Here is a 119018-nt window from a genome sequence, read left to right on the forward strand (position 1 = left end):
ATTTAAGGGTTCGCGCGCTCTCTTCTTCTAGGGGTTAAAATATTCTCCGATTCAACTTGATGAAAAATAAAGGTATCAAATGAATAAAAATAAAAACATCGAATAAAAATAAAGGTTTCGATTTAAAAAATAATCTCCGTCCGTTTAGAGATTTCTTGGGGGTGAGCCGACAGGGTCTCGTTTAGACATTTCAGGTATCGACTGACTATGGGACAGGAGGGACTTCGTATATATAACTTCTAGTTTCTCGCAAGGATTTCTGGGATAATGACGTTTGTTGATTGACTTTGGTTTGGCGAATAGTGGACCATATTTATGACGTAGCCGGGCGTATTCATGTTAACAGCGAATGGGCAAAACTTTTTGTTTTGGGACCAAATACGGATTGGTCAGTTAAAGGGTTAAAAAAAAAATGTTCTAGAAGTTTCTCGGGCCAGGTACCAGGATAGTGACTCAAGGTCTTGTTGCTTGGGGGTCTAAATCTATATCTATATAAATCAAAGTCCTGACTGACTGACTGACTGACTGACTGACTGACAGACTGACTGATAATCAACGCCCAGCCCAAACCGCTTGCCCTAGAAGGCTGAAAATTTGCAGGAACGTTACTCATAAGTAGTAGGCGCGTACTAAGAAAGATTTTTTCAATCCGCCGCCATCTTAAAAAATGGCGCCCAGAAATGTAAAAAATATTCTCTATGCAATTAAGTACGCGCGTTTCAACCGATTTCACAAATATTTAGTACACTGGTTTGCTTTAACCTTAAGACGGGCTGAATGGTCTTTCGGGTTTGATTTTTCGCCATCTTTTAAAATGGCGCCCAGAAATGTAAGAAAATATTCTCTATGCAATAAAGTCCGCGCGTTTCAACCGATTTCACAAATATTTAGTACAATGGTTTCCTTTAACCTTAAGACGGGCTGAATGGTCTTTCGGGTTTGATTTTTCGCCATCTTTTAAAATGGCGCCCAGAAATGTAAGAAAATATTCTCTATGCAATAAAGTCCGCGCGTTTCAACCGATTTCACAAATATTTAGTACAATGGTTTCCTTTAACCTATAGACGGGCTGAATGGTATTTTGGGTTCGATTTATTGCCATCTTTTTAAATGGCGGCCAAAAACTTAAAAACCCTTCTTTCTGGAATAATGTACGCGTGAAAAGTAATAAAAAATATCCCGCCGGGCTGACGGACTGTGCTGAGTGCCTTCGCTCCTAGGGTGCTACAAAAATATTAGTCATCAGTAAAATCTACACATTCTTTATATCATTTTAGATGGAAGTTCTTATTACACGCGAGCGACGCCGCGGGTAACGGCTAGTAAGCTAGTATTTCTCTGGTTTCTTGGAAAAAGTTTTCGTTGCTAGGTGTTTCATTTTGCACTGTGGATACTGTGGTATAGGATAGTTCTAGAAAGTTCGCTGTCAATTTTGATGGGCTATTTCCTCTTTCATTGTAGTTATTTTTAGAAACCGTGAATTTCTTTTCAGTTTGTTTTAAAGGGATAGGTTTAAGTTTAAAGGGCTAATATTATCTTTATAGGGGTAATTTAAGGCACTTCGTTATTAATTTAAAGGTTTAATTGGAAATTTAATTTGATTTTCGTGTCAAGATGGTTATATAATATACATTCTACTGTACTTCTGTCCAACCGCACCCTTTTGGAATTCAATGTATAATTATTACTTGTAGAAAAGCTAGTACGTGAGCTTGCATATGAATTTGAATAATTCGTTAAGCTTAAAGTAATCAATTGTCTTGCCTATAGGCTGCGAGATCAGCGAACATTACAGGCGGAGGAACTGAAATACTTTTTGTGCATCGAGAGTAAGTATGGCACAAATAGAACGTTAATTTCTGTAACTCATCAGCTGAGAAATCACTATCATCAAAAAGCCCGTTATAGTGCCCTGAAATCGATCACAAGCATAAGAAAACTTCCAGTCCAACATGGCTATTGAAGGTAACAATGAATTATTCGTTCACAGCGACTTACCTGGTCGACTAGTTCCTTGAAGAGCAACGTGACTACACAAATAAAAGTTGAAATGTCCGCCATGAGTTACGTGGGTATCAACGAGGGTTCCTGCTGGAACATTCATTCCAAAGCCAGTCCCATCTCTCTGTGGCATAAATCGCGTGTGATGTCTTTTTTGAACGACAATAAACGTGATTTGGGGCTTATAATCCGCCCTGAGGGAAGCGCAGGCATTTCCAATTTGAATCAGTTCAATATCTCGAACGTGTTCAAATACATAGACAGGATTTGGACGAAATGTTTATATTGAAAATCCCTGACTCTTCCAGCTTATCCCTGACAAAATTTTGCCAATATCCCTGACGATTCTAAGGACGTGTTTCCCAGAACCCACTTCACAATACCCGGCCCATATTTAGCATTGCTCAAAGTATGGTTTGATATACCAAATGAAATCCCTTACATATTCCTGTCTTTTTAGGGAGAAACTTTGGACATATTTCAGAATAGCTCCTGGTATAGTCGTTCACTTTTCTTTCTATGTTTATTATATGTAAAATTGGATGAAAAAAATTATGGTGCAAATGATTATTTAAAAAGTTACAAGCGTTTAAGTCTTTGGCTTACGCAAAGGCTTAGAGGTCCATGTTGTTGGCTACAAAAGCAATTATAAGTAGAAAAAGGACCATACACGTATAGGAGTCACAAATTAAGATCTATGCAGACGAAAATAACCAATTAATTAGGTGGCACCTTTTCCAAAATATTCTCCCATTAATTAGCTGGCACCTTTTCCAAAATATCCTCCTATTAATTAGTCTAAGCAAAAGTTAATTAGAGTTTTTATATAATAAACATAGAAAGAAAAGTGAACGACTACCAGGAGCTATTCTGAAATATGTCCAAAGTTTCTCCCTAAAAAGACAGGAATATGTAAGGGATTTCATTTGGTATATCAAACCATACTTTGAGCAATGCCATAAGGAAATTATACTCTCTCTCTCTAAGGGCCCAAGATTCTATGTTACGGATGAAATGTATGTATGTCCGATTTGGTTACCCACCCGTCTCATCTCAAGTGGTATAATAATTGTATAGCCTAAACAGAGGCCGAGCGCATTCGCTGCAGAGTAACCCGGCATTGAACATTTTTCCCTCCTTCAAAGATTTCTCACGACAGCTCTTCGTGCTTTTTACTAAACGCGAATTTACCTCTTGTGTCTGAGAGAACTGGGGGGTTCTGGAAATTCTCTTACTTATTTTTTCCCCTCAGTCCTTCCTCTCTCGCGTCTCGCCACTCGCCTCCCCGCCTGTTTTAGTTTGATTCCCAACCGCTTGGGAGCGTTATCTCAGAGCTCGCCTCTAGACCACGACCGTCTTAGGATATCGGTCGTGGCTGATTTTGAAAAAACAATTTTCTCTCCCGCGAATTTCACGAAAAATTCGGAAGGTGCCCCTATACAAAGTCTACGTCACATCTAGCAGAACTAGATGTTTTTGCTAATAGATGCGCTTGGGCCCTTAGAGAGATGATGTCCTTATGCTATCGGTTAATGTAGTTCCTTCTCTGTTTTTACTCGAATCTAGCAATTTACTTTCATTATCATAAGCGGTTTCTAAACATTTCCTATCTATATTACGAAGTTATAGCAGACGCCATAGTAACAAATATGTATTTTTTAAGTGAAATAGATAAAGTTATCCATCCGTCCCATAATTTCAAAAACGATGGTCGCGCGAGCGCGAAAACCCGATATCCAAATAGAACTCTAGAAGGATATATGTTCTGAACTCAATGGCCATTATCCCTAACCGGAGGAGACGAACATTTTGCTCAGTTACTCGGTCCTTGTTTGTCCTAGCCCTAAGTTTTTAGTGCGGTTGGATGGGGGGCAAATAGGACTATAACATACTCCTAGTATGAACCAGAGTTACGAGCCTCGAAAATGTATTGCTAAAAATCTAAAGTAAACGATGTGGCTTAATTATGGGCTAGACCATCTTGTTTCTACTCAAAGGAGGTATTTTTTAGAGTTTCATAGCTCAATCGGGGATAGATGCAATTTTAGAAGTGGCGCATGCGTATTTCAGTGAAAAACAATTCAAAGATGATATAATTTTACCGGACTGACGGTGTTATCACCAAACCGGTGGATCCACACACGGTTAGGTTCCGCTTCAGGCTGTCCAATGTCCAGCCCAAAGAAAACGAAACCGGTAAGATCCACGCATCGTTCGTGTTTGATTCTAGGTGACCAGTGTCCGGCCTGTTGATTACCATACCTGGCCACCAAGAATCTTGTCCAAACGATGTGTCCATGCCCAGAGTCCGGAGTCTAAAGTAAATAAATAAATAAATAAATAAATAAGTTAATAAATAAATAAAATAAATAAATAAATAAATAAATAAATAAATAAATAAAAAATAAAATAAATAAGTTAATTAATAAAATAAATAAAATCATTAATGGGGAAAACAATCCTATTTAATAATAATAATAATATTGTCACGGGACTTAATTTTAAACTAAGTGAATTTTCACAAAAAAATAATAAAATAAAATAAAATATGTCAGGCAAGGCAAATATTTTCGCTCTTAATTCACTCTTAGTAATTTAAGTAATCAAATAAATTAAAACTTTTTAATTAATAGTTACTTACCAGAAAAGAAGTTTTAGCCCAATCAGGGAAAATTAACTGACCATAGTCATCGACGCACGACATGTTTGATGCTTGCAAACTTTAAATCTAAACTAAAGACACAAACACGAGCCAAATATATAAGGCAAAGAAAATCCACCAATTCCATAAACTATAATTTACATTACTGGTTTTCAGGAAGTCTGTTTTTAATCAGTTCTAAGGAAAAGGAAAAAGGTGGAGGCCCAAGAATACAAGATAAAATAGTACGCCCCTCTTTTTTCTTACTTTTCTTTCAGAGAAAACCAAGGCTTGAATTTATACCTTATCTTTTCAGTTTCCTCAACACGCCAACTTTATCATAGGTTAATAATTTCCTGTATAAGTTTCTAAGAAGGACCTCCTGTAGCCTAAACTTAATATCTCGGCCCCTGTTTGTCGTAGCCCTAAGGTTTTTAGTATGGTTGGAAAGGGGACAAATTGGACTATAACATACTCGAAGGACATCCCCCTCTCTCTAGTAGAAACAGAGTTACGAGCCTCCAAAGTTTATTTTCAAAAATCAAGTAACCTAATAACAATAAGTGAGACAAAAAATAAGTTGACGACGATATTGAGGTAGCCTCAAGTTTAAAGTATCCTTGTATGGGGAGCAAAGAGGACTATAACATATCCAAAGGAGATCCCAGTAGCTCTAGTAGAACAAGAGTTATGAGCCTCCAAAGTTTAGTGCAAAAATCATAAGTAACATAATAACAATAAGTGAGACGATAACATTCGTTGACGAACATTTTGCTTAATATCTCGGCCCCTGTTTGTCGTAGCCCTAAGTTCTTAGTACGGTTGGATGGGTTACAAATTGGACTATAACATATTCAAAGGACATCCCCCCTATGTCTAGTAGAACCAAAGTTACGAGCCTGCAAAGTATAGTCTAAAGCTATTCCTATGGAGGGTTTTTTTTTTGTTTACGTTTTGCTTAAGTACTCGGCCCCTGTTTGTCGTAGCCCTACGTTTTTAGTATGGTTGGATGGGGGACAAATTGGACTATAACATACTCTTAATAGGTGGCATTAGAAACTGTTTACAAATTTCAATGGAAGAAAATGCTGCTTACATGGCCTTAATGGAGAGTTTCATACTTATAGGGAGCTATATATTATTTTCTTATGGTATAATTTATATTACTGGTATATATTTCCCCCGGTTTTCAGGAAGTCTGTTTTTAATCAGTTCTAAGGAAGGAAACCAAGCTCCATAACGAAGGCTTGAATTTATACCTTATCTTTTTAGTTTCCTCAACACGCCAATATAAAACTTTTACTCCCACTTTATCATAGGTTAATAATTTCCTGTATAAGTTTCTAAGAAAGACCTACTGTCGCCTAAGCTTAATATCTCGGCCCCTGTTTGTCGTAGCCCTATGGTTTAAGTATGGTTGGATGGGGGACAGATTGGACTATAACATACTCAAAGGACATCCCCCTATGTCTAGTAGAACCAGAGTTACGAGACTCTAAAGTTGGGTGTGACATTATTTCTATGGCATGTTTTTGAATATTTCGCTTAATTTCTCGGCCCCTGTTTGACGCAACCCCAAACCTTTTGTTATAATAGGATGGGAAACAAATTGGACTATAACATACTCAAAGGACATCCCCGTATCTATAGTAGACACAGAGTTATGGGCCTGCAAAGTATAGTCTAACTCATTTCCTATGGAGGGGGTTTGTTTCTTTACGTTTTGCTTAAGTACTCGGCCCCTGTTTGTTGTAGCCCAAAGTTTTTAGTATGGTTAGATGGGGGACAATTTGGACTATAACATATCCTAAGGACATCCCCCTATCTCTAGTTGAACCAGAGTTACGAGCATCTTAAGTTGGGTGGTCCAAGAAATGATATTTATTGTAAAAACTGCATTTTGAATGCGCGAGCTAAAGTAAAGTTTTTCCAAGGGCGCTAAATTAAATTTAAGTACATTTCTACAGGAGTCGGGAAAACTTCAATAATCATGTCATCCGTTGGAAACCATTTTAGTCGTCACATTTCTCCCACAATTGGCCCCTCTTTCTTCGCGTGTAAAATGTGAAAATTACGCGCAATTATAATCGCGGCATTCGTTAATGTTTGATTCATTATATTGAGTAGAATATTTAGGGTTACTTTCAAAAAAATGACACGTTAGGGGGCCGAGGTAATCAGGTTTTTCTCCCCCTTTGTAGGGCTGATATTGGAGAATTGTTTTCCTAGTTTCATGGGTCTGAAGAAATTGTTCCTTCGCGAGTCCGGAAGAATTTTCGCTTAAGCTTTTTTTTATTCTCCTCATTCTGTTGGGATTCTGTTCTGCTAAATCGAGGGCGGTGGTTTCCCTCACCCTATAGGCTGTCTTGTCCCGACAGAAAATATTTATTTTGTATTCCGCAACCATAAGGGTAACAAATTGAAAAGGGGAAATTTATAAGAAATAATTCATTGCGTAGAGGTGGGTCCTATTCTTGTAAATTCCCGAAGACCGTTATCACGGAAAGTGATGAAAAATTAGTATCCGAAAAATTAAAAAGAGGACTAGAAACGGAAAGTTTTAACGGATTTTAAAAAACATTTTGAGTGATTGTCACAAAATTTGTTTTGAAATAAATAGATTAAAGTTTTTCGCGTAATTCTAAAAGTTTTTTCGGGCAATTCTAAAAGGTTTTCGTGCTAAGGGGTCAGTTGAAATCAGGAGGCGCTATAGCGTATATTGTGTGGGAAAGAGATTCTGTTTGGACTGTGTAGGGAGTTCCTTGTCACACATTTGCTACTGTTAGTCGGTTGTACTGGGTAGTCGAATGTTCGTTATGTTTATCGCGTCTGTTGCTTTAGGTTAAGCTTAGTCTTTTCTTTATATTTATTTAAGGTCCCACGTTGAAAGAAATAGCGAGCAAATGATGCGAGAGAGAGAGAGAGAGAGAGAGAGAGAGGGGGGGAGGGAGAGAGAGAGAGAGAGCGAGAGAGAGAGAGAGAGAGAGAGCTTGTCTAATTGGTTAACATTTAATAGTGTAATGCCCTTATATCACACGGGGCCTTGCGGATGCTAAGGCGCCGCCAAGCCATCCGCCTGACGAACTGGCAGCTAGAGGAATTTCGCCGACGTTGGCCATCCGCCCCCGCCGACCTTCTCATCGCCCAGGCTCCCGAGATCAGGGTTTCACGCGTGGGTGCGGGCACGTCCGTTGCCCTTTCACCCCTAATTTTCCAAGACGAACGGCCACTGTTGATAGTAGACCTGAGTGGTCTACGCCAGCTCAGGGCAATGATTTGCCCCTGCTTGCGATGCGAGGGACTCTTGTTCGCGCCGTGCGTGACGCGCGCGCTGACCGCCCCTCCTCGAGGCTTTATCGTCGCAGCGGCCGACACTGCCACCGCGGAAGTCCAAACCGACCCCGTCCCTCATCACCACCAGGAAGTTCAGGCGGACCTCATCGATCCGAGAGCAGCCCTTGAACAATACGAGGCGGCCCGAAACTGGCTGCCTCCAGCACATCTTGCGGCGACCTTCATGGCCGCCGCCGCACCCGCTCAGGCGGCCACCGCTGTGCCTCCACCAGTTGCCGCCGCCTCTGCCGGTAACGAACCGCGCGTCCGCCCCGCCGATTTTGGTCGGGTGTCGCCCGTGGCCGACATATTGTCCGCAAATCCACTTGGTCGGGGACGAGGACGAGGAAACCGTCCCGACGTCATGCCGCCACTAGAACGAGGTCGGGGTCGAGGGCTCGGTTCCCTCTTTTCCCGCCCAGTGATAGTCCCGGATGTGCGCCCGGCCTCCACCACGGATAGCGGCCACGGAGCCTCCGCCGCGACACCACCACCCGCGGTTTCCACCAGCCGCCCAACCAGCGCCGCGCCGCCCGATATGGTACCAGACGAGCGGTACACCTTGTGTCGCCGGTGCCAAATAGGGCGCCACCATGAGAAGCATTGCTTCAAGCCCCGACCAAAGCGAACCGAGGCCTATAAGGCTCGCCACCGAAAACGCACCAAGAGAGGAGGTGAGGCCTCAACCACACGAAGGTCCCAGGACCCAAATGACTCCCCCGCGTCCGACGCTCCCTAGCGCCGCCGCCTTTTTTGAGGGGGAGGATGTAACGGGACGGCCACCCCTCCAATGTCGTCTGCTCAACTTCCATAATTTTTTATATCTCTGTTTACCTTTTCTCTCACCGGTGGCGCCTTAAGCGCCACCAGCATTGGAAAAATTCACATATGTTTTTTGTAAGGGGAATAAACCCCCCCCCCCCTTCGCCTTCAGAGAGAGCAGTCAGCAGTCAGTTTTACCGCCGTCAATCTAGCAGAATGGTATGCCAGCAGAATGAAAAAACCGAGTCAAAAATTCTCCCAGACTCGCGACGGAAAAATTGCTTCAGACCTATGAAAAACTGTTTCTGGCAGAATACCAATTCGCCCTAACCCCCCCCCCCCCCCGAGACCTAACTAATGTAAATTCTACTCTTTTGCTCTTCGTACTCTTAATTGATACTGTAAAATGTTTCATTCGCACTCTAATTAATTAAATAATTAACTTTAAGTAAAAAGGGGGAGTAACTCGGCCCCCTAACGGTGAATTTCCTTGAAACTTTCACCAATTAATCTACTCAAGCTTACAAATCGAATGAGCTATGCTTCATTACTGTAAAATGTTTCATTCGTGCGCTAATTAATTAATTAATTTTAAGTAAAAAGGGGGAATAACTCGGCCCCCCAACGGTGAATTTCCTTGAAACTTTCACCAATTATTCTACTCAAGCTTACAAATCGAATGAGCCATGCCTCATTACTGTAAAATGTTTCATTCGTACACTAATTAATTAATTAATTTTAAACGAAAAGGGGGAATAACTCGGCCCCCCAACGGTGAATTTCCTTGAAACTTTCACCAATTAGTCTACTCAAGCGTACAAATCGAATGAGCAATGCCTCATTACTGTAAAATGTTTCATTCGTACACTAATTAATTAATTAATTTTAAACGAAAAGGGGGAATAACTCGGCCCCCCAACGGTGAATTTCCTTGAAACTTTCACCAATTAATCTACTCAAGCTTACAAATCGAATGAGCCATGCCTCATTACTGTAAAATGTTTCATTCGTACACTAATTAATTAATTAATTTTAAACGAAAAGGGGGAATAACTCGGCCCCCCAACGGTGAATTTCCTTGAAACTTTCACCAATTAATCTACTCAAACTTACAAATCGAATGAGCCATGCCTCATTACTGTAAAATGTTTCATTCGTACACTAATTAATTAATTAATTGTAAACGAAAAGGGGGAATAACTCGGCCCCCCAACGGTGAATTTCCTTGAAACTTTCACCAATTAATCTACTCAAGCTTACAAATCGAATGAGCCATGCCTCATTACTGTAAAATGTTTCATTCGAACACTAATTAATTAATTAATTTTAAGTAAAAAGGGGGAATAACTCGGCCCCCCAACGGTGAATTTCCTTGAAACTTTCACCAATTAATCTACTCAAGCTTACAAATCGAATGAGCCATGCCTCATTACTGTAAAATGTTTCATTCGAACACTAATTAATTAATTAATTTTAAGTAAAAAGGGGGAATAACTCGGCCCCCCAACGGTGAATTTCCTTGAAACTTTCACCAATTAATCTACTCAAGCTTACAAATCGAATGAGCCATGCCTCATTACTGTAAAATGTTTCATTCGGACTCTAATTAATTAATTAATGAATGTTAATCAAAGGGGACAAAAGGCTGAACATCTCGAATATATTTATTTTAAATTATCGGCATATTTTTAGTTTATGCGGCAATGCTGTGTATTCCTTTTCATACAAACTATGAGTTGATTTTTACTCATTACAGAAATTTGTTTTATAAGCAGTTAGTTTAAGAATAGTTCATTTTAACATCTCCCATTTTTTGGCGCTGCCCATCACTTCGTAACTGGAACTTTCTTCTTTGTAAGATTTCCCTACTCGCCTCGTAGAAGAAACTTTGGCTGTAACTAATAAGTCGCTGAACCTTAAGGAAAGAAATTTAGTATAAATTTAGTTTCTTTATCTGAACTGTTTAAACATAATTACTTTTTGAAAATAATATGTTGAATTCTCACATTTATATTTCCGGCGTTCGACTAAGTAACTGTTGCAATGGAAACTTCAAACTAGTTTGTTTACGAATGAAAACAGTGGTACACCTCAAAGACCACATAGAAATTATTACCCGGTCTCTTTTAAATTCAAGTACAAAGTACAAAAATGATAATTACTTGATTTTAAAGAAATAATAAAACTATTTATGACGAAATTATATACTATTGTCGCGTATTTTATCGGAAAAATTAATTGATGTCGAACTTAATTCAGGAGCAAACGGGCGGAACTCATCCCAGGCTTCTAAACAAGCGGGGATGCCAGATTGAAAACCTTCAACCCGCCAAAATCAAATTGGGAACAAGCCCAAACCAAAAAACACCGCCAATCGGTGTTTCGAAAAGAAGCCCAAAAACTGACTAAGATCTAAACAATCCAGCCCAAAAACGAGACAAAAATTTATCGTGAAAATTTGGGATTGGTTTTTCTTTTAGAAATTTCAATCCATATTACATACTGACACCTTTTTTAAAACCCAAAACAAAATGAAACCACTTTATTTAACCATAAATTGACGAATTATAAGCTACACAAATGGTTTGACAGTACCATTTGTCAGTTTTTTGGGCATTCTAATGATCTTCGCCTATTGGCGGTATTTTAAGTACAGAAAGCCAAAGAAAAACCCCGACAAGCCCAATTTCCAGCCAACAGCCAACCCGTTTATTTCCAGCCAATATTTTTTAGAAGAAGCCCAATTGGCGGCTTTCAAGCCCAATATGGCATCCCTGTAAACAAGACAGGCTGAAGCAGGAAGCCTAGCCGCCAACAGGACCGGCAATAAGCGCGGAACAATAAAATTTTAAAATGCATTATAATTTTTACCAATAATTTTTCCGTATTTTTTATAGATTACGACGTCACGACGACAGTAACGACACAAAGAAGGATATTCCGGCCATGAATATGCCCATTCTCGCTCAAACTAAATAGCTACTCCGTCTGTACTTGTAGCTGGCTGGCCGGGTTTTTTGAATTTGAGATTTCTGTCATTTTTATATTCAATTTTTATTTTGCATTTTCAACCATAATTAAATTTAATTTTTCGCTTAAATTAAATTGTATAAACTAAACAGAGGCCGAAAAATCCGAAAACGTTGGTTTTGAGTTCGTAGAACTGACAGGTTTTGGACTGTAGACCTTCGAACTTGTAACCTTAAAAGTGAAATTACGCAAATTCTATAAAGAATTTTGAAAATTTCTCTTTGTCATTTTGTACATAAAATTATCTACAAAATGACGAAGAGAAATGATGGGGAATCCATCACGAGAAACCCGTAGAGATCGCGTTCGTAGTTTGAGCCCTATCTCGCAAATTAAATTATCGCCATTTTCCAAAATGGCGGCAAAAACACGGGGAGATTGTAAATGGATAAATCAGTCGAAATTAGTATATAATCCAAATCAGTTTCATCGAAATCAGTGGAATTTAAATCAGGAACATTAATAATCAGTTTTAAACCTCCTTCCTAAAGATATAAATCTGATTTTTCAATATGACACCCTTAACGGGTCACGTGACAATATCCAATAAAAATATTCCTTTAAAAATGAAGATAATTAAGGTTTTAACTCTAATTAATGTAGTGATCGTACGGGGAACCCGAACCCGACCCGGGAAGTCGGGGATCCCCGGTATTTTCCAACCCGACCCGACCCGACCCGGCCAGTCAATTTTGAAGTCGGGTTTTAAAAAATTCGGGGTGGGCCCGTAGTAGAGGGTAAGTTATTATTGATGGTCGCGCTTTGTGATAGAGTAGATAGGAACTCAAATCAGATTAGGGCGAGCTTGAATATTTAATTTTTTTCTGTCTCGAGGCTTCGAAAGCCAGTAGAAAACTGATATATGTCGGCAATTTCATGGTCGTCCGTCAAACGCCAATGTATTAATTGTGTGTTAAGTTGCGAGCAATTGATTTCGAAATTGAAAAAGTGGTAGAAGAGTTTCACGAGTACCTGAAACCCCATTCAGCCACTACCCAAGACAAAGGACAAGGACAATTTGAAATCTTTACAGATGGAAGTTGCGCCTGTTCAGGGACAATTAGTTACCCCAATCCCTTCCACGACGTTCTATCAGATAGCAATGATATGGCAGATTCGCCTACTATTGGATTCAGTAAAGCAGTGATAACTTGGAACTAAATTACTGAAAATAAATTTCTTGCATTACATAGTACATAGATATTATGTATAATTTTTTAGAATATGTTAATTAAGTTTATTTTATTAAAAAGGAAAACCCCGACCCGACCCGACCCGACTTTCCGGGTTTTTTTCGCAACCCGACCCGGAGCCCGACCCGACAAAAATCGCACCCCGTACGATCACTAAATTAATGATCGTCACCAAGAATGTACAGGGAGTCTCCACAGTTTGGAACGGACATGGTCTTAATTAGCGGAATAACTAATGAACCGCTAGTCGGGCGATATTGGGACAACTTTAATTCGATTCCTTAGAACTTTCTACGTCAGAATCGGTTAATTAAACTTAAATTAATTTTAAATAAGAAAGGCAAAAAGACGTTGGAAAGAAGGAAAACTAAAAACACGGGCTGCGTTTCGACACGTTTAATTGCGTAGTTAATTAACGGTTAGTCGTAGAGAACCGCGATTGGCACCATCGGAATCAGGAGGTTTTAATCATTCGGATTAAGTGTATTTATTTTAATTAATTAAGATAATTTCGATGGGAAAATTAAAAACAACAGAAAATTGAAATTGCGAAAAATCGAGTTCCATCTCGGACTTCAACAGAGTCTCTCTTCATTAGATTAATCATGCGTCTGCCAACCTTCGGTTTTGGAGTTTATAAAATTGATTTTTTCGGCTTCTGATTAATTTTAATGCGAGGAATCGGAAAAAAGTGGTTTCAGAAGAGTACAGCCATTGCGCTATAACATACTCAAAGGACATCCCCGTATCACTACTAGAACCAGAGTTACGAGCCTCCAAAGTTGGGTCTAATGCATTTCCTATGGAGGGGTTTGTTTCTTTACGTTCTGCTTAATTACTCGGCCCCTGTTTGTCGTAGCCCAAAGTTTTTAGTATGGTTGGATGGGGGACAAATTGGACTATAACATATCCAAAGGAGATCCCCGTAACTCTAATAGACACAGAGTTACGAGCTTGCAAAGTTGGGTGTGACGCTATTCCTATGGAGGGGTTGTTTGTTTACGAACATTTTGCTTAATTACTCGGCCCCTGTTTGACGCGGATATTTCCCTGAATTTTCCCTGAGGTTTTTGTCAACTATTTATTTCCCTGAATTTATTCCCTGAGGTTTGTTTGAACCCTGAACAAGGTCTGGTTTACGAGATATTTTTTACCTCTGAGTTCTTCAATGTGGAACAGAAGCTCGGGCAGCTGCCGATCGACTAAATCTTCGACCTGACTGCGTCCTTTGGCTTGGCGGGGCGGCAAATTTTCCGAATGTCTCAGTAGCCAATGGATCTCGTCTCTGGCTAGAGCGAGTCCCATGAAAACCAACAAAGCTTTGGGCCCCAAAAGTCCCGGTTGATCAGTCAAGATTAAGCCCAAAGCCCAATTCTTTCAAGGCAGTCCTGAGGAATTTTCGCCTCTCTCGATGGACCAGTGTCCTAACAACCATAAAAAAAGAAAGAAAGAAGGAAGGAAAGGAAGGAGAGAAGGAAAGAAAGAAAGAGAGAAAGAAATAAAGAAGGATGGAGAGAAAGAAGGAGAGAAGGAAAGAAAGAAAGAAGGATGGAGAGAAAGAAGGAGAGAAGGAAAGAAAGAAAGAGAGAAAGAAAGAAAGAAGGAAAGAAAGAAGGAAGGAAATAAAGAAGGAAATAAAGAAAGAAAGAAATAAATTAATTTTAACGACTCTTAAAAATAATCTAAATTAAAATAAAAACTATTTTAAGGCGTCTTACGCAGTTTGTAAAACGTAATTGTAGGATTCTTTGATTTCGGCAGACTTTTTGTTGTAACTAAAAGAAGCGGATGAAATTTTTCTTTCAAGTTTTATTTCAATTAAAAATAATATTTTAAAACTAACCCTTTAATTCCTTCGAAGAATTGTTGGATATGGGAATGTATTAAAATGACTTCGTCTCGAAATAAAGTGACCACCCATCCTCCGCTTAACGCCTTGGAAAAGAGATCGGCCGCTTGGGGAGTCGATAAAGATTGGTGAATCAACATCAAACCGACTAAATGGGATTAACATTAACGTCAATCAACAGTTTAAACTTAAATTTCGCTTTAATTAATCAGGGAGCCCAGGAAATATAGGAATTTATTTCCGGAATTATTGTAGGATTTTATAGGAGAAAAAACGCCTGTGTTTTTATAGGAAAATATAGGACTAAAAATGCTCGTACATAATACAATTTTAGGGCTTAAACTATGTAGAAAAATCTCAAAAAATAAAAAGTAACAAATTGGACTATAACATATTCGAAGGACATCCCCGTATCTCTAATAGAACCAGAGTTATGAGCCTCCAAATATACTGCAATGTTAATCCTATGGAGGGCGTTGTTTGTACACGTTTTGCTTAATATCTCGGCCCATGTTTGTCGTAGCCCTAAGTTTTTAGTATGGTTGGATGGGGGACGAATAGGACTATAACATACTCAAAGGACATCCCCTTATCTCTAACAGAACCAGAGTTAATAGGTGTTTTGTAAAATAAGTCCGTCTTAATTCAATGGAGCGAATGTTTATGAACATTTTCCTTAATTACTCGGCCTCTGTTTGTCGTAGCCCTAAGTTCTTAGTATGGTTGGATGGGGAGCAAATTGGACTATAACATAGTCGAAGGACATCCCCGTATCTCTTGTAGAATTGGATTTTACTTGGAAAATTCAGAGGAACTATACGAAAACTTTGACTACCAAGGCAAAAATATAGGATATTATAGGACCTTTAGGTGAAATTATAGGATAATATAGGACTGGTTCAAAAATATAGGATACTATAGGTATTATAGGACCGATGCTGGGCTCCCTGTAACTTACATATGATCCACCTTTCCATGGCCTCCAATGACAAATACTCGCAAGATATCTAAAACATTTCAATAAGTCGCCGCTCTCAAATGTTGTGTTTAACTCTTTTTGATTACCGTGTCAGTCTGAGCGGGATTGAGCATTTGAGCCGGATTGGCGACTAAACTTAACATTTGCCCTTTCCTCCAATCATCAGCCGTGACGTTTCTACGCGGGAAAACTTGTTGCAGAGACATGATGGCTTGGAATAATAACTTGGCGTGAGGTATGAATTCTTCCGATAACTTTTTCATCGGAGGGTCGTAGTCTACTATTAGCTGACCAAGGCGGGGAAAGCTACTATCGCTGCGGCGACAATAATCGCAAATTAGACAGTTTCAACTTACAGGGTCGCCACGGAATTTTCAGAACCAAATTCCCTGACTTTTCCAGGTTTTCCCTGACCTTTTTCTCAGATTTTCCCTGACCTTTTTAGGCCGAAAATTTAAATGTTTACAGCACGTTTTAAGTGGTGCTTATAATTCAATAAACTCGATCTACATTAAGTTTATATCCAATGTATTTGTTGCACCAAAATGATTAAGAAACATTTTAACTATAAATAACCGATAACAGCCGGTTAGATCATAGCACATTCAAAATACAGTTTTTCCAATAAATATCATATCTTGGTTAATTATATGATAATTAATTACATTTAAGTCGCAGAACCTATTTTAATCGATATTTTCATGACCATAAAAACCACCCGACCAGTTCCTTCTTCCTAGCCACCAAATACCATAAAATATCTAAAAATATAACCTAACTTAACTTAACTGAACTGAACATAACCCAACCCGACCTCACCTAACCCGACCCGACCTCACCTAACCCGACCCGACCCAACCCGACCTCACATAACCCAACCCGAGCTAACCAATAATATGAAGGGTAATATATAGACATAAAACATGGAAAATATATATTTTAATTAATTTCCGCACCTTAAATGTAGTTAATTATCCTATAATTAACCTTGAATAAATTATATTTATTGAAAAAAACTGTGTATTTTGAATGTGCGAGCTAAACCGTAAAGTTTGGCCCTCACCCTGTGTTAAGAAGAGAGGATGAGGAAGAGAAACTTTCATTACTCTTTCAATAAAGACTTATCCCCACAAATTTTACCCACTAAAATCAAACTCCCTGACTTTTCCGGCCCATTTTTAAATTCCCTGACTTTCCTTAACCTTTTTTTAAATTCCCTGACTTTCCTTAACCTTTCTTTAAAATTCCCTGACTTTCCCTGACCTTTTTTCAAATTCCCTGACTTTCCCAGGTTTTCCCTGACGCGTGGCAACCCTGTAATTTAGTTTTTTAAAATAAAGTCGGGGACTAACCTTTGACCGTGCGTCATTTCGTGGGCAGTGTTAAAGAGGCCTAAAACGGCTTTTCTATCTTCTACTTGAGATAAAAGTATCATCAATGAAACGTAGGTGACAGTCAGGTCCAGGTAGCCTTTCAGACTAAATTCAAAGAATAACCCCTTCGTTAACCCTTCCCTTACAACTCGGTTAATTAAAAATATTTGTCTCCTCACTATATCTAACTGCACTTGACAAGCATCCATAGTCGTTAAAAGTTCACAAACGTGATCCTTAAAATCTAACAGATCAACGAACGTGTAATAATAGAGAGAAAGAGACTTCATAATATCCTGCCGAATACTATAAACAGCGCTAAGCTGACTCTGTAAGTCGAAAATCGGGCACGGGTAACTTTAATACGGACAAATACACGAGTAGACGCAATGGGGGTACGGAAAAACGGAAAAACTTACGCTCGTTCCTCTAGAATCGACATTAGGAAACCTCCTGATGACGTGCTTTATGGCCGATTCCAAACTTTTATCCGATAAGAAAGACGGCTTGGACTTGCTATCACCGCAGGCTTTTTTGATGTTATAAATCCGCGTTAACTTGCCCCACAATATTTCTTCCATCCGCGGTAATTACGGATATCGTATCTGCATTTAAGGTAATTTTAATTAGTATTAATCATTTAAATTTTAAATTTAATAAGCTTACGATTTAAATAGCTTTCCAAAGTCGCCGCCATCTTAAGCCTTGGTAAAAATACCTTTCCCCCCCCCCCCTCAAGTTTTAATCGTAATTTATAATTTGATACTGAATAAAATTATAACACTTGGTAAAATACGGTAACTTTAACACCTCAATTATGTTCTTCAACTTAATTACGATTAAAAAAAGCAGTTTTTCATTAAATTTTGGTGGAATCGTAAATTGGTAACCCTAAACTCACACGGCGACAGACGAAAGGAAGTTGCGTCAGGGTTGCCAGATTTCACGCGCCGAGTTATCGTACGAGGATTTGATTTGGATCGTATTTTAAAAATTGAGATCGTACGCAGGAAAAACAAGAGGAATAAGACCACTTTACAGGTTTTCCTATGCACCCATATTAACAGGTTGCTCGAAATGATTTCCAGTTCCACCCCCGTTTCCTAATTTCCCGGGCTATGGAAAAATTTGTTTCTTCGAAAGTCCAATTTTTATTTAAGTTTTGAAGTAAATATGTTATAATATAATCACGTCTACATTTATTTTTGGCCACTAAACCGAAATTTTTAATAGGATCGTACATCGGATCGTATTTAACTGTAGGATCGTATTTTTGACGTACGATCCCTCCTACGGATCGTATATCGTACGAAGAGCCTAATTATCGTACAAATACGATCCGGATCGTACATCTGGCAACCCTGAGTTGCGTAAACTATATGTGCGTGCGCAGGAGCGCAAGTCGGTTGTAGAAACAGCCGTCTTGATTGGTTGGGAGACTCGGGTCAGGTGACTTCATCTTTGAAAAAGCCCGGAGTCACGATTTCTGCGTTTTAGGACGTCGTTAGTGTTTTCTTGGGCCAATTTTAATTAAACGTAATTGGAATTAATTCTAGTTCGAGTTTCAAAGATGTATCAAAGAAAAATCCCTAAAAGGGATGTTTCGAATCCAAGGTATATATTGTTTATTTTTTATATAAATAAGGATAGTGGTGTATTATAAAGGGCAGGCCCAAGGCTTAGCGAATTTGAACCAACATTAGGCTTAACACTAGGGTCTAATATGTCGTTTTAGTAACAACAAGAAGAGGCGCTGGTCAATTCAACCGGATTCTCAGGAACTTTTAGGGGATTTTTCTCAGCAATCTACCGAAAGCACTCAGTCTCAAACTGAAAACTCTCAGGATATGCTATCGCCACGCTATAACTCTTATAATTCTCAATTGCCACGTGATCAAGATGGCTTTGTCGTACCGGCTCCTCGTCATCAACAATCAATTGGTTTGTTCCCCCAATGTGGCTCCGTTTTTCGCCAACAACCAGAGATAAAAAACGTGGATAAGACGAAACCGTCGAAGAATTCATCAGAGTCTACCAAGGTACGTTGACCATTATACTGGACAGGGACAGGCGGGGATTAAATAAGCTACTGTTTAATTTGACAGAGCGCTTCGTCAATCTTTGGACGAATTAAAAACACTTTTTGCGGTAATAATAACTACGACACGCGTCCGCAAAACGCGTTGATGGTAACCAGCAATGGACCTTCTCATAGCACAGCCGTAAACTCTAACGTTGGATTTAATAACAACGCGGATTACGACCGCGTTAAGGCTTTGCGCGAATATTTGCGCCCCGAAAGGTATTATTCCCGGCTTATACTAAAGCTAGAGCTAGGTCCACACGGGTTTCTTAATTATTTTGTTGGTTGGCGTCTTAAAGAGAATCCAAACTGGAAGAAGTCGCTTGTAAACTCGAAAATTTGACGGAAGAGGTGCGGGAAAGAAACGGCGAAATCGTCAGCGTTTTAAAAATGATTCTGGAAAGCAACAATTCCGCTCGAAATTACGCCGAAGTCTTTGAGCGCGGAATGTTCGAGTTCGTAGGGAAAATGTTCCAATTTTTCAAATCCTTCTTTAAACCGGAGTTGTTGAAACCAATCGAAAATGATTTACCTCAAATGAGCTCCGATATCGTCACTTTGAACGAGTAAGATCTTGACCCAGGACCCAAGATGGAAGGAGCAATTGTAATCGAATGTATGTATTTAAAGGGACGTCACTGGAAACTTGGAAACCTTCCACCGTAACTCGGAAGATAACAACAAGGCGATCCGCGACATTCTGCGTAAGATGACCTTTGACGAGAAACGCCAATGCATTGAGAATTCGGCGGCGACTCAAATGAAGGGCGTCTGGCCCGCCCCGTCCGTCCTTCCTCAAAGGGCGCTGGGATTTCGAGGACCCAGGCTTCGTTTGTGTCCCCCCAAAGATCTGAACGCTCCTCGAGGAGGAGGAAAAGCCAAAAGAGGGATAACAACAAGTGGCAAGAGGAGAAGCCCCCCTGGAGGTGGCGAACCACCCGCCAAGAAAACCTGCTTGATTCAAGCGAGGAACCGATATGCTTCTTCCGATCCCTGTGGCTCAACTTATATATTTAACTATACCTTGGTTCCCCGAGGTAAACAATGCCCCCCCTTTCCCTCAAAATGGCGGACAACTTCTCGGCGGCGGAGCTCCAATTTGCGTCCTGTTTTCCGCCATTTTGAGGGTAAGTGGGGTCGAGCCATTCTTAAGTCCCGTCCCGCTTCCCTAGTCTACCTTTAATCCTGTATCATATATATATTTTAAATTTTGGCAGAAGATAAATCTGAAGAAAGTGATGAAGAGGCCACCAAGGATGTAAGCACGCTTTTCTTTAATAATTAATTATTTATTTATAATTAATAATGATAATAATAATAATACATGGGTATAATAATTTGACAGGATTCCGCGGGATATTTTGGTCCTTAGAAGCCCAGTTCCATTAAGGTGGTACCACTTCTCTTGTCCAGGACTAGTTTTGTCAAGATTTATTTACCAATATAGATATTGGCGGCTTCATTTTTTCGTTCTCTCGAAGCTAAAATACGTCCGTTGATGTATATATGTTGTATCATATTATAGTTTAGTTGCAATAAAAGTTCAATTCAGTTGCTGTACCCTGGCGTGGCTGTAGAGTAGAACGCCCGAGAAAGTCGTGATTATTCCCAGAAATTGCAGCCAATGAATGGATTCCTCGAATAAGAGATATCCTCCCAGGAGAGTCAGGCAGAATTTTAATTGCCCCACCACGTTATGCCTAAATTACCGCCCCCGCCCGTTAAGGTCAAAGATGCTCGGGCCGAGGCTTAGCTCAGTTTTTTAAACAAAGGCTTACAGGAAACTAAGGCTTTGGAAATTGGTTGGGTTTAGGTCAAAGGTCGTTTTTTAGTTAACAGAGGTTTAGGGCACACTTTCTTTTTAAGTTAACAGAGGTTTAGGGCACACTTTCCTTTTTAGTTAACAAAGGCTTAGTTTCTCAGCTATTTAGGGTTACGAATACTAGCTCTAGCTAAACGAGAGCGAGAGGGTGGGTTAGCTAAACGAGAGCGAGAGGGTGGGTTAGCTAAACGAGTGCGACAGGGTGGGTTAGCTAAACGAGAGCGAGAGGGTGGGTTAGCTAAACGAGAGCGACAGGGTGGGTTAGCTAAACGAGAGCGACAGGGTGGGTTAGCTAAACGAGTGCGACAGGGTGGGTTAGCTAAACGAGAGCGACAGGGTGGGTTAGCTAAACATACCCAATGTTTTACTTTCTTCCAGAACTTTAATCTGATTCTGATAAAACATATCAGCTTCGGTTCTTGAAGCGGAGTTTCCTTGCCCAAAGAGCACGCTACTTTCCAGTCTGTCAATTTCTTTTTTCAGTTCTTGGGAATACCATTTCTCTTCCTTCAAAGACTTATTCAAATCATCGAGTTCTTGTCGCAGAGTAGAATTGGACTAAAGTTCATTTTCTTCTCCGTCCAATTTATCGTGAGACTTGGGAGGCATATGGTGCCTTAACATGGGGCTCGGGTGAAGTTGGCAGGCCTTCTACCACCGGTAATCTAAGTTGGCCATGCCCCGGATGAACTTCTTTGGGTGCTGGCCTGAGGGAGGGGTAAACTCATTATGAGAAATACTACTTAAAATTATTGATTATGCCAATTACTTTGCTGGAATCGGTGATTTTGTTCAAAAGCCTGTTAAACATCGCGCTAGCTTCACTCGTTTTTCGTTTAATTAATATTCAAAATCAAATCATTATCAATGGTAACCTCAAACTTCCTACAACTTAGCGGAGGCCAAGAATAGAGCTATCTCGATTGTGACGTCAGTGCCTAGGTAAAACGTCACGGGCTTAGGTTTGGCAGTGGGCGGCCATGTTTGGTACCCTTTGGCTCTATGGGCAAATAGCATGGGTGACGTCACACTAAGGCTTCTGAGATCGCTCTATTAGAAAATTCCGTCGCTTGACTCGCTTCTCCTTACTTATTTACACTGCAAACTATTTTCCAGATTGCCTAAAACAAGCGTAACTGGATAAATTACGTTTCCAAATCAACTAAAATTAACTAGAATTAATTTTATATTAAATAAAAAATATATTTACATTAAACTGGCAACCGGGTGGATTCTCGAGTCAACTGCACCTGAACTGAACTGAACTGAGCTGAGCTATATATTGTCTGCTTAAAATTATCTTTAGGCTTAGCGAATTGTCAAATTTTGAATGAACGAATTAAAATGATTTTTTTTAACGTAATCACGTTACGTTAATCGTTCGAGATTAATTAAATAAACCGCGTAATTTAAGAGGCAAATAACAAACCCCCGAATATATCTATGTCAAAAACTCGTTCTTAGCATGCGCCCCCCTTGGTCCTAAGGACCAGTGATACACACAAGAAGTTTTCGTCGTTGTGTGCTTGATTGAGTTGGCTATGATTAGACATCCGAGTCCAGTAGTCCCGGACTGCCATTTTTCAAGATGACGCCGATTGGTCAATCTGTATCCAATGGTAGAAAGCAGATTACGTTTCCGTTAATTCAAAAAAGTGATAAATAGTGGTGATGTTAACTTGAGGAGTGATTTGTCGGTGTTGATTCTGTACAGTTGAAACCCTCAACCTTAAGTCGGTAAAGAAAGGCTCATAGTAGTGCTTCGGTTCATTAAATTCCAGCAAGTTTCGTTTAATATCGCGCAGAGACTGAAAGCGTGGAGTTTTTTAAATCACCAATATTTTAAACCAAAATGGAAAAATGGTATGATCTTTGAAAAATCTATTTTTGCCTTAAGGTATCTGCTGTTAATCTAGTTGTTCATTGTAGTCATTTTAGTTTCACATGTTAGTTATTTTTTAGTTGTTCATTCACCCATCACCATGCAGTTGCACTTTTGTAAGTGTTGAAGGGGGTGGCATCTATACCTAGAGCAGTGATGCCAGGTGGGAAAAATGGAATTTCCCTTTCTAGCCCTTAAAATTTCCCTTTTGGGACCAAAATTTCCCTAGTTCAGGGTTGCCAGATTCTGCGCATAGAAAATGATAGAATTATAGCTTGACAACTGTTTTTGGCGATGTATTTTCGTAACGATTACAATGGGTCAGTTATTTAGCAGACGACTTTATTCAATGTTTGGAAATTACTAAAAACAGTAGCAGGGTTGCCATCTAATAAGAATCCAACGTAATTAATAGGTCAATTTGATGAAGTTGTTTAATTTTCTATGTTGAGATTGTAGGTTTTGAATAAAATATTTCTTCCCATGGAATTTCCCTAGATTTGGCAAATTTTTGGTGGAATTTCCCTTTTCCCTTTTTACCGTTTTTAGGAGTCAAAATTTCCCCAGATATGGGAAATTTCCCTCAATCTGGCATCACTGACCTAGAGGTATATTAGGCACCCCAAACTGCATCAAGTCCAGTCATCTCGATGAAACATGCACTTAATGTTACTTATTTGGTATAATATCGGTTCGTAGGTTAGGGATGACGATGTCTTATTGATGTTGGGCTTGTTTAGAGATGTGAGTCGGTAATTTACCGTCTGTAAATTACCGGTAATTTACCAAATACCGCGTAAATTACCGGTAATTTACCAAATACCGCGTAAATTTCCGGTAATTTACCAAATACCGCGTAAATTTCCGGTAATTTACCAAATACCGCGTAAATTTCCGGTAATTTACCAAATACCGCGTAAATTTCCGGTAATTTACCAAATACCGCGTAAATTACCGTTTATATTTTACCGTAATTTTACAATGGTAATTTACCAAATACCGCGTAAATTACCGTTTATATTTTACCGTAATTTTACAATGGTAATTTACCAAATACCGCGTAAATTACCGTTTATATTTTACCGTAATTTTACAATGGTAATTTACCAAATACCGCGTAAATTACCGTTTATATTTTACCGTAATTTTACAATGGTAATTTACCAAATACCGCGTAAATTACCGTTTATATTTTACCGTAATTTTACAATGGTAATTTACCGTCCGTAAATTACCGGTAATTTACCAAATACCGCGTAAATTACCGTTTATATTTTACCGTAATTTTACAATGGTAATTTACCGGTAAGTTACTGCGGTAAATTACCGTGGTAAATTACCAACCATTTTTATTACGCATTAAATGTTCATTTTACACTTAAATGATCAATTATTTCTGTGTTTACTTCCAAAATGACTCACCAGGCGCTATTCGCTAGTCAGTACTTACAAAGTTGCGCTAGAAATTAGCCTTTTAATAAATCTTTAATTAGAAATCAGATTACAAAGGCCACAGTTGCCGTGTCAGATAGTGCTCACAATTAAACGTTGTTTATAGTAATGGATTGTAAGCACAGGAAAATATAAATTACCAAAAATTACCGACTGAACGGTGATTTTTGTTTTCCCAAAATTTCAATCGGTAATTTACCCGGTAAATTACGTTTTTAAAAATTACGGTAATTTCACATCTCTAGGCTTGTTAGAAATTCTGAGAGAGCGGTAGCTCTCTTAGATAAGACTTCATACTGCTCTTAATGTATAAGGAAGGTTTTTTGTTTGGATGTAGTTTTTTTTGTATTGCATTAATTGTTCTGAATAAATTCCACAGAACTACAATTCGGGCCCTCAATATGTGGTTAAAATTTCAAAGAGATCCATTAATTAGTTGAATTTATAAAAAATAAAGTTGCTAAGGGTGGTTTTCATTTCCATAAAATTAATCACACCTTTTGATGAAAAACAGGAATTTTTCCCATAGAAATAACATGGGAAATTTTTGGAAAAAAACAAATCGGTTCCTCGTGATTTAGAAAAACTATACGTTGGTTAGTTTTGGGAACGATCTTAAATGAAACTTTACACTATAATCTAGGACCATTTTTCTTGTTATTAAGAAAAATTAGTTTTAAGTATGTTTAATTTAAATTTTAACAAGTTGGGAAAACCAAAATATTACCTCTCCGAGGAGGACTACTTACAAACTTACTTACCCAGATATGGAAATGTTTATTTTTTTAAGAACAAATACTGAAGTTAAAATTTATGAAATATTAAAGCAGTATACAAAGCATAGCAAATATACTGTAAATCAGACGACATTTTACATCCAATAAGGATATACTTGTACACATTAAAATCATCCGATGGCGAAAAAACGGGAAATGAAGAGCTAAAACTTTGGAGGGATATTACCTTTACGTTTTTGTAAAGGCCCAATTTTCTACTCCTCAACTGTATACCCTCTACCTCTATGTTCAAAGCCATATTCACAACAGGGTTGCCATGTAAACACTATCCTCTCGTTTCACCTCAACGATTTTCTTAGTTTGTCAACATGACTGTTAACGTTACATAACATCAAAGCTTATTTGTGACTACACACACTGAAAGTAAATGCGCACCATAAAAAGCATGAAAACACCAAGCTATAATCCGATTACGATCAGACCTTTCACTGGTCTGGGCTGCGTCCAGCAGAGCTCCCCAAGATGACAGCGGATTTTGGAAAACGTTTACCGGTGAGATCTGTCGTCATAGCTTTTCTCCGGTCATCGGTGTTTTAAAAATGACGCTAGCGCAATAAAGCGTGCAAGATACCAAGGCTTAACAAAAATTGTATGATAACATATTTAAAGAGATAGATAACAACAACTTTTATAATTAAAATTAGAAAGTAACATGTATCTTAAAATTCTCGCGTGATCAACTGGTTTCACGCCAATTAAATAGCTATAATCCGATCAGAATCAGCAAGAGCTATTTGTATTAATTCCTCCATGTTCTTTCGCCAAGCTGAGAACTACGCGTTTTACGTCACGTTTTCCAAAAACCTGACGATTTTCTTTGAAGACCGCGCTGGCTCAGCGCTAAGCACCGTCCGTGACGTCAAATTCAAAAACAAAATCCCGTCCTGTAGGACACTGCTAACAGCGCTGAGCTCTGCTGAACGCGGCCCAGATTTCCACCATGATTATAAAATCTAAGCCTAATTATTTAACAGTGTATTAACTTTCGGCTCACTCTGAACCGTTAATGTCTCTGCATTACAGAAACGAAAACCAAGCGTTTACTTTTTGGTTCACTAGGCCTATTGACAAATAAAAGTTCAATAGACCTATATAGTTGCGTTCTTCTTGAAATCACTATAGAAAGGATTATGCTATAAACAGATGTAGTATAGCTTAAGTAATATATAAACATCCATTTCAAATAACAATATTAGAAATCACCCTTGGAATATCAAAATGAAACAGAGCTTTAAAGCTACAAAAGTACTAAATGCATCGTAATTACGAAAAAGATTTCCACATATTCACTTTATATTATGGAAAAAGTGAATATTAAGGTTCTGTAGGATTTCTTAACACATCAAAACAAAGCGAACTGCTAACTCGGCGCACTAGTGTGACAACGGACAGACACACAGACAAAAAAATAGACTGCTTTTTAACTCTTTCCGTTTTAATTTTGAGTTGAGAAACAAGATTATCTTAAATATTAAAATAAATATAACTAATATTAAATATTTTCTTCGTTAGTTGTTCGCCTTATTGAGCGTTACATCGTCTTGATAAAGAACAATTAAACATTCTTGAGAGACTTGACTAACATTGGCGTTTAAATTGAAGCATACGCCGGTTGCCTCACCATACTCAAATAGGTAGTATATAAGGGTGTCGAACTACAGCTAAAAGCAAGAACAACCGCAATTGCGAAAACCTTCGGTGGACGATCCCACCTTAGGGAGGCTAGACGTTTCTCGTAACCCTAGCTGATCGCCGCGAATGTCTTAAACCCAACGATGACGATGGAGTAGAAGCCAGGTGTGCAGACTGGTGTCCATGTGGGATGGACAAAAACAAAGACCAGAAGATGGTGGTGTAGAAGCCAGGTGTACAGACTGGTGTCCATGTGGGATGGACAAAAGCAAAGACCAGAAGATGGTGGTGTAGAAGCCAGGTGTACAGACTGGTGTCCATGTGGGATGGACAAAAACAAAGACCAGAAGATGGTGGTGTAGAAGCCAGGTGTACAGACTGGTGTCCATGTGGGATGGACAAAAACAAAGACCAGAAGATGGTGGTGTAGAAGCCAGGTGTACAGACTGGTGTCCATGTGGGATGGACAAAAGCAAAGACCAGAAGATGGTGGTGTTAGAAGCCAATGTATACAGATTGGTGTTCATGTGGAATGGATAATTGACTAGTCAGATGAAGTAATAGTGGCCAGGCGAATTGTGGATAGCCTCAAGTTTTGAATTTTCCGGGAACTGTGTATGCGGTCCGGAAATGGCGAACACATTTGCTTCGATTCGGAAACTGCGAACGCGGTCCCCTGGGGTGAAAGTGCCTGACACACACACACACACACACACACACACAGACATGCCTGTCGATTTTAGAACCTCTCCGTGACATACGTCACTCGGAGAGGTAAAAATTGCCCCAATCTGCGATATTTTAGCATTTATACACTGTTTTATTGGGAAGTATCAGCGTGACCAATAGTGGCCTTTTTTAACGTATAGTTGCTTCATAATAATCCGATTGTTTCTTCTTATTGCCTTTTGGTTGGAATGGCCTATCGATAGTGTGATAAGACGGTTTTAATATTGTCACGGGTAGGAATGACTAGACTGGATGTATGTTTTTCCGACGAGGTTTATTCTCAATTTTACAAATTACAAGTTAAGTACAAAATAACAAAATAGGAGTATGCGAAACTTATAGCGCGGGAGGTAGGATGGCTAGAGCGAAGGGCTCGGTCTTTTCGACCTTAGTCTCTCTTCGCTTTTCACCGAGAAGGACGGACTAGCTTTTGCAGCCGGCTACCGAACCTTCTACAACTTTGGGCGCTTGGCTTATTCAGTCAGTGTCAACCCTCAGTCTATCCCACAGGCGAGTCCCCGATTTTCTCTCCGGCGCGCGCTTTTATAGTCTCCGGACCGACGCTAGCGTTCCTAGCGGGCGCGCGTGTATAGGGAACGGTTAGCCCGTCCGTCTTATGTGTATGCGCTTGTTGGTCCGTCCGTACGTCTGCGACAGCATACCATTTAAAAAAGCGACGTCCCGACGCATAAATATATACAAATAAACTAAACTAAGGGTTTTTATATGGGGTGGCAAAACAAAAGAATCGAATATACACGCATGAACTAAAACAAAGGGGTGGTTGGTTTTAAAAAGGGCATAACGAAAGGTAGCTAAAAATGTTAATTTATAAACGGCGGAGCTGGTTCTGGTCCAGTTCCGTGGAGACGTGGCGTTGAATGGCGACGAGGCTTAAACCAGATAGCTCCCGTAGTGGCGGGTTCGAGGCCAGGGAGGCGGATAAATAGCACACAAAGAGACTACCGTCGTGGTGGCCATTGGTAGGAAGGGGCGGCGTGAAAACGGGAGTAAAGTCATTGATATCGAAATCTACGATACCCCGAATTTGAGCTTCCTTCGTCAGGTACGGAGTAATACGGGAAATTACCTCGTCTTGCGGTGGCCCGAAGAAATTAAAATGGCCGAATTGGCGGCACTCGAGGTCGACAAAAAAGAGACTCCATCGGGCGTCGTTACATAGCGGGAGTATCAGCAAGTCGAATCCAAATAAGTCCGATGTTGAACGGGTAAATCGGAGAGCATCAGCCAAAGTTGGGGTGTCCAACTGTCTGTAGAACTCGTGGGAATAGGTGAATGTAGATCGTGAACCGCACCTGGATACCAGCTTTAGATATTGAGCGATGAATTCTGGTGAAACGGCGATTAGAGTGTCTGATTCCCCGACGATAGGCGGTGGAGTTTGCGGTGCAGTTACGGGAAGGTGCAGGGCCGGGTCCACGGTATTCGGATTAGCGCGACGTTCACGGCGGCGAGCCCTCTTCTCGAGGTAGCTGATGAGCCGGGGGTGTAGAGGATCAGTTTCCCGAAAGTGTTGCAGTTGCGAGGCATAGTTGTTATTCCTTTGTTTGCGGGACGGCCGCATGGTGTAAAAAAATGGCGCCGACACGTGGTGGAGAGAGCGATATATATCTCTTAACCGAACGCGGCCGCGAGAGAAGCGGGAATGAGGGTCACTGATAGGAAAGGCGATCCGGGGCTCGTCGAAGACGAGGCGATCGGCGTAGATCGAGGTCGCGGGAAGGCTCGTCATTGGCTGGAAGGGGCCGAGCGTCCGAGGCGGTATCCGGGGGGTATTTCCTGAGATAGACCCTTGGCTCATCCGAGAATCGGACGGCGCGGGAGGGGGAAGCGGAGTCGGGGGGAGCAGCAATTGGTTCAGTTTCTGGGGGCCCAGGGGGATGAGAAGACTCGGTGAACGCTGAAGGGGGATCCGATGGGAAATATCGCCGTTCCATCGGTACATGGGCAAAGCGAACCTTCCGGGGCAGCACAGGGTAGTCGTCTAGGAAGGGTTCTCGTTGATGGAAAGGTTTTAATCTTTCGATGGATACCAGATCTTTCTTTTTTCCGTCTGAGGTTGCTATCTCGAAGTCGTTAGGCGCGGTTTGGCGGAGAATGCGATAGGGACCAGAGTATGGCTGTAGTAATTTTTCGCACAAGCCAGGGGTACGTCGTGGAGTTTTCAGGAAGACTAGGTCACCTTCATGGTAGGTCGGGTCACTTCGTTTAGTGTCGAAACGGAGCTTGTCTTTCTCCTGGGCGATACTGTGGCGGTCCGCGGCGATGGTGCGAGCCTTTAAAGCGTACGCGACATTTTCCAACCCTGTTTGGCTTTGGACGGCGGAAGCTGGTAAATTCAGGGCCACGTCCAGTGCGAGGTCAGCTTCGTAGCCGTGAAGAAGGTAAAATGGCGAGTAGCCTGTGACATCGTGGACGGAGGTGTTGTACGCAAAGACCAAATGGGGAAGGAACCGGTCCCAATCTCTGTGGTTGGGTGAAACATAGTGAGCTATCATGTTGGCCAGCGTTTTATTGAAGCGCTCGACCATTCCATTGGTACGGGGATGGTACGCCGTTGTTTTCTTGTGGTCTACGCTATATAACCGGGTTATTTCTTTTATCATGGAGTTCAGGAACTCCGTGCCACGGTCCGAAATCAGTTCCTTCGGGGCGCCAAAGCGAAGAATAATTTGTTGTAGGAAGAATTTGGAGACTTCTTCCGCTGTGCCGCGAGGGATGGCAGTGGCGACGACAGTTCGGGTACAGTAATCCGTACAGACGAGGATATGTTTATTGCCATCGAGTGATTCCGGAAACGGACCAAGTTTATCTATGCCGACCCTCTGAAAGGGCGTCAATGTTGGGGGAATTGGTTGTAGTAACCCCGCGGGTTTGATAGGATAGATTTTTTGGCGTTGGCATTTCTCACAGGAAGTAACGTAGTTGGTGATGTGACTAAGCATTTTTGGCCAGAAAAAACGCTGACGGATTCGTTCCCAGGTGCGTCGGAGACCCAGGTGGCCGGCTGTGACGTCATCATGTAAGGAGAGTAGGATCGGGGGCCGCATAGGCTTGGGAGCGACGATGACCAGTTTGAAGCCAGTGTCAGTTTTGATTCGTCTATAGAGAATTCCGTTGTGAAGTTCGAAGCAACTTGCGGTGCGACGAAGTTTGCGTGACGCCTGGGTCGGTGGGTTTTCAAAAAACTGGATCAGGGGGGCCATGAAGTCGTCCTCAAGTTGAAGAGCGCGAACGTCAAATGTAGCCAGGTCAACAGGAACTGTCGATGGTTCAGTGAGAAGAGTGTCTTCGATGGAGGTGGCTGGTTCGTGTGGTGATCGAGAGAGCGCGTCTGCGTCAAGGTGCTTGCGGCCACTCTTATAGCGAATGATGGGGTTAAATTCCTGAAGGGTAAGGGACCAGCGCGCGAGCCTTCCGTTGGGATTCTTAACGGAAGTAAGCCAGCAGAGGCCATGATGATCCGTGACGATAGAGACTTCCCGTCCGTAAACGTACGGGCGAAACTTTTGAACTCCGAATACGATGGCAAGACATTCCCTTTCGGTGGGGCTATAATTCTGTTCGGCTTTGTTCAATAATTTGCTGGCGTACGCAATGACCCGCTCTTGGTTGTTGATTTTCTGCTTTAGTATGGCTCCGACTCCGTAGGCCGAAGCGTCCGTATGGATTTCGAACGGCTGGTCCCAATGCGGGTGCTGAATGACCGGGCTGGAAATGAGGCATTTGCGAAGGGTCTGGAAAGCGGCGTCCGTTTCTGGTGACCACACGAATTTGCAGTCTTTCTTAGTTAGATTCGTTAGGGGTTTTGCGATCGTGGAGAATCCCTTGATGAACCGTCTATAATAGCCAGCGAGGCCAAGGAACTGTTGCACCTGGCGCTGAGTTTTTGGTGTTTGGAATTTTTCGACCGCCTCAAGATTCCGTGGGTCGGGAGCAATCCCATCACCGTCAATGACATGGCCCAGGTATGTGATGCGAGATTTAGCGAACGAGCATTTACTTGGTTTAATCTTGAGATTAGCTTGTTCAAGGCAAATAAGGGCTTCTTCCAGATGTTGGAGATGGTCATCAAAGGAGGTGGAAAAGATGATTATGTCATCTAGGTATGCCATTGCCACTTTCCACATGAGTCCCCCAAGAGCTTTATACATGAGTCTCTGGAACGTACTGGGTGCGTTACAGAGGCCCATCCCAAGTACGTTGAACTCGTACTGGCCGTCTGGGGTGACGAAGGCAGTTTTCTCTTTAGCTTCTTCGGCAAGAGGGACTTGGAAGTAGCCCGAGGCCAGGTCCAGCGTGGTAAACAGAGTTGAACCGGCCAAGCGATCGAGGGTGTCATCAATTCTGGGAATGGGATGAACATCTTTCTTTGTGACCGTGTTGAGTCGACGCCAGTCCACGCAAAAGCGCCAAGTGCCATCACGTTTACGAACCAGAATGACAGGGGCGGCCCATGGGCTGCAGGACTCACGAATGACGTTATTGGCCAATAGTTTGGAAACTTCCCCTTTTAGTAGGTCTCGTTCCTTGAGAGATTTCCGGTACGGGTGCGACCGTACAGGTGCGGAGTCTCCGGTGTGAATTTGGTGGTGGATAAGGGAGGTACAACCAAGGTCGTAGTCGTGGCGTGAGAAGATTGGGGCATGACGTCGAAGAAGCTGGAGTAAGCGATCATTTTGCTCGGGAGTCAGGTGGTCCCCAATATCTAGGTTGTCTGGGATGGAAACATCGGTATTGGTGGTGGACGTTAACAGGACCAATTCAATGATATCGTGAGCGGTGGCAATGGTCGAGTGTCGGGGCAGAATGATCGGCCGAGAGTACGGGTTGGCGACCCTAATACACGTGTAGCCTTTGTCAAATTTGGCCAAAGTACGGCAGACCAGTAGTCCGTAGCGGTCATGCGTGCTAGGCAAACCCTCAACCAAGAAAGTATCGGATTGGCCTGGGATGCCGACTCCAAGGAGGGCTTCGGAACGAGGTGGGATGGTAGTGTCATCCAAGGTACGGATTTTGAATTCGTGGCCCAACCGATCGTTTGAGAGGGGGAATTCGGAAGTACCCAGGGTAACCGAGCGAGTTCGGAAGTTAATCTCGGCTTTGCTGGTTTCGCAGAATTCTAACCCGAGTAGTAGGTCGTATTTGAAGTTTTTCACGATGAGTGCTTCCAGAGCATAGGTGGTCTCCCCTATTTTCAGCGGCAAAACCGTGCGCCCAGTGGGTGTAATAGTTTTCCCGTCTGCCCCTTGAAGGTGGATTGTGCCAGGAGGGGTAGTTAGGAGATTAAGTTGCTGTACGAGTTCGGGCTTTATTATATTTTTTCTGCTTCCGGAGTCAATGATGACATCGAGCGTGGTATCATGGATGGTGGCAGGAATGTGTATTAATTTGTGTGGTGCGCTGAGGAGGAAGGGTATGGGCTCTGAAGAAGACGGAAAGGTACCTCCGTTTACCTCCGTCCGTTGAAGTTTCCCGAGGGATTTGGGCGAGGAGACTGATTACGGTATCGTTGTTGGTTGGTCTGGTTGCGATATGGAGAAGGACTACGGTTGCGAGGTTGGTTATTGTGTGATGAATTGCCCCACGGTGACGAAGAGCGCTGACCGCCCTGGCTTGGGGATGGACTACGATGGTGGTCGAACGACGAATTTCCGCGGGCTTGGCGGCAATACGATGCCAGATGGTCTGTACGACCACACGTATAGCAAGCAGGGTAAGACGAAGAGTTCCTGGGTTGCCTAACTTCGCGTCGGAGTGACGCAACTTCCTCACGGAGGGAACGGAGTTCGTTCCGAAGTTCGTGGTATGGATTATCCTTGTCAGCGCTTGAGTCATGGAGTAGTACCGGCATCGAGGGGGCGGGAGTTTTCGTCGAATTGAGAACTGTTGTGAAGAGTTCTACTAGGCGTGAGTCGGAGGTAATGGTATCCGCTGCCGGAACGGTTGAGATTAATCTCAATTTTTCCAAGAAATCCGAGGAGGAGGTGGGGCATGTTAAAATGAGCCTGTCTCGGAGATTGGGAAGAAGACCTCGTAGAAGGTGGTTGACCTTTTCGGTCTCCTCCATTGCGGGGTTGGCCAGGGAACAAAGGGAAATCGCAGAACGGTAATAGGCGATGGGATCCTGACCAGGGGTCTGCTTGTGGGCCATGAGTTCGTTGAATATCGCCATGCTAGAGCGAGCGAATTCTGCCGTGAGGTCTGCTTTCCACTGAGGCCATGTTCGGGCAGCTCCGTTAAGACTGCGAAGTCTGGCCGAATACCATGCGAGGGCTTTCCCTAGCAGCGTTGTAGGGAGGAGATTGATGCGATCATCGCTGGTTTTGTTCTTGGTGCTCTGTTCAAATAGCGGCAGGAAATCGGTAATGTCCTGTGACTCAGGATCAAATTTCGGCACTTCTAGTTTCTGGAAGTTTAAAGCCTGTAGGGCCGTCGCGATGGCGGCAGCGATTTCGGCGGGAGTTGCCATGTCTGGCACCGAAGTGCTTCTCGGTTGACGGCGATTGGGGATGAGGCCGGAAAACTCCGGAGTTTGACCCCGACGGGAGCGGCGGTTTTCGTCGGCCGTAGGAGCGACACAAGTCGGCACGACAGGTAACGGGCTAATCGCGGTAACGGCGATTACCGGCGTAAAATCTGACAGATCGGCGAGGGATCGTGCAGAGTCAGGAGACGTATACGATTCGGTCTCGGAATCGTAAGAATAGCTCATGGGCGGCTGGGTACAATCGTTGCCCCGCGCCTCCACCAGTTGTCACGGGTAGGAATGACTAGACTGGATGTATGTTTTTCCGACGAGGTTTATTCTCAATTTTACAAATTACAAGTTAAGTACAAAATAACAAAATAGGAGTATGCGAAACTTATAGCGCGGGAGGTAGGATGGCTAGAGCGAAGGGCTCGGTCTTTTCGACCTTAGTCTCTCTTCGCTTTTCACCGAGAAGGACGGACTAGCTTTTGCAGCCGGCTACCGAACCTTCTACAACTTTGGGCGCTTGGCTTATTCAGTCAGTGTCAACCCTCAGTCTATCCCACAGGCGAGTCCCCGATTTTCTCTCCGGCGCGCGCTTTTATAGTCTCCGGACCGACGCTAGCGTTCCTAGCGGGCGCGCGTGTATAGGGAACGGTTAGCCCGTCCGTCTTATGTGTATGCGCTTGTTGGTCCGTCCGTACGTCTGCGACAATATTGCCGTCGTGACGTTGATGCGGCCGCTGCGACGACTGGTAATTAAGGTAGATTACCGACGTCTGGTAATTAAGATAGATTACCGACGACTGGTAGTTAAGGTAGATTACCGACGACTGGTAATTAAGGTAGATTACCGACGACTGGTAATTAAGGTAGATTACCGACGACTGCTAATTAAGGTAGATTACCGACGACTGGTAATTAAGGTAGATTACCGACGACTGGTAATTAAGGTAGATTACGACGACTGGTAATTAAGGTAGATTACCGACGGCTGTCAATTAAGCTGGATTACAGACGGCTGGTAATTAAGCCAGATTACCGACGACTGGTCATTAGCCAGATTACCGACGACTGGTCATTAGCCAGATTACCGACTTGTGGGTGTTTGTAGGTACTTGTGGGTGTTTGTAGGTACTTGTGGGTGTTTGTAGGTACTTGTGGGTGCTTGTAGGAACTTGTGGGTGTTTGTAGGTACTTGTGGGTGTTTGTAGGTACTTGTGGGTGTTTGTAGGTACTTGTGCGTGCTTGTAGGAACTTGTGGGTGCTTGTAGGTACTTGTGGGTGCTTGTAGGTACTTGTGGGTGCTTGTAGGTACTTGTGGGTGCTTGTAGGTACTTGTGGGTGCTAGTAGGTACTTGTGGGTGCTTGTAGGTACTTGTGGGTGCTTGTAGGTACTTGTGGGTGCTTGTAGGTACTTGTGGGTGCTTGTAGGTACTTGTGGGTGCTTGTAGGTACTTGTGGGTGCTTGTAGGTACTTGTGGGTGCTTGTAGGTACTTGTGGGTGCTTGTAGGTACTTGTGGGTGCTTGTAGGTACTTGTGGGTGCTTGTAGGTACTTGTGGGTGCTTGTAGGTACTTGTGGGTGCTTGTAGGTACTTGTGGGTGCTTGTAGGTACTTGTGGGTGCTTGTAGGTACTTGTGCGTGAATGTAGGTACTTGTGCGTGAATGTAGGTACTTGTGCGTGAATGTAGGTACTTGTGCGTGTATGTAGGTACTTGTGCGTGTATGTAGGTACTTGTGCGTGTTTGTAGGTACTTGTGGGTGTTTGTAGGTACTTGTGGGTGTTTGTAGGTACTTGTGGGTGATTGTAGGTACTTGTGGGTGTTTGTAGGTACTTGTGGGTGTTTGTAGGTACTTGTGGGTGTTTGTAGGTACTTGTGGGTGTTTGTAGGTACTTGTGGGTGTTTGTAGGTACTTGTGGGTGTTTGTAGGTACTTGTGGGTGTTTGTAGGTACTTGTGGGTGTTTGTAGGTACTTGTGGGTGTTTGTAGGTACTTGTGGGTGATTGTAGGTACTTGTGGGTGTTTGTAGGTACTTGTGGGTGTTTGTAGGTACTTGTGGGTACTTGAGGGTACTTGTGGGTACTTGAGGGTACTTGTGGGTACTTGAGGGTACTTGTGGGTACTTGAGGGTACTTGTGGGTGTTTGTAGGTACTTGTGGGTGTTTGTAGGTACTTGTGGGTGCTTGTAGGTACTTGTGGGTGCTTGTAGGTACTTGTGGGTGCTTGTAGGTACTTGTGGGTGCTTGTAGGTACTTGTGGGTGCTTGTAGGTACTTGTGGGTGCTTGAAGGTACTTGTGGGTGCTTGTAGGTACTTGTGGGTGCTTGAAGGTACTTGTGGGTGCTTGTAGGTACTTGTGGGTGCTTGTAGGTACTTGTGCGTGTTTGTAGGTACTTGTGCGTGTTTGTAGGTACTTGTGCGTGTTTGTAGGTACTTGTGCGTGTTTGTAGGTACTTGTGCGTGTTTGTAGGTACTTGTGGGTGCTTGTAGGTACTTGTGGGTGCTTGTAGGTACTTGTGCGTGTTTGTAGGTACTTGTGCGTGTTTGTAGGTACTTGTGCCTGAATGTAGGTACTTGTGCCTGAATGTAGGTACTTGTGCGTGTTTGTAGGTACTTGTGGGTGCTTGTAGGTACTTGTGGGTGATTGTAGGTACTTGTGGGTGCTTGTAGGTACTTGTGGGTGCTTGTAGGTACTTGTGGGTGCTTGTAGGTACTTGTGGGTGCTTGTAGGTACTTGTGGGTGCTTGTAGGTACTTGTGGGTGCTTGTAGGTACTTGTGGGTGCTTGTAGGTACTTGTGGGTGTTTGTAGGTACTTGTGCGTGTTTGTAGGTACTTGTGCGTGTTTGTAGGTACTTGTGCGTGTTTGTAGGTACTTGTGCGTGTTTGTAGGTACTTGTGGGTGTTTGTAGGTACTTGTGGGTGTTTGTAGGTACTTGTGGGTGTTTGTAGGTACTTGTGGGTGTTTGTAGGTACTTGTGGGTGTTTGTAGGTACTTGTGGGTGTTTGTAGGTACTTGTGGGTGTTTGTAGGTACTTGTGGGTGTTTGTAGGTACTTGTGGGTGTTTGTAGGTACTTGTGGATGTTTGTAGGTACTTGTGGGTGTTTGTAGGTACTTGTGGATGTTTGTAGGTACTTGTGGGTGTTTGTAGGTACTTGTGGGTGTTTGTAGGTACTTGTGGATGTTTGTAGGTACTTGTGGATGTTTGTAGGTACTTGTGGATGTTTGTAGGTACTTGTGGATGTTTGTAGGTACTTGTGGATGTTTGTAGGTACTTGTGGATGTTTGTAGGTACTTGTGGATGTTTGTAGGTACTTGTGGATGTTTGTAGGTACTTGTGGATGTTTGTAGGTGTTTGTAGGTACTTGTGGGTGCATGTAGGTACTTGTGGGTGCATGTAGGTACTTGTGGATGTTTGTAGGTACTTGTGGGTGTTTGTAGGTACTTGTGGGTGTTTGTAGGTACTTGTGGGTTCTTGTAGGTACTTGTGGGTTCTTGTAGGTACTTGTGGGTGTTTGTAGGTACTTGTGGGTGTTTGTAGGTACTTGTGGGTGTTTGTAGGTACTTGTGGGTGTTTGTAGGTACTTGTGGGTGTTTGTAGGTACTTGTGGGTGTTTGTAGGTACTTGTGGGTGTTTGTAGGTACTTGTGGGTGCTTGTAGGTACTTGTGGGTGCTTGTAGGTACTTGTGGGTGCTTGTAGGTACTTGTGGGTGCTTGTAGGTACTTGTGGGTGCTTGTAGGTACTTGTGGGTGCTTGTAGGTACTTGTGGGTGCTTGTAGGTACTTGTGGGTGCTTGTAGGTACTTGTGCGTGAATGTAGGTACTTGTGCGTGAATGTAGGTACTTGTGCGTGAATGTAGGTACTTGTGCGTGTATGTAGGTACTTGTGCGTGTATGTAGGTACTTGTGCGTGTTTGTAGGTACTTGTGGGTGTTTGTAGGTACTTGTGGGTGTTTGTAGGTACTTGTGGGTGATTGTAGGTACTTGTGGGTGTTTGTAGGTACTTGTGGGTGTTTGTAGGTACTTGTGGGTGTTTGTAGGTACTTGTGGGTGTTTGTAGGTACTTGTGGGTGTTTGTAGGTACTTGTGGGTGTTTGTAGGTACTTGTGGGTGTTTGTAGGTACTTGTGGGTGTTTGTAGGTACTTGTGGGTGTTTGTAGGTACTTGTGGGTGTTTGTAGGTACTTGTGGGTGTTTGTAGGTACTTGTGGGTGATTGTAGGTACTTGTGGGTGTTTGTAGGTACTTGTGGGTGTTTGTAGGTACTTGTGGGTACTTGAGGGTACTTGTGGGTACTTGAGGGTACTTGTGGGTACTTGAGGGTACTTGTGGGTACTTGAGGGTACTTGTGGGTACTTGAGGGTACTTGTGGGTGTTTGTAGGTACTTGTGGGTGTTTGTAGGTACTTGTGGGTGCTTGTAGGTACTTGTGGGTGCTTGTAGGTACTTGTGGGTGCTTGTAGGTACTTGTGGGTGCTTGTAGGTACTTGTGGGTGCTTGTAGGTACTTGTGGGTGCTTGTAGGTACTTGTGGGTGCTTGAAGGTACTTGTGGGTGCTTGTAGGTACTTGTGGGTGCTTGTAGGTACTTGTGCGTGTTTGTAGGTACTTGTGCGTGTTTGTAGGTACTTGTGCGTGTTTGTAGGTACTTGTGCGTGTTTGTAGGTACTTGTGCGTGTTTGTAGGTACTTGTGGGTGCTTGTAGGTACTTGTGGGTGCTTGTAGGTACTTGTGCGTGTTTGTAGGTACTAGTGCGTGTTTGTAGGTACTTGTGCCTGAATGTAGGTACTTGTGCCTGAATGTAGGTACTTGTGCGTGTTTGTAGGTACTTGTGCGTGTTTGTAGGTACTTGTGGGTGCTTGTAGGTACTTGTGGGTGATTGTAGGTACTTGTGGGTGCTTGTAGGTACTTGTGGGTGCTTGTAGGTACTTGTGGCTGTGGGTGCTTGTAGGTACTTGTGGGTGCTTGTAGGTACTTGTGGGTGCTTGTAGGTACTTGTGGGTGCTTGTAGGTACTTGTGGGTGTTTGTAGGTACTTGTGCGTGTTTGTAGGTACTTGTGCGTGTTTGTAGGTACTTGTGCGTGTTTGTAGGTACTTGTGCGTGTTTGTAGGTACTTGTGCGTGTTTGTAGGTACTTGTGGGTGTTTGTAGGTACTTGTGGGTGTTTGTAGGTACTTGTGGGTGTTTGTAGGTACTTGTGGGTGTTTGTAGGTACTTGTGGGTGTTTGTAGGTACTTGTGGGTGTTTGTAGGTACTTGTGGGTGTTTGTAGGTACTTGTGGATGTTTGTAGGTACTTGTGGGTGTTTGTAGGTACTTGTGGATGTTTGTAGGTACTTGTGGATGTTTGTAGGTACTTGTGGATGTTTGTAGGTACTTGTGGATGTTTGTAGGTACTTGTGGATGTTTGTAGGTACTTGTGGATGTTTGTAGGTACTTGTGGATGTTTGTAGGTACTTGTGGATGTTTGTAGGTGTTTGTAGGTACTTGTGGGTGCATGTAGGTACTTGTGGGTGCATGTAGGTACTTGTGGATGTTTGTAGGTACTTGTGGGTGTTTGTAGGTACTTGTGGGTGTTTGTAGGTACTTGTGGGTTCTTGTAGGTACTTGTGGGTTCTTGTAGGTACTTGTGGGTGTTTGTAGGTACTTGTGGGTGTTTGTAGGTACTTGTGGGTGTTTGTAGGTACTTGTGGGTGTTTGTAGGTACTTGTGGGTGTTTGTAGGTACTTGTGGGTGTTTGTAGGTACTTGTGGGTGCTTGTAGGTACTTGTGGGTGCTTGTAGGTACTTGTGGGTGTTTGTAGGTACTTGTGGGTGTTTGTAGGTACTTGTGGGTGTTTGTAGGTACTTGTGGGTGTTTGTAGGTACTTGTGGGTGTTTGTAGGTACTTGTGGGTGCTTGTAGGAACTTGTGGGTGCTTGTAGGTACTTGTGGGTGCTTGTAGGTACTTGTGGGTGCTTGTAGGTACTTGTGGGTGCTTGTAGGTACTTGTGGGTGCTTGTAGGTACTTGTGGGTGCTTGTAGGTACTTGTGGGTGCTTGTAGGTACTTGTGGGTGCTTGTAGGTACTTGTGGGTGCTAGTAGGTACTTGTGGGTGCTAGTAGGTACTTGTGGGTGCTAGTAGGTACTTGTGGGTGCTAGTAGGTACTTGTGGGTGCTTGTAGGTACTTGTGGGTGTTTATAGGTACTTGTGGGTGTTTATAGGTACTTGTGGGTGTTTATAGGTACTTGTGGGTGCTAGTAGGTACTTGTGGGTGCTAGTAGGTACTTGTGGGTGCTAGTAGGTACTTGTGCGTGTTTGTAGGTACTTGTGCGTGTTTGTAGGTACTTGTGGGTGATTGTAGGTACTTGTGGGTGCTTGTAGGTACTTGTGGGTGCTTGTAGGTACTTGTGGGTGCTTGTAGGTACTTGTGCGTGTTTGTAGGTACTTGTGCGTGTTTGTAGGTACTTGTGCGTGTTTGTAGGTACTTGTGCGTGTTTGTAGGTACTTGTGCGTGTTTGTAGGTACAGTCGCGGAAATAAGTTTCGGATCATTTTCAATCGACGATAATTTCATGATGGATCGTCGTATCGCAAAATTTTTGACATTATTAGTTAAGTGTGAATGCCAAGAATAGGTCAACACCTTATTTTTGAAAATCAGAAAATTATTGCGCTCGTGACTACTAAAAAACCAAAAAATCACTTTTCGACCAATTAAAATCTTCGCGTCACGTGACATTTTTTAGATGCATCACATAGCTCGCGTCATTTGGAAACGAACCCTTTTTGAAATTTTAAAATCGGTTCAGCCGTTCAGAAGTTATGGCGTAAAATGTGACTGGATTTTGGTCACAAATTAAGCCTAACGTCCAAAAGATTGTTTAAGAAAAGCCAATGAAGCCAAAGGCGGGTAATGTTATTTCAATAGAAAAAGGAAAACACCAAAAAATTGCTTTTCAAAAATATTATAAAATTGAGTAATTTAAATAAAAATTGAATAATTAAAATAAAAATTGAATAATTAAAATAAAAATTGAATAATTAAAATAAAAACTCATTGAATCAAATTAAAATTGATTAAATCAAATTAAAATTGATTAAATCAAATTAAAATTGACTAAATCCAATTAAAATTGACTAAATCAAATTAAAATTGACTAAATCAAATTAAAATTGACTAAATCAAATTAAAATTGACTAAATCCAATTAAAATTGACTAAATCCAATTAAAATTGACTAAATCCAATTAAAATTGAGTAAATCCAATTAAAATTGAGTAAATCAAATTAAAATTGACTAAATCAAATTAAAATTGATTAAATCAAATTAAAATTGACTAAATCCAATTAAATCGATTGTAACGTGATTAAATTCATCATTTGAAATAAATATTTTTTTAAAAGTCTATTAAGAAGTCACGTTTCGTAAAATTTTCAAATTAACCGCCTTTAATTTAACCATAAGTCTATTATGTAAGGTCCCCATAAGTATTAGTCCCCAATTAGGTCCTATACTACCGGCATTGTACTCGTATTAACATTTTGAAAATTTGGCGGGTACGATAAAAGCGCCATCTATAATTCCTAGGCTGTTTGGCTATACCGGAAGTTAGGATAGGACTTTCAACTTTTTCACGGCGGGCGGCGGGTACCGTTTGCATTGCTGTTATTTGGTAAAATCATGTCACATACTTTAAATATAATGGCGGAGACAAATAAAAGCGGTCATTGTCATCTTTAAGTGGAGGATTAAGTTAAGTTACAAGATGAAAAAAAGCTACACTTTCAGTTAACTGACTGAAGTAATGGATCAGGGGCCGTATTCTGCAGAAAAAGTATGCTCCTCCCCCGAACTTAAGCTCGCTGATTGGTCGGTCAGGATCGAACTTAGGGCTTTTCATTGGCGGTGGCGGTTTTGGGGCAAATCTCACTTAAGACTTGTGATAGGTTGAAATTTTCGAGCAGACGACATTGACACGTGTCAAAATATACACCAAATTCAAAGTAGTAATTTTAGAACTCGGCAAACCGTTCAGCACCATGAATCGGTTAATTGACCGGTTTTTTTGCTTTCTTTTTTCACCGGAACTTAGCAGACTACACTTCGTCGTTGCTAATGGCAGGTAATGGATTATATTGTTCTTGGTGTTGTTGACTTTAGAAAGAAAGACAACTAAATTATTGTTTTAAATACTGTTAGTTTACAAAAAATAAGGGTTTGCGTTGTTATAATTTAAAAAATATGCCTTTGTTTTGTGGGAAAATAAAGTCGAACTCTGCCCGAAGTCGAAAAGGATTGACACCGAGGCTTATGACGAAGAAACTCCTCTGTAGACTGTAGTAAGTAGTAAAGAAAGATTTTATTGTTTCTGTTATTGACTTATTGTTTGGTTCTGTAAGATAAGTTTCAAGCAACAGAGGCACGCTAGTAAATGATTGGAACATGAAATGAGGCACCATCCCATAGCGAAGGTATTTCGTCATTCATTGGCCATGACCAAGATAATTGTGTTTTGATACAAATATGATTGCCTAATCCTTATGGGTCATGAAAGCCTGATTCGTTATACTTATAATATATATTCCATGACTGTCACAGCCATCTTCCCTGGCACTTGGCACCATGAACTGTACCTATTTTATAATCAAAGCACCAACAGCGAAAGAAATACTTCTACCTTTTATTAAGCAACTATTGCATTAATGTTCAACTGGTAAATAATGTTGCACACATGTCTAACAAATAGAAATATTCATATGCTTTTCTTTTATTATAGATTTGTGGTTATGACGTGTTTGACATGAACTCGAATGGGAACCATTTTTGACCTCTATAGTAGGAATTTCTCTTCATTTTCTTCTGTTACCAACAGGTTTATTTTAGCAAATTAAAGATAGCAATATAGGGACAATGTACTTTAATAACTTCATTCACTGTCAAAACACCACACAGCAGAGGAAGGATAACTGGATAAAACATCAGGGAACACAGATAGGTTAATGATGTCAATGAGGAAGATTGTTGGTTGGAAGAGATCAAGAAGATAGTGACCATCTTGAAAGGCGATATATGAAAGAAGACTGCTTCGACAATGGAGAGCGGTAAAATTGGAGGCCGAACCAGTTACGTCCATGAACTCGTAAAATGTACCTTTATTCCCAGTTTTGAACTTGACATTTGTCAGTATGCCGTAAATTGTTAGCTATCTTATACTCGAATTCGGATATTCTCCAGCAATGTATGTAAATATGTAGTTGGTAAATGTCCAACTTTTATGGAACTGTTGGAGAAATAGTAATGAAACACAAGAATATGTTGACTCCCTATTTCCTACCCATTCAAATGTTGCAGTTTTATTGTCTTAATTCATTTTTGCGTGGCGACTGCCAATACTTTCAATTGGACGATATACTGACGGAGAATCCCAGACACTCCGTACTAACGTATTCCTTACACTACGCCAGATGCCTCGCGTTATTTTTCTTTCGGTCTGTACGGTTATGGAATAATCTTCCCGTATGTCTTAGGGAAATAGCAAACGACGTTTCTCTACCCGTATTTAAGACTAATATCTCGAAATTTTTCTTGGACACTTGGCTCTCTAAAAATTGTTAAACTTCCTTTATTTTTTTATATTTTTGTATACTTGATATTTATTGTTTTCTATATTTGTATTGTACGTCCGGGTAACCTTAAATAGGCTCTTCTGCCTCTGTGGTTGCCAGTAACTTTGGGTGCAAAATAAATAATAATAATTTAATAAATACATAGGGGTGCTCAAACATTAAAGACGGATCACTTAGATAAAAAAAATAGCCAATGTGAGATAGAATCACCAATAGGCTTACTAGTTCCTATATTGGCACATTTTTTAATTGTGATTTAACAATAAAGGGGTAGTAGCGAATAAATCAATAACTAAAGTTTAAATTGAAACACGTACGTTTTTAGAATAGAATGTGCAAAATGAAGGTCATTTTAAATATTTTGTTTCAGTAATGCTTCGTGACTTGTTGAAATGTGCAATTGAAAACTACAAATATGGGGAATCTTCTTTTAAAACTGCAACAAAGATGATCAATAAAAGCCTTTTTTCCATATATAGGATTTTAGGTTCGATACATGATTTCCATTGGTCCTATATTAATACAATCTTACAATGATAATACATAAACAACAATGCTCAAGAACATATGCACATGAATGCCAGTTCCTTCATCCAAATACCATTCCAACAGACTCATACATTTGCCTACATCAGATAATAATACCATAGATGTGCATTTAGTGGCCGTCTAATAAAATGGTCTTATAGACATTGAAAATAAGAAACTAATTTACATCGAGAATCCTATGTGATAAAGTCAAAAATTTTCATTTACTGGTGGTCAATAGGCCATATGGCTTTCAGACCTATACCAACTAAATAAATAAATAAGTCAAAATAAACTCAAGTTTTATTTAAATAATGTTGCTAAACTGTTTTGAGTAACAGCTCATCATTCAGTCTCGACATTGTTTCCTCTCCATTACTTATTTTCCTATAATTGATTCTTTATTACCATAATAATAATTAGTTAAGTTTGATTTGTTTATCTAATCCAAACCTTTAAAGAGCTCACCTCTTATTTGTATAGGCGCAAATCACATACTCGTTGGTAGTTTATACTTGCAACAACTATGCCAGCCTTCTCTTTAAAGGGATACCTTAGAGTAAAGCATGCTCAACTAATAAAAGTGTTAATACCTTAATATGCAAGTTGATTACAACACTTCAATGTTGGCAGATATCCTTAGAGGAAGTGCCCACCCTAGATAGTTCTCCATTGCCATTGCCAGTGTCAATGATAGAAATGTCATTACCACAAATCTATAATAAAAGAAAAGCATATGAATATTTCTATTTGTTAGACATGTGTGCAACATTATTTACCAGTTGAACATTAATGCAATAGTTGCTTAATAAAAGGTAGAAGTATTTCTTTCGCTGTTGGTGCTTTGATTATAAAATAGGTACAGTTCATGGTGCCAAGTGCCAGGGAAGATGGCTGTGACAGTCATGGAATATATATTATAAGTATAACGAATCAGGCTTTCATGACCCATAAGGATTAGGCAATCATATTTGTATCAAAACACAATTATCTTGGTCATGGCCAATGAATGACGAAATACCTTCGCTATGGGATGGTGCCTCATTTCATGTTCCAATCATTTACTAGCGTGCCTCTGTTGCTTGAAACTTATCTTACAGAACCAAACAATAAGTCAATAACAGAAACAATAAAATCTTTCTTTACTACTTACTACAGTCTACAGAGGAGTTTCTTCGTCATAAGCCTCGGTGTCAATCCTTTTCGACTTCGGGCAGAGTTCGACTTTATTTTCCCACAAAACAAAGGCATATTTTTTAAATTATAACAACGCAAACCCTTATTTTTTGTAAACTAACAGTATTTAAAACAATAATTTAGTTGTCTTTCTTTCTAAAGTCAACAACACCAAGAACAATATAATCCATTACCTGCCATTACCGCCATTAGCAACGACGAAGTGTAGTCTGCTAAGTTCCGGTGAAAAAAGAAAGCAAAAAAACCGGTCAATTAACCGATTCATGGTGCTGAACGGTTTGCCGAGTTCTAAAATTACTACTTTGAATTTGGTGTATATTTTGACACGTGTCAATGTCGTCTGCTCGAAAATTTCAACCTATCACAAGTCTTAAGTGAGATTTGCCCCAAAACCGCCACCGCCAATGAAAAGCCCTAAGTTCGATCCTGACCGACCAATCAGCGAGCTTAAGTTCGGGGGAGGAGCATACTTTTTCTGCAGAATACGGCCCCAGCTTAACTTCAGATTGAACATCTTTAACGGTGTTAAGAAGATAATCTAATAGTAACACTAAATACTTTTCGTGTAAATTGTTTTCTACTAACCTTGAATACATTCTACCTCTTTATGTGTTAATTAAATGCACTTCTTCATTTAAATACTACTTGAGTTTAGGCTAATACCTCCCAGCTCCATTCCTGGCCGCCGCCATTTTTAAACCTGCCTACGATTCAATCTTTAAGACTAAGACATGCGCAATACGAAATTCGATTACGTCGGCTCCGCTTTGTGGTACCTCCAGAGTCCGACAGGGGGCGATGAAATTTCCTTACCTGCTTCCTTCATTAGGGGCATTTGCTCGTGACTTAAACATACTTTGTTTCTGACTTATGGGGACCTTACATAATAGGCAGCACTAAACCCGACTGAACTGAACTTTGACCTCTTGTGAAATCGGAATTCGGAAATATCCAGTCGCTAAGCCTAATCCTAATCACAGTGACGAGAGGTTTTGACTTTTGAGTGACCAAAATTATATACATTCCAACCTGAGAGTTTACAATTAAACGAAATTTAATTATTATTAAAAGTAATAAGATCCATAATATAAACTTGTTTAAATGTGAAGTTAATTTTATTCTGATCATTTAGGCTAAATCATGGTTTGTATACCGTGCATTGTTGCACCTTTGTTGCTTTGGATATGGTACAAATTTATTCAGCCTTTAGCCTTAAAAATTTGGAACCCTTGGGAAACAAAGAAACCAATTACAGACGCGGATAATAGCGAAGTACCTGAAAAGAAAGAAGCTGCAAAGTGTCCAATATCTAGTTTTAATAAAGCTGAAGTAAGTATATTATATGATCAACCATGATGATCATGGAATTTACCTATTTATTGTCTTGTATAGAACAAACCAACAAATAAAACTGTGGAACAAACTAGTGGTGAAGAAGTTAAAAAAGATTTGTAAAACTAATGTGTATGCTTGTATTTTAATTGCAAAGAAAAATAATTGTATATAAGATTTATTTATAATAAAAATTCATCAAAAATGTTTGGGAATTATTTATTTTACATATCAGAATAATCAGAGTTATTATTGATATTAGGAGCTGGAGGAGGGTTTAATCCTCTTTGTAAATTATAAAACACTACAGTAGAGTCTTCATCAACCATGGCAATTGTTAAGGAATCACAATTAAAGATTTTGAAATAATTTTGAAGCTTTTGGCATTCCGTTTTTTCATGTGGTAACATTGGAATAATAAGGCTTTCAAAGTCTTCTTTAGTTGGTCTACCTTTCAAATAGGCAATGTTATCTTTGTCATTGCAATGCTCTTTCAGTTCATACCAATTTTTGTTTAGAGTTAAGTACTGGTATATTTGGGAAGATAAAGAGTGATGGGCTTTATCATTGCACATTATTAAGACAAAAACTGTAACCCAGAGGGAAACGACACTAGAATATCTAGAAATTTTGATTATAACCGTCTTATTTCAAATCTTGACAGTGAAAGCATGGAGGAAGGCGAGATGGTGACTGATGACCTCGGTTTTAATTGTCTTGAGTCAGTCGTAACTTGCTCTTCTGTAATTACTAGTTTTGAGCATTTTTCAAGAGTGTAAGTATCAAAACTGAGCAAGGCCCCACTGCAGTTTCTATGCTTAAGATGGACTGGAAATAAATGCTAATTCTATATGAAGAATTTTGAGAAAATAATTATTTTACACTAGTTTTTATACTATTTTTGCAAATTGAGACAACTAGATATTCTTTAACAAAACATTATTCAGCCATTTTATTTATATATAAAAAACCAGAAATAAATAAAATATTTAGTTCAATTTCTCAAAATTCTTATGGACAGCCCTGGCCTGAATAGCAGTGACGCCACACCAGAGAGGGGGGGGGGAGGTTCCAGTCTATGGCTCTAGGCCGTCTAGCAGACGATTCAGAACATTCGCGTTACCGCGTAAAAGTCCATCCGTAGTTGTTGTTGCGTCTTCAACGCTTGCAAATGCAAAGATATCATCATAATGGTAAGTTTAATTAAAAAACTAAGGATAAAGAAAAACTTCTAAGAATATGGTGTGTTTTTTGGAGTTCGAAAGTAGCAAAAAAAAATGTTACGATAATGTTTACTAAAGTCTCAAGCCGAGGCTTAAAAAAATTTAAAAAATTATTCGTTGTCGCTTAGTAATTGTTTTAAATACTATTAGAAAATTAGTTTCAAACGTAGAATTATTAGCCTTAAATCGTTAAATAAATCGGAATGGCAATCCAAAATTTGTTAACGGAAGGAGAACCCCCAAGCTACGCTGCTACCCTCCCTCATTTTCAGTTTTAGTTTAGTTCCAGTTTGGTTATCAATCTCCCTCCTTTACGTCGTCCATCCCATAGCGTCTAGCCTAGCTTAGAGCATGGTTAGAGTTAGAGTTAGAGTTTGAGTTTAGGCGTAGGAAGAGGAGATTGGTGAGACTCATTGGATTAGCTATGCATAATATCATTTTAAGGAGCTATTAAGTTTTCAATGAATGACCTCATTTAAGACTTGTTTGAAAAAAAATTTAATTAGATAAAAAGGGCGGTTGCAAGGTGAAGAAAAGTCACATATAGAAACAAGTTTTCTAATTTAATTTTTTTCTAGGATTTTGACTACAAATATTACCCCTTTAATATTTATCATGATTTTAAGGGTTTTTTTTGTAACCATTTAATGAAAACATACTAGGCTCTTAGATAATTATATAAATTATAATTGGAACTATTGTTTTTTTTTTTTTCAGTGACATTGTAACTGCAGAAAAATTTTAGAAATCTGTTGCAGTTTTTATTGGATCGGTAAGTTCAAAAATTTAATGAAGAGGGTATTGGTGAAGGGAGGTTTAGGGTGGGGTCTCCTTTTTTACAAAAGCCTTAAGGGTATTTTAACGTCCCCCCCCCCTCGTGTTGCTAGACCCTTAGGATGTCAATAGAGAAGCGCTAGCAATAGCAGCTCTGCTAGCAGCTTGGTTTGAATCTGAATTTGGTTGTCCTAACAACGCTGCACAGAAATAAAAACCGAGAAGGGGCGGGGGGGATTGCGGGGGGGATTACGGGGGGGGGGGATTACGGCCAGCTACATACTTAATTTCGACTCCCTGCTCTAATGGAGAAAACCTTAATGAATCCAGTAATATGAATTTAGCGACTCTACTCACACATAGAACCAGTTTTATTTGTTGGGGGGATGTAACGGTTCTTACTACTCTGTTAAAATCCAACACTAATGCACTCGACATATTATTTATTTTTGGTGAAACGAAACGCTTGTTTTCAACTATTGACTCTGTTAAAATACAACACTAATGCACATAAATATATTACCTGTTTATTTTTGGTGAAACGAAACGCTTGTTTTGAACTATTGATTTCTTCTTGTAAGCCCTGTCCACACATATTTTGCCACTATTATATTTTATTTAAAAAAAAAATGTTTCTTTCTCCTTCATATCCATTATATCTAACTATAAACATTCAACTCCGTACTTGCCCTTGGTTCCCAATTATCTTCAACCAGCTTATTGTTAGACCCCCACCATAATAGGGAAATGTCGTAGGACCCCTACAGGTAGGGTGAGTTTGAAAAGAAACTTTCCCTTGCCAATTGTGTGGTCTTTAGCTTAGATTCTTCCATAGATAGTGATGGTATTCTAAAGGGCCGGTAGATAAGATAAGGCCCTTCTTGATAATAACCCATACCCTCCCGTAATGTTAAAAAATCACAGTTATTCGCTAAATAGATTATTTAGTGGTATATGGGAGAATATAACCCCTGTCCCTATCTACAGCGGACTGAAAAGCTTGTAATTACGTTGAGTTCGATTCAGATCAACACTCAGTTCCAAACCTTGGATTCTCTCAAAAATTACTGTCAACTCCGAAGCGCAGTTAAGAAAAAGGGGGGGGGGATTTTTCTAGCCCCTTGTGGGCACCTGTTCTCGGAGTTTGCTATAGCATCTAGACATGGATAAAGAATGCGCGTGAGGAAATTTGTTTTCACGCTATAGGATCGACAACTCCCTATCTCGGGCGACAGCTTATTCTGTATATACTCTGTTACAATATCGGTTGTCAGCACGCGCAAAGCTGTTTCTCTATGGAACGTAGCTTTGTACGTGCCGTCAAGAGACAAAAAACTTCAGGATTTAAAATATCCGCGAGTTTTTTAGCTCGAGTGCGCGGACCTCTAGGCCTTAGTTTCAAATACGTGTGAAATTACCTACAGCCTACTACACGTATTTGAAACTAAGGCCTAGAGGTCCGTGCACTCGAGCTAAAAAACTCGCGGATATTTTAAATCCTGAAGATCCTGAAGTTTTTCGTCTCTTGACAGCACGTACAAAGCTACGTTCCATAGAGAAATATATTTGCGCGTGCTGACAACCGATGTTGTAACAGAGTATATACAGAATAAGCTGTCGCCCGAGATAGGGAGTTGCCTATCCTGTAGAGTAAAAACAAATTTCCTCACGCGCATTCTTTATCCATGATCTAGCCTTCATCGTGCTAATTTCGTTCCCCCAAAACCTGTTTTAACGTTTTCCATTCCTCCCATAACAGAAAATAAAATGGTTTATTACAAATCTTAGAAGCTTTAGGCCTGCATAAACTTCTATAAATAGCAAAAACTAGAAACGTTTGATTTTCTTTTAACAAAAGCGTAAGGGCGGTGAAGACCCTCCCCCTCAGGAAAGCCATAAAATCGAATTGACAAGTGCACGTGCAGGACAATAACTCCCGATTCCATCCTAAGACCCGAGTGGGCCAGTCCACCGACCTTCTAGTGACCCACGATCCTGTTTAGGGCCGTTTAGAGGCATGCAGGCGTGGAAAAATCGTGTAATTCTTGGAAGTGGGGGGGGGGGACTTGTAATTTCATTGTCCGTTAACCTTGGGAGTTTGGAGTTGGACCCCCTGCAAAATTCTTTCTTGTAAACAATTTGACAATGGTCCGATTTTAAGTCGCCCGAGACTACTAGCAGTAGCAAGCGCTGAGAGATCCTTCTTTATTTGTCATACCTGTCCCAAGCAGTGTTGAAAATGTTTGAGTATCTATCGAATCCCTTATCTTCTGACTTTGATCGCTTCATAGAGGGTATAAAGAAAAGGGATAGAAGGTAACTGGTTGGCAAGGCGGGGGACGATTTTACTTTAGAAGTAGCTAGCTCTGTTGTCAGTCTGTTCCTAGCTGTAGTTGCTTACAGTTTTTTTTTTTTTTTTTTCCTAATCGTAAAACATGGATGAATTTTTACTTTTCAACAATTTGAATCGGCATCTAATTTGTTCCCACGTAAAATTAAATCCTCTAGCTTCCATTTCTAACTGCAGCAGTCTTTTAAAAACATCCTTATTCCTATGTTTTTTTCCCATCCAGTGCTTCGAGTATATTTAACTCTCCAATTAGGGAAATCAGGGTTAAAGATTCTTTATCGTTCCAACTTGTTCTTTTAATGATTTCTGACTCATTATTTTATTCCCTTCATAATTTTCGACAACATCCCAAAATTGAAAACCCCCCAAAAAACTGAAAAAACCACAAAAAACAGAAAAACCACAAAATAATGAACAAAGTTTGCCTAAAGTACGAAAATGGAAAAATCCCAGAGGGACAACTTGTTTCTTTAGGGAAAGCGCGTTTGTTGTTACATGAATACGGAAAGGCGATTTAACCATAGAGACTATAAACCCCAAGGAGTGGCAGGTCCCCCGCTCTACAAGCGCAAATAATGATGTTGCTCCTAAATTGGTACATGAGAGCTTCCGGCCCGTTTAATTTTGCTTAGCGGAAGTCGCCTTGTACCAGGAAAAACCGGAATAAGGGGCAACAAGTTGAGGCATTCCTTCCACTCCTTGGGGTTATAGTCTCTATGATTTAACCCTCAGTAAAGGCGCTTTTAGAGCTAAAACCACTTGTCCGAGGTAGTTTTAGTTAACGCGCTTTATCTCGGGGAAGTTTTTATTAAAGCGCCCTTGCGGGTGGTACATGAGGGCGGGTTGAAACCGGCTTTCAAATTCCCATGTAACCGCGCTTATTATATGGGTTTAAGATTTACGAAAGGCATTTCCTCTTTGGCATTTCTGTGTAGCTGCGATAAGTCGCGGAAAAGAGGAAGCAACAGAAGTCGGAAAAGAGCCACTGGAAGTTGATAGTTAAACGTCCCAAGTTAGAACTCTCTAGACCAACGTTTTGCTTCTCTTTTTATACCCTTCTTGATATGGCGAATCTTTCGTTTATTATTTGTCAACAAATTTATAGATTTCTATCTTATCTTATCTTAAAAATACGTTCCGAAGTACAAGTACTATTTCGCAAAAATGTTTATTCGAGAAATCATTCTATTGACATCTATATTTTAAGTATTTCGAAATAACATACCAAACTGTTTGGGCTATACTAGGGTAGGAAAATTACCAAGCCAATATAAATTTTCCTGATATTTCACGCCTAATTTCAAAATCCCTGACCTTTAAGAGATTTCCGTGTACTGTATACTGTGTTTCAAGTTAAGTTGACGGCTAGTTGTTAGGGGGTAATGGTTACTATCCTATTACGCTCTGGAAATTTTCAAGCCGAAACTTTGCATCTTTTAAAGAAAGGATAAAAACTTTCAAACGACCTTTGCCCTTCAAAGAAACTCTTATCTTGATGGACAATCATACAAAATCCGAAATTCCACCGTTAAAATTGGACGCTAAATCCCAAATGGGAACGAACGTGTCGTTCAAGCTGGGTCTAAATTTTTTTGTCTCTCTAAACTAAGAAATGTCCTTCACCTCTGGAATATTTTTCTTTGTCCAGAATAATGACACGTGCGTGTATGTTATTGTTGGGGAATAAACTGTATAGGCTTGTGTTCCTAGAAGAGAACCCTAGCGTTTGCTGCTGACTCAGCATTCTAGCAAACACTTGAGGCAGGTTGGGCTGAACTGATTTCTGACAGGCTGCTCTCAGTTTCGCGGAACAGGGTGCAATATCATAAATTTAGATTAGATTAGATTAGATTAGATACTGTTTTTCTAAGCACATCAATGTTAATATAAATTTATGCACCGTTCAGAAACGGTGTGCACATTATTGTTCTTTTGAACTAGTTGGTAAGTTATGACCCTTTTTTTAAGATCTTGTGAACGTTTAAAAATTTGAAACACTGGTATCCCGATAAACGCATTCCTCTGAAGTATTTTTACAATCAAAATAGATAGTGGTTATATAGTTTTCACATAGGGGGGTAAGAGAAAATCTCTCCCCGCTCTCTCAGTTTTAACTCTCGTATTAAATGAATGTCGAAATAAGTACCACGTGCTCTAGACGATTAGATCGAACTTTGGCCTTGAAATAAATATTAACAAAGTGGGTTTTATATTGGATTGGTTTGATGGGTAAAAATTGTTTTACGATGATTGGAAAGTCGGCTGGCTCTCGTGTGTCCTCGCGGAGTTTGAACTCGTAACGCAATCCATATCGTGGAAGTGTATAGAAGAGTGTAGAGTATTTTAATAAATAAATATCGGATAATTTATCAGCGTTAAATATCTTTTTTTGTTTGCGTTCAAAGTTGATTTCAGTTCTAGTTACTTCGATAATGAAATTGACTAAAATTAAATAAATATTGTATTCGCTTCACAGCCTGGTTGAAAACTCAAATTCAGCTTGGTTTTTTTGAAATATGGAAACAAGAATATGGCCATACGTCGGAAATATGAATTATCGATATTTTAGCAAAAAGGAAGAGAACTACGGCATTCGACGGCAAATATTTTACGGGGAAAATGAAAACCAAATGCCAGATTATTATAGAGGAAGAGACCATAGTAATCTTATAAGTATAACGCCGACTACTTTTCAAGAATCTCATCAAAACTACAATAATTTCGCGCCATTGCGGGTGGAAGTCGAAAACCCAATTGAAAGAAGTCACTACCGTCGTACACCCCCTTCGCCTTTTAGAAACAGAGAAGAGAAAACCTCGAACAATTCGCCCATCCATAAGGCGATTCCTGAAAAGAAGAAAAATGCACAATTACAAAGGAAGACAAGCGTCAACTCGTTAAATGACGAGGAAGCCTCGAACAATTCGCCCATCCATCATGATGACTTGTCTCTACCAGAGACGCTCATTAACACTACCGTCAAGACAATAAAGCCAAATCGTAGACCACCGGCTAGTTCAATTAGCCGTCAGTTTTCGTTAGAAGATGGAAATATTAAAAGACCATCACGCCGAGGCTCTAACCCAGAACAGAGACGAGAACTTCAAAACGCACCTGCCACTACAAAGTTGGTTATCAACCTTAACGCGGGCACTTCGAAAACCGTCACACCGAGCAGTCCATCTGACTCGTCCGAGGTCGGAACCCGCTTGTTTGACCCTACGGAAATTTTAAAACCGGAAGAGCTCGCCTCTAGTCGATCTTTGAACGCTGAAGAGTTGCGTAAATCGCGGCATGAAAGCTTTAAAAAATCTTCCAACAAAACCGTTCCTTCTAAGCAGAAAGCGGTGAAAAGAACTAAGAGTACTTCTTCCGAAGAAAAGAAAGATAACGAGGATGGCCTGAAGTGCAAGAAGGTGTCGCGAAAAGATTCAAAATTGCCGCTTATTGACGGAATTGTCCAAGAGAAACAAAGGTCTAACAAGCGAGTAAATGACGCGAAAAACGATACGAAGAAGTCAGATTGCGCTAAAAAAAGGCGAAAGAGTCAAGAAACGACTGTGGAAAACGTTGTGACCCCAAGCGCTTCCAAGGCTGTGATTTCGGAAAAATATTCTTGTAGAAACGAAAAGAGAAATAGTACGGACGCTTCGTTAGAAATACCAAAATCGCGTAAGATTTCGAAACAATCGAACAAAGACTTAACTCCTTCCGACAGCAGGATAGAAGGTCTTAATCCTGAGAAATGTCAGTTTTACATAAGCCGCAAAACTACTTCACCTGATCGGCATTCCTACTTTCTAAATCCTCCCATTAACGTTCGAAGTAAAATGCCAGAATCATTGCCATGGAAATTAGTCAAAATAGACCCAGTGCCACGAACGTGGTACGCGAATTTGAGGTTAAAGTCAACTTCATCGATCAATAAGCAACTGAAAGTTTGCCATTCACCAACTTCCGTTGCTCCTCGAGATATAAATCAGACCCAAGAAATCTCCCAAACTTCAGTTTACGAAAATATTATCCCACCCTGCAGTTCCGAAGAAGCTCGAGAATTGTCAAATACGCCAATGAACAAACCATATCACGACATTGAAAAAATACATATTTCACCTCCTAGTACAAAACTTAGTGTACCGTTGCCGATTGATCGTGAAACTCTACTTACAAGCAACACGATGAAAAGTGAATCGGAAAATAGTTGCGAAAATGTATCTTCAACAAAACCACTTGCCTCTCTACCTTATTCTATTCCATCACTATCACCCATCGAATTACATTCATCAAATGATTCCACAAATGAAGTCGAAGTTTCTTCGGGTTTGGTAACCAGCAATGATTTTTCACAATCAGATATGCCCGAATTCAATCCTATAATAGTCTGCGTAACTTCCGGCTTTAAAGCTGATTCGACAACTGAATTCGAGAGCGCCGAAGCCCCGAACGGATTAGAATTCGAAAGCGCCGAGTCAATGAACGAAATAGAATTCGAGAGCGCCGAAGCATCGAACGAAACGGAATTCGAAAGCGCCGTAGCATCGAACGAAACTGAATTCGAAAGCGCCGTAGCACCAAACGAAACGGAATTCGAAAGCGCCGTAGCATCGCACGAAACGGAATTCGAAAGCGCCAAAGCACCAAACGAAACGGAATTCGAAAGCGCCAAAGCACCAAACGAAACGGAATTCGAAAGCGCCAAAGCACCAAACGAAACGGAATTCGAAAGCGCCAAAGCACCAAACGAAACGGAATTCGAAAGCGCCAAAACACCAAACGAAACGGAATTCGAAAGCGCCAAAGCACCAAACGAAACAGAATTCGAAATCTCCAAAGCACCGAACGAAACGGAACTCGAAAAGATTCGGAAAACTCTGGCCGAATACAGAGAAAATTTGAGAAAATTAGAAGAAGCGTTCAAACATTTGCTGTCTCAATCTCCCACGGATTATGGTGTGATAAACGCCAGGACGAAGCGATTACAAGCAATGCGTGACCTAGTCTCGGTCACGGAACAAGAAATGGAAAAACTAACCGCCAACGAAGCCATTGAGCAAGGAATTGAAAATTTAGCTTTCAGTGCAGCCATTCAACAAGAAATTGAAAGTCAAACCGAAGCCGCTAAAGCAGTGAGTCGAGAAGAAATGGCGAATAGAGCCGCTGTTGCTCAAGAAGAAGCGCTCAATCGAGAAGTTGCTCAAAACGAAAAGCTCAATCGAGCTGTTATTGCTCAAAATGAAATGGAAAGTAAAACTTCTGTATTAAAAGAACTATTGGAAAGTCGAGCTGATGTTGCTGCGAAATTAATGCCAATACATCAAGAAGCGGAAAATCAAGCCGTTTTTATCCAACAGGAAATCGCCAAGTTTGTCGAGTTCTCGATAAAAAGTACCGCCTTTTTTGAAGGAATTGAACCTTCAAAGATTTCTTCCATGGACCCTGAAATTTTGCTAGAGTTACGAAGGGAGTTAGAACGAGTGAAAGAGAAGTCAGAGGAGATAAGCAAAAGCTTCGCAAATTTAGACTTCCCTGAGAAAAAGGAAAATTTGAATACGTTACGGTTAATATTCCACATCGCGTCTGTGCGAATACCGCTCATCGACGACGTTCTTAAAAAACCGCTCATCGACGACGTTCTTAAAAAACCGGAATTGATCAAAAATGACCCCGAGGACGAGGACGACGATTGCCAATTTCTTTGTGACATTAAAAAGGAGGTTGCCGAAAAAAAACCTCCTCGTCGAAAACCCTCTGAGAAAGAAGTGTTAAAAAATCTAGAAACAGCTATAGCAGCTCTAGCAGACCTTATAAGACCTGACGAAAGTCATCATGATATATTTTTTAAAATGGCAAGCGTAGCTTTAAATATGCGCAGAGGTATTGGTACTGCCAAGAACACAGTTCCTACAACTGATCCAGAGATCCCGCCGCCAGTTATTGAAAATAGAAATAATCCATTACCAAGTATCGCGTCTTCTTCAATCACCAATGAACATCGAAATATAGCGCGTTCTGTTTCCGAGCCGCGGGCCGTTATAAATCCAGGACAACCTTATAACAATGCTATGGCGAATAATCGCTATCTTCCGTCATCAGTCGCTACAAATGTTATAATGGAATCGACTCCATCAGCTACGAAACTTCCCGACCAAAGTGTGCCTTACGTTATGGCGCGTGAAAAAGGTTGTGCAATATCTCATCCCCAAATACTCGTAAATAAATCAACGACGAATCATTCTAATTTATGTAACTTTAACGATGCTAGCTTGAGCGCTAATAATAATAGTCAATGCCCCATATCGCCTTTGGAAGAATCGAACTATCAACGACATAACTCTCAATTCGTGAATCCGTCGTCACACGCTAATTCTATGATGCACCAATCGGAAGTTGACTCTAACATTCGCTCACAATCGGTAGCATCCGTCGCTTTCGACGCGTATTATACTGGACAATCGAACTGTAACGACGCGACGCAACAGCCTAATGGTCCTATAATGCAAATGCAACATATGATCAATCGTTCGACTCGAGAAAACCCCGCGCTTCACCACTCGAATGGCAGACAACTCACCAACCATGACACTCGTGCCACCGAGGTCCGAATGTCAAGAAGCTGTTCACAGACAAATACTGATCCAAATAGGCAACCAACTCTTCAGTACCCCTCTTGCCAACAGTCGGAAACATGCGTAACTTCACATATGTGTTTGCAAACGAATCACAATGCAATTCAACAACATTACAATCAAGTTCACTCTACTCAAAGCCTTTCGCAAAGTGCAACGCATTCACACCCTGTCAATCACGGTCAACCTACTCTATCAAATATGCAAACACCAATGCCCCAACACCACCCTGTTAGTCAAGGACAGCTTACGCAGCCACATTCAATAACTCCAATGCCTTCACACACAGTCAATCGAGGTCATCCTACTCAAATAAATCCCGCATCTTCGATGTTTCGTCACCTTGTCAGCCAAGGTCAATCTGACCAACGGCATTCACACATTGTCTGTCAAAGTCAACCTACTCCACGACATTCACAAACCCCAATGCCAATGCACTTTGCGAATCAAAATGTGCCTAACTTACAGTCAAGGAGCAGGCAAACCATTTTACAAGAAGTGGTTACTTCAATGCCACCACCGCCACCCCCATACACTCGCGTGCGCACTTCCGCAACCGTAATACCTCCAAGCCATGCCAGTAATACTTACCAGAGAACCATGCCACCAAACCCAGCAGCATATGCTTATGTCTCGTCTAATCCACGAGCTACCCCACAAATGCCAGATTACCGAGCTACCCCACAAATGCCAGATTACCGAGCTACCCCACAAATGCCAGATTACCGAGCTACCCCACAAATGCCAGATTACCGAGCTACCCCACAAATGCCAGATTACCGAGCTACCCCACAAATGCCAGATCACCGAACTACCCCACCACAAGTGCCTGATCACCGAGCTACCCTGCAAGTGCCTGATCACCGAGCTACCCTGCAAGTGCCTGATCACCGAGCTACCCTGCAAGTGCCTGATCATCGAGCTACCCTGCAAGTGCCTGATCATCGAGCTACCCTGCAAGTGCCTGATCATCGAGCTACCCTGCAAGTGCCTGATCATCGAGCTACCCTGCAAGTGCCTGATCATCGAGCTACGCCACAAGTGCCTGATCACCGAGCTACCCTGCAAGTGCCTGATTACCGAGCTACGCCACAAGTGTCCAATCATGTGGCCAATCAAAACGTCGCTCATGGCGCTGCTAATAATTACCAGGAGAACGCACCAGGATTACCTGGTAGTCCTTTCCCCACTGGATTATTGACTTGGCATCATGTAAGGAAATTCACTGTAGAGACAAATTATTGATGTCACATTACAAGCGTTTCGAACGTATTTTTTGACTTACTTTAAAATATCTTTAAATGTGGCATCATTTATTTATTTATTTATTTATTTATTTATTTATGAGTTGAATCCTAACTCGTAGTGCATTTCGCAGTTATTTATATTGTTTAATTTTATTTTATTTTATTTTAGCCTCAGCCAAAAAGTCATTCGTCACAAAAGTAACTTCGAAGATTTCATTATTCATTAAACTTTTTTCTTTCGAACTTTTGAAGTGTATATACAAGTTGAGTATACAAATTTCTTTGACGAAAGTCAATTGCCATTTTTTTCTTAATTAAAGTATTAGTTTGTAACAGTTTAGCTTTTTAATATTTGCCAAATTTTTTTTTTAAACACTTGTCAAATGTAAAATATTAATTTTATAAGTGACCATTATTTGTGTTTTGTGCGCGAGTACAAACATTATAGAACCGGGTGGGTAACGTGTATTTCTATGGCCTCTCAACCACTTCCCCTCTTTTCTGCTTACGTGAACATAGTACTTTTCAACGAGGTTGGACATTAGAATGAATATGATACCGACACTTTTTATAATATTAACCAATTTTTAGTTAATGAATTTAAACATACATTATTTCGTCACAAAATCATGATTATTTCGAGTATTTTTTCCCGCTGCTTACTTACGTATTTCAATTAAATATTGACACCATTTCGTCGCAATGTCCTTCCTCTCGATCTTCAGCTACAGGTTTACCTGTACGACTACAAAGGTAGGTACGAAACAACCTTGCTATTCTATTGGTCGCTGATGGTTTCTTTTGTATACATTCGGCCTGGTTCGCCTGGAGGGAATAAAAAACACGCGGAAAACTTTGGGGTTTTATTAATTTTCGATGATCTTACTTTTGCCGTATGAAATTTGAGAAAGTGTATATTGATATCGCGGTTTATTAATATGATAAATCGAAGATTATCTCTTAATTTAGTATAATTTATTAAAAGAGGATTATTAACGCCTTGTCCGAAACTTTGTTGGGAACTTATTTCATAGGAAACTATGACCGATAAACGTGGCTCGTATATTCAGTTGTCTCCCGCAGAAAATGGTGTTTACAATGAAACCGCCACGCCGATTGAAGAAACTATTTCAAGCCGCGAGTCCGGGAATAAAAATATTTTTAAAGCAAACCAATCGTAAGTGTCAACATGTTTGATTATGTTATCAGTTGGGAGTTTGGAACTATGTAGAAATAGAGAATTTCCAAAGAATATCAAACAATTGAAAGAAGTCGAAGTTCAATGGTGCAGATAACCTTTAGAGCTTCGTGTAAAATATAAGTCCCATTTTTGTTATTAATGTACGTAGCTATTAGTTATATGAAGTGAATACAGAGTTGTACCATGTGGCTCTGAATTAGGAGGGTTTTATTAAAGGGGACAGTTAATTGTCTCTCTACACATTAATTTTGACGTAAGCTGTCATTGGCTTTTTTGCATATTTTATTAGAACTCCAATTTCCAATTGAATATTCATGCGAAATTAACAATTTAAGATTGTCTATTGTGTATAACCCATGTTAGCATGTCCCTCTATGCATATCACACCGTGATTTATTACTATGGAGGGGTGACAGGTCGTCTCCCTCGTTTTGACAACAACTGAACATATAGTGTTTGAGCGGTTTGGTAAATTGGTTCACCATGCCGCGCAATTATACTGAACTTAGTGGAAATGAATTAAGAAAATATATTTTTGCTTGTACCATAAATTATATACCCGAAACAATTGATTTTATATAACCAATGTCGTTGGAGAGATAATGGATTTCTAATCGTTGTTCCTGATTATAAACCAATATATCCATTAACAACTTCGTTAAATGTGAAAAATATAATCCAATGTACTTGTTGAGGTCTTTCTATAGCCATATACACCATGATTGCACGTCAAAATATCTCCTTTCATGAAAGATTAAATAAATATCGAATATCTATGTAAGATAAGGTCTTTCAATAGAAACCCAGTCCAAAATATAGATCAGTTTAACCGATACGTTTGAAGAGGGCATAACTCGGGGATTTTATTTTATCAATTGTTCAAATAAGTACTTTCTTAAAACAATAAGTATGAGCGCGAAGGAGGAGAAAAAACCCATTGCTAGTTCTTCGAGTAGCGGTTCGTATGGTACAATTCCTAAAAAGGAACATTACCATACTGTTTATAAACCACAGAAGTATAAAGTTCAAAGATACATTTGTTAAGTTTTTGATCGTTGTACTCAACAAGACGCGTGTTTTACTTTTGTTTCGTTTTAAAGGATAGTTATAACCAAGAGGGACTGTGTTTTAATGGGCATTGTCGCTGCCATTGTGGTCATTGGAGTGTCCGTAACGCTCGCTTTGGGTTTACCAAAGTTACGCGAAAAGAAATTGCGTTACGAAGATACGACCGTACCAATTTCAAATAGCAAATTATTAAGTTTTAATAAAGCTGTCGTGGTATCTGACGGAGCACCATGTGCCAAGATAGGAAGGTAATATACATGGATATTTTAGTTATAATACGGTTAGACCGATTGAATAAGCAAGAGCGTCCACCGTAAAGACGAAAGTTGCCGATTACTTATGCAATCAGTTTAATTTCGATTTGAAATGAAGGCATGGCTACGAATGTATGTTTTTTATTATTATTATTTCTAAAGAGATATATTAGAAAAAGGTGGTTCAGCGGTGGACGCGGCCATAGCAGCGTTATTTTGTGGCGGAGTTGTAAATCCACAAAGCATGGGATTAGGGGGCGGTTTTATCATGACTATCTATCAACGGTGAGTCGGCTAAATAAGTTATATAATGTTAAAGGGGATAAGAAGGGGTTAAAACACGTGGTTTCAATACATAAAGTTATTTTTCAAAGACAAAATAAAACAATAGACGTGATAGATGGAAGGGAAATGGCCCCCCTAAGTGCTACCGTTGATATGTTTCATGGAAACTCTACGTTATCACAATCCGGTATGTGATATTAGTGCTTTTGTTTACTTATCAGTTTAGTTACATAATTTTTGTTCATTTATAGGTGGATTGGCCGTGGCTGTACCGGGAGAGTTGAAAGGTTACCAATTAGCTCATCAAAAATATGGAAAATTAAATTGGACGGATTTAGTTACACCAGGGATAGATAGACTTTTTTTAAGACGGAATAAACAATGTTTGGCCTTTACTTCAGTCCGACTCATAGACGAGTATATAGTCCCTTCCTTCAACACATAACCAAAAAATTAAATTATCTTATTGGCTCACAAAAACTACGTATTGGTGACGTTGCTGACGGGGAGGGCCAAAAATACGTAATTCCTGTTTAACTCTGTTGCTATGACTACGACCCCTCTTGCGTTGTACCATAGCCCACTCGATCACGCGCGTCACGACGCAAGCTGCTCGCGCTATAGCTATAGAGCGCGGATCGAGTGGGCTATGGTTGTACAGATAAGCGTCTTCACAGGGGTTCAAAATGGAGCCGTCTAAATGCGAGGGTCCAGGTAATTATTCGGGAATTGTTTTTAATAGCAATTAAGAAGGTTGTTAGTGAATTTGGTGCCGGTGTTTTGGATTTGGAGTACATCTGTAAGGGTGAAAAGTGTTCGCTAATTCTTTCTTAAGCCAATCATCTCTACTATCCCCATGATTTTGTAAACGAATTTGATGAAGTTAACCAAGGCTTAGTGAATGGTCAGGAGTTTTGTGAGCTTAGTGTTTGGTTAAAACCTGTTCGTGCTGTAATATCTATGAAGACTTTTACTCAATTCTAACTCACTTTTAATTTTCTTGGGTCCCCGTTTTTTTCAGTTGCAAGCCCTATGTCTTGTGTAACTACCATTTTTAAACAATGTTATTTCAAAAATTACAATCCGAGCCCATTCCAACTTGGCAGACGAATAGGCAGACGACGGGCAGACGACGTTTACTTGACCCGGATATACATACAACGCCATAACGAAAATAAGACCCGCCTCTTCTTTCATACCCCTCCGTCACGGGTAAGGGGGTCGTGGACTAGGACGCGCACCCGAATAACCCTGTTACCCATTCCGTCTTCAAAAAAGTCTATCTATCCCTGGTTACACCTTCAGTAAAATTATGCAGGGAGGGATATATAGTGTCAAAATATATGGGACAGAAATTGGCTTATTTCAAGAATGATATCATTGGAGAAGAATCCATGAAGTAAGTCGTTGCAGTTTTACTTTCGCTCATGTTAGCCATGGAGGCCCCTATGGTGGATTGGGTCTAAATTCAAAATGAACAAAACCACGTGGCTCAGGCCGCGTGGCGCACCATGTTGGCTGTTTCGTTTGTAATTGGGTGTTTCACTTATTGTAGGAGTATATTTTATAATAATGCAACAGGAGATGTTTACAAAGAGGGAGACACAATTTTCTGCCCCGTTTTGGCAAATACTTTAGAAGTAATTGCTCGGGAAGGAGCCGATGCCCTATACAATGGATCCTTGACACAGAAGTTTGTTGAAGATATCCAAAACTTTGGAGGAATTATCCAAGTTGCTGATATGCAACAATACGAAGCCAAATCGCAAAATCCTATTTCTGTCACACTAAAAGACGGAAAATCTCTTCACACATCCCCTCCACCTGGAAGTGGTCCCGTTTTAGCAATGATTATGAGCGTTTTAGACGGTTATAACTTTACACCAGCCAACTTGGCGACTTTGGACGATACAGTGCTAACATTCCATAGAATGATCGAAACGTTCAAGTATTCTTTCGCAATGAGAACCGAACTAGGAGATCTTGATTTTGTTAATGCCACTGAAGTAAGCGGACCAGTAGGTTATCGCTTTGCCATATAACCAAGGTCTTCTTTGTTTCAACCAGACTCTGACTAGAGCTGAATCCAAAGACTACGCTGAACAAATTCGTAGTCTAATATTAGATGATCAAACTTTTAGTAGCGAACATTATGGCGCTACTTCAGCCATGCCAGATGATCATGGCACTGCTCACGTCTCTGTGTTAGCTGAAAATGGAGATGCCGTTTCAGTAACAAGTACTGTCAATACGCAGTAAGCAAAAAGCGGAAAAGACCATGGAAACTGTGGTTTCTTTTCCTGAAACCATTTGATATTTTAGATTTGGAGCTATGATTCGATCATCGTCCACGGGAATCATTCTTAATAGTGAAATGGATGATTTTTCATCCCCGAACATAACCAATTATTTTGGGATCCCACCTTCCCCTAATAATTACATTGAACCGAAAAAGCGTCCAATGTCTTCCATGTGTCCCGCAATCATTGTTAATAAGGATGGAGATGTTGAAATGGTTCTAGGAGGAGCCGGAGGAACTAGAATTATCACGGCAACTTCTTTTGTAGGTTCAACCTTTGAATTGACTTATAGCAATAGTCTTTGTCCATTACAATGTAATTGTTTCAACATGTAAGGTCGCCTCTCTATCACTATGGATGGGTAAAGATATAAAGCAGGCCATTGATACGCCTAGAATTCATCATCAATTGTATCCAAATTTCGTACAACACGAGGCTACATTTCCCAAGGTAATTGTTAAATTTTAGAAAGGCTTATCGGCATAATGGTACGCGTATAAAACCTAAAACTTATTGACCCACAGATATATTTGGATCACCTTAGTGCCTTGGGTCACGAAACTGGTTTAGATGATCAAGGATCGGTAGTCTTGGCCATTGCTAGAAATGGCACGTCAGTTTTATCGAATTTAGATTATAGAAAAGGTGGTTCTATCGAAGGATATTAGAAAAACAAGTCATAATAAAAGTGGTGATATACATAACGGTAAAAACCTAAACCTACAACAGAAAATCTAGGATAAATTTGTTCCTATACGTATTTTTTACAATATTTAAAGTTAATATAATATAATTTTAGTTCACCTATAATTTATCTGTACTAAACTAAAAATGGTTGAAAACTTGAAACCTCATGATAAAACAGCAGTAGTTTTATTAAGACTGAATTCAACATCAATCTTTTACCGTATAACATGACAATGTTAATGTTAATGTACTTTTTATTATTAAAAAATCGCATCGCGAATTAAAAGATCAGTACACTTTATTGGCACAAAATCGAAATGACAATTTCAAACTGAACATGATAAACAAATTTAATAATTAAATGAATAGTGACAATGAAAAATGGGGAAACATTTGAGTTAGGCAGTGCTTTTATCTTGTTTTACAGTCCAATGAGTTATTTAATATCACAGGTATTTTTTAAAACTGTTTAAAATCATGCCTAGTGACGATCAATTTAATTTTATAGTAATTTCGCTTGATCTAATTGATCTTTGAACTCTGTAAAGACTCTTTGAAGTCTTAAATTTGACCCAATGATTGGTAAGATTTCCTTTAACAGATCGTGACGATGCATACCCTTAAATGTATATAAGTAGTAGTTATTCTCACGTTAGGCTGAAATGTAAGTAATAATATTAATTAAATTAACTAACAAGTATATAAGGCTGCCAAGATTCCGATTCGGACACTCCTTCTGGACATCCTATTAACATTTCGCAAATATCCCTTATTCTATTCTCCAAAACTATAAGAGAAACATAATATATAATAGGTTAAAGGTTACAAAAGGGGGTAGACAAAATAGGGTATAGAGAGTGACCTTCTTGAACCAAATATCTAACCAACGCCAACAACCAAAACTTGTACTCTTTGGCCGAATGTAGGGCGAGAGCAGCGGACATTTGGTTATCTAAATGACTGATAGTTCCAGCTTGTTGCAGAGACGGATTGGCACTAAAAATAGAGCTGGCTATTCTCGTGGCTCTATGAGTTTGTCCTTGTAAAGAAGCTAAGGGCCATTGAGCTATGTTTTCAGGGTCAGGGCGTGATAAGGAGGCCGAAAAACTACTACATTGATGAAGTACATCTTCAACGCTACTTATTAGCAACCTGTTTCGATACAAATTGAAATTAAGGTCCGTGGTAAAACAATACATAAAGAGTTGAATATAATACCATGAATTCAATTCAACATTGAAGATATAAGATTTTCCTGTAGATAAACTAACCAATGGATGACCACCATCAGTTAAAGCCGCGCTTTTTATGCTTAAATCTTGACCACCAGCTAACATAAATTTAATTGTTTAGAACTTTTCTCACTAAATTGGCCTTATTCCTGATCAACGCCACCGAGGCGTAGCGGCGACTTTTGGAACTATAATAATACGGTAGCCAATTACAGGTGGCGCTGGAGTCGATGGACTCTGATGGAGATCTGTTATTTTCTCTATTTTGAATCATGTGAATAGCCAAGGCTTAACAAGCGATATGGTTTCAAAAGTATTAAAAGTTGATTTTACCTTTCTTATTCTGTCTAATATTATGAAATAAGACTTTCGGAGTAAGTTTTCATTCGATTTTGGTCTATTTGGAGATTATTCGGTTAATAATAATTAGTTAAAACATGTTTTTTGAAGTTGAAGCGGTAATAATCAAAACAGAGAAAATAACAGATCTCCATCAGAGTCCATCGACTCCAGCGCCACCTCTGATTGGCTACCGTATTATTATAATTCCAAAGGTCGCCGCTACGCCTCGGTGGCGTTGATCAGGAATAAGGCCAATTACTTTACTAATTACAATTAATACCTTGCATAACTGGTAAAAGCGATTCGTTTTTAATCGCGCACACCTTCTTTTGCATATCCCTATCAATTTGGACGAAGTTATCTTTGATCAATCAAAGTCCGAAAATACGATTGAAGAATACTTACCAAACAGAAACGTTCCCTCTTGACGTAATAACCATAATGTGTCTATTATTACAAGTTAATCTAGTTGGCGGTGAAGAAAGCACGATTGGAGGATACATCCTCTGACCCATTGAAGAAAATACTGACAAGGTTGAATCCTCACACACGACGCATGCTAAATGTCGGCTACCAGCAACAGCAGCTCCTCTACTTGAGAGTAGAATTTCCCATCCCATTTCGGCGGCCCCGACTCTCTTCAGTTTATGAATAAGTAAACCTGGTCCAGCCGCGATATTATTTTCTATTTCCAGCGTGACGCTCCCTTCTCCTCCAATTCCTTCTATTTGAACTGAGGCAGTTTTCTCTATTCTTAAAACTGGCAAATGTAAAGATGGACCCGCAGTGATATGACTAGGTCTTTCAGTTTTCTCCTTCTCAGGAAGTGGTTGCTGAGGAAATTTGATTAGTAATTAAGTTCAAAGCCGTAATACCAAATAATAATAATAAACTTTACAGGAGCAACAGTCTGTGAAAGCGCGGGTCGACCTGGTTTCTTCTTTTCAGGGATTTTTGGTGGTGCACTAACCACTTCCGGTTGCTTTCTCTTAACAGGAATATATATTGGAATGGCTTCTGTACCAACTGTTGTCACAGGTTTTTGAACTTTGGTATCTTTCGCAGGCGCGTCATTTCTAGAACTAAATTCATTAAGTTTGAAACGTAATTAACTAATTAATAATTACTTGTTTGTTGTAATTAGGTTTAGTTTTACATTTCTATTTGGTTAACGACAGTTTTCTCAAACTCCAACACTTTGGCCTCTATAACTTTTGTCGCGTCTTGGGGTTTTGGTGTGGATTGTATTCCTCCATCAGTCGCGATGGAAGGTTTTGACTGATTAGAAATAGCCGCGTTGGAAGCACCCATAGATTCATCGCGTTTTTCAATTACTATTCTACTCTTTCCTTCGGAAGAGGAACTAAAAACGGGGTTACCCCGTATGCTAAATGGTTGAACAACATCGCTAAAGTGGAATTAAGATAGTATAATTACAATTTTTTTTACTGAAATATCAGGGGTGTGCGAGTACTCGTTAAGTTCGAGTACTCGGTTCGAGTATCGAGCCGAGTACTCGACTCGATACTCGATAACAACACATTGAGATACTCGAGACAGATTCGAGTAGCTTTTTAACATCTTAAATACTAGACAAATACTCGAGTCCGAGGCTTACAACTATAGCAGACGATGAGTTCATGATCATTTATTTTGAAAATCACTTGTTCAATGTTTAATTGAATTGATCACTAACAATCTTTTTGAACTAGTTAGATGTTAGATAATTGAACATCTTCGTTATTGTCAAGAAATTTACAAAATTGCTACTCGACAAGTCAATATTTGAGACTCGATAATTACTCGAAAGAACAAACAAAATTTGACCTATCTAAATACTCGATACTCGAAAGTATTTTTGAGACTCGGCTCGATACTCCATAAGAAATTAGTTTCGGTACTCGGACTCGGCTCGAAACCGAAAAAACGGGACTCGCACACCACTGTGAAATATTCGTTTTACTGAAGTAAAACCAAAGCCAACCTTCCATCTGTTATAAGTGGAATGAATAATGGAGTAATTCTTCTTCTGCCATCAGGCATTCTCGTCTCAATCTGTTTATCAGTTGGTCCTTTAATTTGTACAATAGGTTTAACATGTTGAGGAGTAGTAGCTGGTTTTAAATCATTTCTATTTTCTTCTTGACGCATGTGTTCTTGTAACTTTAAAAGTTCCGGGTTTTCAATAATGTTATTTAAATTGGATGCTAAATGATTGCCAAGGCTTTTTCCGTATAATCTTTGATGTAGCTGATTCTATATACAAAGTATTTAACTATTTATCACTCGATATCTACCAGAATAGAACTGATAAAGTCTAATCTATTAAGGCGTTTTTTTTATTTACCTTCTCTTCTAAAGAGATAGTTTTACCAACTTCTTCAACAGTAAACTCAAAAAATGCCACAGTTCCATCCCAGGAACAAATTAATACTTGGTAACCCGATTGGGACCAAGATACGTCCAAAATTGAGTTTGTGAATAAGTCATGCATTATTACTAGTGGCCTCTTTAAACATGTTAACTATACAAGTTACAAAACACATTTTAAAACTTTGAAAAAAAAAAAAAACCATATATTTAAATTACAGGCTTCATACAACTTTTGGAAAACCGATTTCCCTGAGTTTTCCAGGGTTCTTCCCCCCATATATTTCCCTGAGTTTTCCAGGATTTTTCCCCCATATATATCCCTGTGTTTTCCAGGTTTTTTCCCCATATATTTCCCTGAGTTTTCCAGGTTTTTTCCCCCATATATATCCCTGAGTTTTCCAGGTTTTTTCCCCCATATATATCCCTGAGTTTTCCAGGTTTTTTCCCCCATATATATCCCTGAGTTTTCCAGGTTTTTTCCCCCATATATATCCCTGAGTTTTCCAGGTTTTTCCCCCATATATATCCCTGAGTTTTCCAGGTTTTTCCCCCATATATATCCCTGAGTTTTCCAGGTTTTTCCCCCATATATATCCCTGAGTTTTCCAGGTTTTTCCCCCATATATATCCCTGAGTTTTCCAGGTTTTTCCCCCATATATATCCCTGAGTTTTCCAGGTTTTTTCCCCCATATATATCCCTGAGTTTTCCAGGTTTTTCCCCCATATATATCCCTGAGTTTTCCAGGTTTTTCCCCCATATATATCCCTGAGTTTTCCAGGTTTTTTCCCCCATATATATCCCTGAGTTTTCCAGGTTTTTTCCCCCATATATATCCCTGAGTTTTCCAGGTTTTTTCCCCCATATATATCCCTGAGTTTTCCAGGTTTTTCCCCCATATATATCCCTGAGTTTTCCAGGTTTTTTCCCCCATATATATCCCTGAGTTTTCCAGGTTTTTCCCCCATATATATCCCTGAGTTTTCCAGGTTTTTTCCCCCATATATATCCCTGAGTTTTCCAGGTTTTTTCCCCCATATATATCCCTGAGTTTTCCAGGTTTTTTCCCCCATATATATCCCTGAGTTTTCCAGGTTTTTCCCCCATATATATCCCTGAGTTTTCCAGGTTTTTCCCCCATATATATCCCTGAGTTTTCCAGGTTTTTCCCCCATATATATCCCTGAGTTTTCCAGGTTTTTTCCCCCATATATATCCCTGAGTTTTCCAGGTTTTTTCCCCCATATATATCCCTGAGTTTTCCAGGTTTTTTCCCCCATATATATCCCTGAGTTTTCCAGGTTTTTTCCCCCATATATATCCCTGAGTTTTCCAGGTTTTTTCCCCCATATATATCCCTGAGTTTTCCAGGTTTTTCCCCCATATATATCCCTGAGTTTTCCAGGTTTTTTCCCCCATATATATCCCTGAGTTTTCCAGGTTTTTTCCCCCATATATATCCCTGAGTTTTCCAGGTTTTTCCCCCATATATATCCCTGAGTTTTCCAGGTTTTTCCCCCATATATATCCCTGAGTTTTCAGGTTTTTCCCATATATATATCCCTGAGTTTTCCAAGTTTTTCCCCATATATATCCCTGAGTTTTCCAGGTATTTTCCCCATATATATCCCTGAGTTTTCAGGCTTTTCCCATATAAATATCCCTGAGTTTTCCAGGTTTTTTCCCCCACATATTTCCCTGAGTTTTCCAAGTTTTTTCCCCCATATATATATATCCCCGAGTTTTCCAGGTTTTTTCCCCCATATATATCTCTGAGTTTTCTAGTTTTTTTCCCCCATATATATATCTCTGAGTTTTCCAAGTTCTTCCCCCATATATATCCCTGAGTTTTCAGGTTTTTCCCATATATATATCCCTGAGTTTTCCAAGTTCTTCCCCCATATATATATCCCTGAGTTTTCCAGAATTTTTCCCATATATGGAGTAATAACACCAGGTTTGTATGAACCCTGAATTAATCTTCATTAGTAGGTACACCAACCCAAACAGATAAAGAACGATCTCGGCTTCCTATAGCGCAACAACAAAAGTGTTGCGTCTTTCCCGTTTCTTTATTAATTTTGGATAAAATATTTGGGTTGAATCTCTATAGAGGTTGAATACATAATTCAACAACAGTACTCTCTCATCCATGGCTGTAAGTGATACTTACAACGCAAGTTATGGCTTTACGATGGCCAACAAAATCTTTATTAGTTTTCCAACCATCTCTTTCTATAATTTGAGCTGTGGGACCGCTATTATTCATGGCATGAGCTGAAACTAAGTACTGTCCATCTGGGGACCAACTTAATCGTAGTGTATGTGTTGTCCCACCACACTAAATATTTCAAACCAAATTCATTTAATTAAATTAAATTAAAAAATCTATGATGACATCAGTCATCGACTGACTTCTTTGAAAGGTTCGGTAATAACAGTTTCACATTGCCAGTCTTGAGTCCGCCATACTCTAACACTTTTATCATCAGACTGTAACATATTTCAACAATAAATAGTATACTAAATAATTAAAAATTTATTTATGTCATTGTTGTACCTGGGATGATAAATATCTCCCAACTGGATCCCACGATACACCTTTAACAAAGCCTGTGTGACCTTTTAATACCGCTACGACCTCTGTGATTGATATAAAATTATTTTAATATTAATAAGACTCGTAAGTAATTTTAATTAATTTAAAAGCCGCCTTAATTACCATGCCATTTTAAGGCATTCCAAACAATGACGGAGTTATCAACGCTACATGTTGCTAGCCAAGCATCATGGGGAGACCATGCTAAATCAAGAACGTCTATAAATAATATAAAGGTAACGTTCAATTAATTTTCACCTATTTCAAGTATTTCCAAATGATTTCCAAACCTCCACTGTGTCCTCTAAGAGAAGCTATACACCTCCATTGCTCTACATTAGCCATTTTCCCATTGGAACCAAAGCCAGTAGTCCCATTACCATACCGTCCCATTTGCCAGATCATAACCACTTTATCATCTCCACCAGATGCTAAAAGTTTTCCACTTATTGACCATCTTACGCAATTTACGCAGGCAAGATGATTGTCCATTTGACATATGAGTTTTGGAACGTTTTCGTCATGTTCGTCTTCTTCGTTAATGACTGGTGCCATATTCCATATGACAACACGACCAGTATCAACCCCTTTACATCAATAGGTAATTTTGGTTGATTGTGTCTAAAAACAGTGTTTTTGAACACATTTTGAACACTGATTACCTTGTCCTCCCGTCGCGAATCTCGAGCCATCGGGATGTATATCAATTGAAAATATAGCATTACCTAAAATATATTAATCATATAGTCACGGACCCATGGTCAATTTGGTCATACTTCAAAACAATGGATTTCTTATAGACTTCTTATTATTAACTTTGTTACATTTTAGAAATGAAAAACAACTCCTTACCATCATGACTAACCCAACTTGGCTTCAAAAGTCTCATTATTGTTATTATAAATTAGTAAAATTTAGTAAAAATTAATGTTTAAATTTAGTCAAAAAATGCATTCATTGAACAGTCGCTCCCACCGGGCCAAGCCGCTGGTGAACAAGTTACTGAACAGTACGCTCTAAACTCCCTGTAGCCCACTCGATCGCGCGCTCACGGACCGCTGCCGCTATAGACCACTTCAATGTAACTAAGAGGGTGAGACAGGAACGTAAAACTTTTGAAGTTTTGACTTCTATCCCTCTTTTTAGCGCCTGCCCTGTAGGTTTGAGGGATCATGAGTGTACACAGAGACGTGAAGGGGTCAATCCCCTTGTATGTTTTCTACCCCCCTTTTTAACATTGAAAGGCCATACAAAGAAAATATATACGCTCCAGGAATGGAAGGTATGTCTGGGGGTTGGGTTGACCAATGAACTTCCGGTCTATGCAATTTCAATGTAGCCGGAAATACCTCGGTCAACCGAGCCTGCCTTTGGAGCGTACTAGGAGGGGCCAGACAAAAAACCCCCAATTCACGCCATAGCCCCTGGTTTCCACCACCCATATCACAGACTGTAGCGACTACTGTATATCCTGACTCGTGAACACTTTTTACAACGTCAAAGAGAAGTGACTTAGTCATTTTTTGGTCGAAGCCAATATAAACAGGTTGCTTCCAATTGGCATACAAACCCCTTGCCATCACAACCTGCATTTGGGAATGCTTCCCGACAACTTGATCTCTCTTTGTATCATATTCATACTGCGATTTGATTTTCATTTCATCGTAGGTTATCACAGTCAATTTTTCTAATTCAGATTTGATTGTGCCCACTACTTTCATAATTTTCAAAATCTCAGTTAAAATTCCACCAGACATGTTAATTTTAGAAGCATATTGTTTTAAAGTTGAAATACCAGGAAGGGGGATTTTTAAATCTTTTTTCAAAAAAAGATATGCTCGTTTACTAAAGTAACGTAAAGCAAAAGCTCTATTTAAATCATCTAGACCCCAAGCTACTTTCTTTTTCCCCATTAAAAGTTTAATTTGACTTTCAGTGAAGACACTCTCTAAAATTAACTTGCATTTTTCTTCAAGTTTGTCCTTTTTAGCTTTTTGAGCCTTAAGTGTTTTAAGCTCTTTTACTAAACTACGTGTTGATAGAGCGTTTACAGCCACAGTTTGTTTCAAATCAACAAATTTTCGTTTTGATTTTAAATATAAGTGTTTTAAATTGCTATATCGTCGAATCGCTAGCTTTCGTCCCTTTTCGGATTTTTCATAAAGTCTCTTCAATGTTGCTAATTCACTTTCATGGTCGCATGACGTTGAAATAGTGATGTTAGATGTATTTGCTGCAGTTGATGGAAATGAGTTATCGCTAACAGCAATAATCTCTGTGGTATTTGCCGAGACATCTCCAGGTGGACATACATCGGTACTTGTTAGAATAGTATCCACAATTTTCTTTTGTTCTCTGCGTTTCAATCGAGATTTTCGATCTTGGGTTTTAGTTTCAAAATGTTGTAGAGTTCTGGATTCATGGATAGGCTTGGTCAAATTTCTAGATGGCACGGCCAATTCCGTAAGAACTTGTTTGTGATTTTTCCTTGGAATGCCTGTGAGTTCCGAACGTAAATCTCTTTCATAATCCTCAGTTATGAAATGTTGAGAACAAATGAAACTTGTATCTGGATTAAACTTATCTTCCCTGTGACACCTTATAATCCATAACTTTCTTCTTTCGGGGTCTTTAGGGAATTTATGGTATTTTATGTGCTGAGATGTCAGATTTCTTTTTGTTATTTCTAAACTGTTGTTGCATATTGCTACCCCACACCTTGTTCCAGGCATTTCAAAGATTAATCTGGATTAACATAAATATACTTTAAGAACAGTCTTATTATCTGCTATAAATAAGGAAAATCTTGTACACATATTAAGAAATAAGTTTACAATATTTTTGTCATGGTTGGTTTTGACTTTCATGTAATTATTTAAAACCATTCAGTTCACAATCGTACAAAAGCTTCACTTGACAAAATAATAAAAATACTACTATCTTACTAATTATTTTCCGGCGTCTAGCATCGAAATTTACGAGCCCGGTGCAGGCTGGAAGCCTAAAATTAATAGTCTCTAATAGCGTTTTCCTTTGGGTCCTCGCGGAGCGCTCCCATGGAGGAATAAAACTAGGAGATCCTGTTCTTCAAAAACGGTCTTTAACGAAGCTGGAAACTACTACTACCATTTTTATTGCTCCTTGGGAGCGCTCCGCGAGGACCCAAAGGAAAACGCTATAATAGTTTTCCGTGTAGATCGTAAAATTCGTCTGCTAACGAGGGCTCGTGATGACGTAAAAATAACAGCCAATGAAAAATCGTAAAAACTTGAAGAGAAAACGCGCCAGAGCAGCCAACCTATTATAGCAATTTTTGCCTTTTCCACGAACCTTGGTTGAGCCCTGTATATAAGTATAAAAAGGTCTCCGAGATAAATTTGAACTGAACTTGATTGAACCAAACCGAACCATAGTCTGCTACTGTAGAATGCAATTAAATCAGATCGGATTCGGCACTGATGACTGATTCGGCTTTAGTGATAGACGTGAGCACTCCCCTCTCTCTCTCTACCTCGCGCAATTATTTATGTCTCTGAATTAATGAAACTAAACTCTAGTTTTTACTTATAAAGTTTATTTTAACTACGTTATTCCCTCGCCATACTTGATTTAACACCAACATGTTGCTTAAAGGAAAGCGCGGCTCCATGATCACCCCTAGCATTGTGGCTAATCTTCTGCACACGAATTTTACCTTGCCAAAGGCAGGAACCAATCAGACCTAATGCACTAGTTCCCATTGGTTCCTGCATTTGGCTTAACTAGCCTTCAGCAAGCTTAGCCACTGTGTAGCAGAAAAGCCATCTCTAAGGGGTATCAACGGAGCCGCGCCTTCCTTTAAGTTTTTTAACGCTTAAAGAGCTTAGTCTTTTTATTTTTTGTTTAGGAGCCAAAGCCAAAGAGAACAGCAACAGCAAAGTTTATCCAACACACTAGTGCCTCAAATACTAATCAAACTTGCCAAGAACAACAGAAGTATCCATTAGAAGGTGCAACATCGTCAAACTACTACACTGTTGAATCACATGAAATGGATAGTGTCAATTTAAACAAAACACTGAAGCGAAAAATGAGGATGGTAAATATCAATGGTAGTTAAGTTACAGGGAGACCAGTGGTCCTATATAATTCCTATAAAATCCTATATTTTTGAACTTTTCCTACATTATCCTATATAATTTCATGAAAGGTCCTTCTATATTATTATTATCCTATAACTTCATGAAAGGACCTATAATTTCCTATATTTTAGACTTAGAATTAAGTTTTCGCATAGTTAGCATCAAATAGTTTTTTCTCCTATAAAATAATATAATTCCGGAAAAAAGTTCCTATTTTTATTTTTCCTATTAGGAATTAAATTAGGATTAAACTAAGTTTAATAACAAAAATTGGTGGGACGTTTAAGAATTCCTTGTTTAAAAAATAAGGAAAAACAAGATGGCCCAAGGGCTGGGCCTGGGCCTTAATTCTAATTTTACACGGCTCACGTATCCCCCCCATATAGTTGATCTCCCTAAGGTATTATTAAATTAAATCGTACAACTAAAAAACATTTCTGAAACACAATCGTTATTTTCAAATAACGTCACATTTCAAATATTTTGAATGAAACTAACCGAACCTAACCATCCAGCATAATCTGATGTATCACGCGCTCAAAGTGCGCGAAAATTATCATCTTCTTTCCTTCACTCAAAAAGCCCGCGAAATTTAAACTACCTTTCTTTCCTCTCTCTCCTCTCTGAGCGGGACGCCCCCTCTCCCTTCTTATACCTATATACCAGGCAGGCACGCAGTTCCCTGTCTACGTTGCGCTTTCATTCGTTTCTCTCCGAGCTTCTCTCTCTCTCCAAATCGTGTACGGAGATCGTGTACGCGTCCGGCACAGGGACAGGCGCTTGGGCCCTTTCTTAAATTTTGCCAGAATTAAAATACTGTGTAAAAATAAAAATGATAATTTCAGGTGCTAGAACATCATAAAAGGGGTTTAAGCGTTGACGATTTTGCTCAAGAGTATGAAAGAATACATCAACAGCCTTTAGATCTACAGGGAATTGGATACCTTGATATAATGGAGCTTATTGAACAATTCCCAGAAATCTTTGGACTCATTCATTCCGAAAATCCCAATGAGAATTTTATCATTTACGACTCTCGGCAAGAAGCCTCCTTTGTTAAAGAACTCAATAGAAAGAAGGACATTCCTGAGAATTTAGTTAAAAACATCAAGCGAATTCTGTTAATTCAACCAGAGGGCATAAGTTTTCCAAGCCTCGAAGAAGATTATAAGTTAAATTTTAAAGTCGAGTTGCCTTATTTAACTTTGGGTTATTTCAACGTCGAAAGTTTTATAAAAGAATTGAATTCTTCCGTAGCTGACACTTTTAACATCTTTGAAGGTACGTAATCTTTTGACATTGGTCCCGGTGGTAAAAGGGCTAATCTTTGACAGTTGTTAAATTTAACCTCATCTTTTTTTTCCAGAGAGTGGAACAAAGAAGATTTCGTTGATTCAAGAAGGAGAACAACAACATAGTTTGCCTAAGCGACAGTATAAGGTACCCTCTCCAGGACAGCCCTTAACGCAGCAGCCATCTTTACCAAATATTCCCGAGGATGCTGCCACTATTGAGGATCGTTACGAACAACAGACACTGGACGACCGTCATTTTGATAAATACTTTGAAGTTGTCACTAGTGATGTCACAAGTCCTGGCTTGTTCTACATACAGATTGTAGGAATTGAAATGACAGGGACCTTGGATGTACTTATGGATAAATTAGAGTAAGAAATCATCATTGAATGATCTGAATTTTATTATTAGTTAATTAAAAAAATGACAATTTGATTAATTTATTTTAGAGAAACCTACACCCTTCCTCGTGGTACAGAGTATGTGGTGCCACATAACTGCTTTATAAGGCGCATGCCTTGCGTTGCGCTTTACTGCGGTGAATGGCATAGAGCTAAAATGCTGGGTTTTCCAAATAAAGATCTTGTTGAGGTTTTTATTATTTTATTTCCCAAGTTTTAAACCCAATTTACTGTTAATGCTTTCTGTTTTAAAGGTATTCTACGTTGATTATGGCACAAAATGTTGCGTGAAAAGAGAACAAATACGATTGATCAAGAAAACATTCATGCATTTCAATTCTCAAGCAATTAGAGCCAGACTAGCTGGCTTGAAACCTGTCGATGTAAGTTTTTTCAAAATTAAATTTTTATCCCAAGTTCTTAACCTTTCCCGCAATTTATTTTTTTATTTTATTAGTCACTTGATTTATGGAATCTTGATTCTGGTTATCGTCTTCTGGAATTAACTAAAGAGAGGAAATTGCAATGCAAAGCAATAACTTACGATGTAATTTTAAAAACAAAGTCCTGAAAAACGTCTTTTTCCCAAAAATACTTAGCATTTTATTATATTTCTAGTATGAGAAAGGAATATCCCTTGAATTACACGTTAATGATGATAATGGTTATGACCTTTGTGTCAATGACGTTTTAGTCGATGAAGGTTTCGCGGAACCAAACGACAATGAATTAGTAAGTTGTTAAGTTAACTTACATTGTTAGTATAACTGTGTTCATATTAATACTAGCAGAAGGGGATAATAGAAAAGAAGGATGACCCTCTGTATCCTCTTAATACTTTAGTTATGTAACATGATTCTTCCCAGGCTCATGCACCCTTTTGGTTTGCTCTCCTGCTCATAAAACTTCAGATGGGCATGGCAACGTGCTAGGGTGAATTCTATAACCGTTTGCTACTAAATGCTCAGAAATCAACCGACAAACCTTGATTGTCTTGTCGTCGGATAAAAATGCACAAGTGCATGCATGCGCCTTGGCAAATACTTAAGCGCTAATAGAGTAATGATGAGGGAATTATTTATCGCGTATGTGATTTGGTTTAGTAACCTTTCCCCAAATGTAAAATGATGTTGGGAAGAATGACGTTACACTTACCCCGCTTTATGGTACACTTCTCTCGAAGAGAAGTATTATATACTTCTGATACTAGCCACTTCCATTAGCAATTAATGATGTCTCAAAACTTAATTTTGTGAATTTGTCTACGCAGGAAGAGCTACGTTCTCTCTACAACAGCGAAAACAGTGAATATCAAGTTGAAAGTTATGAAAATCCAACTGCGGAGAATGTTCCATTTGTTCAACAGCCTATTATCAACCACTATTCTACATTGGAGGAGGAAACTCAATCAAATAGAATATCAAAATACACTCCTGGTTTTGATAAAAGTATACTTGAAAAATTGTCGGAAAAGGTTTTAAGGGAGAAGCAAGCGTCGGATTTCTTAGACTGTAGAACTCCTTCCCCTGAACCTGAAACGGAAGAGGCTGAAATCCCGTTTGTAGCGAGAGTTGCTTTTCAACATCCGTCGTTATCTTCGCAACCAACTGCCAATGTTCAACCAAATATTGGTCACGCAACTCCTAATGAACCAATAACTCAAATAGTAGAACCCGAGGCGTCCCACAAGACAACAGCGCAACAAAATTTGACCAATCCCACTATGAATGCCATAAACGGAGATTCTCAAGAAGCGTCGTCTTGCGTTACCTCAAGAAGATACGTCAAAAAGTATGTTGTAATGTTAAATCGCGTTATTCAGTATTTCCTTCTCAAAATAAATTTGCATTGCAGAGTCAAACTTCCGATGAATTGTAACGGCCATTTCATAAATTACAATTCTAAATTATTTTTGACATCTGGCGACATTTCTCACTTTATCTATGGATCTAATGTATTGTTGAAAATGGTAAAAGCCTTGCCTAAATTATAGTTACGGAATTATAGAAACCCTGCATGATTAGTTGAAATTTAAATCCAAGTTTCATTGTCTTAGGTTCACCGACTGATCAAGTTTCAAGATCTTGAAATGATAAGAATCACGAGAAATGAGTGCCCAGCTTTGTTTGATGAACTTGCACAGTATGGCTTAAACATTTATCTACTATTTATTTACTCAATTTTCACTATAATATTTGAATGAAATTCTAATCTATTTTTATTTAGATATAAAGTCCGTGGCTTTGAAGATACGTCGACGCAATATTGTTGCGTGGTAACGTTAGTCCCGCTTGAAAGCTGTATTAAAGCGCTGGAAAAAGTACACACTAACCGTGAAGAACCAAAGCTAGCCTTACAAGATGCTTTAGATAATTTCGACCCGTTAGATCCATGCTGGATGGTAAGGTTAAGGTAAAAAAATTAACTTTCCCCGAAATTAATGTTAATTTTAAACCATCAGCAGACCAAAAATGACACTTCAAAGGAACAGAATGAAATTGAAACGCCAGAATTCATTCAAGAGCAATTTCTAAAACTTAGCGCAGAAAGGTATATTTTTCATGGTTTATGCTAACTCATTTTTGCAAACTTTCATTAATCTTGAGAGGAATTTTAATTATTTTTAGAAAGGTAATTGCTAAACGGCTTTTCGAAGAAGACTACAGTCTTGAAACACATTTGGAATACCAATCAGTCACTGAAAAGTTTCGGTATTACCATGAATTGTGTCAAACAATTGAAACTGCGCAAAGTGAAAAACTCCTTAAATCAATTGAAGAACTTTCCCTGAAAAATGAAGCTTATAGTAATATTTCGAATGAACGTCATAGGAATGTAAGGTCTGTTGAAGCTGCAGCTCCAATTTCTGCCTTCCAAACTCCCGTAAGTTCTACTCAAGTGAGAAATATGATCTCGGCAGCTACCAATAACAATTTTACGGGCATTCCTTTATCCGCTAACGTGACAAATCCTTATATTTTCTATCCTAACTCGTTGAGCCAACCAAATATGATCTTCCCCAATATGCAGTATATGCAACAGTACCTTTATCAGCAAGACGGGGCTCCTCCGTTTCAAAGCGAAACATTGTTCAATAACAATGTGGCTTTTCCACAAGGTTTCTTCAGCCCACTAAATAAACATCCGTGAGAAAAACAAAATTCAGGGGGAATATATTTCTTTTCTTTTCTTTTAATTGTTATGGCTATGAAAGTGAAGGTCATATATTCTATAAATGTTTTATTTTGTTTGACCAAGAAATGTCAAATGTGTTCAATTTGAAATAAAAGAGTCTAATGCGTAATAAAGTCACATCATTTATATCATGCTCTTCTTTATTCTATGCTTACAGTGTTCTGTTCGTATGGATCCCGGATAAGTCAGGGATTTGGAAAATATTGGAATAAGTCAGGGATTTAAAAGTTTTTTCCTAAAAAGTCTGTGATAGGTCAGCGATTTCATTTGGTACATCAAACCACGAAGGGGGGCTCTGGTAAACACCTTAAAATTAGAGGTGTGCGGGTAGTGATTTTTCAATTTCGAATCGGGTTCGGGTAATCAAAAATATTGTTTTCGGGTATCGGGGCGGGTACCCGAATTTTTGTCGGGTATTCGGGTAATTAGGCTAAGCCGAAAAATGGTTGTCGGGTAATAGTCAGGTATTAAAAGTTAAGACTAATAGTTATCGGGGTGGGTACCCAAATGTTTTTCGGATAATTAGGGTTAAATAAATAGATACTTCCTTCAAAAATTCCCTTCAGTACAATATTTTTACAGTTATATCTGAATTGAAGTCAATTCTAGGTGTTATAGGGACTTGGCAATTGGGGCTTAACTCCGCCCCCAACGCCATTATGGTATGTTTTTTTACACAATGAAAGCTATATAAGCCCCCTCCTCCTGGTATGTTTATGTTAAGGTAGCCCGACGTTTCATGACGTAGTAATGCCAAGTCCCTATTTCAACACAGAATACTGGCAAGGGGATGATATAGGTGTGTCGCGCTGTGTGCGGTGATTCTAGTCTTTCTCGGAAAGAAACTATCACCTTATGTGAACCATATTTCACCTTCAAACAGTGTTTCTGGGCATTTCGTCAATCCGATTATTTTTAAACTGGACCTCTGATTCCTATTTTTCTACCCGCGAATAACCCGACAACCTGTTTCGGCTTGACACGGGTAATGGGGGGAGTATTTTTTACTACCCGAGTAGTTTCGAATTGTTGGAAAAGTCATTGTCGGGTATCGGGGCCTTTATAATTATCCGAACATTTGTGTCAAGGTCACATTATTTACATCCCCGTATCTCTGGTAGAACCAGAGTTCCGAGCCTCCAAAATTTAGTTTAATGCATTTCCTATGGAGGGGTTTGTTTCTTTACGTTTTGCTTAAGTACTCGGCCCCAGTTTGTCGTAGCCCAAAGTTTTTAGTATGGTTAGATGGGGGACAAATTGGGCTATAACATACTCAAAGGACATCCGCGTATTTCTACTAGAAAAAGAGTTACGAGCCTGCAAAGTTTATTTTCAAAAATCAAAAGTAACCTCCTAACAATAAGTGAGACAAAAAATAAGTTGACGACGATATTGAGGTAGCCTCAAGTTTAAAGTATCCTTGTATGGGGAGCAAAGAGTACTATAACATATCCAAAGGAGATCCCCGTATCTCTAGTAGAACGAGAGTTATGAGCCTACAAAGTTCAGTGCTAAAATCATAAGTAACATAGCTAATAAAGGTGAGAAGATACCATACGTTGACGAACATTTTGCTTAATATCTCGGCCCCTGTTTGTCGTAGCCCTATGTTCTTGGTATGGTTGGATGGGGGACAAATTGGACTATAACATACTCAGAGGACATCCCCCTATGTCTATAACAACCAGAGTTACGAGACTCTAAAGTTGGGTGTGACGCTATTTTTATGGCATATTTTTGAATATTTCGCTTAATTTCTCGGCCCCTATATGACGCAACCCCAAACCTTTGGTATAGTAGGATGGGGGACAAATTGGGCTATAACATACTCAAACGACATCCCCGTATCTCTAGTAGAAACAGAGTTACGAGCCTGCAAAGTATAGTCTAAAGCATTTCCTATGGAGGAGTTTGTTTCTTTACGGTTTGCTTAAGTACCTGGCCCTTGTTTGTCGTAGCCCAAAGTTTTTAGTATGGTTAGATGGGGGGCAAATTGGGCTATAACATACTCAAAGGACATACCCGTATCTCTACTAGAACCAGAGTTCCGAGCCTGCAAAGTTGGGTCTAATGCATTTCCTATGGAGGGGTTTGTTTGTTCACGTTTTGCTTAAATATTTGGCCTGTATTTTCGATCAAAAATAAGAACATATCTGTAGTGCAGTGGTTATTACATCCGCCTCACTCCCGGAAGTCTACAGGTTCGAAACCGCGAAGTTTTTTTTTTTTTTGCTTGGGATATGTAAAGACCTTTATAATTATCCGAACATTTGTGTCAAGGTCACATTATTTACATCCCCGTAACTCTACTAGACCCAGAGTAACGAGGCCGCAAAGTTGGGTCTAATGCAATTCCTATGGATGGTTTGTTTGTTTACGTTTTGCTTAATTACTTGGCCCCTGTTTGTCGTAGCCCTAAGTTTATAGTATGGTTGGATGGGGGACAAATTGATCTATAACATACTCAAAGGACATCCCCGTATCACTACTAGAACCAGAGTTACGAGCCTCCAAAATTGGGTCAAACGCTTTTCCTATGGAGGGGTTGTTCGTTTACGTTTTGCTTAATTACTTGGCCCATGTTTGTCGTAGCCCTACGTTTTTAGTATGGTCAGATGGGGGACAAATTGGGCTATAACATACTCAAAGGACATCCCCGTATCACTACTAGAACCAGAGTTACGAGCCTCCAAAATTGGGTCAAACGCTTTTCCTATGGAGGGGTTGTTCGTTTACGTTTTGCTTAATTACTTGGCCCATGTTTGTCGTAGCCCTACGTTTTTAGTATGGTCAGATGGGGGACAAATTGCACTATAACATTCTCAAAGGACATCCCCTTATCTCTACTAGAACCAGAGTTACGAGCCTCCAAAGTTGGGTCTAATGCTATTCCTATGGAAGGAGTTGTTTCTTTACTTTTTCCTTAATTACTCGGCCCTGTATTCTCGGTCACCCATAATAACATATCTGTAGTGTAGTGGTTAACACATCCGCCTCACTCACGGAAGGCCACAGGTTCGAAACCGCGAAGTTTTTTTTTTCGCTTGGGATATGTAAAGACCTTTATAATTATCCGAACATTTGTGTCAAGGTCACATTTAGTGATGCCGCGAATATTGATTTTGCCGAATACCGAATACCGAATATTCGGCCATGCTCTCGGCCGAAGCACCGAATATTCGGCCACCGAATATTCGGGCGTGAGATATGTGCAACTCGCGCGAAACCGGTTATGAGCTGTAACCCGTTCCGCGAAATACGTCCATCCCCCGCACGGACCGCAATGGGACAGGTCTCATCATTGAAGAAGAAGGGTATGGAATGGTGAGGTGAATAGGCAGACGGCTACGCGAAATATAGGGTCACGTGGCAAAAATCTCCTCTCCTCTCGGCACTAGCTGTAACGCGATTACTGCTCTGCGCAATATTGGCGCGCAAGCAGAGAGCAGTGTTGTTCTTAGCAGTTTTGGGAATGTACTTTTAACTTTCACCCCCCATCGCGCCATCTAAGATACAAAATATCTTAAATATAATTATAAGATTATTTTTTATATTAATTTATGGAATATAATTTATTTTATTCTAATTGTTTTATATAATATTATTTAATATACATTATTTACCACGATAATTTATACTTCTGTTCATGTTCAGATGTTATAGTGTAAAAGGTCAAAGCTAAGGCTCAGTGAAATTCTATATTATATCTTGTAGTCACTTAGAAAACGGGAACATCAAAAGTCGAAAGCGTTAAGGAATGCTTAACCTCTCTACTCCGATAGCAGTAACACGTTTAGTCGTTTCCCCCGGACCCCCACTCAAGTTTCGCGCCACTCTGCAAAAAAACAATTCCAGGGAAAGTGTTCAAAGGGTACAAAAGAACGATGGGTGATTGGCTCATTTTTCCTTTTGGCTTTTTTGCCAGAGACTTATTTTTTTTAAAAAAGGAAGTGAGTTGAAAAATAAAACAAGGTGTCCGCCAGATTAAGTTCGTCCAAAAAAAAAGAATCAACTTTTTTAAATACTGAGAGATTAATTTCCTCGTCGTTATTCAAAAAAGTGCAAAATCGTCCCCCAAAAAAATTAAAAAATACTTCCCATTCTAGAAATTTCAAAAAGTACTAAATAACCTACCAAAAATACAAAATGTATTTATCGTACTCGAAAATTGAAAATGTACTAAAAAAGTACATTTGTACTACCAAGAACAACACTGGCAGAGAGAGGGATACACTGTTTAGATCCGCTCTCTACCGCCCCTGCTACAGCGCGCCTGCGCGGAAGCTTTCAACGTTGGTGATAAACTCGGGAAGGAGGGAATGAAAAGGGGGAAGTTACGATTTTTCAACGCGCTCTCTTTAACACTATAGGACCCGTCTATAGCGTCTTTAGGTTTTTGGTTCATTTGCGAGTAGATCGTGTCACTATATGCTTTTTTTTATTCATCACAACTTACCACTGGTAGATTATAAATATTAAAGTAAAAATTGTTATTGAAATAAATAATTTTTCCGTTTTTTCTTTCATGATTGGAGATTCGGTATTCGGCCGAATATTACGAAATATTCGGCCGAATACCGAATACGAAAAAAATGGCCGAATAGGCCGAATACCGAATAGTAACCGAATATTCGTGGCATCACTAGTCACATTATTTACATCCCCGTATCTCTGGTAGAACCAGAGTTCCGAGCCTCCAAAATTTAGTTTAATGCATTTCCTATGGAGGGGTTTGTTTCTTTACGTTTTGCTTAAGTACTCGGCCCCAGTTTGTCGTAGCCCAAAGTTTTTAGTATGGTTAGATGGGGGACAAATTGGGCTATAACATACTCAAAGGACATCCGCGTATTTCTACTAGAAAAAGAGTTACGAGCCTGCAAAGTTTATTTTCAAAAATCAAAAGTAACCTCCTAACAATAAGTTAGACAAAAAATAAGTTGACGACGATATTGAGGTAGCCTCAAGTTTAAAGTATCCTTGTATGGGGAGCAAAGAGGACTATAACATATCCAAAGGAGATCCCCGTATCTCTAATAGAACGAGAGTTATGAGCCTACAAAGTTCAGTGTTAAAATCATAAGTAACATAATAACAATAAGTGAGACGATACCATACGTTGACGAACATTTTGCTTAATATCTCGGCCCCTGTTTGTCGTAGCCCTACGTTTTTAGTGTGGTTGGATTGGGGACAAATTGGACTATAACATACTCAAAGGACATCCCCGTATCTCTAGTAGAACCAGAGTTACGAGGCTCTAAAGTTGGGTGTGACGCTATTTCTATGGCATGTTTAACTCTATTTGCTTTTGATAAACCTGCACCCATACAATCAGTGTAGATTCGTCATCTTCGATTACCAACGAGTCTAACTTGAATTTCACTATTTAGCGGAAAATAATTAATTAATTAGGCCTAGTAATTATTTTAATAGCGAACCACTAATCCATTATTTACACAATGAAATCGGTTTTCAAAATCACGCCCAAGTAACCACGCTTCTCGAAAGGTTTTGAAATTGACGGGGACACAACAAACCAGCCTGGGAAATAAGGCGGTGGCACAGGGCAAATGACCAGTTTAAAAATTGCCTGGACCAGTTTAAAAATTAAATCGGAGGGGGGTCAGTGGTCCACAGGACCACTAAGAAAATTCAAGGGTTTCCAGAGTCCAGACATTAGGTAATATATTGTAATTATCCACATCTTCAATTTAGCAGACGACGCGGCCTGGTCAGTGGTCATGAACCAGTTTATTTATTCCAGGATAAAAAAAAACTTCGCGGTCTCGAACCTGTGGCCTTCCGGGAGTGAGGCGGAAGTGATAACCACTACACTACAGTTATTGTCTTATATTTGATCGAAAATACAGGGCCAAGTAATTAAGCAAAACGTGAACAAACAAACGCCTCCATAGGAAATGCATTAGACTATACTTTGCAGGCTCGTAACTCTGTTTCTACTGGAGATACGGGGATGTCCTTTGAGTATGTTATAGTCCAATTTGTCCCCCATCCTACTATACCAAAGGTTTGGGGTTGCGTCAAACAGGGGCCGAGAAATTAAGCGAAATATTCAAAAACATGCCATAAAAATAGCGTCACACCCAACTTTAGAGGCTCTTAACTCAGGTTCTACTATAGACAAAGGGGGATGTCCTTTGAGTATGTTATAGTCCAATTTGTCCCCCATCCAACCATACTAAGAACATAGGGCTACGACAAACAGGGGCCGAGATATTAAGCAAAATGTTCGTCAACGTATGGTATCGTCTCACTTATTGTTATTATAGTACTTATGAGAATTGATTTTAAAATAAGTGCTGCTACTTCATGGTAGTACTTATGATTTTAACACTGAACTTTGGAGGCTCATAACTCTCGTTCTACTAGAGATACGGGGATCTCCTTTGGATATGTTATAGTACTCTTTGCTCCCCATACAAGGATACTTTAAACTTGAGGCTACCTCAATATCATCGTCAACTTATTTATTGTCTTACTTATTCTGAGAAGGTTACTTTTGATTTTTGAATATAAACTTTGCAGGCTCGTAACTCTGTTTCTACTAGAGATACGGGGATGTCCTTAGGATATGTTATAGTCAAATTTTTCCCCCATCTAACCGTACTAAAAACTTTGGGCTACGACAAACAGGGGCCGAGTACTTCAGCAAAACGTAAAGAAACAAACCCCTCCATAGGAAATGAGTTAGACTTTACTTTGCAGGCTCGTAACTCTGCTTCTACTGGAGATACGTTTTTAGTGCCACCTCTTGCGCTTTCGCTTAAGTAAAAAAAAATAACCGAAAAGTAAACTTAAATTGATTAGTACAACACTACAAACTTGCCGGGAGTGTAGCGCACTCCTGTAAGCCAAGCTACTGGGCGGCATGGTTTGAGGGAATAAGACACATGTCGGCGATCCTACCCTATAGGTGCCGACTGCCCCGTGTCCGCCGGAGTTGACTTGACCCCCACACCCCCTCCGTCAACTCCCAAGTAAACCTCAATTCCTGGGATTGCAAAGCCCTCTGGCGCCATAATGGTAGTTGGTTCCCCGCAAACAATTACACCTTCTTTACTTTCGACTGCGCCAGGACGCTTTTCGTACACCCTGAACTTGGGTACGTTGTTCGTGGCTTTGGCGGTTGCTTTGCATCCTTGCGACTTGCACGACCAATAAGCAATTGCAGGTTCCACCTTTTTCGTCACGTGGAATATATGGTTGAGGATCATCAACCACATGACGGGTTTTAGCGAGCTGATATTCCATATCTAAAATGAAAGCCTTGTAACAAGGATTAAGTTACCTTCATTTGCCTCGGGTCAGTGGGTCAGCCTGCCTAGTGAAACATCCAGGAGATACCAGCTCCGGATGATTTTAAAATTCAAATTAGGTTCAGATTTTAAGGATAATTTTAAAATAAGCCCCTCCGACCAATCGCGTAACGCCCTGCCTTCTTGTTAACAAAATTCTCGTGGCACGCATGCTCCGTGTCGATTGAAATTTATCACGAGATTTAATGAAATTAGGCGCGCGACGTGACAATCGTGGCGCGAGACATGGAGCGTGCCACGAGAATTTTGTTAACAAAAAGGCAGGGCGTTGCGCGATTGGTCGGAAGTCCTTGTTTCAAATTATCCTTAAAACCTGAACCTAATTTGAATTTTAAAATCATTCGGAGCTGGTATTTCCTGAATGTTTGACCATTGCAGACTGCTCTTATAATTAGTAGAAGAATCGATAAAAAATGACTTGATTTTCTTCTTCACCCTCCCTTTAACTAAGCTTTTTGGAAATATTTTGGATGGTTATAAAAAAGCACATAGTTCTAAAGCTCAATCAGTGGCAAACGATATTCATAAAAGCAGAAGGGGATAATAGAAGAAGGATGACACTCTGTATCCTCTTAATACTTCAGTTATGTAACGTCATTCTTCCCAGGTTCACCCTTTAAGTTTGCTTTCCCGCTCATCAAACTACAAATGGGCATCGCACCGTAAGATGAATTCTATAATTTTTTGACGTTAAATACCCAGCAATCAACCCACAAACCTTGTCTTGACGAAGGACAAAAATCCGCAAACGCGTTTTGCCAAATATTTAAGCGCTAATAGAGAAATGATGAGGGAACTATTTATCGCGTATGTGATTCGGTTTAGTAACCTTGCTCTAAATGTTCCGATGTTGGGAAGAATGACGTTACACATACCCCGCTTTGTGGTATACTTCTCTCGAAGAGAAGTATTATATACTTCTGATAAAAGCTAAAAACGGAAATGAACTTTGACTTTCAAGTCGAGCAAAGAATTTCCAAGTGGAAAAGAAGAAAGAATCTCTTTTTAAATTAAATTAAATTGGTAAATTAAGACAAATAATAGTCCGTTGGGCGGGGGGGGGGGGGTTAAATAAATGTGATGTGGTTTTCAGGGGGGGGGGGTTAAATAAATGTGACGTGGTTTTCAGGGGAGGGGTCTTAGAAAACGTGACCAAGTGTGATCAGGGGGGACGGGGGGTCAGAAAATGTCATTTTTTTGCGTGACGAAGTTTATGGACGGTCCCAAAGACCCCTCTCCCTCCCTAATAATTATCCTGTGATTTCAAATTTGATACCATTTTTGATGCCTGCTAAATGACCATTATAAATCGCTGAATTTCCTTACAAAATTCTAACACGACTGACCCACTGACCCGAGGCAAATGAAGGTAACTTAATCCTTGTTACAAGGCTTTCATTTTAGATATGGAATATCAGCTCGCCAAAACCCGTCATGTGGTTGATGATCCTCAACCATATATTCCACGTGACGAAAAAGGTGGGACCTGCAATTGCTTATTGGTCGTGCAAGTCGCAAGGATGCGAAGCAACCGCCAAAGCCACGAACAACGTACCCGAGTTCAGGGTGTACGAAAAGCGTCTTGGCGCAGTCGAAAGTAAAGAAGGTGTAATTCTTCGCGGGGAACCAGCAGGGCCGGAAATAAGCACAGGACACTGGACATTGTCCAATAAAATTTTAAAATGTCCCATAATTTTTTCAAAAACTAAGGGGGTCACTGGACAGTTTGACCAATAAATTTTCCCAAGTTTTGATAGCTTGACTATAGAGATGCAACACTATTTTTGCACACTCCAGTGGACAATGTCCTATAAATTTTCAAGTCAAACAGGGGGTCACGGGACACATGTCCTATAAGAAATTTTTCTTATTTCCGGCCCTGGGAACCAGCTACCATTATGGCGCCAGAGGGCTTTGCAATCCCAGGAATTGAGGTTTACTTAGGAGTTGACGGAGGGGGTTTGGGGGTCAAGCCAACTCCGGCGGACACGGGGCTGTCGGCACCTATAGGGTAGGATCGCCGACATGTGTCTTATTCCCTCAAACCATGCCGCCCAGTAGCTTGGCTTACAGGAGTGCGCCATACTCCCGGCAAGTTTCTAGTGTAGTACTAATCAATTTAACTTTACTTTTCGGTTATTACTTTCGGGTAGAAAGAGGGGGAGTTGAAGCTAGCGGCTTTGGCAAGGCATTTTGGCTCTTCTCGCTTTTCTTTTTTATTTATTTGTTATATTTTCCTCCTAATATCCGGTTCACCGTATTTCAACCAGAGAGAATTTAGAAGGGGAGTGGAAGGCCCCCCTTTGACTCTATTAAACGTGATGACGCCCAAACAAGATGTCGCGTTGAGCTTTTTGGGGTAGGCGAGTTTCCGGTCACGTGTTCTAAAATCTATCTACCGGAAATCGACCTGCCTAGATAACGTTTAGCAGACGACGTTGCGCTACATTCCAAACCACCCCTTCCACTCCCCTTCTAAATTCTCTCTGTTTCAATCAATAAGAGGGCAGAGAAAGATGCGCGCGCACACCGGAAGCTTAGAGGTAAACTTTCAAAGCGAGAACACTCCAGCCAAGCCTTCTACTCCCCCTCTTTCTACCCTCTTTGCTAAAACCCGTCACGGAGCGCCCTGAAGAGAATTCATAAAAAATAAGTTTCTGTCTAACCAAGAAGTTATATCAGTATCTCAGAGAGAAGGTATAAGATGCCTTTGTATTCGCAGGGCGCCATAGTCCCAGTCCCCCTTTCAAAATACAAGGGGGGGGGGCGTAAAAGGAGGCGCCGGGCTATTTCGCAGCCTCTCCTCAGTCGGAAAATACGTAATTTTCGTCACTCGCGTCGTCGCGCTGACGTGAGTTTTCAAGAACCAATGAGATGCTGGTTGTAATTTAGAGACGGGGATTAACTCCGGACAGGCTACGTTTGGACTGGAGATAAAGGTGGAAATCTGGCGAATTTATACCTTCTCTCTGAGATACTAGATATAACTTCTTGGCCTAACTATGTTTAAAAAATGAACTAGTCGAAAAAGAGCTAAAAAATAATTGTCTTTAATTTCTTATTTTTTAGTTTTTTAAATATTAATTTTAGTCGCTTTAAAAAGACGATACGAGTTTACCTTTGAGGGGCTAGATTTAAAGTGGGACCAATTGCTTATTGGACGTGCGAGGCGGAAGGATGCAAAGCAACCGCCGAAACAACGAGCGCGCAGTCGAAATTAAAGAAGGTATAATTCTTTGCGGGGAACCAGCTCCCAATATGGCGCCAGAGAGCATCGCAACCCCACCTCCGTCCACCTCCGCCACCGAAGCTGCGCCAGAGGTGGACGGAAACATTCACCCGCAATCAGCCACGAGTAAGTTGATAAGCGCTTTACCAAGCGTGTCTCGGTACTTTGTTAAATTTGGGTGTAACGACCTTTCCCTTTATAAAAGAGTTTTTAATTTAATATGCTAATAGAGTAATCTCGGTAGAGAGGGGAAAAACCAGTTTATCCCTCCCTTTAGGCGCGCTTTTGTAAGAGGGAATAGAGTAATTTCGGCTGAGAGGGGGAGTGAACTGTGTATCCCCTACGTTAGGGGCAACTTTGTACTAGAGAATACTATTTGCCCCCGGAAGGGAAGGGGAGGGGGGATATCACTAAGGTAAGAGATAGAGGGTTATGACGTTGCCGTATATGGGAAAGAAATTACTCTATACTGAGCGCGCTTGTTAGGGGGGATGACACGGAGCATGGAGAGTAGTATCGGCGCTACGTACAGCAACGTCACTCCCTTCTATCTCCAATCTACGTGTCATCCCCCCTAACAAGCGCGCTCAGTATTCCCTCTTACAAAAGCGCGCCTAAAGGGAGGGATAAACTGGTTTTTCCCCTCTCTACCGAGATTACGCTATGGAGTGACGTTGCAATACGTAGCGCTGACATTACTCTATAGAGAGCTATCAGTGGGGTGGAGCTATGATTTGTGAGATAATTTAGACGACCATATTGGTGCGTTGAATGCGAGAAGAAAGCTGAAAACCACCAATATGGCTGCCAGAACTGAGGTAAAGGTTTGACGTAGTATTCAGTTCACCCAAATGAAAGATCTCTATTTAAAGGGACTGTAAAGAGGTCGGCGGACCTAGGAGGATGGAACTCGTTCCGGGAGGGGAAAAGAGAGCTGAGCGGGTGCGCCATGATTGGCAGTGTAAAAAGGTGCGCATAAGATAGTGGCACCACCTATCGAGCGCTTTGTTAGTTATTTCCAAGGATTGTGTTTTTTTTTTTGGATAAACGTTTTCTGCTAGTTCGGACTTCCTTCGGATACTTCATTCTTCCACGAAACTATATACTACTTAATCATTAAAACTAAATACTACTTATCATTAAAACTAAATACTACTTAATCATTAAAACTTAATGAATCGAAATGAAACGAACTAAAGACATCCAAACACTGAACTTACTGAAGAGTGAAGCAGACGGACGGTTAGAATTCAAATTTTTTCTCAGGGTCATAGAGAAGGGGCGGGGGGGAGTAGGAGACTCAAGAAATAGGATTTCATTTTCGTCCGCTAGGCAGCAGTTAAAGCGTATGCCCACTTTTTACCTCTCCGAGTGACGTATGTCACGGAGAGGTTCTAATTTCGACGTGTGTGTCTGTCTGTCTGTCTGTCTGTCTGGCTGTTGTTATTGACTTACACCCCAGGGGACCGCGTTCGCAGTTTCCGAATCGAAGCAAATGTGTTCGCTATTTCCGGACCGCATTCACAGTTCCCGGAAAATTCAAAACTTGAGGCTATCCACAATTCAACTGACCACTATTACTTCATCTGACTAGTCAATTGTCCATTCCACATGGACACCAGTCTGTACACACTGGCTTCTAACACCACCATCTTCTGGTCTTTGTTTTTGTCCATCCCCCATGGACACCAGTCTGTACATACTGGCTTCTAATCACCACCATCCTCTGGTCTTCGTCCATTCCACATGGACACCAGTCTGTACATACTGGCTTCTAATCACCACCATCCTCTGGTCTTCGTCCATTCCACATGGACACCAGTCTGTACATACTGGCTTCTAATCACCACCATCTTCTGGTCTTTGTCCATCCCACTTGGACACCAGTCTGTACATACTGGCTTCTAATCACCACCATCTTCTGGTCTTCGTCCATTCCACTTGGACACCAGTCTGTACACCTGGCTTCTACTCCATCGTCATCGTTGGGTTTAAGACATTCGCGGCGATCAGCTAGGGTTACGAGAAACGTCTAGCCTCCCTAAGGTGGGATCACCACCAAAGGTTTTCGCAATTGCGGTTGTTCTTGCTTTTAGCTGTAGTTCGACACCCTTATATACTACCTATTTGAGTGAGGCGAAGCAACCGGCGTATGCTTCATTTCAAACGCCAATATTAGTCAAGTCTCTCAAGAATGTTTAATTGTTCTTTATCAACACGATGTAACGATCAATAAGGCGAATAACTAACGAAGAAAATGTTAAATATTAATTATATTTATTTTAATATTTAAGATAATCTTGTTTCTCAATTCAAAATTAATACGGAAAGAGTTAAAAAGCAGCCTATGTTTTTGTCTGTGTGTGTCCGTCCGTTGTTACATAAGTGCGCTGCGTTAGAAGTTCGTTTTGTTTTGATGTGTAAAGAAATCCTACAGAACCATAATATTCCCTTTATCCTTAATATAAAGTGAATATGTGGAAATATTTTTCGTAATTATGATGCATTTAGTACTTTTGTAGCTTTCAAGCTCTATTTCATTTTGATATTCCAAAGATTTTTTTAAATATTATTATTTAAAATGGATGTTTATATATTACTTAAGCTATACTAGATCTGTTTATAGGATAATCCTTTCTAAAGTGAATACAAGCACAACGCTACTATGTTGGTCAAATGAACTTTTATTTGTCAATAGGCCTAGTGAACCAAAAAGTAAACGCTTGGTTTTCGTTTCTGTAATGCAGAGACATTAACGGTTCAGAGTGAGCCGAAAGTTAAATACACTTTTAAATAATTAGGCTTAAATTTTATAATCATGGTGGAAATCTGGGCCGCGTTCAGCAGAGCCCAGCGCTATGAACAGTGTCCTACATAACGGGATTTTGTTTATGAATTTAGACGTCATGGTGCTCAGCGCTGAGCTAGCGCGGTCTTCAAAGAAAATAGTCGGCATTTTGGATAACGTGACGTAAAACGCGTAGTTCTCAGCTTGGCGAAAAAACCATGGAGGAATTAATACAAATAGCTTGATGATTCTGATGGGACTATAGCTATTTAATTGGCGTGAAATCAGTTGATCACGCGAGAATTTTAAGAGATATGTTAGTTTCTAATTTTAATTATAAAAGGTGTTATCTATCTCTATAAATATGTTATCATAAAATTTTTGTTAAGCCTTGGTACCTTGCACGCTTTATTGCGCTAGCGTCATTTATAAAACGCGGATGACCGGAGAAAAGCTATGACGACAGAGCTCACCGGTAAACATTTCCAAAATCCGCTGTCGTTTTTGGTGACCAGTGAAAGGTCTGATCGTAATCGGATTATAGCTTCGTGTTTTCATGCTTTTTATGATGCGCATTTACTTTCAGTGTGTGTAGCCACAAATAAGCTTTGGTGTTATGTAACGTTAACAATCATGTTGGCAAAACTAAGAAAATCGTTGAGGTGAAACGAGAGGATAGTCTTTACATGGCAACCCTGTTGTGAATATGGCTTTGAACATAGAGGGCATACAGTTGAGAAGTAGAAAATTGGGCCTTTACAAACACGTAAAGGTAATATCCCTCCAAAGTTTTATTTCTTCATTTCCCGTTTTTCCCCCATCGGATGATTTTAATGTGTACAAGTATATCATAATTGGATGTAAAATGTCGTCTGATTTAGAGTATATTTGCTATGCTTTGTATACTGCTTTAATATTTCATAAATTTTAACTTAAGAAACATTTCCATATCTGGGTAAATAAGTTTGTAAGTAGTCGTCTTGACTCGGAGAGGTAATATTTTGGTTTTCCCAACTTGTTCATACTGCCACGCATGGGTGTAAGACTTCTGTACTATTGGCAAGCTATTTTCCCCTCCCGGAACGAGTTCCATCCTCCTAGGGCGGACCGTTGAATTTTTATTTAAAAAAAAACTCACCCGACCCATCCTCCCCTCTCTTGTGATTGGTTGAGTGCCGCCCTGCTTCGGCGTTTCCCCAGTTCTGACCCGCGAGAGTCCGAGACCCCTGCTGCGTTTGCTAGAAGGAAAGACTTTCGTTTTGCTCAAGGGGATTGTGACGTCAATAACGACGTTTTAAAAAAAATTCCAACGGTCCGCCGACTTCTTTAGAGACCCTTTCATGCTCTGAATTCCCTTCCAAAATTCTAACACCACTGAAACGAGGCATTCATTGTTACAAGGCTTTCATTTTAGATATGGAATATCAGCTCGCTAAAACCCGTCATGTGGTTGATGATCCTCAACCATATATTCCACGTGACGAAAAAGGTGGGACCTGCAATTGCTTATTGGTCGTGCAAGTCGGATTTATGCAAAGCAACCGCCAAAACAACGAACACCGTACCTGAGTTGGCCAGTGGCGCCGCCAGGGGGTAGGCTGGGGAGGCTCCAGCCTACCCGTAAATTTCAGATGGGCCCCGAAATGAGGTAACCATAACACTAAAATACCATTTATACCTACCTATTTATTTTGACATACAAGGCAATTAACGTTAGACAAAGTTTCACGAGTACGATGACCCTTTTAGCGAAAAATCCGTTATTCCTTGACCCACCGCCTCTTTCATTCCCCTCCGTCCCGGGTGTAAGGGGGGGGGGGGTCCGGGACATTGACGCGCGCCCAGATTACCGATCTGTTCTCCATTCCTACTTCTAAAATTAAATCTATCCCTGATATAATAATATTTATTAATTGTCTATTGTCTGATAATAGAGTAGTGTCCGTAGAGAGGGGAGTAGACTGTATATCCCTCCCTCTAGGCGCGCTTTTGTAAGAGGGGGGGTAAGTTCTACGTATGCAAACGTCACACCCTTCTATCTCTTAGCTCAGTGTCATCCCCCCTACCAGGCGCGTACAGTATCCCCTCTTACAAAGGCGCGCCTAGAGGGAGGGATATACAGTCTACTCCCCCCCTCTACCGACGCTGCTCTATGGTATGACGTTTGCATAGTAGAACTGACATTACTCTATACTGAACTTTAATACATTATGATAGTTGTAAATTTAATATTATCGACGCTACCAGAGAGAATTTAGAAGGGGAGTGGAAGGGGTGGTTTGGAAGGGGTGGTTTGGAATTTAGCGCAACGTCGTCTGCTAAACGTTATCTAGGCAGGTCGATTTCCGGTAGATAGATTTTAGAACACGTGACCGGAAACTCGCCTACCCCAAAAAGCTCAACGCGACATCTTGTTTGGGCGTCATCACGTTTAATAGAGTCAAAGGGCGGGGGCCTTCCACTCCCCTTCTAAATTCTCTCTGACGCTACGCTGTGGGACTAAATTTTTCTCTTGAAATTTTATAAGGGGCCTCGAAATTTTCCTTAGCGGCGCCACTGCTGAGTTCAGGGTGTACGGGGGAAAGTGTCCTGGCGCGGGGGAAAGTAAAGAAGGGGAACCCGCTGTCATTATGGCGCCAGAGGGCTTTGCAATCCCAGCGGGGCCGAAGCTGCGGAGCTCGACAAAAACATTCACCCGCAACCAGCCACGAGTAAGCGGCAGGGATGACTGCCGAATTTCAACTCGCTGTAAAGCAATACTCAATAAAGACTTGTTGTTCTTAATTTAAAGGCCCGTTCAGACGACACTCTTTTTCTCGCTACGCTCGCTGTGCTGAGCTCATCAGATTTTCTGGCTTCACCAGCCTCTAGAAAATGCACTGTTAACACGGTCAAAATTTTCTCATTCTTGATCTCGGGAAAGCGAGAAAAAAAGTTGAAAAAATTCAACTTTTTTTTCTCTCTTTGCTCGGCACAGCCAATAGAGTGCTTCCGAAATGACGTCATTCTTTGTTGTGTAGTCTGCTACTCTGTGGAAATGTGTTTTCTTCGGTTTCGCTGGTTCGAATCCCTTGAAATTTTAATGAGATATATATTGAAGGGTTATAAATTATCGTGTGCAAAGTTTTAAAACGAATATTTCTTTTCTTAAAAAAGGTTTAAATTACGCATATATAAAACTTTAATGAATTTTTTGGAAAACAACTAATCGTTTTAAAACTTTGCACGATAATTTAAAATCCTTATCAGTAAAATTTTAAGGGATTCGGACTAGTGAAACCGAAGAAAACACATTTCTACAAAGTAGCAGACTACACAACAAAGAATAACGTCATTTCGGAAGCACTCTATTGGCTGTGCCGAGCAAAGAGAGAAAAAAAGTTGAATTTTTTCAACTTTTTTTCTCGCTTTCCCGAGATCAAGAATGAGAAAATTTTGACCGTGTGAACAGTGCATTTTCTAGAGGCTGGTGAAGCCAGAAAATCTGATGAGCTCAGCACAGCGAGCGTAGCGAGAAAAAGAGTGTCGTCTGAACGGGCCTTTAGACTCCAATATTTTTAAATACCCATAACTATAAAAACTAATGGCGTTTTCCTTTGGGCAGTTTTTTTACTGCCGGAGGCGCTCGAAAAACCTTTGCGTATTCCAATGGTTTAAGCTCAGTAGTGATGAGACGCTGTGCATGCTCCATTGGTAAAATTAGCCTTGAACTCCCAGCGCCATGCCAGCACTACTGCCTTGCCAACACAGCAATAATAATTCGAAACATGGCGCTTATAAAGTCCATTGGAATACGATTTCATGGGCTATCGTTTCATAATTATCGTCTGCTCGAACGTCGGCGTGCTAAGTAGTGGTGTAATGAACGCGGAGCGATCGTGTAATTATCAGGCATATTCATGTCCCTAGAAAAAAATGTAGATGGCGTTGGTAAAGCCAAGGCCCAGTTGGATATCCGCAAAGATCCCAAAGGTCGAAAAGCAAAGTGGGTGTGGTAAAGTGCATCAAAAATGATCAAAGAATGGCACTGCGCAAGCTCTAAATTGAGTAGAACTGAACTGAACTACTTTTCGGAAGGGAAATTCTGCTTTCACGCTTTTGTTCCGGCAATTAGGGCGATGGGAATGTGACATTTTTCCAATGGAATACGCATACTACAACATTTATTGTGTCGTCACGATCACGTGATCGTAACACCAATGGATTTACATGGCAAACTTGCATTTATCGGTTCTTAAGGGGCATTTTCCACCCTACCAATGGAATACACACTTTGTACTAGTATAAGAACTGACTTCTTCCGAACCTAGCTATTTCGTACCAAAGTCAAACGAATAGTGTGTTCCATTGAAACAAGATTAAATATGTTACTGTCATGGGTATATTCCATTGACATTTGAAGTTGTCGATAATTTGTTTGATCCTGTAACAGCATTACGCGAAATTCGGTTTTTTTGCCGCCAGCGCCGGCAACACAAAATTGGCCCAAAGGAAAACGCCATAACCTACTAAGCCTACACCCTAGCAAATAAGACGTGTTCAAACCATGATTACGTGAAAGAAACTTGACAGAGATCTGAAATTCAAAAAACCCGCCTAGCCAGCCACAAGTATTTACGGAGTAGCAAGAATGTAGACAGTTTGAGCGAGAATGGGAAACTGCATCCCCGGAAAGGCCTTCTTTGTGTCGTTACTGTCGTCGTGACGTCGTAATCAATCAAAAATACGCAATATTTATTGGTAAAAATGTCCAGTGACCCCCCTTTAGTTCTTAAAAGCATTAAAATATTATTATACAATGCTTAATGCTCTTTGCTTATTTCCGGTCCTACCTGCGGGCGGCATCAGCTGAGCTGAGTGACTGAGTCTGGCAGCCTGTGCTTAGCTCCTGTGTGACTGTGACCTTTCGTGTTTGCGTTTGTATTTAGTTTAATTTAACCAAGTTCTTTCGTTAATTGCAATTAAAAATGGTTAAGAAGTGTTCAAACCATGATTACGTGAAAGAAACGTTCGTGTTTTTTTCAGTTCTATAGACCAAAGGTAATTGAAAAAGCAATGTTTATGTAAAAGAACCAAGGCTTAAGCAATGACAGTTTAGAAAGGGCCAAGGCTTAGTGAGTGTCTTCGACTCTTCATAGAAAAGATTGGAATTTGGGGGGATGGTTAAATGTTACGTCAGTAGAGTATGTTTGGAACATTTTTATAACAGGTAATATATGCATAATTTAATATTTAAGACTATTCAAAACATTTCTGTGTTCCCAAACTGTACTTTAGCCCTTAGCACATTCAAAATACACAGTTTTTTCAATAAATTTAATTTATTCCAGGTTAATTATAGCATAATTAATTACATTTAAGTCGCGGAAATTAATTAAAATATACAATTTCCATGTTTTATGTCTGTATATTACCCTTAATATTATAGATTAGGTTAAGTTAGGTTGGGTTTGATTAAGCTAGGTTACTTTGCAGGCTCGTAACTCTGTTTCTACTAGAGATACGGGGATGTCCTTTGAGTATGTTATAGACCAATTTGTCCCCCATCCAACCATACCAAGAACATAGGGCTACGACAAACAGGGGCCGAGATATTAAGCAAAATGTTCGTCAACGTATGGTATCGTCTCACTTATTGTTATTATGTTACTTATGATTTTAGCACTGAACTTTGTAGGCTCATAACTCTCGTTCTATTAGAGATACGGGGATCTCCTTTGGATATGTTATAGTACTCTTTGCTCCCCATGCAAGGATACTTTAAACTTGAGGCTACCTCAATATCGTCGTCAACTCATCTTTTGTCTGACTTATTTTTATTGGGTTGAGATAATTTGCAAATCACTCTCCATATTCATAGTAGTATTCTAGTCAATTATTAAAGCGCGAAATTAATTTGAAACTCTTATTTACTCCTCCTTTAGGCAATCGAGCAGACGATCCTTCTACCCTATAACCATGCAATCACCGCGATTGGTCTACAAATTAATTTGGCAGACCCACCAATCAATTCGATTTCTATTTCAATAAATAGAAACTCATTTCTAAAATCAATATCAGTGAATTTTTATTTGAACATGAAATATTTGTTATCTTTACATTTTTAAACGAGTCCAATTTCATTTCTAAAAAGTTCCATGAAAATTAAAATGTTAAATTACAAAAAAGTTCCATGAAAATTAAAATGTTTAATTACAAAAATTATGAAACTGTACATTTTCTTAAACAGTTTTTGCAAATCTGGAATTTTTTTGTTAGTTTAGTATACAAGTCCAGGGGAAAAAAGTCTGCTTAAGTTGCTAAAGTAGGTTATCATTTAATTGTAATTAATTTAAAAATTTTAAAAATTAATTAAAAAATTATAGCGACGGGGGTTTTTCATTACAATCCATTGCCAATTGACAACGGTCATCATTTAAAAATAATTAAAAGATTTAAAAATAATTTAAAAATAATTAAAAAAATTAAAAATAATTTAAAAATAATTTAAAAATAATTTAAAAATAATTTAAAAATAATTTAAAAATAATTTAAAAATAATTTAAAAATAATTTAAAAATAATTTAAAAATAACTTCCATCCTGAGTTTGTTCTTCTCCAGTTCGAGATGGAGGGCTCGGGTTTGGGCATCGGCGTTCAGTTCATCTTGAAGACTAACACCTTGACCTGCTTTAGCGCGGTTATTGGGACACACCATTTTACAAAACAACACCGAGACATCGAGACATCCATCCATGCTCGAAATATAAACACGATTCTTACCTAAATTATTCTGGAGCTTCAAATTGGTCAATTCCTTCTGCGATAAACCGAGCTCTTTGAGACAGGCTTTCATCTCGAAATGAAGCTGAAGGCAATTAATTAAATTTAGGAATAGTCGTAAACTAATTTAAGATTTAAACTAACAAAGGGCTTGAAGGCAATTAATTAATTAATGAAAGAATTTCCAGGACTAGTGGGAGGAGTGACAAGTGGATAATATAACACATTAAACAATATCAGGGCTCCCACCAAAATCTCAAAAATAAATAGGGGAAAAAGGGACTTTTCACGATAAAAATAGGGTAAAATAGGGACCTAAATTCTAAAAGTAGGAACCAAAAAGGGACCACTGGTAAAACAAAATGATATCTATTCTGTGAAAATATCACAAACAGTTAGGAACCTATTACTCTTTTCTATTTTTTCGACAAAACAGGATATTATTTCTGACTTTCTTTTGTTTATATTTTTATTCTAAGGGAGCGGTAGGTAAGACTTGATACTGGCTCTAATGTATAAGTAAGGAAGGTTTTTTTGATTAGAAGTAACTATTTTCGTATCATGTTTACCGTTTTTTTAAAAAATCCACTGAACTAGAATTTCAGTACAGGGTTCGTACAAAAGTTTTGGAACGAAATTCCCTGACTTTTCCAGGTTTTCCCTGACTAACTTGAACAAATTTCTCTGGCCGTTTGCAATAACGTACATGGCGAACATATATGAAAACCAGTCTAAATTCAGTGGAATAATTTTTGCACGAGTTTATATTGTTATAAAAATTAGCCAATTAATTCGTTTAAATTTAACATTAAGTAAATCATAAATAACCGGAGCGAGCGAAGCGAGCTCCGCAAATTTGGGGCTCTGGTCAAATCTCATATAAGAAATTTACTTATACTTTTTCTAAGGTTTATAAAAATAGGGTGATTTAAGGACCGAATACCAATTTTAGGGTAGATTAAGGACCTTGTAGGAAAATAGGGACTTTAGGGACTTTTAGGGACCAAGTGGGAGCCCTGCAATATGGCTAATAATTACAAGTTTTTACTGCCATAACCGCAGCTTTTTGCTTTTTCGCTAACTTTAATCTTTACTTACCTCATGCCCCGTTCATCGCAATTAAAAATGAACTTTAAAATTTATAAGTTAAAATAATAAAAGCGATAAAAACAATAAAAGCGATAAAAGCGATAAAAGCGATAAAAAGGAATCGGAAGTCGGAACCACAGTCTGTGAATACCAACCGTCCACAACGTCTTTTTATAGCTAAAAATCTGGAGGCACCAAAGAGAATTTAGAAGGGGAGTGGAAGGGGTGGTTTGGAATCTAGCGCAACGTCGTCTGCTAAACGTTATCTAGGGCTAGGCAGGCAGGGCCGGAAATAAGCACAGGACACTGGACATTGTCCAATAAAATTTTAAAATGTCCCATAATTTTTTCAAAAACTAAGGGGGTCACTGGACATTTTGACCAATAAATTTTCCCAAGTTTTGATAGCTTGACTATAGAGATGCGACACTATTTTTGCACACTCCAGTGGACAATGTCCTATAAATTTTCAAGTCAAACAGGGGGTCACGGGACACATGTCCTATAAGAAATTTTTCTTATTTCCGGCCCTGTCTAAGGCAGGTCGATTTCAGGTATTTTTTTTTTTTTTTTGCTCTGGGTCCGGGATTAGGCTAGGGCTAGAATTTTGTAGTTAGCTTCCGTTTAAAGATCGCCAGCGTTTGTAACAGAGAGATTTTAGAACATGTGACCGGAAACTCGCCTACCCCAAAAAGCTCAACGCGACAACTTGTTTGGGCTTCATCACGTTTAATAGAGTCTTCCACTCCCCTTCAAAATTCTCTCTGGAGGCACGAGCCACACACGAATATGTTAACCAATGAGAATAGGGCATAGATTTTTTTTTTTTTTTTGCTCTGGGTCCGGGACAAGGCTAGGGCTTGGTGCCATATAGCCAGTTTTTTGTAGTTAGATCAGGTGGAGTCGGAGCATCCGTTTAAAGATCGCCAGCGATGGAGCGGAAGCGATCTCTTGGGGCAGCTTGTTCCAGGGAGTGATGACACGACGAAAGAATGAGAATTTGACAGAGTTACGTTTTGAGTGGGGGAGATGTAGTTTCAGGGTATTCCCACGCGTGATGGTTGATTTCATTGAGGCGAAATAAGATTGGTCTGGTTGTTGCAATATTTTGTATAAGACCACAAGGTCGAGGTATAATCTGCGAGTTTGTAAATAAAATATACTCTAAGGTGCTGGAGTGGAACTCAGATGAAACGAGGGGATGTGGTTTTTTTTTATAAAAAAGGAAGTGAGTTAAAAAATAAAACAAGGTTTCCACCAGATTAACTTTTTTAAATACTGAGAGTATATTTCCTCGTCGTTATTCAAAAAAGTGCAAAATCGTCCCCCCAAAAAAATTAAAAAATACTTCCCATTCTAGGGCCGCTCTTGGACACAAAAGATAAACTATTGTTTTTTGTCGAAAACAGGAACGTAATAAAAAGCCTTTGTTACGATAGTTTACTCTTAGTTTGTCTGATTTTCGGTTTGTCGGCAAGTTCGTGAGTTTTTAATTTTAATCTATACGTTCGGTAATCAACAAGAGGAACAAACGCGAGCCAATCCTACGAGTTTCTCCCATTATCCCGAGCAGTAGCAAAATGGAGGATCTTTCTGTCGAAGTTTGCGGCGAAAACGGAGCCTACTACAAGGTAAAATACATTTTTTTCATTAAGATTTGAACGATTCCCGGTTTAGAAAACCTTACGTCAAATCCTAATATCCCAAGGAAAATATCGGTTTTGCCCGCGCGTCATCGTTTTCAGGCTTAACGCGCGGGAAACGGTCCAATTAAGGCTGATACTAAGTCACTTTTTTTCACTAAAAGTCACTTTTCCAAAACTTGCTTACTATTTGTCACTTTTTAAGGATTTTTGAGTCTTTCGGTGTTATTTATCTTCTCGACTACAACGTAATATAATTGAGTGTAAGACGGTTTAAGCGCAAAAATAGTTGATAAAACCCGAAAATCGTGGAGCTCGCTTCGCTCGCTCAGCAAATGTTTAACTTATTACTTAAAATCAATCCAATTCAAATGTATGTTTTGTTTTTGATTTAAAACTACATCTTTACTTTGCGTTCTGAGCTGCGCTCCAAAATGGTCTAATTGAATTTCGCCGAAGACCTTTTCTGAGGTGACCTTTCCTTTGACTGGAAATATCCAAGGCCATAGATTGGGCTTAATTACGACACCAACCTTTAAAATATCTTCTAAATCGGTCATCTCTGAAAACATTTCATTTCAAGTGGTCCTTTTTATAGCTTAATTTGCCCTTATTTAGTCACTTTTTGTTTACTGTTTTTAAATTAATTAGTCACTTAAGGGTCAATTCATAAACGTACGTCGGACGCAACGCAATTTAGTACAGACAAAGGCAGGACTTGGCGCACGACGCCCTGCCTTCGCCTGTACTAAATTGCGTTGCGTCCGACGTTTATGAATTCCACCCTTATTCAACTAAAATTGAGCGTATGAGTTAGTATCAGCCCTGGAATTTAAATTTAAGCCACATTGTGCGGGTATAAAACTAAAAATTTAATATGTGAAATCATAAAAATATAGTTAATTCCGTTACGGTTAAACAAAAAGAATAATAAAAAACCATTTCTGGTAAACCCATCTATATGGAAAATAACATCATTACTAGAAAATAATAATTAGTTAAAACCACGCCAGAGAATTGCCCATAAATCTCAAATAATATCTCTTAAGCCTAAATCCAACTGGCGGGGCTATAGTTTGACCAACTATCTTTATATTAAAGGGATACTATTGGCAAAAATTAAGTATTTTTATTCTGATTCCTTATGTTAAAATATGCCGCCTTGAATTTTTTCTGATTTTTTGAAGCGCTATTTATAGTATTAAACAGTAATTGAAGTTTTGTATCCAAAACATGCATTTAAATTTTGGTAAAGCGACCTACCGGCCAATGAGCGCCCGCGATTTATAAGAGGCAATCCCCAAAGGTTTTCTCGCGCGAGTCTCATTTGCGTCGTCTGCATTAGGTTCAGAAATATCTATTCTACTTTTTAGTTCTCGAAAGAAAGACGCCGGTTCGATCGTCTAACGATAAGCGGTTTAGGAACTTTAGTAATTAGCAAGTTTATGCTATTACGTTTCACTTAAACTCAAATTACTCTCGTAATTTTATTATGTTAAAATGTGGCGGGTCGTATTTTTTGTATATCTTGAGTGTCTAGTTATTAGCCTTTGAAATGGGAAGATCTGTGTTCTTAGACTATTGTTTCTATTATTTTTTGTGATTTTCGAGATAGAAAAAATTAAAAACCCATCTTTTACACCTCAGCAGAGTCAAGCTGCAACACAATTACTATCCTCCTCAAACTTCAGCAGACGACGGGCCCCGCGGAGTCACTGGTAACGAGCCCTCTCTAAAAAAATACTTATTTCCCGCCCTTGGGAACTCAGCTTTTACTGTTTGAAGCAGACAACATACGACTTAATATTTTCTAACCTTCACGGGATTGGCTGATTTGGCTCTATCCCTAATGAGGTTTTTATTGGCCGGTAGGTAAGTGCGCTAAAATCGAGACCCATTGCTAAGCCTAACAAATTTTAAAAAATTGAATTTTCATTGAAAAAATTGTTTGAAAAATCAGAAAAAATTTGAGACTTCATATTTAATTGTAAAGAACCAGGAAAAAATAAAACACGGCACTAAGATTTTTAGCTGAGAGTCTCCCTTTAAGATACAAAATGGTTCTTTCCTTTCCTTCATTAAAGGAAAAGTTCAAGTAACATAACATTATACCTCAAAAGAACTGCCTTTTTCTAAATATAAAAGTATTTAAATATTAAAATACTAAATGATATCTTATTAAAAATAATTAGAATTTAATTTGTGTTAAAAACCACGACTACTGTGGTTCTGGCTAGCAGACGCCACTAACGTAAACTTGAAATAAACTATAAAACGACTTCAATATACGCGAGTTAACACATTCCTAAGTTGTTTCGACTTCAGAAGTTATGGAAATTTATAAAAACCAAAAATAATGCGAACTAAATTTCCGAGTCGATTTGACTTTTGCGTTGTTGAAACTTGAAAGGTTTCGAATTTCGTTGAAAACTGCGTGCATATTTCGAGGGTCCTTTTAGCATTCAATCCAAAGGATATAAGAGAAAAGAATTACAGAAACTCGAAACATTTTCAAGTACTCTCAAAAGCAACATCGTGAGAGTCGTCATAAACAATATACCGGTAATATTTCGGTATATTTTTAACGTTTAGTCCGAGGCAGCAGTCTTGAATGTTTCAAGATTGTCTATTTTTATGTTCTAAATATGACATTGAAGTTCAAAGAATTGGTTTAGAATAGATGCTGATCCAACGCTCTTGAAGTTATGCACGGGACATTGAACCGGATAATACTTGATAAGCCTAATTTAAACTTTTTTAGGCCTAAATCTAAAACTTTCTCCAAAGAAATTTGCGTAAATATATTCCCCAGAGTTTTTGCAACTAACTCCGCTTCTTAAAAATGTTTACTTTACTTGATGCGAGGCATATTTTGCTTTTGACAAAATATTCGGTCCATCGCGACCTCGACAAAAATATTCCGCGATTAAATCAATATAATACGACGAAAACCAGGTATTTTTACCGGATTCAAAAAAGGGATGTATGCGCTTTTTGAAATCATACCGTGTTCTAGCTGATCTCAATGAAAAAAGAAACCTTTTCTTCTTTCAATATAGACGTTCAGAAAATATATGTATATATTTTTAAAGTTGCTTAGATTGCATGCATAATAAACAAGTTGGGAAAACCAAAATATTACCTCTCCGTGTCGAGAAGATTATATAACCAAGTTTCCGACACACAAAATTAAGCTGTAATATTCCACTCGTACCACCATTTAAAGCTCAATAGAAAGACAATGAGTTTATATTTCAATTTATATTTATTTATATTAATATTTTCTTTTCGTAACCATTTAAACTGAACCAAGTACAACGAACTTATCAATTATACTACAAACTCATTAATTGTGCAACATCAATAATTTAGTAACAATGGCATTAATTGCGCAACATCAATAATTTAGTAACAAAGTCATACATTCAACAACAAAATCATACATTCAACAACAAAATTTAATATCATGGCTTCAGATGTTAAAGAAGCCAATAATGAAGCCCTGGTGATAATTGTTGCTAAGTTCTGTTCTCTAGAGGAATGAATGTTGGTACTTAAAACAAATAGGGATTTCCAACCCAATATTAACTGAATAAAGATACTTTCATATCGTAAAAGGACGTCACAAGTAATTTACTGCAATAGTGGATCTATCATGCAAATATCCCAGAATTGGCACACATTCCTGAAGACAAAATGCCATTTAAATTTACACTCGCACCAATGTTACTACGTTTAGATAATTTCCTCTCTCACAATCTTTTGGGAAATAAATGGCTGTGAACGTCACTTTATACCATACATCCAGTGACTTTGCCCGAAGCTCGGTTTTTGGCCAAGACTTACTAAACGGGATCGTTTGGGAAATGGCTGTGAACGTCACTTTATACCATACATCAAGTGACTTTGCCCGAAGCTCGGTTTTTGGCCAAGACTTACTAAACGGGATCGTTTGGGAAATGGCTGTGAACGTCACTTTATACCATACATCCAGTGACTTTGCCCGAAGCTCGGTTTTTGGCCAAGACTTACTAAACGGGATCGTTTGGGAAATGGCTGTGAACGTCACTATACCATACATCCAGTGACTTTGCCCGAAGCTCGGTTTTTGACCAAGACTTACTAAACGGGATCGTTTGGGAAATGGCTGTGAACGTCACTTTATACCATACATCCAGTGACTTTGCCCGAAGCTCGGTTTTTGACCAAGACTTACTAAACGGGATCGTTTGGGAAATGGTTGTGAACGTAATTTTGGTCGCACATCGACTAAAGCAGTAAATTATTTTCAATTAAACGCAATTTATCAATTTTGAATCCACTATCAGTCGCCTAGAAATCCTCAATTAGTTCAAATTCCTGACATTAACATACATCTAGACAACAGAACTTGATGGACAACAACAACGTTCATTGATACAGAACTCCCAGTAGGTAGCGCCATGAAACCAAATGAGACCTGAAAACAATTGAATAGCATATAATTCCTTATTCCACACAGGAATATTGCAATTTGAATCAAGGATCGTCCTTGTTTGAATTCACACAGAATTCCTTATTCCACACAGGAATATTGCAATTTGAATCGAGGATCGTCCTTGTTTGAATTCACACAGAATTCCTTATTTAACACAGGAATATTGCAATTTGAATCGAGGATCGTCCTTGTTTGAATTCACACAGAATTCCTTATTTAACACAGGAATATTGCAATTTGAATCGAGGATCGTCCTTGTTTGAATTCACACGGAATTCCTTATTCCACACAGGAATATTGCAATTTGAATCAAGGATCGTCCTTGTTTGAATTCACACGGAATTCCTTATTCCACACAGGAATATTGCAATTTGAATCAAGGATCGTCCTTGTTTGAATTCACACAGAATTCCTTATTCCACACAGGAATATTGCAATTTGAATCAAGGATCGTCCTTGTTTGAATTAGCAAGTTGGCTAATGGAACCCCAGAGTTAAAGGGCGTTTTTGCAAGCCATTTAGCAAGTTAGCTAATGGAACCCTAGAGTTAAAGGGCGTTTTTGCAAGCCATTTAGCAAGTTGGCTAATGGAACCCTAGAGTTAAAGGGCGTTTTTGCAAGCCATTTAGCAAGTTGGCTAATGGAACCCCAGAGTTAAAGGGCGTTTTTGCAAGCCATTTAGCAAGTTGGCTAATGGAACCCCAGAGTTAAAGGGCGTTTTTGCAAGCCATTTAGCAAGTTGGCTATTGGAACCCCAGAGTTAAAGGGCGTTTTTGCAAGCCATTTAGCAAGTTGGCTAATGGAACCCCAGAGTTAAAGGGCGTTTTTGCAAGCCATTTAGCAAGTTGGCTAATGGAACCCCAGAGTTAAAGGGCGTTTTTGCAAGCCATTTAGCAAGTAGGCTAATGGAACCCCAGAGTTAAAGGGCGTTTTTGCAAGCCATTTAGCAAGTAGGCTAATGGAACCCCAGAGTTAAAGGGCGTTTTTGCAAGCCATTTAGCAAGTAGGCTAATGGAACCCCAGAGTTAAAGGGCGTTTTTGCAAGCCATTTAGCAAGTAGGCTAATGGAACCCCAGAGTTAAAGGGCGTTTTTGCAAGCCATTTAGCAAGTAGGCTAATGGAACCCCAGAGTTAAAGGGCGTTTTTGCAAGCCATTTAGCAAGTAGGCTAATGGAACCCCAGAGTTAAAGGGCGTTTTTGCAAGCCATTTAGCAAGTAGGCTAATGGAACCCCAGAGTTAAAGGGCGTTTTTGCAAGCCATTAAGCAAGTTAGCTAATGGAACCCCAGAGTTAAAGGGCGTTTTTGCAAGCCATTAAGCAAGTTAGCTAATGGAAGCCCAGAGTCAAAGGGCGTTTTTGCAAGCCATGTACGTATTTTTATACAGGCATGACGTGTAATAGAGTAGTGGCGGTAGAGAGGGGAGTAGACTATGTATCCCCCCTTTGGTCGCGCTCTTGTAGGCGGACTAAGAGATAGAAGGGTATGACGTTTCATCTTACCTTACCGCCACCGCTCGAATTAATTAATTACAGGCTAAGACCCTCCCGGGTAAGCCAAGTAGATACAGCCACCCTCTCCACCCACTTTTATCTACTACTGGTTTTACTATGAATAGTCGCTTGATAAATATATCTTTAGACACCAAGATTTGCCACCTTTAACTTCTTTTTTTTCGACAAAACACATTTCTTTGTGATAAGAATAATAGTTTTCTCTACAAAAGGCTTCGTATCGGTCTATAAAGCTCTGTTTTCAAAGCGTAAATATAATTAGCAATGATAATCTGTTGAGTATTTTCTCTTGAGACGAGGTAACAATGCTAGGAATTCCATCAACTATTAATTAACAACGCTATTACAGCTAGGACAACAGACACCCCTATTCCTTTTTAACAAAACATATTCCTTTATGATAAGAGTAGTAAGTTTCTCTGTAACAGGCCTCGAATCTGTCTCGGAATAGTTTGTTTCCGAACGCTAAATCTAACTGGCAATGATAGTCTGTTGATACTTTATCTTCAAGGCCAGGCATAAGTGTCATATCAAAGGAATCAAAGAACATCTTCAGTGCCGTTTTACTTTTTAAAAAATTTATGTTAAAATCTCCCACAACAACTGTCGGAATAGAGGCATCATATCTAATATCGAATAAAGGATTAAAATCCTCAAAAACTGATCTCAAACTCGCTCCAGGCGATTTGTACAACAAAACAACAGTCATCGGTTCATTTTCAATGGAAACATCCAACCAGCAACGTTCCACATGCGAATTTCTGAAAGGTCTATCGGTTCGTAAAACCCTATTATTCAAATCGTTAACTACATTTTCTGGTGTATCTTTTAAATAAATGGAAGAACCAAATGCAATTCTACGTGCCGTTCTTGGCAGATAAATACCACCCACTTCCCTAAAGGATGGCACTTGAAACTCATCATTTTCTTTCTTCCACGTTTCAACAAAGCATAATAACTGGGCATTTCTTATTACGGTGTCTGCTAAAATATCTTCCAAATGTGCGTTTAAGGACTGCACATTGTGAACATAAATATAAACCGGTTCGTTCAAGAACGGTAACGCAATACTCTTCGTATCTCGTAATCTTTTAAGTTCCAATCCAACTTGATTGTTTTTAGGCGCATTTGGAACTTGAAATTTACCCTCAATATACAAACCAGAGGCGTTTCTCGCTCTACTACAGGCAACGTATAAATGAGCTCTCTCTAATTTCTTTCTTTGATTACAATGCACTACTACAGACGAATACGTATCACCTTGACTCTTGTGTATCGTAATAGCCTCAGAAATGACCAAAGGAAACTGTTTCCTAGAGACCGAAACATTATTTTGCCTCCATTTTCTACTGAATGCCTTAGTAACTTTCTAGACAGGAGTCCAAATCCTGTTAAAGTTATTCTGCTCGTATAACCCATGACTCTTTTGTCTCAACAACTTTCCAACATTAGCATCAGCAAACTCAATCCAAACCCTAAACGGAATTTGTTCACCGAGCCTATTTGTGCCGTACTCTATTTTTCTTAACCAACCTGTTGCCCCATTGGTAAGTCCGTCAGACGTATCAACATTGTTAGTCATCATGTATCTGGCGCCACAAGCGAGCGTTAATTCTTTAGGCAGACCATACGTATCAGACGTTGCCAACGTTTGAACTTGAGAAAGAATGTTATTTCTAACTTCGCTAGTAAGATCACCATTTACAACATCTACTGAAACGGAAATAGACTTTTCCGTATTCATGTTTAAAAGCATCTCTTCGTTAAATTGGTTCACTTCAACGTTAGTAGGGAAAAGATGTATAGCTTCTTTTGGCGGTACACGCTCTCTATTCACTTCCAAACTTACAAAAAAGTCAATATCATCCTGACTCATACTTCCCACAGCCATTCTGTTCAAAGCTTCCGCAAATCTTTTGTCATCTTTTTGCCTCATAATTTCTTCAAGCTCTGCAAACTGGAATTCTTCCCAAATTGGGTTACCAATTAACGCCGCATAGGGATTGTCAGTATCACTTTGACCTTGAAAAGCGAAATGATCGCGCACTGGTCTAAGTTGGTTAAAATCTCCAACTAACAGTACAGATACACCACCGAAATAACCTGGACAACCCATTATCTCTTGCAATCTCGCGTTAACTCGGTTAAAAACCTTGGCTCCAACCATTGATATTTCGTCAATAATTACCAATTTCACTTGACCATACATCAATCTACAATTGTGAAGAGTTTCACTTTCTAGCCTGGAAATATTCCCGGCAAATTGACTAACCGGTAGACAAAAGGTACTATGCAAAGTAGCGCCACCTATATTAAACGCAGCCTTGCCCGTAGGTGCGCATCGCAAAACTTTAACTTCCGAGGGATTAGACCCTGGCTGCTTATTGTAAAATCTAGTAACAGCTTCAAATGTGGCACTTATCAAAACGCTTTTTCCAACACCAGCGCCACCGGTAACAAATAGCCGTAAAGGCGTTTCCTTGCATTTTAAATGATGCAGAACTTCATAAAATATCTCTTTCTGTTTCACATTCAGCATTCTAACAAGTACATTGTACTCAGAATCATTGACTAACGTCACTGACGGAGCAATAGTTCTTTCCGCATTACCATCAAGAATATCACGGGTAATATTTCCTATAGACTCCTGAACCGTATTAATTAGAAATTCAGAATCTTCAACAATTAAAGATCTGTCTATTTCATTTCGATGTTCCAATTCAGGCTGAATATTAGTAAGATCAGCTTCAATAGCTTCACTTTCGAAATCTCGGACAGCCTGTTCAATGGCAGCTTCGTCAATTTCGTTATGAAATTCTTTTCTACATTCCTTTATAATCTCAAGTTTAAGTTCATACTCTGATTTCAGATCCTTTGTCAAAATGTCCCTACTCTCATCGCGCCAAGGCGAGAACAACATTATTTGCTCACGATAATACTGTTCGGGTTCTTTCACTAAATTGAATCTCCGATACCGCATAATTTTAGAATGACCACGTTTTCTAATAAAACCTGAATCATTTTTCAGTTTCAACCATTTACCACATTCAACTTCAAGGTTTTCACTGTCATCAATATGACTTTGGGTTTTCGCAACTCTACGACTTTTGGAAAACTCGTACCACGTCGCAAATTGAGCTAACGTTACTGCCTCTAAATCATCTGGCCTTTGAACATAATGGTCCAACATTCCAGAAGCGAAAACGTCCATACTATCTTCTGACAACTGTTCAAGCTCACTTTTGCTTTTGAGAATATGGACTCGATTTTCGGGCAAATTTGTATTAACGTAAATACAGGCTCGACTACATCTAGAGACTGGAATTTGTAAAACACTATATGCCGCTTCTTGCGCGCTTACCTCGTGCGCATTCAAAAACTGATTTGCTATCACTTTCAACTTTTGCTTTACCGTACATTTATCTGACTGTGCTCGTTTAGCAGCTTCACGCAAAAGCATTGACATACCACGCTGAGATTTTCCTATATAAGACACAATATACATAACCAGAGCGTAAGGATCAAGTACAAACTGAATGTCCATATTCGCTTGCCAAAGGCGCAAAGTGCACGGGTTGTACGGATTAACCCTAGTATCTTTAGGGTGTCTTTTCAATAAAACAACTTTCTTTTTTATGTCATACGTAACTGCCTTAATATATTCCTCTTCACTCATTCGCAACTTTGCCAACAACTCCTCGAAACTATCTACCCAAAATTCCTTTTCTTTCGATTGCAAAAGTTCATTCAATTTTTTGGAATTCCTCTTACATTTCAGTTCTTCGTCAAGAGTACCGGGTTCTCTTAAATTCGGATCATAAACAATAGTTCTAGGCATGGGAGGAAATGGAATTCCAAAACGACAAACTGAACTGTTATTTACCTTTTTCTTACACGTTGTCGTATGCTTGTGCATTTGCAAAGACGTTAACAAATCCCCATTATCATCGTTCAATTTACCAGCGCAAGAAATAACTTTATCAATAAAGTCCTCTACCTCTTTAACATTCGACAAATCATCTTTGAGCTTAGGCGCATCTTTAATCCATATCAACCCATGTTGATGGGGAGACCCCCTTTGCTGTATTTCAACTCTAAAGTAATAATCTTCAATAACACCAAGGGGACCTAGTTTTTGCAAAGCTTTAAGCAGAGCCCGAAAACGGTGGTCAAAATATCTAGCACAAGTAACAGGATCATTCTGAATCAACTTGGCCTTTTCCGAAAAACTTAAATTCCTAATTTCATTATCCGCTAAGCGTTCTTGACCTGAGGTCACTCTCAGTATGTTCAAAAGCTCAGGCCATTTGCCTTCCGCAGCTGAAAACGTTATAAAAAAGGTAGCCGTACCAAGCTGCCTAATCATAGCCATTAACTCTTTCTGCCTATGCTGCCAATATGAAGGCGAGGACTGCAAATTTTCTAATACTCTAAAACCATCATCCTGCTTAACAATTGAATCGAGTGCACCAGCAGACGATAAAAACCCAGCAGTGTAATTAGAACCATCTTTTCTCTTGGTTTTTCTCATACACACTTGTATAGATTCACTAACTTTCATTGTTTCCAACTTAACAAAAGCGTAAAACAATTTTGAGACATTCTTGGCACAACGTCGATCAACATTACGAAACTCCCACTTGGCAATATCCCCAAACCTACCTTTCACCTTAAGGTTTCTCTTCTGACCGACATAAATACTGGGGAATGACAATTCCTCAGCGTCCTCGTCATAGAGCAAAGACATTGGCGTTTGACCTTCACCAGGAGCAAACTTAACATGCATGGTGTTAGTCGGAAGGAAATCGGACAATGACACTAACAACGTGTCTTGATTCCCAAGTGGTAATAAATTAACTTCGTTAGCTTCATTGACTTCATTCCACATATCATCGCTATCATTTTCGTTCGCTAAATTCACTGACCCTACTGGGTTTTCCCTTAATATATCATCTTGATTTAACTGACGGTCATTTTCGTCAACAATAAATTCAAGTTCTTCTGGAATTGGATCCAATATATCGACTCTTACAGATATTCCATGCTTAATATACAACGGTGTTTTCACCAAAACCTTAAGAGCTTCGTGCATTTTTTTAGGCCTAACAGTTTCATACAAATATGGTGTGTTATATTGCATTCTCCTCATAAACTCAATTTGAACAGTATCTGTTTCACGAGGTAACCGTGGTAACACTGACACTGTAGACTCGACATTTATAGGAACGTTGACCACGTTTCCCTTAATCCCCCTTTGTTGATCACAACCCAACCTTCTTATTTGCATAAAAGGTATTCGTGGTGAAATCATCCTTTCCTCCAAATTAGACAAATTAACTAGTTCTAACGGAACTTCAGGAAATGCAAATCCATTTTCTCTGGAAAACTTGGGGATTTCGTTCTTCTTGACAGCTTTATTACAAGCACTACATAAAAATACTTTGTCACCCAATTCACGACCGTAAATCCCAGGAACTGCCAAAAACACTCTAGACTGAACTAAGCTACCCGATGCTTTAAAAAAAAGATTTGAACACCCTTCACATGGCCACGTTGGACCTTCTTTTATGCTTTCAAAATACGTCTGCTCTATAAACACAGGATCTGTTCTTCTTTCTGCCACAGACAATCTATTCCTAGAACGTTCAGGGTTCCTAAACTCCACATTTGCACGACTGGCAGCCATACTCAACTGATTTCTAACACGTTCAGCTTCAACGTACTCAGCATCTTGGCGTTTACTAGCCTTACTCAACTGATTTCTAACACGTTCAGCTTCAACGTACTCAGCATCTTGGCGTTTACCAGCCTTACTCAACTGATTTCTAACACGTTCAGCTTCAACGTACTCTGCATCTTGGCGTTTACTAGCCATACCCAACTGATTTCTAACATGTTCAGCTTCAACGTACTCTGCATCTTGGCGTTTACTAGCCTTACTCAACTGATTTCTAACACGTTCAGCTTCAACGTACTCAGCATCTTGGCGTTTACTAGCCTTACTCAACTGATTTTTAACACGTTCAGCTTCAACGTACTCTGCATCTTGGCGTTTACTAGCCATACCCAACTGATTTCTAACACGTTCAGCTTCAACGTACTCAGCATCTTGGCGTTTACTAGCCTTACTCAACTGATTTTTAACACGTTCAGCTTCAACGTACTCTGCATCTTGGCGTTTACTAGCCATACCCAACTGATTTCTAACACGTTCAGCTTCAACGTACTCTGCATCTTGGCGTTTACTAGCCTTACTCAACTGATTTCTAACACGTTCAGCTTCAACGTACTCTGCATCTTGGCGTTTACTAGCCATACCCAACTGATTTCTAACACGTTCAGCTTCAACGTACTCTGCATCTTGGCGTTTACTAGCCTTACTCAACTGGTCCTTTACTCGCTCGCTTGCTCTATAACACTCATCGAGCCTTTTAACTCTCTTGGTAAGTATGCCAACCTGATTTTCCCTTTCACGATAAGCCTCATTCTCCCGCTTTTTCGCCATTGATCGCGCCTCCTTCATTCTATACTCTTCATTCTGTCTCAAAATTCTCATTCTCTCTAACGGATAAACATTACCATGAGACGTAGAAGGTACTTGTTCATCGTTCGCTACCATTACAGAACTATCTGAAATACTACTAACTAAATTCATCGCGTCGTCGGCAGTAATTAACGCTACGTTTTCAGCAACTTCACTTGTACTTCCGTCTAATACATTATCCTTAATTATACTGTGGCCAACTGGCGGCGCAATAGAACCAACAAACAAATTAGGACTAGAAATACTAGAAACCGTACCTTCAACCTTACTACCATCGTGGCCAACTGACGGCGCAAGAGAAGTAATGGGCAAACAAGTACTAGGACTAGACGTACTAGAACCTGTACATTCAACCTTAGCTTTTTTCTGAGCTGCTAAAACTCTTCTCCTTTCATTTTCTCTCTTCTTAAACTCAGGGTCTGATCTTTTTGCCCTCATCCTTTCCCGCGCTTTGCGCTTCCGCATTTCATCCTTACTCTCAACATTATCTTCCTCCATTTTACACTCAAAAATCAAATACTCACAAAAAGAAGCGGCAAAAACCTGCTGGCTCTTTACAACCACTTAATTTGACTTAATATCCAATTTCCAACAACAATAATATACCGGTAGTTTAATTGACAACCTACTAGCATCGAAATTCTCATTAAGAATGGCTCCCGCGGATAAAAAAAGGCCAATTTTCAACTAGGTGGGCGTTATCTCATTAGATTTGAAAAATATCATTTGTCTATTTTACCAACGCCTAACCGTTTGGATTTTTTTAAAGCAAATCTTAGCACCAAAAAATATTTTTTGATACAAAATAAATGTTTTATATTCTTATTAAGAATAAAACAAGAGGATAAAAAAGGTCTGTCCTCTCGTAATTTTTTAAGCTATAATCATGAATACTCTATACAACAGTAACATTAGTGGAAGCAGTTTTTTTTTCCGAAACAATCTCGCTTATGTTTATCCTCTCTAGACTTCGCTAAAAACGTATTACTCCTACCTAAGACCATTAACAACCCCAGGGACTCGCAACGCAATAAGATCCTCGTATTGAAATTTCCGCCTCTAGGAGTTGCGGCTGTTTTCGCGACAAGGGAGCCACCAAGCGGCAACGGATAGAAACTTATAGGGTGTAGAGAACTTCCGGTTCAGGATATCACTTAGAAAAAAGAAATAAGATCGTCTTCTTCTAAATTCGGAGGCCGAAGCTGCAACGGTTTAATGTACAATTATGATAAAATAGCAAAATAATATATCGCTAAATTAGCATGATATCTGCAATATGGTAGTTAAAAAATATGTACACGTTAACATTTTCATTCTCATCTTCTTCGTCGTGATCCGCCATTTTTAAATAGCAAAGAAGAACCTGTAAACCGGAAATTCGGTACCCCCTAAAAGTTTCCTCAATATGTCGCAAGGGTCGCTAGGATCGCGCGTAACAGAAAACCACGAAAAGTAGAAAGCTTGCCTTGCGAGTCCCGGGGGTTGTTAATGGTCTTAGCTCCTACGTAAAATATTAATAGACAGGCAAGGATTCATACCATTAAAGAAGGAGCGCAATATTATCCATATTTTCATTTCATATACAGAGAAAAGAAATTATTATGTTTCTGAGAGGAGCTTTCCATTTTTGTTGTTGTTTTGAAAAATATATCGCAATGCACGGGCCTTGATAGATATACGAGGCAATGAATGAAATATATCACAATGCACGTGCCTTGATAGATATAGGAGGCAATGAATGAAATATATCACAATGCACGGACCTTGATAGATATAGGAGGCAATGAAGGAAATATATCGCATGCACGGGCCTTGGTAGATATAGGAGGCAATGATAATCTCTCGCTTTGCACGAGAGGTTTATCTTTAATATTTAAATAAATATAACTATTTTTAATTATTTTAATCCTCAATAATTAACATTAATAATAGTTAAATCGTTTAAAATAAAGTTATACCTATTATCATCTCAAACTTTGCTAATATTGACGTTTAAAGTGAAGGGTACCCCTCTTCCCGCTTTCTTCAAATTTTGGGGTATATATACGATTCGTTTCCATTATAATAGTAAGGAAAAAGCGCAATTGCGAAACCTCTGGTGGTCGATCCCACCTTATGGAGGCTAGACGTTTCTCGTAACCCTAGCTGATCGCCGCGTATATCCTAAAACCAAGCGATGATAATGGAGTAGAAGCCAATGATACAGATTGGTGTCTATGTGGAATAGACGGAAGACCAGTGGATGGTGGTGTTGGAAGCCAGAAAAGTACTAGACTGGTGTTCATGTGGGATGGACGAAGACCAAACATGGTGGTGTGAGAACTCAAGTATAGAGTAGCCAACGGAGAGAAATACAATTTTCCAAATTTCTGTGAACTGTCAATGCGGTCCGGAAATTGGGAATACGTTTGCTCCGATACGCAAACTGCGAACGCGGTCACGTGAGTGTAACAACAGACAGACACACAGACACACAGACACACAGACACACAGACAGACACACAGACAGACACACAGACACGGCCGTTACAGAACCTCTCCTGGACTACGTCACACGGAGAGGTAAAAACCCCACGAGACTCGAAAACCCTGGCTGCAGACCTCCGGACCTCGTAAGACATTTTAGAGCAAATATTTCACGAATATTTGAAACTATTCTAGTAGATATAAGAAATATAATATAGAGTCAGGGATAGATTTAATTTTAGAAGTAGGAATGGAGAACAGAGTAATGTAGGCGGACCCCCTTCCACGGGACGGAGGGGGTATGAAAGAAGAGGCGGGTCATAGCGACAGAGGTAAAAAGAAATTACGTATTTTTCGCCGTCCCCGTCAGCAACGTCATCAAAACGTAGTTTAAGGGAGCCAATAAGATAATTTAAACTTTTCGTTACGTGTTGGAGGGAGGGGCTCTATACTGGGCTATGCGTCGGAATGAAGTAAATACTAACCGTTCTCCATTCCTACTTCTAAAATTAAATCTATCCCTGATAGAGTTTATACCATGCATCATAGTGCAAAAATGGCAAAATATCTATCAAAATTGTAATTTGCAGTAGCGGCGGGGATCATGTATCCCGTATCCGCCCATTTCCTGTACCAAGAAATAGTCTATCATCTAACTCCGCCCATACTGGGACATCCGGACTGATAGATAAGAAGCTAAAAGAAAGATTGACAAAGAACAAGGGAGCAATAGCTGGAAACTTGTTGTTCTCTCCTTCGGTTATCCAAAGAAGAGTTTACAACTGTCAAGTATAGCACCCCTTTCTTGTTCTTTTTATCATGACTTCTACGATGGGGGAAACGTTATAATTGATTGCTAACAAACGGGAAACAAGCATAGACCGGA

At 39.7% G+C, this 119018-nt stretch overlaps 12 protein-coding genes and 6 long non-coding RNA genes across 54 annotated transcripts in view; 9 read left to right on the forward strand and 9 right to left on the reverse strand.

Moving 5' to 3' along the window:
- The window catches only part of LOC149597275 (protein argonaute-2-like), a 5910-nt gene extending 438 nt beyond the window's left edge, over positions 1-5472 (reverse strand). The window contains exons 1-5 of one of the 2 annotated variants that reach the window (XM_089861067.1): positions 4810-5472; positions 4643-4734; positions 4104-4316; positions 1999-2125; positions 1-1912 (exon numbers count right to left, since the gene is read on the reverse strand). The exon at positions 1-1912 is cut by the window's left edge and continues 438 nt beyond it. In XM_089861067.1, the coding sequence (XP_089717193.1) occupies positions 1752-1912; positions 1999-2125; positions 4104-4316; positions 4643-4705 (564 nt within the window). In that variant the 5' untranslated portion in view covers positions 4706-4734; positions 4810-5472 and the 3' untranslated portion in view covers positions 1-1751. Of the gene's footprint in view, positions 1913-1998; positions 2126-4103; positions 4317-4642; positions 4735-4804 lie in introns of both variants that reach the window. The other variant, XM_089861066.1, reaches the window with a different exon arrangement.
- On the forward strand, positions 1568-4317 carry LOC149597276 (uncharacterized). Its single transcript, XR_016379268.1, has 3 exons — positions 1568-1702; positions 1771-1829; positions 1899-4317. It is a non-coding gene; the product is annotated as an uncharacterized LOC149597276 (long non-coding RNA).
- Positions 5473-10383: 4911 nt separating the features above from the next.
- On the reverse strand, positions 10384-17690 carry LOC149597277 (membrane-associated protein Hem-like). Of its 3 annotated transcripts, none has more exons than XM_089861052.1 (10): positions 17581-17690; positions 17341-17490; positions 17141-17266; positions 15875-16103; positions 15768-15816; positions 14804-14957; positions 14679-14735; positions 14115-14384; positions 10715-10827; positions 10384-10652 (listed from the first exon to the last, which is right to left on the reverse strand). In XM_089861052.1, exons 3-8 carry the CDS (start codon positions 17221-17223, stop codon positions 14306-14308), a joined length of 651 nt encoding a protein of 216 aa, XP_089717178.1. In that variant the 5' UTR covers positions 17224-17266; positions 17341-17490; positions 17581-17690; the 3' UTR covers positions 10384-10652; positions 10715-10827; positions 14115-14305. The 3 variants fall into 3 exon arrangements, with proteins under 3 accessions (XP_089717178.1, XP_089717176.1, XP_089717177.1); XM_089861050.1 differs by having other exon boundaries at positions 10744-10860; XM_089861051.1 differs by having other exon boundaries at positions 10715-10860.
- On the forward strand, positions 17680-20991 carry LOC149597278 (uncharacterized). Its single transcript, XM_089861049.1, has 8 exons — positions 17680-17777; positions 18718-18775; positions 18897-19200; positions 19267-19463; positions 19544-19810; positions 19875-20281; positions 20462-20502; positions 20590-20991. The coding sequence occupies exons 2-8, from the start codon at positions 18732-18734 to the stop codon at positions 20614-20616; spliced, it is 1287 nt and encodes a 428-aa protein (XP_089717175.1). The 5' UTR covers positions 17680-17777; positions 18718-18731; the 3' UTR covers positions 20617-20991.
- On the reverse strand, positions 20740-23535 carry LOC149597279 (uncharacterized). Of its 3 annotated transcripts, none has more exons than XR_016379266.1 (4): positions 22746-23535; positions 21836-22673; positions 21423-21773; positions 20740-20815 (listed from the first exon to the last, which is right to left on the reverse strand). It is a non-coding gene; the product is annotated as an uncharacterized LOC149597279 (long non-coding RNA). The 3 variants fall into 3 exon arrangements; XR_016379267.1 differs by having other exon boundaries at positions 21836-22187; positions 22277-23535; XR_016379265.1 differs by having other exon boundaries at positions 21836-23535.
- Positions 23536-32917: 9382 nt separating this feature from the next.
- LOC149597280 (uncharacterized) lies at positions 32918-34294 on the reverse strand. The gene has a single exon (XM_089861007.1). The coding sequence runs from the start codon at positions 34292-34294 to the stop codon at positions 33032-33034; it is 1263 nt and encodes a 420-aa protein (XP_089717133.1). The 3' UTR covers positions 32918-33031.
- A 7857-nt stretch (positions 34295-42151) lies between these two features.
- Positions 42152-43798, forward strand: LOC149597281 (uncharacterized). 2 transcript variants are annotated; one of them, XR_016379222.1, is made up of 5 exons: positions 42152-42369; positions 42430-42501; positions 42629-42743; positions 42807-42902; positions 42983-43798. It is a non-coding gene; the product is annotated as an uncharacterized LOC149597281 (long non-coding RNA). The 2 variants fall into 2 exon arrangements; XR_016379223.1 differs by having other exon boundaries at positions 42986-43798.
- Positions 42935-46227, reverse strand: LOC149597282 (uncharacterized). Of its 24 annotated transcripts, XR_016379203.1 has the most exons (7): positions 45967-46215; positions 45683-45895; positions 45555-45593; positions 45338-45477; positions 45206-45277; positions 44964-45078; positions 42935-44900 (listed from the first exon to the last, which is right to left on the reverse strand). It is a non-coding gene; the product is annotated as an uncharacterized LOC149597282 (long non-coding RNA). The 24 variants fall into 24 exon arrangements; XR_016379221.1 differs by having other exon boundaries at positions 45338-45408; positions 45555-45895; positions 45967-46227; XR_016379202.1 differs by having other exon boundaries at positions 45555-45895; positions 45967-46222.
- A 44-nt stretch (positions 46228-46271) lies between these two features.
- Positions 46272-46922, forward strand: LOC149597283 (UPF0729 protein GD16342-like). The gene is made up of 3 exons (XM_089860969.1): positions 46272-46451; positions 46514-46710; positions 46774-46922. The coding sequence occupies exons 2-3, from the start codon at positions 46522-46524 to the stop codon at positions 46834-46836; spliced, it is 252 nt and encodes an 83-aa protein (XP_089717095.1). The 5' UTR covers positions 46272-46451; positions 46514-46521; the 3' UTR covers positions 46837-46922.
- Positions 46923-46937: 15 nt separating this feature from the next.
- LOC149597284 (uncharacterized) lies at positions 46938-47288 on the reverse strand. The gene has a single exon (XM_089861008.1). It carries the CDS (start codon positions 47286-47288, stop codon positions 46938-46940), a length of 351 nt encoding a protein of 116 aa, XP_089717134.1.
- Positions 47289-47815: 527 nt separating this feature from the next.
- LOC149597285 (uncharacterized) lies at positions 47816-59266 on the forward strand. 3 transcript variants are annotated; one of them, XM_089860958.1, is made up of 4 exons: positions 47816-47906; positions 48654-48708; positions 53537-58898; positions 59103-59266. In XM_089860958.1, the coding sequence occupies exons 3-4, from the start codon at positions 53577-53579 to the stop codon at positions 59133-59135; spliced, it is 5355 nt and encodes a 1784-aa protein (XP_089717084.1). In that variant the 5' UTR covers positions 47816-47906; positions 48654-48708; positions 53537-53576; the 3' UTR covers positions 59136-59266. The 3 variants fall into 3 exon arrangements, with proteins under 3 accessions (XP_089717084.1, XP_089717086.1, XP_089717085.1); XM_089860960.1 differs by lacking the exons at positions 47816-47906; positions 48654-48708 and adding an exon at positions 50825-53004; XM_089860959.1 differs by lacking the exons at positions 47816-47906; positions 48654-48708 and having other exon boundaries at positions 53091-58898.
- Positions 59267-59829: 563 nt separating this feature from the next.
- Positions 59830-65014, forward strand: LOC149597286 (scoloptoxin SSD14-like). 2 transcript variants are annotated; one of them, XM_089860965.1, is made up of 11 exons: positions 59830-60110; positions 61235-61450; positions 61619-61741; positions 61831-61928; positions 61993-62078; positions 63034-63140; positions 63297-63747; positions 63809-63996; positions 64064-64304; positions 64378-64491; positions 64566-65014. In XM_089860965.1, the coding sequence occupies exons 1-11, from the start codon at positions 59974-59976 to the stop codon at positions 64707-64709; spliced, it is 1905 nt and encodes a 634-aa protein (XP_089717091.1). In that variant the 5' UTR covers positions 59830-59973; the 3' UTR covers positions 64710-65014. The 2 variants fall into 2 exon arrangements, with proteins under 2 accessions (XP_089717091.1, XP_089717092.1); XM_089860966.1 differs by lacking the exon at positions 59830-60110 and adding an exon at positions 60996-61150.
- LOC149597287 (protein HIRA-like) lies at positions 65009-72263 on the reverse strand. 2 transcript variants are annotated; one of them, XM_089860964.1, is made up of 18 exons: positions 72126-72263; positions 71936-71998; positions 71564-71860; positions 71397-71492; positions 71235-71317; positions 71090-71167; positions 70848-71015; positions 70677-70781; positions 68650-68826; positions 68287-68558; positions 67459-67710; positions 67201-67378; positions 66708-67135; positions 66583-66641; positions 65947-66058; positions 65591-65880; positions 65424-65515; positions 65009-65347 (listed from the first exon to the last, which is right to left on the reverse strand). In XM_089860964.1, exons 1-18 carry the CDS (start codon positions 72160-72162, stop codon positions 65231-65233), a joined length of 2904 nt encoding a protein of 967 aa, XP_089717090.1. In that variant the 5' UTR covers positions 72163-72263; the 3' UTR covers positions 65009-65230. The 2 variants fall into 2 exon arrangements, with proteins under 2 accessions (XP_089717090.1, XP_089717089.1); XM_089860963.1 differs by having other exon boundaries at positions 67201-67384.
- A 209-nt stretch (positions 72264-72472) lies between these two features.
- LOC149597288 (uncharacterized) lies at positions 72473-74593 on the reverse strand. Of its 2 annotated transcripts, none has more exons than XM_089860968.1 (2): positions 74219-74593; positions 72473-74018 (listed from the first exon to the last, which is right to left on the reverse strand). In XM_089860968.1, exon 2 carries the CDS (start codon positions 74003-74005, stop codon positions 72473-72475), a length of 1533 nt encoding a protein of 510 aa, XP_089717094.1. In that variant the 5' UTR covers positions 74006-74018; positions 74219-74593. The 2 variants fall into 2 exon arrangements, with proteins under 2 accessions (XP_089717094.1, XP_089717093.1); XM_089860967.1 differs by having other exon boundaries at positions 74108-74239.
- Positions 74594-74611: 18 nt separating this feature from the next.
- On the forward strand, positions 74612-80403 carry LOC149597289 (uncharacterized). 2 transcript variants are annotated; one of them, XM_089860961.1, is made up of 14 exons: positions 74612-74758; positions 75160-75351; positions 76240-76675; positions 76761-77061; positions 77140-77281; positions 77346-77474; positions 77549-77638; positions 77710-77823; positions 78362-78882; positions 78946-79060; positions 79148-79233; positions 79318-79492; positions 79553-79641; positions 79719-80403. In XM_089860961.1, the coding sequence occupies exons 1-14, from the start codon at positions 74732-74734 to the stop codon at positions 80239-80241; spliced, it is 2940 nt and encodes a 979-aa protein (XP_089717087.1). In that variant the 5' UTR covers positions 74612-74731; the 3' UTR covers positions 80242-80403. The 2 variants fall into 2 exon arrangements, with proteins under 2 accessions (XP_089717087.1, XP_089717088.1); XM_089860962.1 differs by having other exon boundaries at positions 79556-79641.
- Positions 80404-89761: 9358 nt separating this feature from the next.
- LOC149597290 (uncharacterized) lies at positions 89762-96424 on the forward strand. The gene is made up of 3 exons (XM_089860973.1): positions 89762-90978; positions 95055-95288; positions 96168-96424. Exons 1-2 carry the CDS (start codon positions 90801-90803, stop codon positions 95207-95209), a joined length of 333 nt encoding a protein of 110 aa, XP_089717099.1. The 5' UTR covers positions 89762-90800; the 3' UTR covers positions 95210-95288; positions 96168-96424.
- Positions 96425-97225: 801 nt separating this feature from the next.
- On the forward strand, positions 97226-99841 carry LOC149597291 (uncharacterized). Its single transcript, XR_016379247.1, has 2 exons — positions 97226-98849; positions 99565-99841. It is a non-coding gene; the product is annotated as an uncharacterized LOC149597291 (long non-coding RNA).
- On the reverse strand, positions 99682-103258 carry LOC149597292 (uncharacterized). 2 transcript variants are annotated; one of them, XR_016379246.1, is made up of 4 exons: positions 103179-103258; positions 101501-103115; positions 100403-100487; positions 99682-100306 (listed from the first exon to the last, which is right to left on the reverse strand). It is a non-coding gene; the product is annotated as an uncharacterized LOC149597292 (long non-coding RNA). The 2 variants fall into 2 exon arrangements; XR_016379245.1 differs by lacking the exon at positions 103179-103258 and having other exon boundaries at positions 101501-102618.
- Positions 103259-119018: the final 15760 nt, after the last annotated feature.

Source organism: Phalangium opilio, unplaced genomic scaffold (genome assembly GCF_054372755.1).
Source record: "Phalangium opilio isolate 3A_F unplaced genomic scaffold, DU_Popi_V2 ptg000362l_1, whole genome shotgun sequence".
Classification (NCBI taxonomy): domain Eukaryota; kingdom Metazoa; phylum Arthropoda; class Arachnida; order Opiliones; family Phalangiidae; genus Phalangium; species Phalangium opilio.

Excerpts from the sequence above, each read along its gene's own strand:
- LOC149597290 (XM_089860973.1), top strand. The coding sequence starts at position 90,801 with ATGCAAAGCAACCGCCGAAACAACGAGCGCGCAGTCGAAATTAAAGAA. Across the intron at positions 90,979-95,054 it reads TCACCCGCAATCAGCCACGA|ATATGGAATATCAGCTCGCT; the intron begins GTAAGTTGATAA and ends CTTTCATTTTAG.
- LOC149597286 (XM_089860965.1), top strand. The coding sequence starts at position 59,974 with ATGACCGATAAACGTGGCTCGTATATTCAGTTGTCTCCCGCAGAAAAT. Across the intron at positions 61,929-61,992 it reads CTCTACGTTATCACAATCCG|GTGGATTGGCCGTGGCTGTA; the intron begins GTATGTGATATT and ends GTTCATTTATAG. Across the intron at positions 62,079-63,033 it reads AATTAAATTGGACGGATTTA|GTTACACCTTCAGTAAAATT; the intron begins GTTACACCAGGG and ends TATCTATCCCTG.
- LOC149597284 (XM_089861008.1), bottom strand. The coding sequence starts at position 47,288 with ATGTGCAATGATAAAGCCCATCACTCTTTATCTTCCCAAATATACCAG.
- LOC149597289 (XM_089860961.1), top strand. The coding sequence starts at position 74,732 with ATGACTGATTCGGCTTTAGTGATAGAC. Across the intron at positions 77,062-77,139 it reads GTACTTATGGATAAATTAGA|AGAAACCTACACCCTTCCTC; the intron begins GTAAGAAATCAT and ends AATTTATTTTAG. Across the intron at positions 78,883-78,945 it reads TCAAGAAGATACGTCAAAAA|AGTCAAACTTCCGATGAATT; the intron begins GTATGTTGTAAT and ends TTTGCATTGCAG.
- LOC149597277 (XM_089861052.1), bottom strand. The coding sequence starts at position 17,223 with ATGATACTTTTATCTCAAGTAGAAGATAGAAAAGCCGTTTTAGGCCTC. Across the intron at positions 15,817-15,874 it reads ATCCCGCTCAGACTGACACG|ATATCTTGCGAGTATTTGTC; the intron begins GTAATCAAAAAG and ends GAAATGTTTTAG. Across the intron at positions 14,958-15,767 it reads CATGGAAAGGTGGATCATAT|TCGGTTTGATGTTGATTCAC; the intron begins GTAAGTTACAGG and ends AATCCCATTTAG.
- LOC149597283 (XM_089860969.1), top strand. The coding sequence starts at position 46,522 with ATGGTTTGTATACCGTGCATTGTTGCACCTTTGTTGCTTTGGATATGG. Across the intron at positions 46,711-46,773 it reads CTAGTTTTAATAAAGCTGAA|AACAAACCAACAAATAAAAC; the intron begins GTAAGTATATTA and ends TGTCTTGTATAG.
- LOC149597287 (XM_089860963.1), bottom strand. The coding sequence starts at position 72,162 with ATGAGACTTTTGAAGCCAAGTTGGGTTAGTCATGATG. Across the intron at positions 71,999-72,125 it reads AAGTTGGGTTAGTCATGATG|GTAATGCTATATTTTCAATT; the intron begins GTAAGGAGTTGT and ends AATATATTTTAG. Across the intron at positions 66,642-66,707 it reads AGAGGGAACGTTTCTGTTTG|GGATATGCAAAAGAAGGTGT; the intron begins GTAAGTATTCTT and ends CCAAATTGATAG.
- LOC149597285 (XM_089860958.1), top strand. The coding sequence starts at position 53,577 with ATGGAAACAAGAATATGGCCATACGTCGGAAATATGAATTATCGATAT. Across the intron at positions 58,899-59,102 it reads GATTATTGACTTGGCATCAT|CCTCAGCCAAAAAGTCATTC; the intron begins GTAAGGAAATTC and ends ATTTTATTTTAG.
- LOC149597278 (XM_089861049.1), top strand. The coding sequence starts at position 18,732 with ATGTATCAAAGAAAAATCCCTAAAAGGGATGTTTCGAATCCAAG. Across the intron at positions 19,464-19,543 it reads GAATATTTGCGCCCCGAAAG|AGAATCCAAACTGGAAGAAG; the intron begins GTATTATTCCCG and ends GGCGTCTTAAAG. Across the intron at positions 20,282-20,461 it reads CTATACCTTGGTTCCCCGAG|AAGATAAATCTGAAGAAAGT; the intron begins GTAAACAATGCC and ends AAATTTTGGCAG.
- LOC149597280 (XM_089861007.1), bottom strand. The coding sequence starts at position 34,294 with ATGAGCTATTCTTACGATTCCGAGACCGAATCGTATACGTCTCCTGAC.